This window comes from Homalodisca vitripennis, chromosome 4 (genome assembly GCF_021130785.1).
Source record: "Homalodisca vitripennis isolate AUS2020 chromosome 4, UT_GWSS_2.1, whole genome shotgun sequence".
Classification (NCBI taxonomy): Eukaryota; Metazoa; Arthropoda; class Insecta; order Hemiptera; family Cicadellidae; genus Homalodisca; species Homalodisca vitripennis.
The window spans coordinates 67228880-67350775 of NC_060210.1; the positions used below are offsets into that span (position 1 = coordinate 67228880).

Here is a 121896-nt window from a genome sequence, read left to right on the forward strand (position 1 = left end):
TGAACCTCTGCAAATCCCTTCAAGATTGGGAGGTATTATTGGTTTATCTTGTATATTATCGGACATTCTCCAAATATTTAAGAATGGTAGAAATTAGAATGGTGATTTAGTTTAAATCATTTTGAAGCTAAAAAAAATCTATTAGGAATCAATATTCAAGAATCAGGAATCAATTTTTTTTTTATTCAGATTCGAAATTTTAGTTTTTGATTAGCTTGTTACTATTTCCAAGTTTAATTAGTAAAATAGACCATACAATATTACTTTGTAAAGATGTTGGTTTTGTACATTACTTTTGTAATGGTTTTTTAAGGCTCCGTCAAAGGTCATAAACTGTTTGATTCAAATGCCACTGAAAGTCACTGATCTTCATTATACTTCAGCAGTAGACACCCTGTAACTTCATCAGTAAACAATGTATAAACTGATACAATGGTGTTAAAGCCAAATCAACTTTAAAACTGATCATTGTCTAGTTAACACAATTAATGAATTAATTAAACACATAACAGAAAATCATAACTCACCTACTTTACATAACTTAATGTAAAAGAACTTACAGCACTGGAGAAACGGGTTTCTACTATTCCTGGAGCTAGACAATTGACCCTGATGTTATCTCCTGCTAAGTCTGCAGCAGCAGCCTTTGTCAGACCCAGCAATGCTGTCTTGCTAACTGAGTAAGCTCCGAGCATCTGATGACAGCCAACAATAGATTGGTTTACTAAAAGTCACAGCAATTTAAAAATGGGTTTCTATTATTCCTGGAACCCGACAGTTAACCGTAATGTATTTCCAACCAAGTCAGTAACGGTAGTCCTCATCAGGCCCAGTAATGCTTTCTTGTTAACTGAGTAAGCTCCGAGCATCTAACTAGTTTATCATCAATTCATTATCATGATATGCAGTACTTATTGTTATCAATCTTATCTTTGGATTATAGGTTTACAACAGCTGATGTCAAATGTATTAAATTCAACCAAATTGTATTTATAGAAATATAACAATAGTGAATGCTCACTCGACTACAGACATTAATATAGTATCTATGGAACTTAATTCTGTAATTATATTCCAACTAAATATGTTCAGTTAGAATTAATTATTATTGATTTTATATTTGGGTTATAGGTTGTTATGTATTTGACATACATTAAATTTGTTTAATTCATATTGTGAGAATAAATAATTGATTGATTAAACCCTTTCCAATCCATTGGTTTATTTGTATTTTTTTGTTTTTATCTATGGGGTAGCATGCACCATTAGTGAAATTCACTGGTATGTAGGACTCGCACCCACCGGCCTAGGCATCACTCCCCTCGGGACTGCTTTCCACATTACTTCATGAGAGAGCCTACTTAAGCCAACAGACGGCTCCTACAGTATCAGACCATCAGTAGGCAGGTATTACCTGATTTCTCGGTTTTCAGCACCCTTTCTACATAAGCAAAGACACACTATTCCAAATCTACCTGTCAGAGACAATTTTCCAAACGATTGTATCCAATGAGAATTGGCCTATAGCAATCTCAAGTCTCCTTTCGTTTACAGTTTACAGAAGAACAACATATGGTTGGTGTCGTTCTGCTCCACATCTCCATAGTGACATTTCGAGCTTTCAAATTTACCCATCTTAAACAACAAGTACGCTTGAAATTTGCCATAACCGGTGAGGTAGAAATTTACCTCCCCATGTTCTTGCTTCACCCATTCTCTTAGGTCTTTAATCAAACTAGACGTCGAACATTCTCTGCTCTCTAGCAGCCATCGTTTCTGCCAGTCCCTCATCGTGCGTTTTCCAGCCTCAGTGCAAGTTACCACACTGTTCCCTTCATCTACCCGCTTCCTTTCGAAGTTGATTGAGATGGCTCCTGCCACCAAGGAAAGTTCGGTAAGCACTTGCAATCTGGAGTGCCCCTTTTCTCTGTACTGCCACCATCTTTTGCAAATAGATAAATTCAATTAACCACTCCGAATAAAATTAGCTAAGAAATAAGAGAAATAGATAAAATTACTTACATTTATATTTTGTAGTTCTGGTTGTTACAGTTTCAACTAGATATGATATTACAGTTGTATTTACATTACATACTATGTTTTAAGGATAACATACAGGAAAAATTATTTTTATTTTACCTTTTTAATACAAGTTGTAAATCCGTTTCTCATGTTGTTTTTCAAAAATAAGAGGTGACACCTTCCAACCTTGTACTGATGAATTACTATATAGAATAATATTTTGTTAATTTTTTCTATTTTGCATAATAAAGAGAGGTTTAGCTGCCCTATGTTTACAGGCATACACAAACATTGCAAACCAATAACATTATTTTAAATTACAAATCAAATGAAACTGCTGATATTATTAAATTCAACAAAATCGTATTTGTAGAAATACAAATCAAAGTAATGTCTACTTGTAAAAACAGATACTCTATTAATTCTATTCTATTCAGATAAAGAATGGAAGGGGATAAAGGTTTATTGTGATGTATTTACAAGAAATAAAACAAGATGCAAAGAACAGGTATTACTAGAAAACCACAGTGGTTTTTCAAACAATACTAGCAGGAACTTCATAATATCAATAGATCAAAAGACATACAAAGATTTGCAAATTTTACAAAAAGTTGGCCAATACACATATTTTAGATAAAGGTGTGTGATTTTTTTTGTTTATATGCTATTCTCCTTAAATTCTTAAAAAAATATGTATAATAGTAAGCCTCTACTTTTAAAAAATACATAGTATAGAAAAACAAACCTGCAAATATACACGAGGCAGTAAAAATGGTTCAGCGCTGGGAAAAATGCAATCAGCACTTGGAGGGTTAGGTAATACTCCGTAGGCCTACTTACATTTAATGGATGAAAGCCAGCAATGGAGGAAATATAAACAATTGAGCCTCCATTCCGCTTCTTCAAATAAGGTAACACTTCTTTTGACAACATAAACGCTGATTTTACATTAACTTCAAATATTTTGTCCCATGCTTCTTCAGCACACTAAAAAATAACAAACATGTTACTTTACATTTCTATCTAGCCTGAAAATTATTCTAAAATATTATATTTGACATGAACAAGACATCAAGACCAAATAATAATTATCATAAATAACTTTTGACACATTATTTACTTAAGATAGTACTGCAAATTTTAGATAGAGATAAAAATTAAATATAGGTAGATAATCATAGTACTTGCTTTAAAATTAGAGCATCCTGTGATCTAATTGGTAGTGTAAAAAAGTACTTGCATTTTGTAGGTGAATGGATGATTTTATTTTAAAATATCTAATGGGAGTGACATTGCAATTTATAATCATATAAATTAATTTACTATAACTACTACACTCCTATACATAAATGTGTCTTACATTTATATTAGATGGTAAAGTGTACTCTGATATAATTTACTCTTGTATTAATAGTAAAAATTTTATAACTTGAGAAAATTAGGCAGAGAACTTAAAAAATATCAGTAGTTTCTTTAATAACTTTTATATTACATTTTAAACATTTTTAAGTGTATCATTATGACTTAGTATTCATAATTAAATGCAAATGATCACTTTTTCTTAATCGTTCCCATTAAATGATGTTCTGAAGGTTCTCAAGAAAATTGATGAAAATAGTAAAGATCAAAATTACTTGTTTATTTTTAGCAAATATTTTATTCTTCAGCAAATAACTCTTAAATTTTCTTATATTTAAAAAATTCACCGGAATGATTTGCTTTTTATACAATTTTAGTTTAGAGACTCATATAATGCAATTTATTTAATGTCTAAATAGTATCCGCATAAAACTGACTTCACTTTACAGATATGTGGTTCCTTACTGCAACTTACATCTAAAACTGGTCCAACGGTGGGATTGACTGCTGCATTGGACACCAAGATATCAATGCCTCCATAGTGTTCAACAGCCTAAACAAATTAGTTTATTTAATATCACAGCACTTTGTCAACTGAGTTATAGACTTGAAATTTTGTAGGAAGCTTCATTTTTAAGGTATCATCATATTTGATGATGATGTACGTCACTCCGCGAGATTTGGCATTAGTCAACATTTTTACATTGGTCACATTTAAAACCATGATGGAAACGAGAAAACTAGAATAAATACATTTGTGAACAAACTTGAGTCCATTCACTTGACATTAACATGTGACATAGTAACAAATTTAATAAGCTTCATTTGTACACTTTGTTGGTAAGAGTTATTTATACAATCAGTAATTCAATAACTGTCAAAACGGTAAGCTAACGTTTTAAGTACTTACAATAGACCAAAAATGAACACTTACAGTATCAAGTAACCTCCTCCTGTCATCTGCCTTAGCAACATGGCACACCGTTCCAGCAACATTATAGCCTGCATCCTTCAGTTTCTTGACTGCTTCTGATACATTTTTCTCCTTTCGGCTACTGACAACCACATTAGCTCCTTCTGCACCAAGTCGCTTAGCGATCGCAAAACCTATTCTAAAAAGTATTCAGAATACAATATTACTTTGAGCATCTTAACTTTTTAGAAAAATACAACTTGCTTGGATAAATATAAAGATCAAATTGAAATTTAGACATCCCTTCCAGTTTAGTCACAAGAAAAGTAACTTAAGTTTTCACATGATACTGCCATCTCAAAATGTCAAACACGAGTTGCATTATATTAGTTTAAACAGTTAATTTGTGCAACACTAACTGAAAACACAAAACTCTGTGATTTATTTCTAGTGCCCATAGATAAACTCTATGACGCTACCCCTGGAAGATTAATTTAATGCCTACATGGGAAACAATAATGACATTTTGCTGTAACAAGACAGTAGGCTACTCTAGCAAAGAGTAACGATGTTAACATTTCTTTTTAGGCACTTTTCCATCAACTTAATTAGTGCTAGTATTCAGTTGAACTTAAGAATACTTTATCACAACTGTTGAATGCAAGTTTTGAATTATAGTTAATTGTTTGTTATCCAACATCCACCTTTTGAACAATTTGGGGGTAGGGTATGATAAGTGGACCCGGTTTGTTATATTGTTATTGGCAAACGATATTACTTAATTATAACTTTTGATACAACCAACTGATACTGATTTTTGAAAATTGACAATGAACAATTATACAATATATTTAAACTTGTATAAACTATAAACACTTTTTCATATAATAAATATATTCCTTTATAGGTAATAACAGACAGTCTTGTGGATGACCGTGAGACAAAGTTTAAAAAGTGGAATATCAGCCGACCTGCTTGCAGATCACCTCTGTGAGTATTTGCATAGAAGAGCAGTACGGTTTTCTAGAGAGGATGCTTCAACAACTTTTTGAAAGTGGTTAATCATTGTTACCCAGCAGAAAACATATAAATAATTACGCATATTTTGTACGTTTGTTATGTCGTTACAATTTCATTATTATTTATGAGTTATTTTTATTTCCAGCTCTAACCATTTGATGGTTAGAGTTCATTTATTATTTCTAGGATTGGGTAGGGTACGATAAGCGGACCCGGTTTTTTATATCGAAGAATGTAATCATCGATAGCTAATATTCGCATCTGAAATCCAAGACTATCAATCGATATAAAGTATCTATAGTTCTCAATAACAATCATGTTTTAAATTAAAATATGAATCTAATATTTACAGTGATCAAACAAATTATTATAACCAAAATTAGGAAAACTGAAGACGATCATATTTGCTCCTCTCACAGTTACAGTTTCTTTCCCACGAATTTCACATAATGGGTTTTTCCACACGAGTCATGTTGAAGTCATGAAAAACATGTCTTATCATCTTTCCAAACAATGTTGTGTAGTTTTCTAAAATTGACTGTCATTTTAAATAATCAAATGTTACTTATATAAAATTGAAATATTACATTACAAGTGTATTATTTTTAAGTGTTTACAGCTGTTGATATGGATTATTTCAGTTAATTGTACAAAATAATTAATCGGTATCGATTGATTATATCGATGGTTATGATTAAGTAATATCGTTTGCCAATTTCGATATAAAAAACCGGGTCCGCTTATCGTACCCTACCCCTAGGATTATCACTATGAGCATATTATTAATTAAAAATATTATTGTTATTATGACTATAGATATGTTGAAATGATCTATAAACGCGTATTCAATAAATTAATATTAAGTATCGATGATTATACTAATCGATATATAAAAAATTATTTCATTCCAATAGAAAAACCATAAAGTATACAAACAGTAAATTACAAACAATACACTAAATTAATGCACAACAATCAATACAGGCTGCGAGAACAATAACAACATTTTATTGAGTTTATTGTGGGAAAACTCTCTCTGGAACCCAATTGACTCTATTTTTAAAACTTAAAACTATGCATGAAATGAGATGTCTCATAAAATGAGGACAAACAAATCCAAAATAAGATAAAATTAAATTGTTATAAATATAGTTTAAAAGGAAGTGTAATATGAAAAATGTAATTCTGAAAACAAAGAACAAGAGCATTTTAATCAATGTATGTCTGTGCAAAGTACAAGAATGTTATGATGTGGACTCTGGACTTTTAATATGTCTTATATGTTAAGCTATCTGAGGTTAAAATAACGTGATTTAATGCTTTATCAAGTCAAAAACAACAACAATGTGAAAAATATAAATAAACTGGATATAAAAATTACATGGATAGACCCATGTAATTTTTAATATAATTTTAATGTTCTCACCCATCAGTTGATGCGGTAACAACAGCAACTTTCCCTTTTAATCTAGAAGAAATCGCGGAATTAGAAAGCAATCTCATACTTATTTTATTTGCTGTACTCGTTGTGCTGTAAAAATGTAACCTCTTGAGCAAAACACTCGCATTGACAACTAAATCTAACCCTAACCATGTCATGACTGTTATAACTTTCTGATCGATTGTCTTAGTCGAAGCAAGGCCTCTGTCGAGGTCGATTTCTTCCTCGAATCGTCTAACGAATGATCGTTTTGTTTATCAGTATAAGATTTTTTAGCATCGGCTTAGCTATTCTGGCTTCGAAGTACACTGTTTATTTCTGTCTATGCTTGATTGGCCTTCCCTGGGATTTGAACCTGTGATTTCTGTTAGGTTAGAGAGCCGGGACTTTATCCATTAGTCTAAGGAGGAGGGACCAGTACAAGTTATGCCTGTTTCAGTTGCCGCTTGTCATGATGGGTTAATTAACCAATAACGATATGCGAATCACTTCCAGTTATAAAGAAGCTACGTTTTTTTGGCAATCTATGATCCTAGGCTACAATTATACACTTGTAAATTGTACAATAGTTGTGGTACATTCTTTTTAAATAAATTTACTGCAGATTAGCTCGGCAAAAATATTTGGTACTGAATGACAACATAATTGTAAATAACATGATAATGAGTTCTATTTCAATGAAAACATTACAGTAAATTATTATTATGAGAAAACATAACAGTGATCTATATGTAACCACGTCATGAGCAATCACTGATTTCCTTACACAATATACTGATAAACTCGACTTAACAACTCTTATGGTAAGCTCAAGCATGGTCAGACTTTTACATGTGAAAGCATTAATTTACACTCTCGTTGATAATAGTTTTTTCTCATATCCATTGACTCAACTACTAGTTTACAGAAGTTGTATAGCTCCCGAGTAAGGGTAGAATTGTGTAAATCGTGTCTCAGCTTCAATGAAAGTGCACGTGCAGACGCTTTTTCGTGAATAAGTGCAGCTTGCATAACGCACGTTTTGCAAGGCTATATCCTACAACACATTTAAAATAACATTTCAACCAATCATGTACTGTCTCTAAGCTATTGCGCTTCTGAACATAGCTGCTAATTTTCTTTGAATTTTAAATGTATAACCCGTTTTGGTAGCTTTGCACTTGAAAACAACCTCTAACGATTTAATAAATTCTATTGCATTGATCAATTGTTATTAAATATCTAACTTCTAGTATCAGGCTATCTGATTCATTTTATTATAGTGAAGGAATTTTAAATCAGCAATTCTTTATATGAAACTATATTTTCTCTTTGAAGTTAACCCTTTGAACGCCGATATAAATTTAGTCATTTTTTAGATTACGCTCATTTAAGGTTAAAAAATAAAAATGAAAATTCCTTAAAGCTAATTTTTGTATTCCTTCCTAATGACTAATAGTCACACAAAGAAAATTTTACAATAATGTAATACTTGTATTAAAATAATCAAATTTTTTCATAATAATAGAATATTACAATCAAAATCAAATTTAGGTTACAGAGTAATCAAATGCATGTGATGAAAAATATGAAAACTCAAGGATAAGAAAACAAATAAAGTGTAATATGCTGGTCTTGATTAGTTTTATAAGTTCTGATAATATTTGATTTAGGCAGTTGTACGGTAAACTTCAAAACAAAAATCGGGATGAAGCCATGGGGTCTCAGGACATGACTTGCAGCCATAATTACTCAACAGAAAAGAAACAATAAAAACTTTATTATAACACCTAAAACATGGTAACAATAACTTTTTACAACTGTTTGTATAAGGAATGACAACGCAAGAACACTTCCCAAAGGCACAATTAGTGATGGGAGAATCGAATACAGAATCGAATAGTATTCGAATACAGCCAGAGTATTCACATATTCGAATACATCAAAATGGATTCGAATACTTTTGAAATGAATACAATTTCTCTGGATGAATTGAATTCAAACCTGGAGTATTCGTTTTATTCTGACAAATAGTATTCAAATAAAATATCCATCCAAATGGATTCGAATACTTTTGAAATGAATACAATTTCTCTGGATGAATTGAATTCAAACCTGGAGTATTCGTTTATTCTGACAAATAGTATTCAAATAAAATATCCAAGAGCTGTATTCGTATTCATATGAGGTTTTAAAATGAAAACATATATGGAGACTTTGAAATGAATAATTTAGGGGAGATTCATAATTTGAAAAAATAATTACAAATTTTAATACTTTAAAAAAAGTATAATTAATTGTATAATTATTAAATTTAAAAATACATATTATATTATAGGTATATCATATATATATTATATAAATAATATATATGATATATTATTGCAATGATATATTATAACTGAGTTACAATTCTAAGCTGTAAAAAACAAATATGAATATTTATTTTATATAGTTGTGTAAAAACAAAATATTATTGAGGTTTTCTGGCTTCAGTTTATTTCTACGGGAATTAGTGACAGGACCTGCTGTGGAAAAATAGCCTTTCAGACGGAACTGAAGTAGCAGGTAAACAAAGATATTTCTTCTGAAGTTCGTATATCATGGGTATGACTTGTTTATACGAGGGCACCAAAAGCCAAAGTATTCGAATACAGTGATGAATTCGTGACAAACAAGTAAGACAGGTCTAGACCTGTCTGTTAAAAACGCTCAGCTGAGCAAAAGTATTCGAATACAAGTATTCGAATACATATTCGAATACAGGGGTGAATTCGAATTCACTGTATTCGATTCTTTAAAGTATTCGATTCTCCCATCACTAGGCACAATGCGTGCTCCACTGACAGTCGGTAATGGCGGATAGTATCGTCATCGGCGTACGGACGGGAGTGGGAGAACAGCTGCCGGCAACAAAACAATTTACTGTTTACCTACTGCGGCCAGCTGACAGCTGCAACTGGATTATTTGGTCAAGCCAGTACATTACTTTGTATTGTGGCTTATGTATTGAACTTATAAACGTCAAAAATAGTAATAAAATATATTTTTATCGATCGGCGGATTATTTCGTATTTGGCGTTATAAGAACAAAACACATCGCGGATTATTCTGTCTACGGCGTGCTAAGGGTTAATATATATAAATAATTCTACACCGATTTACCTACATAAGATAATTTACCCGTCGTGAACATATGAACAGAAAAAAATCATAATTGGTATGAACATGGGCGGCATTAAGACTATGCAGCTGTCGCCAAGAATGTGGCGCCACGCTGTTTAAAAGTACTACTGTAAATTAAAAGGTAACTTATTAAAATTTATCTGATAAAAATTAGATTTCACTTCACAATTACATACAATTCAAAATAAAATATAAAGACAGTTCATACCGTTCCATATCAACACTAATATACAGTAATGGGTTCTGAAAAGCTCTTGAATTAGAAATATTTCTCTTGCCCATTGTTCTTTGAAAAATTGAAAAGTAACCACGACAGGTGATTTAGCTCGAGCCGCGATTTCGAAGTTGAGTGAATTAAAAATTCTACAAATCGGTGACGAGCGGTGAATTGAAGTATCTCAACCTGTGCTTTAGTAAATGAAACAAAGGAGGTCAGGTATTTGTGTGAATATAAGGCAGAATGCCAAATAATAAAATCTTTAGTCATTTATAAGGAATAATTGACCTACAAATCATACAACATTATGGTAAGAATGATACACTATTCTCTGTTCACTTCAAAAAGTCTCAATTGACATATAGTAAAACGATTAGATCACAGCGTGGACTAGATGACTTTGCATCCTCTGCTGTATGGAATGCACTCACTATCTGAAACCCACATTCCTTATTTACTTTTGATATATATATATATATATATATATATATATATATATATATATATATATATATATTGTATATATATATACGGTAAATTGTATAGATGGCAATAGCCTTATTTATTTTCAATAAACATTGAATCACGGAAAGTACTTGCTCCGCCGGGACAAATATATATATATATATATATATATATATAGTTTTGGAGTTTATTGGCAACATACATCGTGACTCAAGATTTTTATATATATAAGATATATATATATATATATATATATATATATATCTCTTTTCACAGTGTGTCCTCTCATACTTATTACTCATACAGATAGAGCACGGGATGAGAGACCAACAAGGAGAGCTGCAGTTTGTTTAGAATTTATCTAATCGAGGATGCTCTTAGTCTCCTCATTTGAAAGAGTCAGCTGTAGTGCTCGCCCATCTAGACCAAACAATACATCATAAGTAGGTCAGCCAACCACAGCCACTATCACAAAGAGTAATTGCAATGATCATAATGTTTATGTAGTCTATATATACAGTGTGAGTTAAAAGTATGATACACTCTGTTTAGTTTATGATGGATAAAGATCGAGGGATGAAACTCAGGGCACCTTTCTAGGAAATAGAAGTAAACTGTGTTTAGTCACCGTTACAACTTTGCCCGTTTCCCAAAAAAGGGGGCGGCTCAAAATGTTTAAATGTAAAGATGCATTAAATGACACCTCATGTGAAAGGTCTTAAGAAAGGTAAAAAAGAAGAACAGTGGAAACTAGAGCTTTCTATCTCAACCGAGTACAAAAAGGCAGCTCATTGAAATTAATTAAAAATTAATTGAGGCAGAACATGAACATCCACATTCAGAAGGTAAATTACTTCAATAGACAACCACTTCCTTACAAACCCAAACCTGTTTTACAGATATTAACTGCTGCAGGGCAGGTCTCCATTATCTTATCAGTTTTGAGGAAATTTAGTATCATGTTCAGTTTCTGGTTGGAAAACAAAGTTTGAACGTGTTTTTGTGATACTTTACGTAGAAATGAATATTGTGATCCTGACGATGTGAGGCTACGGAGATCGGGCGAGATCTTATGACGAAGTAAGGAATATTTTTAATGACACTTATTCCAATCGAAATCCTGTATCTAAATCAGGAGTTGAAAAAACAATCCAATGTTTCCAGGAAAGAGGCAACGTTAAAGACCGCCCCAAGCCTGGACAACCGAAATCGGCTACAAACAAAGCATTGTCACTTGACGTTTTACAGTCTATTGTAGAAGATTCTCATGCCTCAACAAAAATGTTTCTCAAACATTAGGTAGGTATATCTCAAACATCAATTTTCAAAGTTCTACAGGACAGTTTGTAGTTATAAAGCGTACAACATTCGTTTAGTTCATGAGCTAAGTGAGGACAATATTGATATTTGAGAGGAATTTCGTGAAATAATGATGCAGAATAATTAGATTAAACAACATTGCTTTCTCAGATGAAGCAACTTTGGAGTGCCGATGGCCGAGTGGTCTAAGACGTTGGACTTTAAGTCTGAGTTAGAGATAGCGCAGGTTCGAATCCTATCTGTGACCGTTGCACTTTTTATCAGTACCATCGACCTTGTACTGTATCGACTCTCCCCCTTATTCTGTTTGATAAGATCCTCGCACAGGCCAGTGGCCCATGAGGACGGACAGAATAAGGCATAAAAGGAGATCGGCTTCTCCTTTAAAAAACAAAAAACTTTCATGCTAAACGGTAACGTTAACAGGCACAATGTTCGTTACTGGACTGACGTTAACCCTCATTGGATGATAGAGCAACATACCCAGCACCCTGGAAAATTAAACGTTTGGCTTGGCATTGTAAGGTATCAGTTTGTTGGGCCCTTTCTTATATATGAAAACCTTAATGCCAAACCATGCTAGGAAATGTTACAAAATCAGGTTTATCCAGCTATCCAAGTAGCAACAAACAACTATAATGAAGTTTGGTTCTAGTAGGATGGAACACCTCCATATTATGGCCTGCAAGTTCTGAATCTTAAAACTTCCAGGGATTAAAGCTGGTGTTTTCACATGATTGAGGTTGGTGGTGCTATTTTGTAGCAACCTAGTAGACCTATTAGAATCACAATTTTAGCGGCTTATCATGGTGCTTGGCAAACTGGAGAATGTTTTCAACTTAACCATTGTGACGTGGTGAACATCTTATGGAGTAAATATCAAAATACCTGTACAACTCCTGAGAACGATTCACAAGTACTTTTGGATGACACAGTTGACATGTACAATAGCAGTTTGGCCAAAGTCCATTTTTTTCTTCCACGCACATATTCTTTTCATCTTGGACTTACTTGTATATGCCAGTGTACTTTTTTTTAGCTCTAATAGATAAATCTCATCCAGTTTTCTTCTTTTTCATACTTTCTGTAATCTAAAATATTTGTCCATTTCACACCCCATCAGAATATAATGGGCTGTCTGACTGTCTCCAATTATTCACTACAATGTACATATCCGTCATGGCCAAGTATTATTTTTGAACCAGCATTAAAGTTTCATTATTTACTTACTAACCTACAGTGTAGTGATTATCTGTCTCCCTACTCATTATCTTCTCACTGACACATATTGTGGAATGGATGTGTATGTCTGTTTCTTTCCCTTTGGGATATACCTAAATATAATTAAATCCCATCAGTAGTTACATACACATCAATGTACGTACGTAATATTATTCTGGAGAATTTTGAAAAATACCTAGCAGTACACTTAGAAAATAGGTTAATATGGACAGTGAACATGGAAATTGCATGTACCAGGGCCGTGCGCAGAATTTTATTTAGGGGGGGGGGGTTCTATACTTATTTTATGAAATAAAAAAGAAGAAACTTAAATAATTAATAGATTAAAAATTAATACACAAAATATTCACACCTATTCGTGGCTGCAGGAGGACTGAGCGCTGCACGCTCCGTCGCTCTGGTCCGCGCATGCGCGCTCCGTTTTTGGTCCCGCGCGACCAATTGTGTAGCGCGTCGGAGCTCCAATTTTTAAACAGTATATAACACAAATCAGGCGGAAAGCGCGCGCAATCAAACGATTGGAAATATTTGCGCGCGCATGCGCGTAAACTGACAACGCAATAGAGCACAATTAAACTGATATATGGAAACAATATGATATATCCCAATCTTCAAGGGGGGGTTTGAACCCCCAAACCCCCCCCCCATGCGCACGGGCCTGGCGTGTACAAAAAAGGCATCTGCAATAGCCTACAATTTGTCATTCTTTTTTCAAAGTACTGAACTGTTCTAATGATTGCATATTAAGGATATTTCCACACTACACTAAAAAGTTACACTGGACTATTGGGCGCTATATCCAAATTGGAAAAAATTTTCAAACTGCAGAAAAAACCATCAGCATTCCGTCTTCCCTTCTTAAGTTGGTATTAGCTTATAAAATAATCCATAAAACTTAAAAATCCAAAACATCTAAAAAGTTTAAAAGTTCCACTGAAAATTGATCTGGTGGCCTGTACTTTTTACTCCTTAACAAGTTCATGGAACAAACTTCTGGAGACTTATACTACAAATATATGATGTAAGAATAGATTGCATATTGTGTATTTAAACTATGAAAGGTGAAAACCTTTATCGACTGCTTGCTTCAGTGTAAGGCTAGCTGTTGGAAGGAAAGGATACTTAGATGTTAATGGCCCATTATATTCAGGCAGTGTCAAAGATCAAAGGGAATTGCAGCTTTTTCGTTACTTCATCAATGACATACACGACTCTGTGCATTAGTGCAAAAAATTATAAATTCTTCACAAAACTAGTATGTTTGTTTTAACGTAACATTGTGGATTTAAACAGTAAATATACATGACATTGTTGAACTCCTCGAGGTATCATAAAATAAAACTTCATCTTTATTTGTGTAATAACAGATATAATGTATTAATTTATCTTTTACACATACAAAAAATATTAAGTTTTTATTATTACTTTTACTGTTGTAAAGGAACTGTTCATAAATGAATTTTAAATACTACAAGTATCCACTTATATTTACAGAACAATGGCTATTGTAATGTCACTGTTGTTTCTTGGTATCTGACTTTCCAAAGAAATCCAGGTCTTCCATTCCCGGAGGCATGTAAGAAAGGTTGGAGGAGTGCCTGTCCCGCATATTATATCCAGCTCCATATCCTGAAAATTATAGAATAGGTAAATTTGTAATGGGAGGTATATTTTGAAGGTGAGGGTGATGAAAACAAGATAGGGAGAGGAAGGAAATGTTTCATTACGTAACCTTTAAGATAACTACAATGTCAAAACAATGTTGACAAATTAATTTTGAATTTAATTCAACTCACTGACATACTAATTTTTAATGGTATTTTAATATGTAGGAATTCATATTTTTATGTGGCTCGTTTGAATAAATATAAACATATTCACGACGTCAGCGTTTTTTCCGGACTTTTTTTGCTGTTGAATTTTTCAATAATAATGGCAAAAAATCGTAATTAGTTTTTTTTACTTAAGGGAATATGGCACTGAAAATGTAATTCATTTATTTTTAAAGATAGGCTTTCCAAACTATTTCATTTGTTTTATAAGTCTATTTAATGGTTAAGACCATAAAAAGAGATTTTTATTACCTTTATATATTCGGTCAGAATTTGTTTTATGAAAAATTTTTTCAATACATATAAATCGATATAACTCAAGTTTTAATAATTGGATTTTGATGAACAAAATGTCATTATATTGGTAAAAATGTCCTCTAAAAATTTAGGTTGAATGAAATCTCTACACAATTGTATAATTTTTTTTACAAGCATTTATATGTATTTTCTTATAATAAAATGTTTTATTATAAATACAAAAAAATATATATCAATTTGTATTTAACCTATGATTACAATTCTACCTAAATATTTACCTACTACTATTTAGAACACTTCGTAAAAATTTCAATCATATAGCTTTTATAGTTTTTTAGTAATATCAAATTATATGTGGAAATCATGAAAAAATTGATCTGCGGAAGACGGTCTTTGAAAGTTAGGCTACCACATAGCCTTGCACACAGCTACCAGTACTGTCATGAAAACGATCTGGTAGTGAACACAGGTAAAACCAAACAACTGGCTTTTGGAAGAAGAAAAGACAAAGTCCCAGCATTGCCAGATGTAAAAGTGGAAAGACACACCAAATTCCTTGGCATGACAATTGACAACAGCTTACAGTGGAATGACCATATCGAATCTCTCTCCAGTAAACTGAACTCTTGCATGTATGTCTTAAAAAGAATTACACAAATCAGTGATAAAGCCACAACAAAAATTGCCTACCATGCACTGTTTGAATCTTACATGAGATACGGCCTCATAGTTTGGGGAGGTACAACAAACCTCAACCGGATCCTGTTGCTTCAGAAAAGAGCTGTCAGGATAATCTCAGATCTTGGTCCCAGGGAAAGCTGCAGAGATTATTTTCGAAGCCAAAAAATCCTAACAGTAATCTGCTTATACATTAAAGAAATAATCATGCATGTTGACAAGGAACTTCTGCACCGAGGACAAGATATCCATCACTATAACACCCGTCACACATCAAACTTCCACCTGCCTCTACAACACACCACGCAATTTGAAAAGAAACCGTCTTACATAGGCAGAAAATTAATCAACCATCTACCAGAAGACATGAAGACAATTCAAGGAAAGAAGCTGAAGACATCCCTGACCATGTGGCTCATCGACAGACCATACTATTCCCTAGAAGAGTTCCTGAACTGGAGAAAAGAAGCCAACACAACTTGACTCACTAGACAATTTTTAATAAACCGAAACCTATATTTTATTGACGCAAGTACATTTCTCCATGAAATTGTAAATAAAGACTATTGACTATTGAAAAAGTCTATAGCACATGTCATTCTCGAGATGTTATGCAAGGAGAAAGATACACATACATCATACAGAAAAATGTTTACATCCCCCGGCAGACAAAAGCAAAAATGTTTCAACCTACTGACTGAAGGCTTTGATAACCCTCAGCCAAATTCCATGGTTGGACATGCACCATCAAAAAACTGATCTATGTAGAAATTAAGTTTAATGCAAAATTTAAAGTCTACAGATGATTATACTCGAAATATCTTGCTTATGATACATTAAAATTTTGTTACATTGGTTTAACAGCAGTGTTTTAATAGTAAAAAGGAGGGTACTACGACCCAACAGTGCGCTGAAATCAAATCTTATTACCAAATTTTTAAATTGACTTTTCAGTCTATTATTTTTCTTTTGACTTTATAAATAAGCTACATGTACATTCTAGAAGCTCTGTTCTTATTGGAATTAGTTATTAATTTAAAACAAACACTCCAATAATATACTATTTTATATTTCTGTGAGGCTTTTCGTATTCAATGAGCACATCATCAGACCCACATAACTGAATTCACATGGTTTATAAAAGGTTAACGAAAGGGCTTACAGAAATATAAAAATTATATTATTGGAGTGTGTGTTTTAAATTAATAAGCTACATGTGTTAAAAATCTCATTTGATTTTAGTCAGTTAGGATACAAATTTATTTATTCTCCAATTTATGTTCTTATAATACTTTTTGTTGTGTGTGTATGCATGAACTTAGGGACCTGTAAAGTCAGACTTGGTATTTAGTTTAATGTAAGTTGTTATAAGGTTTTTTTTACTAACTGATTTTTTAAAAGCGTTTATTTAAGGGTATATATTTATATAGTTTAGCAGACAATATCTAAATGCAAAGAGGGCTCTTTCCTTTTTGTTCTATCTGGAATTGTAATAGACCAAGCTCTAATGTAATTATTTTTTATCAAAACTTATTCTATTGTTAAAAATATTTTGAAAAAGTACAACACTCCTAATATAGGATGAGATATTAAATATACATTTAAAAATAAGAAATAATAAAACTAGTAAAATAATGTTGACTTATTTATATCTCGGAAATTACTGTCACATTGTTTGATGATAAAATAGGTGCTGAAGTATTGGTAAACATATTGGCAAGACAATTTCATATGCTATTGTCATATGCTTTCAATCCTTTCCTCAGTGAAGTAAGACAAAACACAAGAGCAGATATGTACATTTATTCTAATATATTAATGAAACTGATAAGAATATCAGGGCTATTTCCAGTTTCTGTGAGACATTTTCCACTAAGAGGAGTAATTGCTCGATACAGCCGATTACAGGTCATGTATTCTACATTCATCCTCATTTTTTACACCACAATCTCTGTTATGAGAATTTGGACAGTTCTTCGAAATATAAGAGCAGCTTCTTTCTTCTGGGCGAACCTACCTACAACAGTGTCTGTCATCACAGCTGTCGTCAGCCTCCTGTCAACGTCTCTATGCATCTTTGTCTGCTTGTGGCTTGCCATATTTAGGATAGAACAAAAAATTGCTATTCTTGAGAAACTGAGAGAGATAGATTTTGTACTGCACAAGGAAGGACCATACAAGACGAGGATCATCTCCTACCTGGTCATTATACACATTGTGATTTGCATTCTCTGCAGTCTCAAATTCTTCTACAACATTCTCAGTTATGACTCCATTGCTCAGCTGGGCAAAGTGATCATAACCTGCGCCCTATTGGAGTTCCTAGAGTTGACATTGAGTATCAGAGACAATTTCCAACTGGTCAACAAGAGGGTCCTGGAAGTAGTGAAACTTGACCAATACAAACGCTCCATATGGGACTCAACACTACCATGCATTGAAACGATAGCCGCACCTCGACAGCATACATTAAGCATTCCTCGCCTCAATGAAATCCACTGGAGCATTTGCAGTGTTGTCCATGATCTCAGTGACACATATGGCCCTTATCTCATCTCGATGGTTGTATTCCTCTTCACCCACCTCATCTTCAATCCTTACAATCTGTTTCTGCAGTACAACATGTCACACGTCTACTACACTCCCTCCATGGTGTTGACTGCTAGCTGGATAATATTGTACTGCTGCCAGCTCTACTTGCTGCTAACGCCCTGCTCCATGGCGGTGTCCGAAGCCCGACGTTCCACTACTGTTATCAGCCATCTCATGTCACACCAGATAGACAATCGGCTGTACCAGCAGCTGGACACATTTGCCCAGCAACTCTTGCACAGACAGGTGGAGTTCTCTGCCTCTGGCCTCTTCACTTTACAAACACCAGTTGTCATATCTGTTGCCAGTACTGTCACTACTTACTTAGCAATCATCATTCAGTTTCAGGGATTTCCTGTACAGGAAACTGGTGAGAATTTAAGTTCTAATTCACCTTAATACAATAGTATACCAGAACTCTTAGTCTTTAAGTAGGTAATTGTTCTAATTTCTCATTCAACGTAAATCATATGTTTATTTTTTTTATTTTAACCTAAACACATTTACATGTATATTTGTTGTAATTAGTGACACAAAACATTATATTGAGGTTCTCATGAGATCCACTGAAATAAATATAACATCAATATAATAGAATCAGCTGGCTTCTGTATCATTTGTATGCCTTGTGATTTAAAAATCAGAAAGTTTAGGAAATTAATTTACAACACGGAAGCTCAGGCCTACACCACACATTAAAAACCATTAAATGGATTTTACAATTTCTTCACTTGGATTATTCTCAACTTTCGGCTAGACAGAGCAAAATCTCAAATATATATAGAATAGTTGATTACACCTACTAAATTAGTAAAGAAAGAATGAACACCTAAATTAAGAATTCATATTGTGATAAAATCCAAATAACATTCATATTGCTAAAGTTAAAATTTGTGGGTAAATTCAATTACATAAAATTTTTGAAAATAAATATGGTTTAAAGGAGATAAGGAAAAGTTTGTTCAGTAACTACAATTATACTAATTGATAACCATTGAAATATCTTAGGATTTCAAGAGGTTCTTTCTAACTCATCTATGTCTCAGTTAGATAGAAGTATAAAAAATTCAAATTTTTAAGAAAAGCACACCGGCTGTAAAAGTAATACATCAAATCTCACCACACCCAAGTCTCCACTACAGCATTCTAAGCAAGGCCAGCAAAGTTACATTTATTTACTTTCCCGTTATAATAAAGTTATTAGAATTGTTTGGTTCTTCTCCAACCCAAATCACTTAGTTTAGAAGGAAATAAAAAAAACAATTTCAACCAATTTAATTCCAAAAGCTTAACACAAGTCTAACTTTCAAAACTTAAAAAATGAAATGTTATTACAAGTTAAAACGTGATTCTGACTTACAGAACATATTTTTGTATTTTTGGATTTACATAACTACCTTGTTTTATCTTATCATTCAAAACACTTGAAATTTACTACTACATGTGTATGACTAGTAAGCAATGATGGCAAAATATATTAGTTGAATACTTGTAAAAATATTCCTTTTTGGAAATCTGAGATTTATAAGAGCTCTGCAACATTGTTTTTGATTGAAATATGCATTAAATCTTTTGTTACAGGTCATTTTATCAATTCCTGTGTGAAAAATTCTGTGTCATTCTATAGCAAAATGTTGAGTTTTCAGTAACTTAAAAATTAAATGTTACCTTTTTTCAAAATTTCACCATTCCATAAGTAAAAAATAAACTTGGCTTTAAAAAATATAAACATGTAGTTTAAAAATATATTTTCTTATTTGAAGATTTTAATAAAATTAAAAAACTGCTTGTTATGACTTTAAACTAATGTAATGTACCTATAAATTTCTTATAATTTTTCCAGGACAACAATGACCACAAAAGTCTATACAAGTATCATGTTTTTTACTTTTTTGCCAACAAATGTCCATTATACAGGTGAAAACAAAAAAATCTTATGACTATTTACAAGTATGTTGCTTCAAAGTTATTAATGCTTAACTATTTCACTCTGAAACATAAAAAAGTGTGTATAAATAATTTAATACAATGTAATAGTAAACTCTGAAATGCCAGGCCTATTTTCAAGTAAAAAATAAAACTTGTCACTTGAATAAAAGTGCAACACATAAATGACCAATGCAAAACAAAAAAACGAATGATGTACATGACAGATGTTCTCACTCATTTTGTACATTATAATTGCAACATAATAACAAAATATATATCGCACAAGTCTCCAACTGATATAACAAAAACAATCTGCAGAATGCCGCGGCTTCAGGTCCAAACAAAACAAATGTCACTAAAAAGCAATTTTAGAAAAATTATGTTTTTTATTGCTGTACCAGCTAGAGGCTGGATAAAAATGAAAAACACTAGACTTAAACATTTAGATTCTAACAGTATTAGCCAGAATACTGAAAAATGAGAGAAAGAAATGTACTACAACAAATTCATAGTGCCGATGTTAACAACTCTGGCACTTTTTGTACTAAGGACCATTTCTTTCAGCGATCCTCAGCACTAAAAAGGTTACATAGTAAATGACGTTTATTACCCAGTAGGGATCACTTCTGGCTGGTTTATACCTACCAGTTGAACCCACCACTGGGCACAGCAAAAACCGAAGTGCCACTTCAATCTGGGCCACCTTATGGATGTCCAGTAGCGGCACATCACTAACCGCAAATGTTGAGATTCTAGGGTTCATGGGCAATTCGATAGGTCTAATCTACTGTGGAAGATGACTGTTGGAGTTGGTGGGGTTTGTTCCCTTACCTCAGAGATTCTTGTTAACCTCAACAAGGGTGTGCCACCCCCTGCCTACTTTGACTGTAGAGGCTTGTTCAGAGCTGGCCTCCCCTTCTTCCAGGATGACTTTGAGATGTAGTGCCCTAATTCTTCCTCATGGATCTCGATAGGAGGCGGCCCCTACTCCATAACCTTACCCATCCTGAATATCCTATCACTCCGGAAGCAGCGCAAAGGTTCTTACAGGACTAAGTGCAATTTATAAGCTTCTTGTCCTAAGTAAAAAAAAAACCTTACTTTTTAGAAGATAACTTTGATTCAAGCAGATTCTCAGTTGGGTTCTCTTTTTAACACAGTTTATTAAAAGAAATTACAAATTTTAGTGTTCTGTTTTGTAAATTGAGTTGTAACGTATTTTGATTTCAGTGTATGTCAAGGTCAGACAGAAGATATGTCAGAGGAGGGAGGAGTTCAAATCTCATTCTTACAAATATTCTCAGCGAGAGAAAAAACTTTTTTCTCTGAATAATTGCACATTTATTTTGAAAGTACATCAGTCCAAAGATGTGACTTCAAAACTTAGGCTTTTGTTATGTGCTGATTAAGCCATTAAGACTGTGCAAAGGTTGTCATGATTAACTATTCTATCAATCATAAGTATTCAAAGTGTCACACAGTTTTTCTTTGAGGTAAACCCAAACACTTACAATTTTGTTTGCTTTTTTTCTTCCCATTTGATTCATGGTTATGAATTTGCAGTAACATGCATTTAACAATTGAGATTTCTCAAAGAAGGTTCTTGGAATTATTATTGTATTCCATTATTTTATATCAAATAATAAAACATTTAAAGAGCAAAATATAATAACAACTAATTAATAATAAGTGTACTAAGGCAGTTTGCAGACTTAATTTCTACTGAAAACTAAATTATAAATTTACCCAGTTGTTTCATCAGCTTGGTGGGAGCATTACGAAGATGCAGGGGAACGGAGGGTAGAGCTCCCTTATGCTCTCTCACACACCGTTTGGCTTCTCCTAGGGCATTGTATACCTCTCTAGACTTGGGCGCCCTGTTCAAAACAAGGTCTTGCTAATCACACACAACATCAGAAACAAGGAAAATAAAGCAACTTAAGACTGATTATCTATAAAGTAATAAATATTGTGTATGAAGTTTAATAAAATAATTTAAAATATCAGAATTTTGGCATAATGTTAGATAAATGCCCAAAAACCCACAAAGATCCAGATAAAGTTCATCAAGATTATTAGTTTTTTTATTTTAAATTAATAGTGCAAAAGATTAAAGATCCAAAAGTCAAGCTTCCTAAAAATATTCACAGAATGATAAATCCTTTCGATGCCCCATGACCCTTAACTGTCAGCACCTGAGACACTGGTACTACCCAAAACCCGCAAGGCTTATTCGTACAGTTTTACAATGCTTTACGTTTCACTCTGTACTGCCCTTAGTTTTTATATAGATTGAATTTCTTTTTGATTTTGTAGCTTTTTAAATTAGAGTGTAAATTAAAAGTGCATTATTTATATAACTTGGTAGTTACTACAAAAAAAAATAGGTTTATATAAAATAATTGCGTTAGGCCGAAAAATCTGTAAAAAAAGTATTTTTATCCATGGGAAATAATTTGATTAATAAAGTGGTTATATCTTATATTCATCACGAAATTAAAGAACTTTGTTTTAATAGATTGAAAAATTCTTATAAACAGCTGATCAATAAGACATTTTGTGGTTGTAACCTGTCCTTAAACAATGAACAATGGTGTCCAAGGGTTACGATATGTAGTTTGTATGGTTAGAGAAATTTGCTGTAAATTATAAAATAACTGTTATCAAAATTTTTAATTTAAAAATACATCTTTTTACAAATAAAAAATAAAAATTCTAAATTAAGTTTCGTTTTAGTAAATTATTTTTAAATTTTAAATTGTATTATTTAAGGTTAAATTTTAAACAAAAATAATATTAAATACTTCTTTTAACTGCTTTGATTACTCACTAAACCCTTAAATGACAATGATATTGATTTCAAAACATATAAAAGTCACAATTTATAGTTTGTATCTTAACCCATTGAGATTTAAGCCTCTGCAGGCCTGGTGGCAGCAATTAATTTTGGTGTAAGTTTTGGTGTGTATACTGTTATAACCTTTTTGGACTACGGTAGAGCAATGAAATGTGTAACATTATTTAAAATAAATGTTCTTCTATATAAAGAATAAAGAATAAAGAATTTTATTTTCTTAAATTTCAACAGTTAACAAAATGTACACTTTTATCTCAATATTTAATAATTCTCTTGTCAGGCTGACCATTATTTTATTACTTAACTTAGTAGTTTTGCATTGAAAACAGCCTTAAAAACTATTACAATATACAGTATGTACATATTACAGTAGGTAAATATTGACACAAGAAGGAAATTTAAGAAAATCTAGGGCCTCTAAGGCAAGCCTGTTCAGAGGTTCCTTTACAGTACTTACAAAAAAACAATGTAGCACTCAGAAAAAATTATTTTTTAAGAAAATTGACAAAGATGGTCTCAAAAAAACAAACATGTTGTGCCTTAGCAAAAAATTTATCCACAGTTAACAAAATAAACAAATGCAACTTGCAACAAGAGAAAATAACAACACCTGACTTCCCGTACCACCATCCACAAGGAAGCAGAACATAGACTACAGATACATAATAAAAACAAAAATATTGACTTCACAACTGTATTAACAATAAATTAAATATTTACATACAAATATTAACCATACATTACTGATAAACACTGATCATCTGAATAAGTAAGCTATTGTATAATATTAAACAAAAACTCAATATCTTCCAAATGAAAGAGCCATGATTTAGTCCTATTCAAAAAAATATTTTTGTTGTATGAATATTTAATATAATCAGGTATTTGGTTAAAAATCTTTTAGTGCGATAAAATTATATGTTCTAGTGTAAAAAAGATATTGTTGGCTTAGGTATTGTAAATTTATTTGCATTTCTTAATCTCAATTTATAGGTATTTACATTGGCTGGAATATTTCCACTTCTACAGTAAAAAAGTTTTAATACTTTGAATACATATAAATATCTCAGAGGAAAAATTTTTAGGTCTAAGAACAATGGACGAGAAGGTTCATATTTAGTTTTATTCGAGATTATTCTTACCAAATGCTTCTGCCGTAGATATATTGAGTTCAAGTAAGAAATATATGTATTTGCCCCAAAATACTATTCCATACTCTATTCTGCTCTGCACCATTGATAAATAAACTGTACGCAAAAACTCTCTCACTACACATACTTTTTAAAAAATAGAAAAACCTTAGGATTTTACTATTTAATTTACTTATATGTATCTTCCAATTCATTTCACTATCAACATATACACCTAAATACTTTATTTCACTGGTTTTACCCAAAACAGAACATTTACTTTTTTTACAATGAATTTGTTGACTAATACAATCTGCACACCTATATAAAATCGGTACTGAAAAATTTACTTCTTTTTTTAAAGACAAATTTATGTATTTTGTTTTTTCAACGCTCAGTTTGCATATGATTCACAGTGAACCACCACTGTATCGCATCAAGGTCACGACTCATTGCTATTCGTTACTGAGTCCAAATCCTTGCTGGCATAGCACAAGGCAGTATCATCCGCAAAAGATGTTAAAGTACCATGAAAGCGAGCATTACAAAAATCATTTATATATATTATGAATAAAATAGCTCCAAGAACTGATCCTTGTGGTACACCATTTTTAATTACACCCATGTCACTACATACAGCATTAATTTTGACACATTGTTTTCTCTTCAGCAAGTAACTCTGAAACCAATCATATACAACTCCCCGAATGCCCACACTGATAAAGCTTTTCCAAAAGAATATTATGGTCAACTGTATCAAAGGCTTTTTTGATATCTAAAAAATAGGCCACTAACATTTTTTCCGTCATTAATTCCATCATAAACATTGGTCATAAAGTTTAATAAGGCATGTTCAGTGTTTAGTCCGGATCTAAATCCAAACTGTTTGGTACTAAAAAAAATTTGTTTTACTTAAGAACTTCATAAGCTTATGCTTCATTACCTTCTCAATAACCTTAGAGAAACAAGAAAGCAATGATATCGGACGATAAATTACTGCATAATAAACTGGAACCACTCTTAAAAATTGTATGACAAACAGCATTTTTTAATTTAGTTGGAAAAATGCCAGTTTGGAAGCTAAGATTAAATTATATACAGAAAAACATCTAAAATATTTTCAGAAACTTCCTTTAGTGTACAAGTGCTTATTCCATCAATAATATATTGCTATAGGCTATACAATTTTGTATCAACAAAATATTTTATGTACATAAAAAATAGCTTATACAAAATAAAAAAACAAAAACAAATTAAAATAATAAAATACACTCTTTTTAGCACAAAATTTTAAGTATGTATTTAGATATTTTTAATAGTCGGTGTATTTTTACAGAGGAAACAGTCCTAACTTTGAACAAAAATACTCTAATTCTATTTCACAATTTTGTGTGTGTGTGTGTGTGTGTTTTAATTATTCCATGGAAAAGTCAGTCACTATGTTTTTCCATGAGAAGATTATTTACAACACTGAATTTTAAAAAGTCATATAACTCTTTTCATAATACATACATAGCATTTACCTGGTTCATTGTCTTTTCTTTAGTAATTTACTAAAGAATAAAAAGGCTTGAAACAATTTTGCAAAATAATTGTTCTTAAATCCATCACTGTCACTTGAATTATATTTATAATTACTCAAAATAATATCTTATAAACTTCAGAATTCTGCAAATTTTTTTGATCATCATTATAAGTAAAATAAACAAACTGCGTATATCTGAGCTGCTAGTTGGTGACAAGCGAAAGAGACGATAAAAATCAACAAAAATCAGATTACTGCCCACACCCGACAAGGCGATCCTTGGGTTATGGCCTATTAAGGAGTTGCAGGTATTACTTCCTACATTAGACAACGCAGTGTGGAGCATACAAAACTATGTATATAGATACAAAAACGTACTCAGTCTGCTTCTTTCGCTGTAAATTTATAATCCAATTTAAATTCTGTATTCTAATATGTTTTTGGCAGTCAAATATTTAATAGTTGATACTGTAATTATACACTGACTTTATCCTTTGAGAAAGATGTATAATAAAATATTAAACTGTTAATCTTTACAACATATGAAAAATACAACTAATTTGGTTATTTATGGATTATAATCATGTCTCATTAAATTAAGGAAATCCTTAAACATTTAATATCAAAATATTATAAAATTATTGCTTTAACTGATAAAAATACTGTAATTAATATACTGCATCATAACATAATTTATATTTTGTAACACTTAAAGCTGCCCTAGGAAAACCCAGGTGTTATCCAGTTCATCTGCTACTGTTTAAATTTTTAAGAATCATGATATCATATTTGAACTCCCAACCATCAGTACGACACAAGAACTATTGGTATTTCAATAACTACTCCCAGATTAAATAAAACATTTTCAACTAACTTATTTTACTTTGTTCATATACTTTTTAGAAGCTTTCTAGCGTATTCACATCTAACATGCACCTTCCCCACTTTCAAAATTAAAATACAGATATGATTAAGGGATCTTAAAGACAAAATATTGAAAACATTAACACATAAAATTTAGTTGGGAAGGCCAGGGTTGAAATTTGGGTTGCGGGTGCGTGTGCATGTGTGTGTGCGTGCACCTGAGTGCATGGTATGTGAGATAGTAACCAAATGAGTGTTGTGAGCAGGACAACTGCAAATGATTCAAATTGTTATTAAGTTTTCCCATCACCTTAAACTTCAATAATTGTATCGACATGCTGTTTTTCTTCTATTTCATGGCCTTGTTATTTATTTTATTATTTTAAATTATATTTTTTCTATGTGTACTTTGTATTTACACCCATTAAAAACACTTTGAGATTAATATCATAAAAATAATATGACTGAATGTTAATAATTATTTTTATGGTTAGAACATTTTTTGTGTATAAAAGTACTGAGATTTTATTCTTTAAAGTCATTGTGTAATAGTGTTTATAATAATATAACATTGTTATACTCCCTATTTCAGAAGCCAATTTTTCTGGGACAGGTTTCTTTTCTGTTAATAATACAGTTTATGAGTTACCTGCATCCCCTGCATTCTTGTAATTTCTTTTCCACTGAGGAATTCTGGCATTTCTTTTTCCTATTTATCCAAGTCGTTTTCAGAATTGGATGACATTAACACATTCGAGTCTACGCTCGAGCCAGACTCGAGCGCCATTGTTTAAACCCCCGGCCGGCGCTCGAGCGTGACTCGAGCACAGCTTTGCCGATTGATATACGGAGTTGCTCGAGTGATATTCGAGTACCGTCTGCTGCATTAGAAAGCCAGCGTTAATGGTTAGTTCAGAACAATTCCGCTAGGCGCTACTACGTCATACCCGCTTGAGGCTTTTGTTTATCCACTGACGTGGCCTGGCGCGTCGTCAGTCTGTCTACGACAACAATAATTTTTTTTAGCATTTGAAATTTTTTTGGCAATTAAAATAATTATTTGTAAATATGTATATAGTAAATGTCTTTAAAAAAATTGAAATTACTTGTTTTATTTATTCAAAAGTTAGTTTTCAAGTAACACAAGACATGCGGGAGTTTTTATTTTTCTTCAAAAAATGTAAGTTTTGAATTTTTTTTTTAAAATTAATTACATTTTATAGGAATACAGTTTTACCTATCATTTTAAAGAGGAAAGATAGAACTTTCAAGAAAATATAATATCTTATACATAATATTTAACAGTTTTCTAAAAATAAAATGTGAAAACCAATTAATTTAGGCAGACCGGGTTATAAAAGCAGCAAATAGCGGGCCAGACTCCAATGTGTTAACACAAACAATAGACTGACTTCATGCTTGATACAATGTTGTTTAATGCCCTAAGGCCTGTTTTCCACTATTTCACACCGCTAATTAGGGTTGCCAACATGGGTTTTATCAAAAACAAAATATACGTTACAATGCAGAATGCTGCTTACAACATTGTTTTGTTAAAAACTCATTTTCAGAAAATTTGTTAGTTGATTTTATATAATAATTGAATATTAGTTAGTTGTTAAGATAAGTTTATCTTCTACTACATTATTAATATTCTTGTCATTGCAATTTTTTTAACTTAACAATATTGCAAAGTCTGAAATAAGAATAATTCTAGATAATTATAATGTACTAACCTGGACAAGTAAGTAGCAATGTGGGCAAGAAAGAGCCCACACTCAGGCATCCCTATGAGCTTACAGGCCTGCATGGCTGACATCGCGAGTGTCAAGGCATTGGGATCCTCCAAACCTATAAAGTCACTAAACTAAAATATTTAAAAATTATCGTTTTATAAAGAAATGAGAATAAACAGCGAAATTGTAAATTAAATAGATGATTAATTTTAAATATATCTTTTTATAATATAGATTGTTTGCTATAATTGTTACAGTATGTTTTATAACATTTTTTAATTTGCTAAGTCCAAAAATGTATCTTTACTACACTCATCATATGACTTGTATTTAATATTTTTAATCTAAGTTATTGATGAAAATTCAATGTTCAAACAATTTTTATTTTCTGCGCTTACAAATTGATATTTTTATTTTATAGCACTTGTCGTTATCTTCAACACGTAAATTTGAAACTTTACTACTCTCAGAAATATTTTGGAACAGACCCACATCCTCACTGGCGCATACTACGAGTCTCCGTGCAATGTACACCGGGTCCTCTCCACCCTCCAACATGCGAGCCAGCCAGTACAAGGCTGCATTATCATCTGATGCTCGAATAGATTTGTGCATAGCCGAGATGACATTGTAATGTTCCTCCCCCTTTCGGTCATACAGAAGGTGAGACCTCTGCAACATTAAATAACAAAAAATAAAATATTACGAGCTTCAAGTGTCATGATTTTATAGATTCTTCCTAAAACATAGTAAACACTGTAAATTAGTACACTGGCTTAAAAAAGTACAACTCAAGAGTTGAAAAAACAGGGTGGCCAACCAAAAACCTCTTTTCAAATTCCCGATTTTCCTGGTCGAAAATTTCCAATTCTTTAGTCTTTACACTGAGTGGAAAGGTGAAGGTTTATCGTCACCAACTGTATTTACAGGAAATTTCACAAAGCTGCAGTGGTCTAAAAAATTTCATCGCTAGGAATATGCAAAAAATTTGATTCCGATTCAGAGCTACCACCTATTTTAACCTCCTTAGTTTTTATCTCTTGTCTTTCAATGTTTCAATATAATATAATATGTTGTATACCTAACAACGGTCCTTTATGTGGTGTTTGGAAAAATAAAGAGTACAAACAATTTCCAACACAGCACTATATTTTAATGTTTGAGAAAACAGCAAGTCTAAGAATGCTACGCTGCTACTTCACAACAATTCGCAGAGATTTAGGGAAATGCATACATTTTTAAAACTATAAGTCATATCCTCTACCTTCTCCTTTTAAATATTAGAAATTACAGCTTCTAAGATAAGCTTCCAGAATATAATCCATTTTGGTAAAAAATATATATTTTTGAGAATTTATTTTGTACAACAACTGTACAAAGTATGACGTATAGATGAAATATAAATTAGTGACCGTCTGTCTACTATTGATCAGCTGATCCCTGTGCATCCAGCAGACTCTGGTGTTAACAAAATACAGACAAAAATACAACTTTAAATTAAAATATTATTTATAAATCACATTATTTTGTTGCTATATGTTTCTAAGTAGTTTTTATATAAAAGCAATTACAAAACACTTTTTAGCAATTGGTAATTTGCGTACTGCGGATCAGATGTTGTCCACGAATAGACGCAGCAGACTCGTGACAATGCGCCAAAATAAATACAAGAAACGCTTTTGTTCATGTGATGTGTTCATTAGATTATAGTCTGGAACTATGGAACAACATGATGTAAGGCTCCTCATATACGTTGGACTATTTGGTTTGAATAGTTCGAATACTGTCAAACCAGTAATTAGTTTGGAAAAATTTTAAAATATTTCATATATAATTTTGATTTTACTAAAAACACCTTTCAGGTATAAAACTATCAAAATATCCTTATATAGACTTTGCACCTTTATTCCTTCTTCAATATCTCCCAGTGTTATTCTGACAGGCTTTGACTGGCCTGAACATGTTTTCAAAGCCATATGAAGACTGTTCAGGGCTATCCGAGCATCTCCATCACACATATCTGCCAGCCAGTCTATGGACTCTTTATCTATACTTCTGTAAGCAAACATAGATAATTTGTTAATGCAGTTAAGGAAATTTCTGTTATTATAATATAATCTGATTTGTGTTCTGTCTTAGTTCTTAGGAGTAGCAGAAATGTTGTCCTTTATGTTTCTATTACATACTCAAAATATTTAGATGAACAAAGGATTCTCAGCTTCGAAATTAATTATGCTGAAATGTCCTTGTATTCTTTTTAAATCCTATATTGATACTCATGGATTCTCATTGTGATATTGTTGAGTAATATTTATCTCAATGAAGAACCATTTTATGGGTTCATTAACGGGCTATTTAAAAAAATCGTAGCACTGTCCAAGCAATGCTGAGGAAACCTGCATGTTGTTGTAGTATCAACAATTTTTAAAGCCCACTTGAGAAAAATAAGAGAAATTATACACACCCTCATTTTTTTGTAAATAACACTATTCACTTTGATCTCTGCCATTTCAGGTAATTGTAAATAGACATTTTTTAACATTCTTTATTTACACTTTCAATCTATAACTTACAATTTGAAACCTCTTATTGGCTGAACGTTATCAGCGCCTATCACTCGTGGAGCTTAAAAACCTTAATTTCCATCTGTCTGTCAAAAACCAACTGACCTATAGACTTAATATTGGGCATGAAGTTTAATTTCTATATGAGGAGTACTGAGCTTGAGCATGTCACTCCATGGGATTTGGCTGAATGTTAGTGAAAATGTTTACATTGGTCTTATGGGTAACCATGATGGCACGAGAAAATAGCAGGAAAAAATAAATTTGTTAACAAACTCAGTATATTCATAAAAGACTTAAACATGTGACCTATTAACACATGTAGCCTAACTATCCCAATACATCCAATACAACCTTATGGTGGCTTAAAACTCGTGACATGATTTGATTTCAGCACACTCTTGCGTTATTGTACCTTCCCTATCTCACCAGAACCTTTATTTAAACACTGATATGAAACCTAAAATAATGAATACAAATCTAAATATATAATGTGGAAACATATCTTGAGAAAGGTTTCCTCTGTACACTTGAAATTGTCTATGAAATTTCATCTCTTCATAGATAAGAATGAGTTCTATGTGCAGCATGTCCAACTAAGGAATTTGGCTGAACGTCGATGAAGCATATAACTCAGTAGGCTAAGATAATTTCTCTTTTTTTGCAAGTGGATGTAAAAATTTCTTTGCCATGTGATTGTCTGTTGTTTTATTCACCAACAATAAAAGGAGCTACAAACTTGACATTTTGATTTCAACATCAGTGAAGCCTGTTACGCAATATGCGTATGGAGTAGTACTACCTTGTAAATTTTAACTGATATTACTTGTAACAAAGTATTAAAAGCAATCAAGGCTTGATAAAATATATAAAAAATATTAATAACAAATGACAATTTTTAGAATTGTTTACTCTTACTGTATAGAACATACAAGAGACTTTGTGTAGGCTCACTGGCACCAACAACAGCCAGGTTGAGCCGCTCTGCTGCAGACATCAGAATTTGAATGATGTCAGGTGCCGCCAGTTTCTCCAACACAAACACTCTGCAGCGACTGAGCAGTGCAGAATTGAGGCTGAATGATGGATTCTCTGTGGTCGCACCAATCAACACTATACACCCACTCTCCACATGCGGCAGGAAAATATCCTAGAAAAAATTAGATTAATAGGAACTCACTTTTACTATCCGTACTAAAAATATGAAATACTGATTGCTTTGGTTTGACTCGTATATGGCCATTGCTCCAATCATAGAGCAACAATGGCCACAATAAGGTTCTGTAATTGTTGGGCTCTAGGAATCATACAGCTCTTTAGCACTGTCACTGATAAAGACCAATATTCCTGACCTTCAAAAACTGAGACTAAACAAAATTGAAACTTTTACCAACAAATGGTAGCATATTAAATAAGACAACAGCGACTCATCTGATATTTATGAAAGTACCTGAGGGATATAATTGTACTACAGTACACAATTATTTACAAATTCGGTTTCTGTGTATTAGGGTTGTTCTTGAAGCCACATCGCCAGTTTGTTCATGAAATGATGAGGTGTTTCATTTCCAAGAAACTCAGGCAGGTGGTTGAAGTACATAGCTCCTTTGTGCCAAGGCTTCTTCTAAAAAAGAGACAGGTGGTGGGGTGGAAGGACAAAGTTTGAAGCATATCTGGTGTTGTACAGATGTATATCCTGATATTTTAGCTGTTGTGTGGTTATGGCAGCAGGATAGTTTCACGGTTGTAGAGTGAGACTACTGTACTGTGTCATTACGATTTTGAGTGGCTTTAAAGGTTTTCTACAAGTCTCTCTGTGGTGTAGTCCTGCTAGGCATTTAATTGCTCTTTTTTTTGCCTGCTCTAGAAAAGTGCAAAATAAGTGACTCTGGCTATAATTAGACCACCTACCTGTAATGACTGCAAAAGCGTCACTGTTGATGAAACATGCATATGAATATGTTTGATAACTGCCACACAAGATAATCTTTGCTGAACAATTTTATATAACTGATTTTAATCAAAGAAACATTTTTTTTTTTTCAATTCATACACATTATAAGACACTTGATGTTTAGTTTATTAGATGCAGCCAAGCATCAATATCTTGCACCACACTCATAGACACACCTCACATACAACTTGAGATACTCTAAGAAACCTCAATTTTGAACAATTTCATGCTTTGTTTATTGATTTTTATTTTTTCTGTACTTAAAAGAAACAGATGCTAAGGTTCAGCTTACTTTCAAATCCAAGATTCAGAAAGCCCTTTATGTGTGTTGTACAAAAATGTATGCATTACTTTTCAGACTACTGTACTCTTGTAATTTACAGTTATTCGAATTACAGAAAATAGCTTGTAGAATTGCAATATACTGATCTAATTTAATAGGAAAGGCACAATATAAGCTATTCCATCTGAGAAATGTCATAAGATGTAGACATAATATACATACTACATATTACTGTACTCAAAAGTGAGCTTTTGTATCGGGTTAGCTGAGCAGAGTGACTATAATTTCAAAAGGAAACATCATCCTCTTTCTGAAATTAATTTTTTACACTAATTTAAATATATAAATACTAGCTGTTTCCTGTGTCTTCGCACACTTTTTGTTAGGGTTTGCCCATGTATGAATGAGCACTTCCAGTTCAATTGAATTATATTTCCAACGCCGATGTAGAGTTTGCCTTACATATTTTGCCTGATTATTCCATGAGAGTAGGTGCTCTGGTCTAAGCTCACATAATTTGTTGTACCATCATGTCACTCTGGTATCAGTTTGGTACATTCAAAGTAACATGACATATGGAAATGACTGAATGTATGGGGATCAAACAATAATCCACTGGTTGGACAAACCCGTGACTTACAGCTACAAACAAAACTATATAATACAAAAATGTACACGACACACACCTGCTGAAGTTTATTGAAACGGTGAATCTCATCCATAAACAGGATAGTCCGTCGTTTGAATGACGCCAGCTCATTCTTTGCAATCTTGACAGCTTCTTTGACATCATTGACACCCGCCATGGTGGCCGATAGTTTCACGAACCTGAATGACTGAGTGGACCTCGACTGACATTGCTTGCTGATGATATGGGCCAAGGAGGTCTGAACAACAATACACCTGCTACTTCACTATCACTATTTTAACAGTAATCATCACTTAAGGATATAAATATATATCACCCAAAATCAGTACAATACGGTACCAGTAAAATGATCCATTGAAATTAATACAATGCTTTTAAATCAATATTTGTGCAAGCGAATGCCATGTTCTCACTTGCAAGTCTATCCAAAATTACTGGTAACTATTCTGATAAAATTGGGATTTTAAAATGTATTTGTGACGTCTTTTTTTTATTTAACACTAATAATACGACATAAGATTTTTTCCTAAATAATCCTATTATTAGATGTGTAACAATTTCTACATGCTTTGTTTCACAGTATTTCTTAAACAAACAAACAAAAAACAAATAAAATTAAATGGTATGTAAGGATACAAAAATATTTTGGAAGAAAATGTTAGTTAATTTATTGAACAATGATCAATAGCATGACATAATAGCCATTCGTATTTAGTGAAGTATAACACCCTTTTATTTTAATTTGGATGAAATCAATGTTTATGGGTTATATTAATCTAAAACTCGTTAAATAACTGTCATTATCAGCTGTTGCCCAGGCTAAAAGACGCTGATTGAAAAGATATATAGTGTGTTGCACAAAGACTGCATTTGTCTTGTAAACAATGAAAATTACTTGCTGATTTACATTTTTTGTGCATTTTATTCACTGAGACCATATTTTGTACTAAAATCTGACAATTATTATTAGAAAATCGTAGGTATTGTGATGTGTTTTGTACATTATAGTACAATATCACTTTGAATTGCCCTTCATTCCAATAATAATAAACAGTTACAACATGCATTATATATCAACACAAAGCTTAAATTCTACGCTATTATAAAAAAATAATTGAAATTACAAAATATTTTTGCAAAAACATACCAATATAAATACAAAACTTTTTTTACTGATTTTTTTATATTTTCTAATTTAGATTTTTTTGTACTTCTTCCTTTTTAGTCAAGATTTATACATTTACATTTTCCACATAGAACATCTAGGATTACTAAGGTATAAGATTTGTTGGGTTTGTGTGCAAAGCAATATTTTATAAGGACATATAAAAAAAACATTTTTAGTCAATTAGCTAAGTTTTTGTATGCATTAGTATAAAATGTATGTACATGTTGTATATTTTTACAGTGTTTCTTATTTTCTTTTTGAATAATAAATTCTAGATATTTTTTTAACTTTTGTCAAATTCAAAGAATTACTCGTTTTTGCAAGTAAATTATTTTGTATGAGTTCTAATATTTTTTCCCATTTAATATTAAAATTCTACATATTTTGGCAAAAAAATGTATAATGTGTACATTTACATAAGGCATGTACATTTTATATTAGTTTTCCCAGATAACGTTCTCCAAGGATCTGTTGATAATCCTTAACATCTTAACCGCTATATGGTAAAGAGCGCAAATAAAGATAATCAGTAAGGTAGCTAGATGAGTTCACAGCAATCAACAAAATGGTAACAAGAAAGTTAAGGGTAGTAACACTGATTCTACACATTTGCTTTGAATTTGGAAATCTGTTAACTTAAACTTAAAATAACTATGTTTATTGTGATTAAAAATAATAAGTTTAGTTTAACATACAGGGATAGTTTTAAACTACTTAAAAAATGTAAAATAGTAATTTGTGACAATTTTGTTTAATGTCAAAATAAACAAAATGATTTATTGGAAGTAAGTTTGACAAAATTTAAATGTTAATCTATAATAATTAGTACCTTTCCGCAGCCTGGAGGGCCCCAAAGTATCATGCTGGGCACTTCGTTATTGTTAAGCAACGAACGAAGAATTGTGTTATGTCCCAACACATGAGCTTGTCCGATGTATTCTTGGAAAGATGAAGGACGCATTTGTTCGGCCAATGGGACAGATCCTTCCACTTGAGCCAACTTAGTAACAACCTGCAGCAACAAATTACCAACTGTAAAATATACTAATAGCTCTATAAATCTATCATAATCTATATCTTTATTAACAATGTCAATTATTACTCACCACTAGTAACAGTCGCATAACTAAGTGGGGGATAAGAAGGATAGAACCCCTCCCAGAAAAAATTATTAAAAATTACATATACAGCAATTAAACTTACAGTAATGAAATGTTTTACTTCCAAGTTAATTTAGATTTATTCAATACCCTTTCACACGGTGTAGTGTGGACCCCCATACTCACTATTTAATGGGAGATATTCCTTTATCTCTTAGCTCCAGACACCTTATCTTCCTTTCAATTTCGTTGATGACGGAGCAGAAAAATTTATTCATCAAGCAATATTGCTGCTTCACATAATATTTAAACACCTGCCACCACTAGAACAATCTCTATGTACAGCTCACTTGCATATAGATAACAACAGAAGCAATTATTAATTCTATATTTTGCACATTGAAAATATAAATAACTAAAGTTTACTAGGCTGTGTAAGATGCAATGTAAAGTCCTTTTTAATGGCCATGAATTCAACCAGTGTCTTCCAATGTTTCAGCTTTCAATATTGACTTAAGCTGTAACAGTACTTCTTCCAGGCCTAAAACAATAGTGGTGTTGGTTGATGTAACCAATTTATTCCAAAAGTTTCACAAGCTGTTCATAAATACATTCCCATACCTTGTCAGCATTGTCAGCGCTGACCTACAGCAATACAGCCAGCTGCTGTACTCATACTATTGACACGGCACTTGATTGCCATTTAATCAAGAGTTTTTAGGTCTATGTGTTTTTGACAAACTTCTCTTATTTTTTTCACTATCTGACAAAGCAGTTGATTAGCACATCTAAATCAAATAATATACAGTAATTCATTCATTTATACTCTGACAATTAAACCACAATTGGAAAGCCTATATTAAATTACACAATTTTTCATACTTTTCTGGGAAAATGCCTCCAAAATACCCGTGTGGCACCTGTGACATTGGTGTTAGGTTTTCAGGAATAAAATGCACTGGTCAATGTCAAAAATGGTATCATGCAGGATGTCAGAACATACTTGAGAAGAACTTGAAAAAATGGGGTGCTGACGAAATTGACTTATGGAAATGCACTCTGTGTAGAGGTAACCAACAACTGTGTCCTACAGTAGAAATTAATGACTCAACTTCATCAAATTGTGACATCCTTAGTAGTCCGATTCAAGGACTTGGAAGTAGTAATATTCAAAATAGCTCTCCAGATATCTTGAACTCCTCTCTTGTAGATTTTAAGTTAGAAAAAATGAAGACAAAACTGCAGGACCATGGAAAATTGGAAGAACAGGATTTAGAAACATCCCTGACACTAGCTGCCGAAGCCGGATCTTTTTTATTACAAGAAAATATTGATCTCAAGAGAAATAACAATAATTTGAATTGCCAAGTAACTGTACTCAAAACTAACTTACTCTGTATGGAAGCAAAAATTGAAGAACTCACTACAAGGGAGAATAAATATGAACAAAAAATTGAAACTCTACTAAGTCAAATGGAAGAATTGGAACAGCAACTTAGTAAGTCTAAACAAGATAAAATTGATGTCCAAACAATTTTTGAGGAACATGACATTAAACAATCTGAAATTCTCACTAACTACTCACTTAAAATCAATGAGCAAGAAAAATTAATTGCCAAACTTAAACATTCAGCAGAAAAAAGTCACACTAATGTTATAAAAACCTCTGTAGATGTTGGAACCCAAACTATTCATATAAACTCACCTCCAACAAATGTTACCCTCCTCCTAGATCTGGATCTCATTAAAGAGAAACAGGACCAGATGGTGCAATCCATTACAGAACTTAATAGAAATTTAAAAAACATAGCCATCACGATACCTCTAATGACAGAGGACCCAGGGTCCAAAACATCATTGACAGGAGACTCCAGCCTCTCGACAACTCCAAAGCCTACTGAATTAACTGGGGGAATCAGTCAAACCCCGACAAAAAAACTGTCTACAACAGCTCAGACTAGAATTTTCAACCTCTCGACAACTCCACAGGCAACAGAATCAACAGGGGGAATCAGCCAAACCCCAACAAAAAAACTGTCTATAACAGCTTTGACAAGGAGCTCTAGCCTCTTGACAACTCCACAGGCAACAGAATTGACTGGGGGAATCAGTCAAACCCCGACAAAAAAACTGTCTATAATAGCAAGTGATGATGAATTTGATAAACATGACACTGGGAGAGACAGACAAACTCCGACCAACAAACTGGATGAAGTTGAGACTGGGAAAGACAGACAATCTCTGAGTTTAAGTCTAAATCATCAACCTAAAAATCCTATTCCATCAGACAATAAGGCCTATAAAATCCCTGAAAGAGGCTCTGTGCTCAGCAAAACCCCACCAATGAATACTTTTAAAAGATTACAAAATGAAAGTCATGAGGAGTTTTTTATAAAGCACATAGACTTCTACAAGGACTTAATAACAAACTGGAGGGAATCCTGCACCACACTTAAGCCTACCTTACTGCAGGGCGATCTTGCCAATAGCTCTGAATTCAACGAAACAACCCCTTTAGTGGAAAAAAGTAGTTTTTTAGACAAAACTCACCCCATATTGAAACGATTCAAAACAAAATTTTACAAAAGAAAAACAATAGGCTTTCAAGTAGCAAAACTCTCACCGTGCTACATCAGAACGTAGATCGAATTTCTAACAAAATTGACAAGATGAATGCCCTTCTAGACACAACAAACCCTGACTTAGTCATCATAACAGAACATGGACTAAAAAGAGAGGTCCTGCTAAACACAAGACTGATAGGCTACAAATTAGTAGCAGAATTCAGCAGGACAACTTTCTTAAAAGGAGGTGTTGCCATCTATGCAAAAGAGTTGCTTCAGGAGAAAATTGAAGCAATAAATGTTCATGACCAGTGCATTGAGCTATTGTGTGAAGTGGCAGTCATTAAAATCAAAATAGGAAAAATTACCACCTTCATTATAGGTGTGTACAGAACAAACAGAAACTTGATTCAAGGCCTGGAAATCATAGCTCAGATCCTTCAAAAAATACAGTCCGAAAAGCATCGTGTCATCTTCATGGGCGACATTAACATAGATTCACTAGATAAAAAGCATGACTACATCCTAATGCAAGACATCCTAAAAAGCCATGATATGGAGAGACTCGATTTACCACCCACAAGGATTACACCAACTTCAAGAACCTCCATTGACTGTGTTTGCACAAACCTCCCACAAGAGGAGCTTGATGTTCATGTCATTAACACAGGAATTTCCGATCACACAGGCCAACTATGCACACTAAAGCTGAACAGCACAAAACTCCAGGCACCTTCTACCATGGAGCGTAGGCACATAAACAACAGAAATCTTTATAAGCTCAAAACATGTCTCGGCCAACAAGACTGGACAGAAGTCTACAGTTCTCTGGAGGTTAACGATGCCTACAACAGATTTCTTCAGATACTGACTGATGTAATGAACGAGGCTTGTCCGATGGTTAAATCAAGAACAATGCCAAAGCGAAGTAAATTAATGTTAAATGACCCTACAACAATTCACCTAAAAGGAATGCTGGTTAAGGCCCAAGACCAATACAATGCAACAGGTAGTGAAGAGCATAAGAGAAATGCATCAGCGATAAAAAAGGAATATGACTTGAGATTAAGACTACTTAGACAACAGGCCACAAAAAACGCTGTGGCCGAAGCTGATAATAAGACAAAAGCTTTATGGAGGGTAATCAACTCGGAAAGAAAACCTAAAGAAAAAATAAACCTCCCGACTGAACTTGACATACAAGGTACACTCTCATCTGACCCAATAAAGATGGCAGACTATATGAACAACTTTTTTGTCAACATAGCTGATGACACAATCCATAATAATGGACAAACTACTGGCCAAGCAATGTTACTACCAGTTGAAAATCCAGATATTCCTGTATTAGACCTCTACCAAACAACCAGACAGGAGGTGTCTCGAGTTATGGATAGTCTGAAACCAAAAACTTCATCAGGCTATGATGGAATCTCAGCAAAGCTTTTAAAAACTTGTAAAGAAGAGCTAATTGACCCCATAGTAGACATAGTAAACAAATCTTTTTTGTCTGGAAACTTCCCATCTGCTCTAAAAATGGCCAAAGTCTACCCATTGTTCAAACAGGGATCCCCAACCCAAGCCTCAAATTATCGACCGATTTCTCTAGTTCCAACATTCTCTAAAATAATTGAAAAACTGACACTAACCAGACTCATAGACCATGTAACGACAAATGAACTCCTTACAACCCAGCAACATGGATTTCTGAAAGGCAAGTCAACAACCACCGCCCTAATCTGTCTGGTAGAATTCCTTATTGATGAACTTGAAGATGGCAACACCACCACTGCTATTCTACTAGATTATAGCAAGGCTTTCGATTGCCTCAGCCACGAACACCTCATGGCTAAGCTTAGTGCGATAGGTGTAACAGGGACTGCCTATAACTGGTTTCACAGTTACCTGACAGGGCGGTGCCAAATGGTTGAACTTATGCATAATAGCAAGGGGATTATGCAACAAATCAAATCTGAACCAAAAAGCATCACACGGGGAGTTCCTCAAGGGTCTGTACTGGGTCCAGTACTTTTCATTTTATTTACCAATGACTTTCCAAGATATCTAAAAGACTATTGCAGATCACTAATGTATGCAGATGACACTGTATTGCTTTTGGGCAACAATAATCCAAAACATCTTGAAGTGACCTCTTATATTGCTCTTAACATGGCAATTCAGTATTGCCATAGGAACGACCTCGTTGTAAATGAGACAAAAACTAAGCAACTTATTTTAGGCAAGCACAGAGAGGCTGTAGGCAAGTTACCTGACCTTGAAGAAGTTACTGTTGCCAAATACTTGGGAGTAACAATTGATGAAAGCCTCTCCTGAACCCCCCACATCGATCTCCTGTGCAACAAGCTAAGTGTAAGCCTGTTTGTAATTCGCAGGATTAAGAACATCTGTGACGTGGATACAGCCAAGATCGCCTATTACAGCCTGTTCGAGACCCATTTACGCTATGGTATTGAAGTATGGGGAGCAACTACAAGGGGTAATCTAGAACGAGTGCTCTTGCTCCAAAAACGTGCTATAAGAATACTTGGAGATCTCCAGTCAAGAGAAACTTGCAGAAACAAATACAAAGACCTAAAAATCCTGACTGTAGTAAATCTGTATATCTTGGAAGTTGTAACATACTCACATCTAAAATCATTAAGCCCCATAAGAACCGCAGCTCAGATTCATGACTACAGCACAAGACAGTCAGCCAATTACAGCCTTCCTACACACCATCGCACAATGACTGAGAAGAAACCCAGCTATGCAGGTGCCAGAATGTGGAATGTCCTTCCTCCAGAGCTGAAGACTGCAAGCATTCAACAGTTTCGTCACTTGCTGAAGAACTGGCTTCTTGACCACCCATTTTACTCCATGACTGAGTTTTACGGATGGCGACAATCACAGGAATTTTGATCCTCTAGAAGAAACATTTTTCACCATTCTATTTACTATTGTTATTGATAGTATATGTTGTTTTTTATTAATTTATGACGCAAATTCTGTACTTAAAGTTCATGAATAAAGCATGCTGACTTCTGACTTCTGACATATTTTGCAATATTCCAATGGTATTTTGGTATTATCTGGATGCCTCTATTTTTAGAAAAGGTTTTATTACAGAAGATCATAAAAAAATCTACATTAATAGAAACAACAGACTTTATTTGACTTACTGTGAAAATTACATGTCATGACAATTGGAATGCCTTTACCATCAGCAGTGTTATATCAATAACCCACCTTGCTGGTGATGAACAAGAAACTATTATTATGTAACTAATCAGTTTGTTTTTCTGACACCCGTTTACAACTGATATGTAATAAAAACATTCACTTTGCAATATATTTCAATTGTAATGCAACTGAAGTTGTAGAGAATTACTGGAAATATTACTGTATAATGTGCCACGTTTTTTGTAATGATCAAAAACCACTTCTATAAATTTCTTAAAATAGTACATTTTCATTTTCAGAAAGAATTTTTAGGCGGGCATGATTCATATATTGCACAAAAATTGATATGTTTAAAATTTAATTTACATTTGAAATAATCCATTGACCAAAGGGACTGAGGGGAATCAGGGTTTCTAAGTGGAGAGGGGGGAATTATAACAAACAAGCTAAGGAAGAGTAGGTATTGGTGGAGGGGTCAATCGGGATACCAATATTCACACAATGAATTTTAGAGGTCAGAGTAGGGTTACCAATGGCGTAAGAGTTTTTCAGTACTTTTCCTCTTTTTCAACAATTTTGCAACAGTTTCGATCAAAATGGTGAAATTTGATTGTTAGTATATTCCTCAGTATTTTTCTCTGTGCTCATATATTTATTTACTAATACACATGATATTTGCACATCTTGTAATTAAATTGTTTTTTCCCGCTTTGTGATTGGTCACATTTTACTGCGCTGTACATTTCACAATAAAGATGTTTTGTCATTGCCATTAGCTATTGTGTATTAGAATTGTGTATCACCTAAGGACAACATGTGTAGTAGGTGATCAATCAAGTTTTTTTATTGTTAGAATGACATTATGATCTTGTCTCATTCTTAGTTCGACGTGGAATTTTACAATCCTTTTCTTTTGCATCAAATGTGGCTGCCATTGTCCTCAAAGTGAGGATACACTGTAATGTTCTTGTTTTACATGGGTTTAATATGGTTAAGTGAGTGTGTAATATTTAATGAACATTAGTGATTAGCCTTTTGGGTTAGTGTTGAAGCATTATAAAACGATTGTCAGAAAAATGTCATAAATTTCTCTCAAAATACTGCTGAAAAATGCCAATTTCAGCAATTTTATAACATTTTACTAAAATTTAATTTACAGATAAATTGTTTAGTTAAAAACACATGGATACTTTGGAATTATCTGGAGGCCACTATTATTGGAACTTTTTTTTACTGGAGACATAACAAATTTCAATTTTAGAAAGAACAGGCTTTAATTGACTGACTGTGAAAATTACATGTCATTACAACAGTCGGTTCTTATTTTCTGCCTCCGATAATGAAGCTATGTCGGCGACAGTAGGCCACTCTGTCGCTATCTACTTCTTTGTTATTACACGATATAAGCAGGTTAAGCACGATATATTAACATATTAGGTTATCATAAATAATTATGTTACTAGTAGTACCATATTTGAAGTAAAAGTTAAAGAACCTTTATCCAGGCTCACATGATCTGACAAAGTTGAAAAAGTTGGACATTCTGGGTCGTGGCTTCGATGGAGCCTTCCCCCACTTCTGGCAAAAAAATATCCCTCGAGATAGTACCTAAATTCAAGCTCAGATCACGTGAGCACTCATAAATGTCGACTTTAAACTTTTTATGTTTATAATTCATATTTATGTATAGCCTGTAACAAATAGTAGATAGGTAGACTAATATGGATAATAGATAGTAATACACAGAGTGGCCGCCTTCTCACCAACATCACTAACTTTCGGTAGACAGAAAACAAAACCTCTTCCTAATGACATGCAATTTTCACAGTTAGTCAAATAAAGTCTGTTCCTAATAATAATGCAGTTTTTTTAGATCTTCGGTTACAAAAACTGTTCCAAAAATAGTGGTCTCTAGATAATAACAAAGTACCAATACATAAAACATGTATATACTGCTAATTTATTACACGTAAAAAAACACAACAATGGTACCTACCAAAAGTATTTCGAAAATTTTTCCAGTTTCATATACAAAATAGCACTTGAAAAAAAAAAACATTTCCTCAAAACAACTGATACTACTATGCACAAAAACAAAACACAGTTTATAAAATACACAGACTATCACTGTGTTCTGAATAAGTGAGCACTTGAATTGAAAAATCTATTTACAAATAAAACTGAAAGTGCAATGGAAAATAATTAACAAATATTACCTTAAATGTAATTTAATTTAAAAAATATAAAATAATAAAAATACTTCCAGTGCATATTTTTTCGGTTTCAAATGAGAAATTAAAAAATTGTTCCACTATAAAAAATAATGCCAATTGAAAGAGAAAATTAAACTAAATACAAACATAAAAAGTTTAGATTAATATTTTAAAACCTGTAAAAGTTATGCTGGTTTTTAGAATGCTTGATTTTTACTTTTTTGTGTTTTACACTAAATTTTAAACTAAACAATTAATCTTACTTAAAATTTTTTCTTAAAATTTGTTTCATTCTAATATTGTTTATATACCAACGTATTATAAATGGATTAAAAAATTATCGCCATCGAATTTTTACAACAAACATTCATACATACACAGACATTGGCATTTAGCAGAAGTTTTTGAAACATCTGTAAGTATATATGAACGCTGGCATGTATTAAAATTAAAAAGGTTTAACATTTTACTGATTCGGTACTATCTCAAGGGATGATTTCGTTTCAATCCACCAGCGCAGGGCAGAACCGTAATGCCGCAGCCAGCTTTAATGATTGGAGGCATTACTATTAGTTTTTTTTTGTGAGTTAGTTTTTACATATAAAAATATAGCTTCATTATAATACAATTTTATTTCTTAAGGGAAAAGGACGGTTTGTCCCCACACTTAGTCTTAAAAGGACCTTTGCGCCTCCCTTACTTAATTTTGTGTCCTCAAAGTCCGAGGCTTTTACAGAAGCCTATCAGATTTGAGGGCTCCTGTTCTCTGATATCCTTGGGGCTGAGGAGATACGCTCCCAGGAATCTTTTCCGAATTTTTGAGATGGCAGGACAATCTAACCAAATATGCTCTGCTGATTCCTCCTCTTCTCCACAGAGTCTGCATTCATCAGTCTGGCTAAGGCCCACCTTCATAAGATGTTTCCTTAGGGGGCCATGTCCTGTCAACATCCCCCTAATTAGTCTAATATCCTCCTTACTCTGATCTAGGAGAGCTGCCCACCCTTTAGCGTCAGGAGAGACATTTTGGATAGTTTTAATCCTGAGGCTCTTCTACAATTAATGTTTCTTATCCTCTTTACCCAATCTTTTACGCTGTTGGAGAAAGCTATCCCGCAGTCTGGCTCAGGCCTCACCATTATAGACTCCGCTCCCTTTTTGGTAAGGATGTCTGCTTTTTAATTTCCATGAACACAACCGAGTGTTACTCTGTTATTCGTAGCCACCTCAGCTAGAGCATACTTACATTCCTAGACTGCTGTCAAGTCAAATGAACAGATATCAAGTGCCTTTTGCCTTTAGTGCAACCTGACTATCATATAGTATCAAGTATTTTACTCCTTTTGTCCTCATTTGTATGAGTCTTCTGGAGCATGAGTCTATTGCTATAACTTCCTCTTGGAAGACCGTGGCGTGTTTTCCCAGGGGCACTGCAATGTTAACTCCTGGTCAGTATATTCTGTATCCTGCCTTAGAGTCAAGGCATGAACCATTTGTGTAAAACTACAGGACTCCTTTTGTAGGGCAGACTTCCTTTTTAATCCATTTCTCCCTTCCATGGATAGAGACAGTATATGGTTTTTCAAAGGAGTATTGTTTGAAGTATTGCTTCTGACACATTGGTTAGCATTTCAGCCTCAGGAGATTCCTACATTATCTTCATGTGACCTCCTAAGGAAGTAGTATTAATACAGCCCCAGAGGAGTGTATCCCAGGACCGCTTCAATTGCTAGTGTTGGGCAGGAGCTCATCGCTCCTGTAATGCTTAAACAAGCTAGCCTTTGAACACTCTGTAGCCTCTTAGCAGCTGTTGTTTGTTCTACTTTCAGCCACCACACTAAAGCAGCATATGTGACCATCAGTTTTATTATAGTTTCATAAATCCAGTACATTATTTTGGGTTTCAATCCCCAAAGAGTCTCTTGCAGGCCCCAAGGGCCATCGCCGCTTTGGATATTATGTTCTCAATATTTGAGTTCCAAGTAAACCCCTCATCCAGGATTATACTCAGATATTTCACTTCCTTTGTTTTATTCTGATTCCTTCTAGGACAGGCTGTGTTAGCTGGAACTTTCTTTTCCTGGTAAAGGTTATCATATTTGTTTCAGATGGGATGATCCGTAGACCTTTCCCATGACACCAGTTGCTCATGAGACTTAATTCTTCTTGAATCAGACGTTCCAGCGTGCCTTTATTTTTTCATAATACAAAACTACAAAACATACGAGGGGTATTAGAAAAGTAAGGTTCCCTATGCCGCCGAGACAGAATGCGATATGTTGGGGAAAATCTGGCAACACTGTCTTACTCATCAGCTGTCCCTCTCTCTATCCATACCACTCGCGCCTCGCTACGTCCAACAGTGCTGGTCTAGCTGCCTTCGAAGATGGAGCTCCCTATCGTTGTTACCGCCAGATACAAAATTCGTGCTGTGATACGTTTTTTTAAATGCAAAACAGATTTCACCTATTGAAATTCATCGTTAGTTAATCAAAGTTTTTGGGGAAAAGTGCATATCTGTTCAACACGTTCGGAAATGATGTAGAGAATTTAGTGAAGGCCGCACGGAAATTCATGATGAAAACCGAAGTGGACGGCCTTCAGTTTCAGATGGAGTTGTTCAAAAAGTTGAGACAATATTGCTTGAAGATCAGAGAATCACCATTCACGAACTTGCTTTGCTTATTCCTGAGATTTCCAGTGCGATCCAGAACCGCCAGAGAGGAAGATTGTCCAGTGGTGTGAGGCTTCTCCATGACAATGCTCGACCTCATGTCTCACATCAAACTCAAGAACTGCTTACAAATTTTGGCTGGACTATTGTGCCCCATCCCCCCTACAGCCCAGACCTAGCCCCAAGTGATTATCACTTATTCCCAAAATTAAAGGAACACTTGGGTGGCAAACGCTTCAGTACCTATGATGAAGTCAAGGAAGAGGTTATTCGATTCCTCAAAGGATTGGTGGCAGAATCCTACAACATGGGGATAGAAAAGTTGGAGCATCGTCCACAAAATTGTTTGGACAGAAACTGTGATTATGTGGAAAAAAACTTAACTTTTAAGTTTTAAATTGATGTATAACACTAAGTAGAAATATAGAGCTGTATTTTTTAAAAAATCATGGGAACCTTATTTTTCAAATACTCCTCGTAATTCAGTTAGACATTATTTCCCAATTCATTCAAGCAGTTACGTCATGTGCATGGTATTTGAATAATGGCTGCTGGAGATAAAAAATACTGTTACTTATCAATAACCTATAACAAAATAAAGTGTTGAGATATTACGTTCATGTAATCTGTTACTATGTTAACATGATCCGAGCTTGAGTTTGGCCACTATCTCAAGCGATGTTTTACTTTATTTGACAGAAGTGCAGGGAGGTGCCACCGAAACCCACATTGATGGCAAGGGGGCATTTCCGATCAGTACTTTCCCGACCTTAGATCACATCCAACTTCTCCAAAGTCAGATAACGTTGTACAATCTGTCTTGTGATTTGACGTCGGGAAAGTACCGATCGGAAATGCGCCTGGTGACACCCCACACTTCTGGCAAATAAAGAAAAACATCCCTTGAGATAGTACCTAAATTCAAGCTCAGATCACTTGAGTGCTTGTAAAGGTTATCTTTAACTTTGGTACTACTGGTAACACACGATAACCTAATCTAAACCTACCTATGTTGCGTAATAACATAACATTCCACAATATAAAATTTCCACTACAAGCCTCATTGCTAGCACAAAATTACCTTAGCTGTTACTGGTAACCTTATACCAGAAAGTCAGTATGAAAACACCACATCATTCAACCCAACTGTTACTGAAATAACAGGATCCCGGTAATAGGTTACCACTGATTAGGTTACAGACACTAATACTGTCCATCTGTAATGGCCGCAAGTACAATGGCGATGTATATATTTTATTTCTCACAAACGTTTATTCCTCAAAATAATAAAAAGTAAATGTTACACTATATTGTTTCTTACATTTTATAAACATACATATAGCTTAGATAGCTATATTAAAAATACTACTTTTAAGATACAAAAAGGCCAAACTATACTGCTGTTTCAAATACCTATAATGTAATTTGGTTTAGTATAAGTAGTTATAGTGAGGATCCGTTACTCGTGAATGATTTGATAATCATGATTATGAATAATTTGAGTGTTGGATGCAGCGTTGGCATCATCTTGCACTACTGAAATGTAGGCCACTTAATTAATTCTACATTCTTATGGAACTACAGCCTACCTTTACAACAAACTAAGAATATAATTTCTGCAGTACAATAATCACCCAACACATATTAGATTACAATATGAGTACTAGATACTGCCATTTGTCTCAACCTATGAAACTATACTAGCTAGGCCTAGTCCAAAGCTCATGAGGGGTTAAATAGTGAATTTTTTATATCACAGGGGTAGTCATTAAAATCAATATAGGCCGCGTGAGCAATTTTCCTTCCTGCATCCTCTGTATCTACAAATGAAAACAATTAATTGCATGTTAATGATATTCTACCTCTATTCTAAAACTTACTTTAACATTTTGAGAACAAGAAGGATAAACTGATTCCACATTTTCCTCTTTCAATTTCTTTGGACTATATGTACACTCTGTTTCCTCGTGATGTCTTTTCTCTTGAAGGCTTATGCTACCAAATGCAATCTTCTTTTCATTACTTGTTGAACCAGATGATAGAAATAGACACCGATTTACATGTGCTTCAATTTGTGACACTGTAAAGTTTTTAAAACAAATAGGACATGAAGATTTCTCTTCAGTTGAATCACTACCATGATTTTTATTATCGGTATTTCTTCCTGGAGATTGCTTATTCATTTTAAAATAAAGAGAAGAGACTAAATAAGAAATAAATCAGTGATCCCCTTTTAGTGATTCAAAATTTGTTATCAGTTACTCAGTTATAAGAGTAAAGACTCAATCTTTGTTTGGTTTTGTATTAAATTCAAAATATTGGGGACTGATTAAATTTATTCATAACTAAGCCTGAGATGTAAACTTCTTTTCAAAAAATGTATGAATGGCACTGTTAATAAAATGCAAGATTAGAAATTGTTTATTGCTGATAAGTGGCTAAAACTGTTGATTTGATTAAGTCACCCATCATTAGGCCTAACCGACGAGCATAAAGCCACTTCACAATAATATTATAGTTATTGACGGTTTGACATTAAAGTTTATTGTTTGTTTGGGTTGTTTTGTTTTTATTTGCTATGTTGTTCCTTATTTTATTAAATCACATGGCACATTTGTAGATAAGCTGATAATACAACATGAACCCAAAGAGTAATGCAAATTTAATTAATATTGGTGTATGTAATATTATTATGACAAGTGATGATGAACTCTGTGTAATTAACCCGAAATAAAATTATAACTGAATAGAAGGAGATCTTAAATCGTTAAATAAAGAAAAAAAAACTATTTTCTTAAAGGGATTATTAAATAAACTTAGATAAATTTGTTAACATATATTAATTGATGAAACATTGCAATTATACCAAATCAGAAATTGGAACTAGATTATAGACTGTATTATGGATTTATAATCAAGGATTCTAGCTAGAACTCTAACAACCCCTTGATTAATGATTATTCATAATCAAGCTTCATACTCTAACAACCATTTAACAGAACTTTTCCACTCAAAGGCCTGTAAAATTACCAACTACAACCCTGATAAGTTGGAGTTTTTGCTTTCATTAAAAGGTTCTAACTATTGTTGTTAGCGAAATCTCAACTTTTTCATAAAGTAAGAATAAAAAACTTTAATAGCGAAATACGGTCAGTATTTTTAAAATGTATTTACTCTTTTTTGTCATCTTATAGTGTCCAATACAGGAAAAATAGTCTTCAAAATCAGGCTGAACATTTCCCTTTCAACGTCTTACAAATTTATAAAATTATTCAAAAATATAATATTCTCAAAGCCTAAAATATAATGTTTCTTTAACTATAGATATGGGCTATATAACAATATATACAAAATATCAACTCAATAAAATAAACCATTCTTAAATTTAAAAGCGTTTAAAAGTAATATAATGTCTGTTTGGGTGATTAATGAATGTGAGGACTTTAATGTGGAAGAGACCGATTAAAAATTATCTTTGGTCCGGGAAAAAATATTTGGAAAGGTTGACATAGAGTTCGGATGCGCCGTTTGTAATACTTGCCATGTTATATTATCTTGGAAATGAACATACTTGTGTATAATGACACAAATGTAGTTCTTAAAGGAATTTGTTAGTTTGATTATTCTAGTTTCTCTATTATCCTTACTTCCAACTTACATATTTCTAATGTGTACAGTATTGATATCTACCTCACAGCAATAAGCTTGTTAAATATTAACTATAAAATTCAACAGTGGTGGATAACAACAAAATACATAACTAAAATTTCTCAGTAAAAATATAGCTCACAGTGAAAAACCACATACCGCCCATAAAGTAAATAAATTTTAAAAAATCCAGGTGCCTTAAGATGCAATTGCCCAGCCGTAGTATATTGGACTCCAGAAAAGATGAATGGTGCCTTCTCTCAAACAGCTCCAAGGATCTTAAACGCCAATGACATCTAAAGTTCACACGTTCCAAAAGAAGTGAAGAAATTATCAAATTATCGACAAGCTTGTAAAATAACTATATATATATATATATATGCTATGTATATATATATATATATATATTATATATATATATATATATATATATATATATATGATCGTATATGATCTTGAGCGTACCTTCTGGCCTCCAGAGAGTTCAAATTTAGGTCTTTTTTCAAGTCTGTCTTGTATTTAATTATAGTTGTATCCCAACATAGACTTGTAGCCAACAATTCTACAAATTTGTCTGAACTCGCTGAAGTTCTTACCTATGGTAAATCTGATGAAGGGACCCTACGGTTGAAGAATATTACAAAATAGAGCGGATGTGTACACAATATATGGCTTTTAATGACGTTGGACCATTTACAAAGCGAGAGACCTGACAGTATTCCTATTATTCTCAAAGCAAGTGCACTACGCACACGCTCAACAGGAATTAAATCATGGCAAAGAAAACCTACCCTGTCTTATTCTAATGACTGCTGGTTCAGTAGGTATCTTGATATATAATAATCACATGTAACTGGAGGCTTTTCCCTGTGAAAGGACACAACAGAGCATTTTGTCAGATTTAAAGCCATACTGTTCTGCTTACACCAATGCAATGGAGAGGTCAGGGCCTTGATGCTGGGGGCTCAGGGGGTATAGCGGTTGGCGGCTTTGCAGTGCGGTACTTGCAATTGAATGCAAGTTGAATGAATGCGTGCAATAGTATTGTAAATTTGTATAAAGTGACATTAATTATTGATGCTTTTTTATTTTAAGATTCATTTAATGTGTAATGTAAATAAATAGAATTATTTTTAGTTATAAATGTATACATATATATGTTAGTTTTTATTTTTATGGGGTTAAGTGGTAGAGAGGACTTTATAGTCCTAACTTCGCCTCTAATAAAGACATTTTTCATTTCATTTCAACCTAATGTCTACCATCCTGTAATAAATAACAATCACTCATATCTCTAATCTTGTAAAAAAGCTTAATGGCATCAGCAAACAAAGGCAATGTACTTACAGCTTGACTGTGATGTAATTTATAAACAGATTGAACAACAAAAAGCTAAGGTGAGAACCCTGAGGGACCCCTGAACATGCTATGGAGTCAAACCATCAAAGTTCACTATAAGTTTTCTATAAGCCAGATAGCACCTCAGCCATAACAGTATTACCCAACAATACCATAGGCTTCAAGCTTAACATTTAGAGTCTAATGATCAACTTTGTCGAATGCTTTGCTAAAGTAGATTGCATTCAGTTGTCTTCTCCCCGAGAAAGCCTCCACTACACTAAATTGTTGGGTTACAAGGCTCGTTACAGTGGATCTCCTTGCACAGAAACATGCTGTTGAGTGGAAATCCAGTTGGTAAATACTGGATGAATTCCATTTAGTATTATTTTTTCAAATACTTTAGCAAGCGTAGATTTTATCACTGCAGGCCTGCAATTCATTGTATTCTCCATTGAGTTTAACTTGACTAGTTGTGTAACAAACTCAGTTTCAAGTAGGTACTTTCAGAAACACTCAAGACTCCAATGATGCATTAAACAAATCCGTAACCAAGACAGACAGCACAGAATTTAAAAACAGTCGGAGGAATACCATCTGGATCGCAACCTTTGGACTCGTCCAAGCTAGATGGGGCATCATAGACTACTTAACGAGTAATCTGCGACTTAGTAAATAAACAGTGTTTTGAATTGACAAGCATTACTGTTACTGCATAATGGTGTATAGACGTATGAAAATAATGCAGCGAAAAAGTCACAAAAATATGATGATCAGAGGTTTTGCAATCTCCTAAGATTAAACATGTGGGAGTAGTTATCTCTGCGGGCTCTTAAAAAAGCTCCATGACAATTTTTGTTTTGGGGAAGTGCATTATTTATGTGTCCAATGTACTGAGAGTAACAGATTCTTCTAAGTTCCTTGTATTGGCATCACAGCAAATTCTAAATAAGTTTTCCTATTAGGGGAATTTTTTTTAACCTTGATGAAGACACTTCTTACTTATCACCAGTGTTTTAACTCTGATGAGAACAACACAAGAAATTCATCATAAGCAACATGCTTCCTTGGCGTATGCTAAATATAGTCGATTTCAAATTCCCACAAAATTTTTCAAACATTGAACCAACATTATCATATGGATAGTATAGGCAGCCCGCTCTTACCACACCATCATAGATCTTGACTAGCTGACATCTCCTGTAGTTCGGAACCATAATGGTAGCAGAAGTTTTGGGACATAGTATGACGGAGGCATCTATGGACAAGGCAGGATGAAGGACGTCAATTACGAGTATTGCTTACAAATCCTCCTTAGCAAAATCACATTCAGTAGTTCATACTAGATCAAGGAGATTAAAAACACTGTTGTATTGGATTAGGTTAAGAACACAGTGCATGTTAAAACATTCCTTAAAGCCAGTGAAGTACATAACGGGGTTTCCAAGCACCAGTCCGCCTCAGGAAGGTAAAGTCCCCAAGAAGTTTCTGTGAGACATTGTTCTCCACTCCTATATAAAAATCTCAGTAGATATTATGAGAGCTACTAGGTGGTATACTCGTATAACCGCAACCCAACAAAAGTTTGGTATTATGAGAGATCCGTGGAGAAAAATAAACACTCACAAGGCAAAGGGTCATGAATAAAGTAGTATGAGTCAAGAAGTTCTTGTTTACCACCGCCAAAATGGCACCACCTCTCTTCTTCATGCTAATATCAGCTGTCCTGTCATCCTGTAGGCATTGTGGCCTAGAGAACTTAATTCACCATTAAAAACATCCTGAGAAAATTTAGTTTCCATAGTTTAAATAGACGCTTCACTTTATATTAACCTATATTAGTAGAACAGAATTTACTTTGGCGAAAACACAACTGTTAACTTATGTTACTCTTTACTGTATCTTTAACAAATCTTAAAGTCAAGGTGGGAAGAGCAAAAAACAAGCGTAAAAAATAATTTAAGGACAGCTAACAATTTCAATCCAATTGGTGGTCTGTGGCTGTTGGTGATACAGCAGACAACGCATCAGCTGAGCAAAAAGGTTTATGTTTGTACTCAAATTGTTTATTGAATGAGTTATGTATTTTGAGGTTATTTTATGTAATCAATTAAAGGTTGTTGCGAACAAAGACTTTGTTTTTACATTTGAAAAATAATAATCTTTAGAATGCAATTGGTTAACTTTCGCTGCGTTCTATACAAACTAGTTGCTCCAAGAACTGTGTTTAAAAATTGTAAAGACTGTCGTTTTTCTACAGCTTCTAAGTCAACAAATGAAGGTGAAAGTGAGAAAGAGACACATTTTGGCTTTCAAACTGTACGAGAAAGTGAAAAGGTTCAAAAAGTGTACGAGGTTTTTGAAAATGTTGCAAACAAATATGATGTAATGAATGATGCAATGAGTTTTTTTATCCACAGAATATGGAAAGATGTTTTTATTCAGAGATTAGCACCAACGCCAGGGACAAACTTGTTGGATGTTGCTGGTGGTACTGGTGATATTGCCTTTCGTTATCTTAAATATTTAAAAAATTTACCACCTTCAAGCGATTTAGTCTCTCCTCCAAGTTCTGTTACTGTATGTGATATCAATCGAGCAATGTTAAGTGTTGGCAAAGAGAGAGCAGAGAAACAAGGATATAGAGAACCAGAAATAAATTGGCTGGAAGGGGATGCTGAAAAACTTCCTGTAGAGAATAACACATTTACAGCATATACAATAGCATTTGGTATCCGTAATTGTACTCATGTGGACAAAGTTCTTGATGAAGCCTACAGAGTTCTTAAGCCAGGAGGACGGTTTATGTGTTTAGAATTTAGTCATGTAAACAATGAAGTCCTTCAATGGATTTACGATCAATATTCGTTTCAAATGATACCAGTTATGGGACAAGTTATTGCAGGGGATTGGAAATCTTATCAATATTTAGTTGAAAGCATAAGGAAATTTCCTAACCAAGAAGACTTTAAAGAAATGATTCAGTCCTCTGGATTTAGTTGTGTTTCTTATGAAAACTTAACATTTGGTGTTGTTTCCATCCACTCAGGTTTCAAACTTTAGAATATGATAGTTTTAGTTAATAATAAGTTGTTAATATTTATAGAATTATCAATAAATCATTAAAGTTTGTACAACTAGAAATTTACTTGATTAGCCTAAATCTTGAAAGTGCTACTTGAGTACAAATATTTTGCTATGTAGCAGTAACCTTGTTAATTTGACCACGTCGTGTCAGTAAATAGGCCAACTATTTTTATTGAATGTTATGTAATTAAATGTTAATATCTTACTTTATGTAATTAAATGCATGTTTCCATATTTTATGCAAGATTTGTAAAGTAATTGGAACTCAAATAATGGTAATTCTCAGCAATTAATGGGTCAACTTAAATTTCTTTTTTATTTTAGTAGGACAATCATGTAGTCTTTAAAAAGTGAGAAACGTGACAATTATTCTTTTATTCATATATAATAATGTATTGACTGTTTTCCATGTACCAGTGATAATCTGTAGACCTTCTTATTGCTTGGCAATGTTAACAATGCCTTTCCGACAATTTTCAGGTTTCTTGCTTTCCATTATTCTTTGTAAATAATTTACTAAAAATATGAAAGAAATTGAAGTTGACCCAGTAATTGCTAAAATTTACCCAAATATCGCTATTCCAACATAAATCCAAGACATGCAAATTAAATTTTGGTTGACAAATTTATTTTTCAAAAAAGCAATTAAATTCATAAGCTCATGTTTTACTTTTTTATCCCAGCTAAGAATGTTAAAGTTATCTATATCAATTTTGCAGTTATTTTTATCATAGTTTATTAAGTATTAAAGACACATTATTTAATAGTATATTATGTGTGTTCATTGGTATTAAATGTGTATATGTTTACAAAAATCTTTAAATTTTATAGCTAGAGATTTTAATTAAAACTTAAAACAGATAAATTAAAACCTGAACATGTTTGTGAGATTCACATAGTTAGTTTTTTTTAAATGATAAACTAAATTAAGCAAGCCAAATAAGGTCTTTTGTTGTGTTTAGATAAAGTTAGTGTATTATAAAGAAAACTTTACAGCAGAAAAGTCTTAATTGATCCACTTCTTCGATTTGACAAACTTATATACCCTAGATCCCTGTGAATTTCTTATAACATTCAACTTTAGAAAAGTATTGGAAATAGTTAAGTTTCTAAGTAAACTATCTATTCATCTTCTAGATCGTAACCACTGACTGGCCTTGGTAGACTACTATTCCTTTTTCATCACTCTCAGGTTATATTAATAATTTGGTTACCAAGCAGTACAATGCCTATTATTAGAAGTATCATCATAAATTTGACTACATCTTATGAAAGTGAACATGCAAAGTAATACTGATTTTATCGGCAACACTATTTTGTTAGACTCAGGATGACTGTGGAAAAAATTTAGCGTCACTGACAACCATTTCTCACAAGATAAGTTTTGGGATTTTGTAGTACACCAGCTTCACTGACAGCCTATTCCACCAGTCTCATGTCAGGGTTGACAATTACTACCTTCACAGGTAAGCCCATTTCATCAGCTTTTAGGCTTATTGGTATTAGAACTTTATGTGTCAGCAACCTATTTTGCAAGCTTCATATTGGACTTGGGAATGTAATAGCTTTGTGATTCTTTTTAACAAAGGAGAGGTCGATCCTCTTTTAAGGCGCCCATCCTTATGGGGACACTAATCTGTGCAAAGATCTTATCAAGCAGTAAGATTCAATAGTGCAAGGTTAATGGTACTGATAAAAAGTGCTCTGGTCACAAAAAGGATTTGAACCTGTTCTATCTCTAGCCGAACACGTTGTTCGGAATATAAGGACTTTAGCAGTCGTACCGTCTGGCTTTTGGTAGAGTTTAGTGCAGTCAGAGTTTAGTTGTGAATCAAAGGCAAAAACTCGTGACTGATGAAAAGTTGACTTTATGTTGTCTTTTCAAACATTTCTCATCTTCACTGGCAACTTACTTCACCAACTTCATGTTAGACTAGAATACAATGTCTTTGGCAGGAATCTTCTCATTCCCTAATGAGTATTAAAATACAAGGACTTTGGTGGTCATTACTTGTCAGCCTTTATGTCAAAATTTTGTATATACCAACTTTTCCGGAAACTTGCTACCACCAGCCTCATAACTGTACAGTAAATACACTGTCTTTGTTGGCAACCTATTTTGCTTGCTTCATGTTTAGATTGGAAATAATCATATCTCTGAACTTTTGATAGTATTAGGAATTTTTTGTGCACAGATGAACTTTTTCTGCAAAATGAATCAGCTAACAAAAGAAGTTTAAAAGTTAAAAATTTGTATATTACCTTTAACAACAAAATTCCCAAATAATACATTTATATTTAAATATAAAGGACTGTAAAAAAAAATAGAAATCTTAGACAGTTTTATCCATGATAGCAAACAAAATAATTATAAAATGTCAATTATTTGCTTATCTGAACATGGGCTTAATAATGGTATGTCTAATATGGCTTGCCCAAAGAATTTATATTGTGCAGCTTATTTGCAGAAAGGATAGTATTAGAGGTGGCACCTCTTTTCTCATTAACAAAATGCTTGGCTTAGAAAGGATTGATGTATCCAGATTCTGAACTAAACTTTGAAGCATCAACAGCTGTTATTGATGATCTTAAAGTTAAAGCAGTTTAAATATATCGTTCTCCATTGGGTGACCCAAGTATTTTCATGGAAACCCTAAAGGAATTCTTAACTTTTATTTCTAATTACCTTGGCTATTTAATATTAATATAAGTGACATGAATGCCAGTGTTGACATAACACTGCACAAAAATTAACAAGAGATTTTTTAAACTTATTAAGTTGTCTTAATAATATAACTTCTTTTGCATCAATAACAAACCAACCCGGAGAGCCCATTTTCTTGAAATTTTTTAAACTGCCCAGATCAGGTTATTTCATGTAACATCTTTGATTTTCCTTTCTCGGATCATAATGGGTGTATTTTAAATATTTAAAGCAATACTTTGTCTAAAACCTTGCTAAATTCAAAGGACAAATGACACCTTTTGTTATAATTTTTTCCAAAATCCTTGATTGATGATCTGACAATTTGTTGTCACATGATTGGAATACTTAATTTAAGTATTCTCTGCCCAAAAATTCTTTCAAGCATTTTTCTCCATTTTAGTTAATAAATTAGCATTTTTCTTCACAGTGAAAAAACAACGTTCCACAGTTAGAGGGATCAAAGGTTGAAATCGAAATGATTGGTATAGTGGGGAACTGGTCCAAATGAAAGAAAGGCTCTTGTTTTTGGACAAACTGACAAAGTATTCTACTTGTGACAGGCTTCGTGCTGACTATATGAATTTCAGGAAATGTTATAAAAAGTCTATAGAAGATGCAAAGCGAACTCATAAAGTGGCAAAAATAGAACATAGCAGTAACAAATATAAGGCCATCTGGGATTTTATCAAGGTAAATAAAAACAATTTATCATCTCAATCAAATATAAATATAGTGATATTTATAACTTTAACCAGATAACTTTAACAATTTGTTTATCAATTTGGTTAAGCAAATAAAGGATAATATCAAAAAGCCTCATGTTAATAGTATAAGCTTAATAAGAAATTACCGTATTGAAAGGAAAGCATTTGTTTGTAGATGTCTCAACTGATGGATTATTAAAGCTGTCAAAAGATTTAAAAACTCAAAAAGCAAAGACATTTTTAACTTATCTAACAATATATTTAAACGCATATACCATATTTTTTGAATCCATTAACTGTGTGTATTAATAAACATATGAGAGAAAGTATTTTTAAGAAAGGGTCTAGAAATCTTCCTGAGCTATCACTCGGTATCAATTATACATGACCTATCTAAAATAATAGAAGTTGTAGTACATGATCAACTTGTTGGGTATCTAGAAAATAAAAACTATCTAAATTTATCACAATTTGGTTTTAGAAGAGGTATATACACCACTGATGCAGTTGATTCACAATTAAGGAGGTACCCTTTTGAGAGTACACATTTTTTTGACCTTCGACTGTGTTGACCATGATGAACTGATCTTAAAACTGAACTATTATGGTATTACTGAGAGTTCAGCTAAGTTCTTTAAAGACTATTTAGTTGGACTATCTAATCGCAGGCAAAAAGTTTGTGTTAATGAAAACTTGTCCAACGAAATGATGATCAGGAATGGTGTACCTCAAGGGTCTGTCCTGGGCCATATTCTATTTTTATTACATATAAATGATTTTCCTAGTGCTGTTAAGGCCAAATCTCTTTTATATACTGACGACGCACTCTTTTACATATCCATATAGACTTTGACAAACTACAAGTTCTTGTCAATGAAACAGTTGAAGAAGCCACAGTGTTGATTTTTATAAAATCAAATGGATTTTTACTAAATCAAATGGATTTTTAGTAAATCAAATGGATTTTTACTAAATGAAGTCAAAACTCAGTTTACCTTACGACAAACCTCTTCCGTTAACGCATCAAATAATTTCTTTTCTTGTGCTAAATTTCTAAGAATATTTATTGACAATAATTTAACATGGAATTCTCATATTAAATATATTTAAAAAATATTGTCTATAGTATTTTTTTACTTAGATGTATTATAAATTGTGTAACTGAAAACTATGTAAAATATTTTTCAATTTTCAATCAATAATCAAATATGGCCTAGTATTATGGGGTAATAGTGCTACAATTAATGACATCCTTGTCTTGCAAAAGAAAGCTATCAGAGTAATAACAAAATCACAAACACTAGAACACTGTAAACCATTTTTTATTAAGCTTGAGTACTTGCAAACTGTTATTAATTTATATATTTTTGACCAGTATTATATATTTAAAAAAACATAACATCATTCATTTTGACTAGCAACTTGCATAATTATAATACCAGAAATAAAAATAATATTGTTATTGAGCATTGTAGATTAGGCAAAAACAACATAGTCATGTTATAATTACTCAACATAATCACAAAAAATTACAATGTCTGGTTAATAATGATCCAACAAAACCATACTGTACAACTGGCTTCTCAAATACCCATTTTATGATTTGTCAGAGTTTTTCAGTATGAAAGACATTAACTTTGAGATAGTTTAGTTTTATAAAGTATAACTATTTACTATTTTTCTGCATTATGATATTAATATAAAACATATATGTAAAAAAGTCTATTATAATAATACTTACTGTTTTGACTATGTCTCTTAGATGTATAATAAGACTTTGTAAATGCTTTCTGTAGAATGACAAAAAATTGTATTTATTTATTTAATATCGCTCAACTTACAACCTACCTAAGGGGGCATTGGGATTAAGGACTGTGTTGGTTACACTTGTTAAAATAACGAGTATTGCAATACAATTTTTTGTTTGTATCACAATTCCATTGATACATTAAAATAACTAGACTGTCCAGAGAAAAATACCAAACTAAAAACATAAAATAAATAAAAACTTATCTTTGTTTGTTTCTTACATAGTTAAGAGAATCAGTCATGTTTCTTAGCTAGATATCCAGAACGAGTATTATTCAGTTGTTTGCAGGATATCACAAAAATTAGTATAGCAGTTGATTTCTTCGAAGAATGAAGAAAAACGTGAGTATTGTCTGAAGATCTTCATGTCGAAAGACTGCTTTTGTCAAGGTTTTGTTCAAGGAGTTTTAGATCCATAATGGATTTTAGTTGAATCGACGAGTCAAGAATTCGCCATAAAGAGATTTATTTACAGTTCCATCTATAAACAAGGAACAGAGAATTAGAAGTACTATAAGCAATATTTGGGTCAAATTTTAGTGATATCTGTTTGCTTGAGGATGGAATAGAGAATGTTTTGACTTCAAATTTTAGGATTATTTAGCTGAAGCTGTTAAATGTTTATGAGCAATCATCGAATCGTTATTTTGATGGCACTGGAACAGTTCTTTATATTTAGCATGGATATCAGGAGGAAGGTATGGTTAATACATTTCAAGGGTTCTATTTACATTTTGTGAAGTACATGAGGAATTGTCAAACTCACAAAGCTACAAGTTTAAGATTGGGAGAGAATTTATATAACAGATAGCTCCATTGACCTGATCATTGAAAGTATTCAGCCGATTGAATAATGTTTACTCCAAAAATTACAAGTGGACAAGCTCTTAATGAAAATAAAGCCATTTAATGATGGTAAAACAAAGGAGGTTACGGTAAGAAACGGTAAAACTTCTACATTGGTAGAGGTCTGCACTTTGCTGTACGGTGTTCACATAAATATGATAAGGTTAAAAGAGAAAAGTTACAGTTAAAACAATATGGTAAATCAAATGTTTTGTTTGTGTGTTATGTTGCGGATGGACAGAGAGAGTATAAGTTTCTAGTTGAGTCTGGTGCTTGGCATCACATGACATCTCAGCCATATTTGTAAAAATTCAACAACACTAAAAAATACATTAGCTATTATTCTAAAAATATATATTTTTTTTTAATACAGTTTATTTTTTTTAAGTTTAATTGGTGTCTTAACTTTACAAATGACAGATCTTTTATAAAGCATTTGTTACTTTATGTACTTTTTATTGAATTTATATTGTTACCTTTTAACACAAATCATACGCAATCAGATTACTATTACACCTATTGTTACTACAAAAGCAGCAAGTACTCTCTACTCTCATATCTTTGTTGCTATTTTTCAGTAATAAAACTGAAGCTTTTGATAAAATATATTTATTTTAAATAAAAACCATCTATAATAACCCATTAACTAATTAGTTTCTAGTTTAATCTCTCTGGTATTTTGCTATTTGGAAGTGAAGTACACTGTAATTAATGTTTACAACCCTTATACAAATATTTCAGAATATTAAAACAATAGAAAGGTTTTTCCAACTACTTTTCTTTTTGATTAATAAAATGACCATAAAAAGATTTTAAGAACCAAGAAAGACAATAGCAGCATTTAAATTGTACCTGTAAGTACCCAAAAATATCCAGATGTATGTTTTACTTTTTTTTAGTTTTAAAGGATAATTACTATTTAAGTTGCTCATTTCAATTTAAGGCACCAAATGGTTATTTCAATCCTTGTTTGCTCAACACTTCTTCAAAATATCAAAAAGTGTTGAATACTAAACTCAAAAACTACCCTCATTTAAGTATTTAAATTAACATTGGGTGAATTCCCATTTTAAATATTTACCTTCCCAATTATCCTGTCCACATCACTAGGCACCGTGGTTCAATACCAAAACATATCTTAGAGCACTTACATAAAGAGCAGTTTGAGTGAAATAGTAACTGTAGGATGTGAAAAACATCCAATCATACAGGATGGGAAAACATGGTTCTTCTAAACATAAAAATAAAAACTGGACTTTCATTACAATGGTTTATTTGTCTACTTGCCTGCAATGAACTTAATAGAAAAAGTACTGTAATAAAAAATATCTCTAAAATAAAAAAAATGCATTCAAACCCCTATTTTCAGGACCCAATTCAACTTTAACAGGAAAGTCTTATAGATAAGTGAATATAATGCCATTTAAAAAATTGTTAAATTATAGAAAGAAAAGCTTTCTTTTTGCCAAATCAAAAAATGCATTCAGAACTCTATTTTCTACAAACTTTAACAGGAAGGTCTTGTAGATAAGTGAATATAATGCCATTAAAAATTGTTAAACTAGAGAAAGAATAGCTTTTCGAAATAATATAATTTTATGTAAAACCTTTAAAAAATACCTAGACTCATTAGAAACAAAATTAAAATGTTATTAGAAAGTGGTACAAATATTTTAACATTGCTTCAACATCATTACAGTTTTCAAAATGTTGGCTCTATGTGTGACTTATTGAATATGAACTTTTTAAAATTATTTATCTGTTACTCTATGTATAAATAAGCAAGCTGTTGAGATGTAGCACATTTCTAAATTAAAAAATTAAATTATTTCAACTGTTAGGGTTAGTAATGGCCTTGGTGATGGAAGCATACCTGACATAGTCTCCATTGGATGAACAATCAATTGGTCATGGACCAATCACCGAGCGGAAGGAGTATCAGTAAAGGATTATAAAATATAATTTTATATAGTCTCATTTTTGGATGTTTTGATTGTAAGTATTGATCTAGACAAAAGGTGCATAGTTAATTTTTTATATTTATTACGGTATTAAAATTGTTCTAAAACTAATTAGTTGTCATTAATTAAAAAAAAAAAATGTAATGATGAGATTTTATTTTTAATGGACCAATGTTGTGTATAATTGATAACATTTAGTATGTATTCTGTGTTAAAAAGTGTTTACACACTTAATGGCAAGGCCATAGACAGCAGGAGGGATTTGGGGTTAAATCCCCCCCCCTCTGAAATGCAGGGGGTGTACATGATAGATACTCAATTGTAACAGTGTTTAATTAAGTGCTTAAATTAACTGTGGTCCTTCAACAGTTTTATGAAATTAACAGTGATAAATTTTATTGTACGTATATGATAAGTGAAACATATTTTACCCTGGAATGCAGATGAGTGTATCATAATTTCTATAGATAATATAATAATTTTAAATTTAATACAATCACTTATTACCATAAAAAAGCACATGTTTTAAGCATTCTCTTTTTTAGTCTGAATTCATATATATGCCATATAAAAACTAATTTATTTTTGAAAAGTTGCTTTTTATTTGTGTAACTATAAACTCTACATTAATAATTTATAATAAGAGACAAAGATAAACTCTGGAAATTATCAATATTTGAACCACTCACTTGAGTGGTGCAGCTATTTCCTGATGAGTATATTGTGACCCCCTACCACTCATCACCCACTCAGTTACTGCACCTGTATAGTTAACTGTTTGATATCAGCTGATTGTTTACTTTTTCAGCTGTCAAGTTAACCCATTAGTGCCCAGTGCCCACTTTTGTGGGCGCTGCATTTTAAAATACGTCACAATACACTAAAAATTTATCGAGGGAAATTTGGTGCTGGAATATGTCTGGTTGGCCACTCTGCACTCACTAAAGCACCTGGTGTACTGTAGTTGGCAGTTGTTTACAAATGACAGCTCTGTTTTGTTGTGTATTCTAACCTCAATGGATCAAAACAACTGGTAAGTAATACTATAATATTTCAAATACAATCTTATAAAATCATAATGTTATGTTTGCTTTTACATAGACTTAAACTAATATGTTTTTATAGTTTAGCCCTTAAATTCAAATAATTGTAAGAATAATTTGTAGTTAAAGTGAACTGCCCACTTTTGTTGGCAGTGGGCACAAGAGAGTTAGGGGTATTTTTTTCATCAATCTGCCAACATATGTTGGCACTGGGCATATATGCTGGTGGTGTTTTATTATTATTTAATGGTATATAACATGAATCAAACTGGTAAAATTATGATTCACTGGGTAGTAAAAATAGAGGCCTATGTAACTGTAAAAATGTGATTCATTTATTTTTTTTAATACGTAAAACTAAGATTGATCAGTGGGTTTTGAGTTCTTTGAATTCAAGACTATTGTTTTGCATGATATAAATTTATGGTTGATATGTAATATTTTTGCTCCTTTACAGGTTAAACGTTGAAGAAGTCACTGCCTTATTCGATGAAGTCGACTTTCTGGAGGCTGATGTTTTTATTCAACCGCCTGAAAACCCTCTATTGAGTGATGAGGATAGCGGTGACGATGGCGACACCGACTTCACTCACTTCACAGGAAATCAACTGCGTGGAGCCGCAGAGTTAAAGGCAAAACAGTTCACAAAATGATGGTATTGTACAAGTATATGTATGTACAGAACAAGACATAGTTTGATAACAATCTAAGCGGCGAGTCTTCATTACCTATAACTGTAATTCCGAAAGCAACTGTGTCTACATTTAAATCGGTACAATCAGACTCTTTACAAAGACAATACATACCTACAGAACCAAGCACTTCTCAATCTTTACAAGTGAACAATATAAATCAATCACAATACCTTCCATCTCAGTCGCTCCCAAGTTTGAAAAGAAAAATTAAAACAAAACCGAGTTCCCACAAGTCAAATGCAAGAAAAAAGACAAAAAAACAGATAAACAAAGAACATGGAATAATGTTGACATTCCTAATAAGCCTGAGAGGGAATTTGAAAGGCCTTCGTGGCTCGAAAAAGATTTCACTCCAACAGAAATGTTTTGAAAAACTTTTAACTAATGAGATTATCGAACATGTGTGTTGAGAGTACTAATATTTATGCCTTGCAAAGTGGTAATGAATCTTTTAATGTTTCAATAGAAGAAATGCGCATATTCATGGCAATATTGTTTCTGAGTGGATATTGTATTGTACCACGGAAGAGGATGTACTGGGAATTATCTCCGGACACTCATCATGACACTGTGTCAAAAGCTATGAGCAGAGAAACAAGTTTGAAGAGATTCTTCGATATTTTCAATGTCTGTGATAATGCAAATTTAGATGTCTCAGATAAATTTGCCAAAATACGTCCTTTGTGGAATATGTTGAATGAACGATGGCTTCAAGCTTACCCTGGCGATGCAAATATAAGCATCGACGAATCAATGGTTCCATACTTTGGACGACATGGTGCTAAACAGCATATACACGGGAAACCTATACGGTTTGGGGTACAAAGTTTGGTGTGTATGTACCCGCCTGGGGTATTTGATTCAGGCTGAACCATACCAAGGTAAGAAAACAGGTAACACCATCCCTGAAATTGGAGTGGGTGGTTCAGTTGTAATAGAATATCCTTAGTGAGCTGCCTCAAAACAAGACATACAGTATTTATATGGATAACTTTTTTACCTCTTTAAAACTACTAGATTATTTGTCAGAAAAGGGGCACGATGCTACAGGGCACAATAAAGGCTAACCGAGTTGAAAATGCCCCCCACTCAAGGAAGCAACTGTTTTGAAAAAGGAATCACGAGGTTCATACGATCAAACTTTACTGAACAAAAAACAAGGTATCACCTTGTAAGGTATAATGACAACAATGTTGTAACTGTTGCTTCAACAAGATGTGGCGTACAGCCCATGGGTAAGGCCAAGAGGATGGTGTCGTGTGGCAAAGCGTCAAGTTGATGTTCAACAGCCTGCCTGTATCATAAATTACAACACTTACATGGATGGGGTTGATCAACTTTGACCAGAATATATCAACCTATAGAATTGGCATTAGAAATCGGAAATGGTATTGGGCACTTCTAGCGTACCTTTTAAATGCTACAATGAATAATGCTTGGCAATTATACAGGCTCACCCCAAAAGGAAGAGAAGATCCCAAAGACCTACTGTCCTTTATAAGACATATTGTGCAGACATACTTCCAGAAATATACCCCACAACGTCAGAGAGCTTCCCGTGTGTCTGTCACTGGAAAAGAACGGGTTGAAGAAAGTGTGCGGCTTTCCAACAGTCTTCATGTCCTGGAAACTAACCCGACACAAATACGATGTGGCCTCTGTAGAAAGAACACATGAAAAAAAGTGTAAACAGTGTCTTGTTGGATGTCATATAAAATGCTTTGAAAACTTTCACTCCTGAACTTGACAACATGTATGTAAATAGTCCTACCATTTGTAACATTTTTTTAATTTTTCTTAATCCTTAATGGTTTTTATATATTTTGTAATAAAATAACAGAATATATGATACAATTGTAGTGGTTATTTACCTAACCTAAACCACTAACTCTGTTTTTTTTAACAATTGCTTAATAACTTTGACCCTACCCATGTATGCCCAGTGCCCACATTTGTTTGGCACCTCATAATATAGCATTTAAGTATATACTGAGCCTAATACACATATATTTGGTGTTTATAGGACTAATTTGTTACAATATTAAAGAAAAATCTAAATCTGAGAAAAAAAAGTTCCTGGGCACTAATGGGTTAAACTGCTGTAATCCCTATATTACTGTAGCTTACAATGCTTAACTGATAGAGGAGTAGCTTGTCTGTCTGAATTATTGTGTCCATTTTCACTCTAAGTATTTGACATTGATAGAATTGTTGTTTTCATTGATCTGATAATTTAATGGTTATTATAAAATAATTTTACTGAAACGTTCATGACATTAGTAGAAAACTCGAAGTTATCTATAACTGATGACAAAGATTTAAAAAATAATGACAGGGTGTTTGTTAAAGTAAAAGGGTTTCCTTTTTGACCTGCAAAAATAACTCGTATTACTCATATTGATATTGATAAATTTAGTAATGAAAAAAGTATATAGGCCCTAGTGGTATTTTTTTCAACACATGAAACTGCAAAAAAAGAACTGATATGTGTCCTTATAATGAGTTTAACAAAAACAAGTAAAAAAACTGGAGTCGAGTCAATAGCAAAGAGAAACAGAACAGTTACAAAATAGCTCTAAATTAAATAGAAAATGTGCATAGAAAACCTCGTACTAAATTTAATAAAAAAGATTTTAATAATTAAACAAAATATTACTGATATGCAAAAAGGGTCTCCTTTACTCCAAGGTTTACCAAAACTGCCTAGAATAATCTTATGTTCCTCAAATTCTACATCTACTCAAACAGAGGAGACTGCTTTTAAAAATACCTACTTGTAACGAGTAATATAATACTGATGATACGTTCTCAATTGCTCTATCAGTATTAGAAAATAAGTGGGTGACAGACGACTCAATTCAGTTGTATTATGAGACATTAAGTTTTACTGTTTTGAGGCTTGACAATAACGTTATGTTGATGAACACCATTATAACACCTGCCATTAAATGCCTTGAAGGTACATATCACCTTTTAGAACCTTTAATATTATAGATAGATAATTTATTAATTTGACTGTTAGACTATTTCTTCTAACCTTACCAATTCCAATTAGGGTTGTGTATTTTTTTCTTTTTCTCAGAGAAAAAGACAATTTTCATTATTCTTTCACGTTATCGAAAAAAGAATGTAACATTTTAAATCATGTAGCCCAAGTCGCGTAAAACGTCCTTGTTGTCAAGTGTTAAAGTTCAATCAATCTATTGTAATTTTCACATCTAACGATATCTTGAATGGTTTAGTTATTTGAAACTTATTACCGTAGTGTAACATTATATACATATATCTCCATTCAGAATGTAATGAAATAAGTTAAATTCAGCTTAACACAAGCAAGACTCAGTGAGATTACAGCCGAGAAAGGAGACATCAGATTGAAGAGCGAAGGAAGAGATGAACTAATTGAGGGGCTGGAGGGGTAAGGCCAGGTAAGGAGACTGCCGTTGGTGGGGGAAGGGCGAGTGCGCTTCTTCTCGTGCACATACAAGCAGCGCAGTAGGAAGCAGACTGAAAATCCGAAGGCGCGCGGTGTCTTTTAAGAATCAACACAGATTCCATATGAATGCGTATTTTACAATTTAAAAACTCCAAATTTTAGATATCATTCTCCTACAGGGAGTAACATAATTTTAATTCCAATGTACCTATACAAAAGTTTTCCGAAACATTTTAAACTTAATGGAAAAAACAACTCATATTTTTCAAAGTAAAAAATATGTCGATCTCTCCGATCATATTTAATAAACTTAAAATTTTGAAATCCTTATCATCAGACGTTTCCATTAGGCCTGATTATATAGAGATCCAAAATGACTACATACTTCAAATTTCTACAATTTCTCGAGAGGTGACCCAAAATTATTTTGTTCTTTTTCTCTCTTCAGGAAGGGTATGTGACTATTATATTCCTAAATTTTACTCAACCCAAAATCGATTGCACCACCTTAAGTGCGGGCGACTTCGAACGACAGATTGTTATTACGTCTCAACATAAACATACGCAAAATTTCTTGTACATTTATCTCACATTATACTTCTCTATTATTTAATAGTGTTTTTGACTGTCCGGTAGAATTCGGCCTCTGTGGGCACCAAAATAAACGACACACACACACACACACACACACACATATCTTATATATATATATAAAAATCTTGAGTCACGATGTATGTTGCCAATAAACTCCAAAACGACTGAACCAATTTCAATCAAATTTCACATGTATCCGTAATTTAGTCTAACTTAGAAGATAGGATAGTTATTATCTGAATTATTCGCTTATGTCGTGAATATAAACGAATAAAATGAAGAAAAGTTTTCAAAGCGCCTGCACATTATAACCTGCAATTACGAGATAGATACGTATATTAAACAGTGAAACACTATTTGAAGGCGCTAAGTTATGATGTATAATTGTCTAAACTAAATTTTTGGTTGAACTTAAAGGTTGAGTGGTAGACCACTTTGTAATAAAATACATTATGCATGTACAATACATTATTTTTGACATATTTTCTTGATCGTGACATCAAGGTAAAATCTACATCGGGGTTGGAAATATAATTTACTTCAACCAGAAATGCTCATACGCGGGCAAAACTTACGAAAAGCGTGCGAAGCCGCGGGAAACATGGAAGGTAAATGAAGAGTCGAAAGAAGACACTTTATGATCGAAATTGGGTTTCTTTGATACATTTTCTTGAAGGCACACTCCTAAATAATACTGGAAATATCTTAGACAGAAAATTAATTTTAACAGACCGAATTTGATTCTTTATAACCTAATTAGTTTACCGAGATTCATCCATATACATTAATTGTTCTGAATAACTTATCAACACCTAGCAAAAACCACGAAAGATAGAGGCAGGAATATGGTACATATCTTCATAATGCGTCCAAGAGGCTCACGATGGAACGACTATCAATTATCTCATCAATGTTTAGAATGTGATAGAAAAAGAATAAGTGAATATAGTGTACTGTTTTCAACGGGAAATTGCGTGCGAAGCCGCGGGCAACTGCTAGTATATATATAATATAATTGTTATATATAATTATATATATATATATATATATATATATATATATATATATATATATATATATATATATATATATATATAATAATAAAATATTGGTTAGTTGGAAAGAACAATGTTTCCGTTTGAGCCTATTTTTTAATATTTATAGACATTTAACACGTTGTAATGCTATTTAATTAGACAAGCATAGTTCTTTGCTGCGTTATTCCATAAATGCAGGAAGAATAAGCAATGTGAGGGTTTTATGTGTTGTACTAGAATAATTATATCGTCAATACTATTATTATATACAAACAAAAAACTGAAATTCACTTTTATTGATGCTTATTTTGACTAAGAAAAGCTTAGTTCTTATATGACAGTATATACATTTAGATTTTCCTGGCCTCATTTCAAAATCGAAACCAAAAGCTAAAATAAAGAATGAAAACACCCAGCACCCAGTATTAAAATCAATAACCATTTAGCTTCTGCTAGATTCTTGTAAATAATAAAGCTGTCATTCTTATGTTCAGAACAAGATTATGTGTAATTGTTAGTACTTAAAAAAAAAAAACAGTGTTTTATTTTTATCTGGCTGTGTTTTTTAAAGTTATTACTATTATTTAGATAAATAGATTTAGAACTAAAATATAATAGCCTAGTTAATAATAACTGGGGCAGTGCAATGCAGTCCCAGTGTATCACATAACATTTTAAAAACAAGTTAGTTTACTATGTCAACTGTAAATCACATTTATAGTCGGTGGTGTTAGTTTTACCCATCATAGTTGAAACCCCTTGCAAAATAAAACTTCAGGGATATGCACTTGCATTTTGAAAAGAATACTAATACAAAATGTGATTGTACAATCCTTTCCCTGTCATGGATGGGGAAAGTTCCTGATGAACTTCCTGAGGTAAGGTTGACTATATTTAATTCTGATTGATACTTTTTCATTTAATATGCTCATGTCTGTAAATAATAAGTAGCCTAGTGCATGTTCTAAATTTCACTTTTTAGCAATGTCACTGTATGTATTATTAAACAAAACAATAATTGTGTTTTAAAGTAGTATTACTTATCATATTGTTTTAAATTGTATGAGATATGTTAATATTTTACATTATTGTCATATGTTAATTATAGTGTTTATTACCTCATTAGTGTGTAATAGGATCATATTCTATTATTTTATTAAAAGTTTAATAGGCTGAATTAAAGACATAACTAAACTACTATTTCGTTAATTTTACTATAAAATTATTGAATGACATGCTATTAACTTCTTTACTCATGTTTCTTCCTATACAATTGTAAATTCATCTCCTGTATAAAAAAATACTAGGTTGTTCTACACATCTTTCAATGACTAGTTATTTATGTGGGTAATTAAACCAAACCAGAATAAAAGTGAGAGTTATTACTGTATAGTATAAGATGGACAGTAAACATACCATTAAAAAGAAGGTTCATATCCTCCTCCTGCCCCCAAAGTTTTTATTATTCCTAGCCATTATAACCCTCTAATAATTTATTGTTATGCCTTTTTAGTCAGTTAGAACAATAAAAAACGTTTTCCATATAAGATGTTTATTTTTTTAACTCTTTACTTTTCCTTTGATTTATTTTTGTTAATTATTATAGACCACTTTTATGCTCTCACTCAGCTTTCCAAAGAGTTGTGGCTCTGTTTATGTTAATTTATATATATATATATTAATATATATATACATACAATGATACAATGAGAAGACTTTAATAAGCTGCCTACACTCGTTATTGAGTTGTTTTTTTGAATAATTCGGTATATTATCCAACTTCAATATGTAAAAATCGTACACAATAAAGAGTTATAATAAATTACTGTAGCAAGAAGAATCTTGTACATTACAATTTTTTAAAAACAAATTTAACACTAACATAATAAAACCAACTATGGCCTAGACTTAGATACCATCAAAGGAACTTTACAATATTTATAACTTGCCCAGCTTGATATCAATGAGTAACCGCTTTAGTGAAATGAAGGAAAGAATTCTCTCCATGGGTTACCAGGAGCCAAACCTAAATGTTGAAGCAACTTAAACAAATCTTGAGTCACTTGTGAGAAATATCTCACATATTTTTCTCATATTCGTCGCCATTTTCAAAGTCTCAAAATATTAGTTACTTCTTGCTGTTTATTGTTTACAAAGTTTTAATCATGCGCTAAGTTAAATAAATTGTAGTAGCGAATTATTCCTTTGGATAAAAACATCGACCATTTGATAAAAACAACTGAATAACGAGTGTAGACGCTTATTAAAGTCTACCATACAAGTTATGTAGAAGAAAGAATTACAAGTTTCAAAGAAAAACCCAACATTATGAAGATTTGGGTACAACATATTAAGTGTATTCAAGGTGTAAGATTTAACACTGTATATCCCCCTTCATATTTCAGAATATTTCAAATAAAAACAATAAAGAGGTCCTACTTACAAACACGGAATATTATAAAACCATTTAGATATGGAATGTTGCATGGTGGTACACTGTAACCACATGTATGTTATCTATATTTATATCAACCTAATTTTGGTAAATATGTTTCCTAATCTATAAAAGATTCATCTTTTATAGATTAGAATAGCAGATGAACGGTCTCAGACATTAAGATATTTCATATAGTCCTTTCGGCCCCTTTGGCTTAAGTAGGTTGATTTTGCGACAGAACAGAAATAAAAACATTAGTTGTCAGGTCATTATCAATTGGCCATGTCAAATCAATAGTCATTTTACCTTACCATCTCAGATTTAAATGAAATTGGACATACTAGAACACCCAAGTTAGACTAAGAAAAATACCACAATTTTAAACTTGATATCTTTTCTTGTTTCAAAATTACGCATCATTAATGTTTGTAAAAAACTCAAAATCAACCCGTTTATGAATCTTTAAACTGCTCTAGCATCTCTCAGAAACAAGATAGAAAGATGGAAGAGGTGTCATTCTGCAGCATTTTTCAAGGTCTTTACAAAAAAGTACTACAGATGTCTTGATAACATTATTTTTACCAATTTAAAAATAAAAATTAAATTTTGAATTCATATTGTTTTATTGAAAAGAAATTGCTTGTCCATATTTAATAAACTAAGTGATTAAATGTATCAGCAAAACACATTAGCTCTGGTGCTCTGGTAGTAGCAAGCCTGTCTCAACCTGAAGCCTACTACAGCTAGCCTGTGCTGTTTAGTCTCTTCGGAGAGAGTTTGGTGGTGTTACAAGTGTCATATAAGTATGTTTGATGAGTGAGTAGTGATAAAGTAGTGTCTAGCTCAATTTCATTATTTTTAGTGTATAGTTCAGTTTTATAAATAAGTCAAACAATAATGTTCTACAACAGCTATAAAAACGTTTTGGATCAATAATTAGGAGTAGTAAGTTAATTCGTCAGCTACAACTTGTGCAGATCTGTTGGTAAGTATATAATATTTTATATTATTAAATTTCAACCAAAAATTAAACATTTTTAGACCTAAGTGTTCAAAGCATATTTAACAAGTTAAAGATTTTTGTCAATTGAATTTAATAACAACTAGTTGAAAATTGAAATGGAAAACATAACATATATAACATTGCAATGTTTCAATCCTTTTTCAAAAAAGATCATAGAAAAACACTAAGAATAGTGTCCAATGCTAAACAAAGCCTTGAGCTTCTAATAATAACCCTGATTTCCACTCTAAGTTAGAGGTTTGTGAGACACTTAATGCTTCTCATCATGCAATAAGTAAATCAAGCCACTATGTGTGACTTGAGCAGGGCTTTTGATTGTGTAAACCATAATGATCTTATAAGGAAGTTGGCATATTACGGTTTTGGTCAAATGCCGATTTTATTTTTTGAGTCTTACCTTAATAACAGAAAACAAAAAGTTTGCATTGAGGAAAGCTGGTCTCATGAAGTAATCGTGAAGTACGGAGTCCCGCAAGGATCCATACTTGGACCTTTGCTGTTTTTAATTTGTATAAATGATCTGCCTACTTCAATTACAGCTTCAACCATCCTTTATGCAGACGACACTACATTTTTAAATATTAGCAAAGATTTAAGTGAACTTAGTTTAATTTCAAAAAATTCTATTTCAGATGCTTCAAATTGGTTCACAAGCAATGGTTTCTTATTGAATGAATCAAAAACGCACAATATTATTTTCAGTACGAGGACAGTTGACAGTCGTAACTTAAACATTAGTCTCTCAGACAATGTAAAATTCCTAGGAGTATACATTGATAGAAACATGAACTGGGACTCTCATATTACATATATTTCTTCTAAATTGTCAAGAGTAGTTTACCTCCTTAGGCGACTAACCTTTTCTGTTAGCACCGACTATGTCAAAACCGCCTACTTTGCATTTTTTCAATCAATACTTAGATATGGGCTGGTTGCATGGGGCAATGGTAGTAAGATCAATGACATACTGATCCTCCACAAAAAGGCCATAAGAATTATATCCAAATCATCTAGCTTAGAACACTGTAAACCGCTATTTAGATTACTAAACATTCAAACTGTCATAAACCTGTATCTATTTGATTTAATTCAATATATTTTCCAAAATCCAAATTTAATAAAGCCCATTGGTGATACCCATTCGCACAATACAAGATGCAAAAATTTATCAAAAATAAAATTCAATAGATTAAGTAAAACTTTAAAGAGTCATCAGGTACTTTCCCTGAAGGTATATAACCATCTGTCACATTTAATCCCAAAGTTTGATAAAACACTTTTCTTAAAGAAATATTATTTATGGCTTTTGGAGAACCCATTCTACTCTGTAGAGGAATTTTTCTCCAATAAGTCTGTTTTGTTTTAATAAGATTATGCTATGGAAACAGAAACAGAAACAGAAATCTTTATTTGCTATCATCAAGATAGAAACAGGCGTCATGTAGGCTACATTATATATAGAAAAGAGTCTATTTGCTTGCCAATTGCCATGGTCACTCTCTCCAGGTTAAAAATTCATTGACACTGTAGAAGGGTCTATCTGCCAGCCAAGATTTTAAATTTCCTCCTAAAAACTTTCAGCTCCAAGAACTTCAGGATGGCGGGTAAGGCATTTGTAGAATTTTTGCACCTGCGTAAGGTTTTGATTCAAAGAGCTTCAAGCGATGGGACCGGCAGGTTGAAGTCAGTTCCATGTCTGGTGCAGTGTGTGTGAACATCCTGATGTCGCTTATTTATTCCCAGGAGACAAGCTAGTGTTGTAGACCTGGAAGATATATATATTTACAACGGTTAATAAACTTCAGATGTTTAAAGACTGGCCGGCAACTATCTTGTATTTTTCATTCCTTTTATGGTTCGGATGGCTCTCTTCTGTAAAATTAGAACTCGTTGTAAGTTATGTGCAGAGGTTCCACCCCATACCGAAACTCCATAGTATATGAGGCTCTCAAAAAGGGCATGGTAGGCTGTTAAAGCTGCCTCCTCTGTGCTGACAGATAATGTTCTTTTAATGGCGAAGACAGCTGTGGACAGCCTTTGACAGAGAACATCTATGTGCTCATTCCACTTAAGATCTCACATCCAAGTGTAATCCAAGATGTTTAATTGAAGTGACAGCATCGATGTCAGGAAGGTTTGAGACTTCATCCCTCTTGGTGCCAAAGGTAACCTGCTTGGTCTTGGAAGCATTGAACACAAGATCATGCCTTGCACAGTAGTCCATCGCCAAATTCAGGCCAATGTACGCGTTTATTTCGAGCTTTCAACAGACTTCTGAGAAGTGAGTAGGGCGGTGTTTCGTCCGCGTACATGATGGCCCTACAATAAGGCTCCGTCACTGCAGGCAGGTCATTGGTGGACAGCACAAACAAGAGTGGGCCCAAGACCGAGCCCTGAGGAACCCCCCTCACCATGGGCCGAGAGTCTGATCTGGATGTGGATCTGATGCCTTTTGATGGATTGAGCTATTTCAACCACTTGGTTTCTGTTAGAAAGATAAGATCGAAACCAACACACAGTGCCGTATCTCGGATACCAAGATGGTGTAATTTTGTCACAATCATGTCATGGCTTAAACAATCAAAGGCCTTGCTCATGTCAACAAAAATGCCCACAACACTATCTCCATTTTCTATGCCATCCACAATAAATTCAAACAAATCCACCAAGGCTGTGAGAGTGGACCTACCCTTTACAAAACCATGTTGTCTATCAGTGAGAAGATTGTTGATATTTAGGTGTTCAAGGATTCTAGATAGAGAACAATCCTCTCGAGGATCTTAGAGATAGTGGGGATTAATGAGATGGGCCTGTAATTCCCTATTTCATGTTTACTGCCTTTTTTGAGAAGAGGAAAAACTTTGGCGGTTTTTAGTTTTTGTGGAAACACACACCCTGGGCCAACGACAGCTGGATGACATGAAGCAAGGGTGGTAGAAGTTCATGTTTGGCTGCTTTCAGTATTTTAGCTGAGATTCCATCCACTCCCGTTGAAGATTTAGGCTTCAATGAATCTATTGTAATTGCAAGCTCTTCAATTGATACGGGTTTTCAGGATATGTATAGTTTGTTCCACAGGATTGCATGAGTAGTTTCAGCTTGGTTATAAGAAGGGCTGCTATTATTTACCTCTAATTGTTTCATCTGCTGTTGTTGTAAAGTATCTGTTGAAGTGATTAGCTACGTCTGTAGCATTATCTACCACTCTTCCATTTACTTCAAGGTTTATGGCATTTACAGAAGACTCTTTGGACGATTTCCTCTCACCATTGATTATTTGCCAAACAGCTTTGCTTTTATTTCATAGATCGGCTAATGACAGATGCGCTATTTTCTTTTCTTTTCTAAGTTTTTAAGTCGTAGGCTTTTTTTAGTCGAACAGCAGTCTGTTTATCATTGTCTGAGTTATTCAGGATGTACTTCCTTTGAGCCTCCAAAAATTCCTCTTTCAATAGCTTTGCTTCTTCGTCGTAGCATGCAGATATTTTGTAGTTGCGGTTTTGTCTAGACTTCTTCAGGGGGCAGTATATATCTAGATTAAAAGTTAGAGTGTGAATCAGAGACTCATATGCGCCATCTACATTGGTCTGAACCAAAAACTCCAATCCAGTTCTCAGCTGCAAGATTTTGTTTTAGGTTGTGCAAATTTTGTGCATTGACGGTGACGACGAAGAGAAGATTCTGTTATTCGTTGTCTTGCTGGGAAAGTGAGGTGACAAAGCTGACACGTGTGGTCTGAGATCGCCGTATGCATTATATCAACCTTAATAAGATTTGTACTGACGTTTGTACATACGGCATCAATAGATGTTTGTGAAGATGCAGTAAATCCTAGTTGCTGGGAGTTGAAGCCTCGTCAGGCTGTGTGAGGCCATAAGGTCGTTGAAAAGGGTTCTTTCAGGCAATGGCTGCAAGTTGTCGATATTGATGTCACCTATTAGAAGTACCTTGCCCTTGTCTGAAGATGGAAAAATGAGCCCAGTATAATCTGACAGAGCTCAAGTGCTCGAACGATAGTTTCTTGGCGTTTTATAGGAGGGCGATATACTCCTAGAATGTATAGAATGTATTATTTCAAATGTATTATTAGAATGTATGTTTTCAATACAGATCCATCGATGTAACTACAGTGGTACCATTGTTATTTACTGTATAGTTCTTTGCATTGCCAAATAATGTAAATTATTATTAAATTACATTAAGTGCATTAATGCTGATATTGTTGATGTAACTGTGTTGAAACTTTTAACTTTTAACTATCTATGTTGGACTTGGCTACCAGAATGTGCTGTATTTATAACTTTGTCAATGATCATGAGATTTATACGACAATAAAGTGATTTTGATTTGATTTGACTCCTTGATTTGAGAAAAGTAAAATTTAAAAGCTACGCATTAAACAAAATTGCTAAAATTATATCAGCCATGAAGCGTAAACCTTTTACTTCTATTGAAGATTTAGCCCCTGATGAAGATCGTGGAACCTTTGACAATTCAATTTTGAAAATTCTACGAGACCACTTCTCAAAATGCAACTCTAGGGAAAAAAGGTAATTATGTTAACATGTTTGTCTAACTCTTGGAGTGTAAGAAAAATAATACAAGAGTTCAATGTTCCAAGTTGTACGGTGAGACAGTCAAAGAAAAATGGTACAGCAGTGTGGATGTTCTATGAGAGTAATTAAATCAGCAGAGTTTTACCACGTATGAAGGATTGTGTCCTCGTTTAAAACCAGACTGGAGATACATCAAACTGCTTAAGGGACTAGTTTTATGCAATTTAATGGAGGCCTTTCGACCTTTTAAAGAAAAAATATCCTACATTAAAAATCGGATTTTCAAAGTTTTCAAAACTACGACCAAAAACCTGTGTGCTGGCAGATTCTAGCAGTACACATTCGGTATGTGTATGCACAACCCATACAAATCTTAAACCTATGATAGAAAATGCAAAAATTAGCACAATTTCAAGTGGCTAATTGTATACTTATAAACATGGTATTGCTAAAGCACTGTGCAACCCTGCCTCTACAAAGTGTCGAAAAATTTGAAGAAAAAGGCATTGAAAAAGTAGCTTTTAGACTATGGATTATAGTTGATAGATGTAATCTGGAGTATGTAACCTTGATAGCTCTTAGTACCTTGTCATGTGCGACTTGTCTTGAGAACTAAAGTTTTGTGCTTCAAGATGAAGCACAAAACATACCATTCTTTGACTTTGAATTGTAGGTCAGCAGAAGGATCTTATTCTAAAATGTAAGGACTTAAAACTAAGTTCAATTTTCCATCCACTTTGTCAGACTCTAGCAGAATAAACTTTTATGAACAGGTGAACACTCGCTGAGCATGCTGGGATGTCTCATGATTGAACTGAGCACTCTAATTGGCTGTGATGGATGTGGCGGAGTTTGAGACTAAGCCACATTTTCAACATTGTTTTACAGTGAGATGTAGTGGGTTTAGTTACAAAATAACGGTTTTATTTGAATTCAGCGTGTTTGAAACTATGGAATAGGATGTATAACTCAATTTAGACAAGAAGTGGTTGTGGGGGAGTTTAATTCAAGGCCCGTCATATATTTAAAAATGTTTTCTCTAAAGGCAATGTTTATTTTACAATGTCCATTTTAAAAAGGAATACAAAGTATTTGATTATTATAAAATTAATTATGACATAAATATACCTACACACAAATGTAGATCCAAGAATCAGACTTTTTTTGCAGTATAATATTCAGACAAACAAAAATCTAAAACAGGTTAAATAACTTCTTCAAAGATGCCTACTACAAGATAGAGAAGCCGTAAAGATTGAACAATCATGCCACAGTAGTGTCAGAGATGTCAGTATTTTTTCCCTAAACTCCTCTTAGGACTCACTGAAGAACTCCCACCTCATGAGCAACTACAATTCCCAGTTGTTGAATGCTGAGCATCAAGCTGTTATATTGGTAGTTGCTTAATGCATTGTCAGTAGAAATCTACTAGCATTAAGTCAAGTAATACTTCCCACCATATTCAGCAATATCTAACACAACTTTATGAAATGGTATGTCGTGTGGAAGTAATTCCTTAATTTTCTATGTTTGGAATTTGGCACATCTGACAAGAAGCAACTATATTCCTAGTATCCGATATCATCCCCGGCTAATAAAAATACATTACAGCTAGTTTCTTGGTTTTTTAATCCGTAAATGTGCCTCATGCAACAAACCAATTATAAATGATGTCAAGTTCTATGGTATTACAAGTTTGTTTTTTATTTAAATAAATGAGTCCATATGTCAATTTAAAATAATAAGTGGGCTCAAATTCGTTGGTCCAATCATTGTTGGGCTATCCTTTATTCCAGTACCTCATGACTTTAGATAAAACTCCATCACTTTTTGTTTCAAGCTTAAACCGTACATACTGGTGTGTAAAAAAAGTCAGTTCTGCACCAACATTTCTACAAGTCAGTTCTGTGCGTACATCTTGCATTGTAATGTTATCTTCGACATCTTCATACACAAAATTCTGTGAAAGTAGGTATGCCACAATCATGTCTTTACCACACAGGTTCAGTTCTAATTTATAAGGTAGTAATTTTATTCTTAACCTTCTGTACATTATTTTTAATTTGGAATATCTCTTTTTTAATGATAGCTGCCAGAGGTGAGTGATTTGAATACACTTTCACTTGAGAATGCCCATACAAATAATTGTTAAACTTCTCAAATGTAAACAAGATTGCCAATAGCTCCTTTTAAATTTGAGCGTAATTAGTTTTGTATTGGGTTAGGGATCAGCTGGCATACATTATTGGTTTTCCATTTTGAATCTTGAAGGACAACCAAGAGCATTTTGGCTTGTATCTGCGTGAATTATAACCGGTTCAGTAGGATTAAAGGTCGCCAATACTAATACATTAGTGTTTTTAATTTTTTAAAAAGATCCTTATGTAAATGTTCTCAAAATCTTCAACATTCTTCTTTAGAAACATCCTAAATGGGGAAACTAGTTGTCAAAGATAGGGCAAAACATTCTCAAAAAGTTTACCATGCTCAAAATCTACTAGTCATTTTTATTCTTGGGCGATTTTAGGTTCTGAATTGGCTACTTTTTTCAGGATCAGGTATGTAGCCTAATTTATTAAATATGAAACCAAGGAACTTAACATTGCCCCCACAATACCGCAACTTTATTAGAGTTAAATTTTATATTTTTCTCCCTTGCTACTGAAAGAACCTCTCCAATAATAGCATTTAATTCTTTTTCTGTGTCTCCAGCACAAAGAATGTCATCAAAGTATACAACTCCTTTTATATTTCCACAGTATTTACTTGCTAGTTTCTGAAAATATTCAGGTAATATTGATAAGCCAAAAGGGGTGCGTGTATATCTGAATATTCCAAAAAGTGTACTAAAGCTGCAAAGCTTACTACGTTCTTCATCCAAAAGTATTTCACGCAATCCACTTTGTAAATCAAATAGATAAAAATACTTTTTGTTAGAAAGTTTAATAGCAAGATCTTGAAACTTAGGTGTTTCCTAATCCCTTAACAAGAATCTCTTTAATTTCTGGAGATCGTTGCAAAGTCTAAGTGAAGAGTCTGGTTTTTCAACAATTACCAATTTATTTATCCACTGGCAAGGTTTATGAACAGGAACAATAACACCTGTTTTCACTAAGGTTTCTTTTAGTTTATCTTTAATTTTTAGTGGAACCCGCCTTGCTGGAGAAGCTTTATGAATAGCATTTTCCTTAAGTTTCAAGTGACCCTATTCAGGAAAACACCCTAAACCAATGAAAATATCTACATTATTCTTTAAAAATAGTTTATTTCGGGGATCCAACAGCACTATTTGTAACAGGATGTATCCTTTTTATCTAATCTAAATCTACACATGTTTGTAGCCCTAATATTGGATAGCATAAAATTTGTTTTACTACAACTTTAGAAAAAAATTATTAAATTTTTTTTCAGCTCTAGTTGAACTGTTAGCAAAGGTTTAATTTAAAAAAAACCTCATAAGCTTGAAGTTTAATACTAGTTTTACTTAGTTTATACATATTTTTTCAACACACCATTGTGGATAATATTTACTTTGGCCCCACTATTCAATTTAAAATCAACAAATTTACCCAAACTCTTTTTCACCACTGCTTTTTAGAGTCCATAAGTGATGATTTTACTTAATTTATTTTAAAATTTCTAGTGGCTGACAAATTTTGTAAGATTCGGACTTGTACTACTACTTGTACATTTGAAGACTCATAATTTCCATCAACTTGAAATGACCTTTTAATCTTCATTTCACACATATTTGAAAAATGATTGAAAGGTTTACTTTGAAATATTGTTTTCCATAAGCTGGCAACTTTATAAACTATGTTTTAACCTGCATTTACCGCATACTTTATTAACATAATAATTACGGGTCTGTTATTTTCTTGCTTGGACCTAAGCTATTGATTGCTTTCATGAACCTTTGATACTCCATTTAAGGCTTGATGGGTGAAACTTCAGAGGCAAAACTATTTAATATAGATAAATTCTTCTCCACCATTTCTACAATATTAAAGACATTTACTATCTTATCTAAACTGAGATCTTCTTTAAGAAATTTTATTTGAGTATCTGTAAAATATTCCAAGAATTATTTGTGCTTTCAGAGTTCGATCTTCTTGTTTATCAAACTCATATCATTTAATCTATCCTTTCAGATCTGAATAAAAATGGTCAAAACTTTTACCCATATGTTGTTATTAATAAATTTTAATAATAATGTTTTGTTTTGTAAACAATATTTTTTCACGTATTAAAAAAAATTGCGAAATGATTTATTTTTTCAGTAACATCCTGCAATTTAATAGATTCATATAATATAAGAACATCAACTCCAAATAACATTATTTAAGAACGCTACCGGTAATTAATTTGATTTTTTTTTTAAATTTCAGTAGCAATGAAATAGATTTGAATGTCTTGTTTGATGAAAAAACTAAAATTTACATCCAAACTTTCATCTCAAACACTCAAAACATTAGGTCTTCTAAACTCCATAATTCTTAGCTTACCTTTATTTTTATCAGAATGACTGACATTATTATCAATATTCAATTCAGTAAGCATTAATATTTTATAAACATGTGCAAGATAAATTGACCTTAAAATATTCAATTTGTATTTCAAATTATTATAAACTTAACTAAAAGATCATTCCCTTCAGTACATTTCCTAAGCTTTTTCTTAACAGCTTTTAATTATTTGTAATATTGAGCAATTCTGTAAAATGTAGTATACATGTACCACTTAAAATGGCATCAGTGTCACTCGGCTAAAATAATTTAAACATTTTTTGTAACTAACATCTGAGGCTGAATGTATTAACCAATACTTAGTGGGCTCATAAAAATTTTCATATTAATGTCTGTGCAATGTTTTAAGGTATTAGGTTCAGTAGTTTCGAGACTCCATGGTCAGTTAGTTAGTTGTTCTCTTAAATATAAACTACTAATACAAGTTTATTGGTTTATATTCTCTGGAAATTACTTTCATGTTGTGAACATGAACAAACAAAAAACTATTAATTTTGAAGAAGTACAATGAAACTTGTTTCTGTCTGAAACTACAACTTTCACTGAAAACAATCATCTATGGGTGAGTTACAAAAAGCCCCTGATTTGTCACTTGAAAAGGGCACTTAAAAAGGAATCTAAAAGGAAGAAGATCTATATTATGTCAGACTTCAATATTGACACTTTGGAGTCCTGTAGAAATTACAATATAAGAAATAGGTTTATTAATTTATTGTCTGCATATGGTTTTGTAAATAATTTTAAAATGCCAACCAGAGTGACGAAAGAATCTAGATCTTGTATAGATAACATTACCACTAATAAGAGAGTTAATGAAAGTAAGTTGTTAAATATTGAACTAGGATTGTCTGATCATAGGGCTTTGTTGATGTCTATTGAATACAGAAATGACTTGTCAGCACAACACTTTTCGACAAGAAAAAGAATTTTTTCAACTCAGAATATGGCTTGTATGGTAGGCTCTGTTAGTAAGAGTTCATGGAAATTTTGTGAGTTTAGCACAGCACAAGAGAATTTTAATAGGTTTCTAGATAGTTTTAAAACATGTTTTGAAGTTTCTTTTCCTTATACATCTGTCAAATTTAAATGTGGTTCCCAAAGTGCATTTAAAAATAAGAAATGGGTTACGAATGGGATAATTGTGTCAAGTAAGAAAAAAAGGGCTCTTCACAAAATGGCAAAATATAGCAATGATGTAAATTTTAAGAAATATGTAAAAGATTATAAACATATTTTTAAAAAAAGTTTGTGCTGCTGCTAAAAGAATGTATAATTGTAAATATATCAAAGATTCTGAAAATAAAAGCAAAGCTGTGTGGAATGTGATAAAAACTGAATTAGGTATGAATACAATTAAAAAATCTGACTGCATGAATCTCAAGGTACAAGATGAAATGTATACAGATGCTAAGCATATTGCACATTATTTCAATACAATGTTTGTAAATATAACTAAGAATATTGGTGCCAAACCACAGATCAATTCAGCTGTTCAGCTACTAAGTAACGTTTCTTGTAATAAACAAGCCTCATTTGTATTTAAGTGTGTTTGTACTCAAGAGGTTTATAGTGTCATAATGAGTCTGAGAGACACGAAGTCTGTAGCATGGGATGAGATCCCAGTGGGAGTGCTCAAAGCTACTGCAATGTACATCTCACATCCTCTGGCTTTGATTATTAACCAATCATTCATGTCTGGTGAATTTCCCATCCAACTGAAATATGCAGATGTAAAACCAGTTTTTAAAAAAAGGTGAAAAACAGGATCCAAACAATTACAGACCAGTCTCCATCCTATCCAGTATCTCCAAAGTCTTTGAAAAAATAGCACACAAACAGTTATGTAACTACCTAGAGAGTAATAGTTTTCTGTGTAAAAGTCAGTATGGTTTTCGCTCTGGCCATAGTACAGTTGAGGCTGCCTCTAATATGGTTGAGCAGATCCTGGGGGCTTTGGATGGGTCACAGAGTACTGCTGGTGTATTCTGTGACCTCTCCAAGGCCTTTGACTGTGTAAATCATTCCTTACTTGTTAGTAAACTAAAATTTTATGGGATTTTGGGCAACTCTTTAGCATGGTTTCAATCTTTTCTTCATGGTAGAAAGCAAAGAACGCTAATCAACAATAATGGCATAAAAAATATATCATCATGGGTGAATATATGTGCTGGTGTACCACAGGGGTCCATTCTGGGCCCTTTGTTGTTCATTATCTTTATAAATGACATGCCACATAATATTAGAAATGACCTGATTTTGTATGCTGATGACACAACATCTCTGGTAAAATGTAACAGGGAGCAAGATTTAAAATTAGAAATAATTAATTCCCTAATAGACTTAGAAAAATGGTTTACTTGTAATGGGCTCGCATTAAACAGTGATAAGACACAAATTGTAAAATTTCAGACTGTACAAAATAAGGCTATGTCCAATTTTAATATAGATATAGATTGTTACAGTAAATACCACTAAGTTTTTGGGGCTAGTTATTGATAAGAATCTTTCTTGGAGACCACACATAGAACTGCTAAATAAAAAACTGAGCTCAGCTTGCTACCAAATGTACACATTGAGAGAGCTGGTTGATATTAAGACTAGGCTCATAGTTTATTATGCTTGCTTTTGTTCATTGGCACAATATGGGATCCAAGTGTGGGGATGTAGTTCAGGTATTTTCTCTGTTTTTAAAGCTCAAAAGAGATATATTAGAACCATGCTATTTTTGAATCAGAGAGATTCATGTAAAGATATTTTTAGAGATATGAAAATATTGACCATTCCATCATTGTATTTAATATATATATATATATATATATATATATATATATATATATATGTATAATATATATAAATATTATCATAGCTGTTTAATATTTATTCATAATCGCCTAAATTCAGAAACTATAATTCATCATGAACATCAGTATGGCACCCGTTTTAAAGACAATCTGCAATTTCCTCTTCACAAATTAACATTATTTGAAAGCTCTCCAAATTATATGGGAATTAAATTTTACAACAAATTACCTCTACATGTAAAGCAGCTAACACTGTTCAGTTTTAAAAAATCAGTGAAAAGCTTACTAATTAATAAGGCCTATTATAATATTTCTGAATTCTTGCAGGACAATCTGCAGCTTGTGTAGTTTTAGTGAATTTGACAAAAACATTGTTAATGTATGAAATGTTGTACAAACTGTTTTTTACCATATAGTATGTATTATTGAGAAGCAACCTGTTCACACAACATGTATAGTTGTATAACTGTGGATGTTATGTTGCAATAAATTTCTTGATTCTTGATTCTTGTCCTTCCAGCAAATTAGTGCCAACTGGCTTCTCTTCTATACACAAGTATATTGTCTAATTGCGACTATAGACTAAAATGTTTCAGATCTTAATTGTAAATCCAGGCTTCTTATAATGATTCTTATTTGAATTTTGATTAAAACCATATGATTTCTTTTTTAGAAAATGTGACATGGCCAACATGAGTCCAGTATTTCTTTTTTTATACTAAGTTAAAAGAATGCCAGCATTAGTTGTAAACTAAGTGCTGATGCAATGCATAATAAGCTCTGCAACATCTCTTGCTATATAATTAAAATAAATAGAAAACTTAATTACACAGCATTGCACAAAATGCCATAATAACACATCTTCATATAATGGTAAAACAAAGAAAATAATCCACAAGTAAATACTACACTAATAATATTGCAATATGGAATGGAGAAAAAGAGATAAAAAATGAAAAAAGCTTTACCAGCCTACAACATTATAGGGACTAAATTAATACTGTATTTAAAAAATTAACTTCGTTATTTTCAAGAAGCCAAGAATGTAATTTAGAGGAGATAGTGTTAATATTATTACTGTGTTTTATATGATGGGGTAACTGATTAAAATATTTAGGACCACTGTAACAATAAGCTTGCCTAAAAGTAACATTACTAACTTTAAGAATTTTAAACATATTTTTTGTGAGTTTCTAGTTTTGTAAAAGAGATCGTTGGTACATTGATTACCACTTCTGATATAAAAAACTTCAATAATTTAAACATATATAGATCTTGGACCGGTAATATTTTCAATTCTGTGAAAAGCTGAAAAGAACTATCCTATTTCTGTTTTGTCATAATGATTCATAGATAGTGATTTTGTGTGACTCTTAGTTTCTCTATTAGGTATTTAAATGCTTTCCCCCAACAAATTATTCCATATTAAAGCCAAAAATGAATTAAGGCAAAAGTAAAGTGTACTTAATTAAATAATTTAATTTTCTTATATTTAGAGAAGGTCACAGTCTGCTTTCCTCACAAAGGATTTTCCATCCTGGCACCATTCGTATTTGTGCTGTGGATGTTGCTTAGCTGATGCTGCTGGCTGCAGTTGCGGGATTTCTGCATTCGTTGTATATCCACTCCTTACTTGACTGTATTTCATAATTGATATGAACATTTTAGTTAAATGTTAAATTATTTCGTATTAACTAAGTATTTATTTACCTGATTAATTAGCTATCGATTTTCATATTTTTTCATGCATTGAAGTATATGAAATAGCCATTTGTTTGAACAAGTTAAATAATTTATGCATACTACCTAAGTGAGGGCCTGCAAAATTTAAATATACTGCATTATGTGCCTGGCCAGAGGTCCTTTCTAGATTTCTATTACACCAAAAGTTTTCTTTCACCAACAGAACCAGCTGCAATGTGTTTTAGTTTGTTTTTTGTTGTTGTTGTTTCCCAGTTACCTGTAAGGGTGACTGAGTACATTTTATTTTTTTGATTGTCGTGCTTCTAATAATGGTATAATGTGTTGTCTTTTGTAAAAGGTGGAAATAAATGTTTTCTGGGGATGTTTTGGATGTTTAGTATAGAGTCACAATGCACATTTCTAATAATTATAAATAATGGCCACTGTATTCACTATAGTTCACAATGTTTTCTACTGGCACCAAATATGACACCAAGCTTTACCAGTAGGTAAAGCTGTTTTATCATTGTATAAAGAATTGGTGGAGAAGTTTGGGATTAAAGAAAAGAAGGATAAATGTGTAGTTTTTTATAAGTTCAGTTATTAATTTGTCCTCTATAATTTTCAGTCAATATTAATTTCATTTTAAAATGCCTACAGTTTTGAAGTGATTAATAATAACTGTTCAAACATTTCCTTGATTTAATCTGTGACCAGATAATATTTAAAAGTTATTCGACAATAATTGTTGTGTAACTCATCCTTGCGTCACAATGGAAATTTATAATCGGTGGTCATCAGTGGGTCACTCTGTCCCCAAAACTAGGGCTTTCTCTCCAACATATCCATCTTTCAGTTCACTATGATAAAATATTGAAATATAAAAATTACTCTCAAGCTATAAAATAGAAAGGATTGTGACTCACCGTTTTTGCGATAGGAAACTTTGACACTGTCATATTTGGATTCCCAATTTTGGAAATGTTAGTTATTTCTCTGCAAAGTATGTATTGAGAACCACATGCATATACAATTTATGTAGTTCTACTAGTTCTGTCAGTTTTTATAACTATGTGAACATCCTGTAATGTTTATTGGTGGAAAAGGAACTTTTACGGACTGTGATAAAATTGTAATATTAATAAAAAATGCTTTAACCCTCTTATTTACACTGAGCAGATATACATATTTTCTCTTATTGTCTGATGAGCAAAATAGATCTTTGGATATAATCAGAATTTGCCTTAAACTCGATGAAGAATATGAAATTGTATATTCTAAAACACAGTCTCTATGCTTTGTAACAATGAAATATCTATAAGATTTATGACCAAATTTTATTAAAACCTGTGTTATTTCATAATCTAGTACATTATACTTTTATAGGAATATCTTTATTAAGACCATGTGGTACAATTCAAGATATAAGATTAATGAAAAAAAATTGAAATCACCTAAAAAATCCATTTCTGAAGTGTTCAATAAATATTATCAATATCTAAATAATTTACAAATTACAAAAAGTTTATCTTGAGAATTTTAATTACAATGTTAGTACAAAAATCAATTATTGGAATATTAATATATTGATTGGATGTTTGTTTGGTAATATGATGGTTTGAGGTATCTTCTAAAAGTTTTAACATCAACATGAATAGATATCTTTTATAAGAGAGTCACTGTGAAAGAGATGGAGGTCATTAGATTATTTCTAAAATTATCACTGGTGATGAGACATGCATACTATTCTGAGTTTCCAACTCAAGGAAAGAGTTGTGTATGTGTGTTTGAAGATGAGTCATTCCTCCACAATGGTCAAGAAACAACAATCGGAGAAGAAAGTAATGTACGCTGGAGGGACAAATAACTATCACAGGAAGTTGGCACACTGAACAATGCTTGTCAGAAGTATTTCAAGACTTAAACATTAATGGTTTAATTTTGCACCATGACAATGCTCACACTGCTAAAAGAACTTTAAAGTTTTTGGCTGAAAATAGCATCAAAATGATAGGAGTACTCTTCTTATGTACCTGATCTCGGTATGTGCAACTTCTGGTTCTTCTGCAGTCTGAAAAAACATTTGCACGGTCATTCCTTTTCATCAGAATCCTAAAATTGATAATGAGAAATGTTAATATTTTCACTTTATTCTAAAAATTGAGTAGCTGGGTGTTGTCAATTTTGCTCTTTTAACAAGTGAAAAATCGAACTTCAAAAGTACTATTCCAAAGTACAATTTATAATAAAAATATATTATTCTTGATATGATATTATCAGTTTTACAAGTAAAATGTTAGCATAAGGAGTTGAAACAATAGTTTCACTATAATAATTCATGCTCAAAGATATAAAAAGTTTCTCATCTTGAAAAACTGAGACCAGACTATGGAGTGTCGGACAGAGTTGTGAGCGCTTTGTTTACCCTCTAGCTACAAACTCATTACTATATCAAACTATAGAAATGTTTAATTTATGGTAAGTGTATAAAGTGTGTTATACTTATTATCTAAAGAGTTTTTAAAGTTCTACAAAATAAAAAAATACATTTTAAAAACACATGAAAAAAAGGAACTTGAAAATGCAAAACATATTTTTTAAATTACAAAATTTATCAAAATAGGTAGTATGACATTATTTGAGGAAAATTAAGGAGAAAATAAAATAAAAAGGTCATGCTTCTACATATTTACAAAAATATGGGTTGTAAATAACAAAAAAAAAACACAACCATTCTTGGTAAGTAGAAGGGCGAGCAAGACAGGTAGGAGCTTTGGACCAGACACTAGTCTGTAAAGTAGTAGTTGATGGGATAAAAATTATCTGTACAATAAGTTTTCCCCTATTTACGATTTTTGGAATACATTGACTGAACTATTACAAGGAGTCACTGGTTATATAATCTAAGGTGTCATACTGTTTTGTCTTTTTTAGAGATAAACCAATTTTAAAATTTCTAAGTTTCAAGTTGTTTTTGGGCTCTTTTTATCAGTACTATGTACCTTGTACTGTACTGACTTATACTGAACTAAATCTGTAAAATTAGATCCTCACGCAGACTTTGGATCCATTTGGATGGTTAGAAAATGGCTAAAAATCAAACAAATTTATTAGTGTAGGGGGTAAGGGGAGCCTTTCCGACCAAGAGACAAAACACAGTTTTAGTTAAATTGAGAAAGCAAGTCATGCACTAATTATTTTTTCTCTCCTCCCCCAATCCAGAGCCATCAGAAGATTAATTTTTGGTACAGAATACAAAAGGAAGGTTCCCAGACAGTCAAAAGTAACAACTATCTATTTGAATGTTGAATTTAGCTCAAGTTCACCTTCCCTTTGTTGTAGCGTCTGGTATGTCATGCTGTCTCAGACTTAACTCCTGGAATCTGGAGTCATGTTCGTTTGAAGAGATCCAAAGAATGTCGGTGACAAAGAAGCTCAAAAACGAACCTTTACGTTTCGACATCAGAGACGCTTTTAAATAGATTAAGGGGGAGACTTATTGCCTCATCAGGTGCACAATTGAGTGATCTGACATGATCTCTAAGCATGGTGTAACAACTGAGCTAAATTCAACATTGAAATTGAATAAACTCTTCCTACCATAGCTATGTTATGTGTAAAAAACGATCTATTGTATGAACAAATGGTAAATCATATTTCTGCACAATTATTTATGTTTAGTTTTATGAACACACTAATATGGTCGAAACAGAGCTATATTAGAAATATTAAAATGTTAATCTTTGTAATAAAGTTGTTGATGACTCATTTTAAAACCACCCAGGAGCTGGCTGCTGAGAGGGCCAACTTCCTCTAACTCAACACTGGTTTTCAAAATTGTATATATACTGGTACGGGGATAATTTTCAGTACGCAACCCACTAGAATTTCAGCATTGACAAGTTTGTGGAACAGGATTATTGCACGAGTTGCTGGTACTATGGAAGGCCAGATGCTTTTGCCCTCGCCTAATGGATGTGGACAGTTCTGCATCTGCAATATATTTGAGTTGGATAAATTTAAAGAGGTCATACAATATTGGCTTTATTTTATTTTGTGCTTTTCTTCCATTTTCCATGTCTGATATATTTCTATTTGTATTTAGGATTTTCTAAAATATACATAATTCTGTAGGACGAGGGATGGAAGTTGAACCGTACCAACTACTACCAGGAGGGATGGCTAGCAACTGGCAATGTGCGGGGGATTGTGGGAGTTACATTCACCACCTCCCACTGTAACAAGGCACTGGAGACTCCCCCTCGTACCAACTACAATCTGCGTGGCCATCGCTCCGAGGTTGGCAGCCTGTTCATACTAATATCATTGACATATGTGGTGCTCTGAAGTAATGAGCACTTGTGTTATAGCCTATATTTTTCAACAACAAATCTTACTTTTATAATTTAACTGTAAATGTATTAGAATTATTTATTTTCAAAAATATTTATAGATATTAAAGTAAGTGTTTCAAATTATGTTTATATAACCGTTTACATTGAAATTAGTTTATATTTTATGATTACAACTCATCTTAGTGTTACACATAATCTTTGCATTTTCTTTTGTAAAAAAGAAAAGTTTATGTTTACTTTTTACATTGAAGCAGTCTAACTGGGGTATTTTAGAAGAAAATATAATGTATTGACGGGTAAATAACAATACTAACTACATACACAACAAAACAGGGATGCCAACAATGTTTGGGAGTTTTTTATGCAGATGAATTTTCATTCTTTGCTTGTTCAGAATAAACATAATACGAGGGGTATTAGAAAAATAAGGTTCCCTATGCCGCCGAGACAGAACGCGATATGTTGGGAAAAATCTGGCAACACTGTCTTACTCATCAGCTGTCCCTCTCTCTATCCATACCACTCGCGCCTCGCTACGTCCAACAGTGCCGGCCTAGCTGCCTTCGAAGATGGAGCTCCCTATCGTTGTTACCGCCAGATGCAAAATTCATGCTGCGATACGTTTTTTAAATGCAAAACAGATTTCACCTATTGAAATTCATCGTCAGTTAATCAAAGTTTATGGAGAAAACTGCATATCTGTTCAACACGTTCAGAAATGGTATAGAGAATTCAGTGAAGGCCGCATGGAAATTCACGATAAAAACCGAAGTGGACAGCCTTCAGTTTCAGATGGAGTTGTTGAAAACGTTGAGACAATATTGCTTGAAGATCGGAGAATCACCATTCACGAACTTGCTTTGCTTATTCCTGAGATATTTAGCACGATCCAGAACCTCCCGAGAAGAAGATTGTCCAGTGGTGTGAGGCTTCTCCATAACAATGCTCGACCTCATGTCTCACGTCAAACTCAAGAACTGCTGAAAAATTTTGGCTGGTCTATTGTGCCCCATCCCCCTTACAGCCCAGACCTAGCCCCAAGTGATTATCACTTATTCCCAAAATTAAAGGAACACTTGGGTGACCAACGCTTCAGTACCGATGATGAAGTCAAGGAAGAGGTTACTCGATTCCTCAAAGGATTAGCGGCAGAATTCTACAACATGGGGATATAAAAGTTGGAGCATTGTCTACAAAAGTGTTTGGATAGAAATGGTGATTATGTGGAAAAATAGCTTAACTTTTAAGTTTTAAATTGATGTATAACACTAAGTAGAAATATAGAGCTGTCTATTTTATAAAATTATGGGAACCTTATTTTTCTAATACCCCTCGTATAAACAAAATTGCAAACATTCATCTGTTTCTGGCAAAATATTTCCTAATTAACAGTATTTGTTTTTTTACTTCTAAAACTTACAGTAATATTTCTCTAAGTATGTAATTTTCTTGTAGGTGATCTTGGTGAAGTGGAATGAGCCATACCAGAAACTGGCGTCATGTGATAGTTCTGGGGTGATCTTCGTGTGGATCAAATATGAGGGCCGATGGAGTATAGAGCTGATCAACGACCGCAACACTCGTGTCACTCACTTCAGCTGGTCACATGATGGCAGAATGGCCCTCATATGTTACCAGGTACTTCAGTTCACTTCAGACTAACTTTATTCTTAGTATTCAGTCCTGCTTTCAAATTAACTCAATATAAAGTAAGTAATTAAGTCTTCAGCTGTCCAACCTCAAATCATCTCGATCACTGACTGTTTGAATCACTTAGAAGTGAAAAACCACCATTTCAGGTTTTTATAATGTTCATAATTCTGCAAAAATAAATATTTGGCTGTCATATGTATTCTTTTTACTGTAAAAATGGATAAAATTTATTAAAATATTTGTTATAATCAGTTGAAAAATATATATACAGTGAAGAATCCCTACAAAGACTACATGATCTATGAATGGGGCAAGTACCTTTATCAGTCCGTTGGTATCTTAATTATCCATGAATAACTGTAAAGCACCATTACACAAATAATAAACTTAAATCTATTGTAATTTTATTTGCCTATTAGATAATAGTAGTCGATGTGGATGGACTAATAAACTTTCTAATAATTTACAGTGGTCTGCTATTTTATAAATGTTATATTTATGGCTAATTCAATCCATAGTAATTAAATCAATTTATAAACTAACTATAATTAACAATAATTTTTTAATCCGAATTTAATAATAATTATTTATACTAATCAATTAATGGTTCTTTTATGTTTCTTATTTATAATTTGAGAGTCTCAAACTTGTGAAGAATGTAAGTGTTTGTGGAAGCATTAATGTTTAATAAGACAGAATTACAGAAATAAACAAACTTTTCATTCAGAAAATTTATAATTTTTATAATCTATTTAATCTTCATCATTATGTCACATGTTGATGTGACAGATCATGGTACCATAACCATTGACACACAAGTGTCGGTGCGATAGATCTAGGGTTAATTTTTTCTCTTGTGTTATAGGATGGATTTGTGCTGGTGGGTTCTGTGGCAGGACAGCGCTATTGGTCCTCCATGCTGAACCTTGAGTGTACAATCACCTGTGGCATCTGGACACCTGATGACCAACAGGTCTGTTTCAGTGTTATTTGGTATTAGTCCTAGTATGGGGCATGTTCTTTTGTATAAGTACTGTTATGAAATAATTCTGCTGCTGCGCAGGAGTTGGTGTCCTGAACTGGTGCACTGTCTTATTCTGCTATCCATATAATAAGATCTTATTAATATCTTTTAATGCATATTTCCGTCAATTGAGAATCTCGCCGAGTGTGAAGTGCATGGTATTTTTTTAGTGCTAAAGGTGTGAAACTAGTTAAAATTCACCATCAAAACTGTGAAGTGTATAGACAAAACATTATAAATAATGAAATGGCATTCAAATGGGTAAGATCTTTAAAAGATGGGCGAAATAATGTTCATGATCAGAAACGGAGTAGGCGATTCTCAATGATCACCAACAATTTGGTGCAGGAATTGAATGATAAAGTGAAAATGAACTGACATTTCACATAGGTAATTTCACAATAAATAAATTAATTAATCACAATTAATTTCACAATTTCTTTATTACCAGAGAAATTTCAAGAAGTGTTCTCTATGACATGACATTTTAATTTGAATGTTAAAGCTATCTATTTTATCATGAAACACGTTTTGCTGTATGACAATGTTCATCCACATGCAGCAAAATGATCTCAAGATCTCATCTCAGTATTTTACTAGGAACAATTTGATAATCCCCCAAACAGCCCCAATTTACTGGCCCTTTGGTTTTTTTCACTAGAAGAAGCATCTTGAAGGTTAGCGCTGCAACGGTGACCAATAACGTTAATATACGATCATGTTGCAGTTACTGTGACTGTTTTGTTTAAATATGATGAATGCCTTAATACTAATAGCAATTATGTAGACAAGTTGATAAAAGTTATGGCTTTCATATAATACTAAATTCTCACAAAGAGTTTAATTGATATTTTTATATACAAAAACAGTACTTACTTAAAAAGCATGCTTTATATTTTTGTTTGAATACAAGTAAAAACCATCAAACCAAGTAGATTTTTTAATCATACAGTTTTACTATATTAAACTTTACTCTCAACATTATTAAACAAAATCCAGTAAGTCAGGAATCACAAACACCATGTTGTGTGTCAACTTCACTAACCCTAAAACATGCACTTTATGAAAACTAAACACAATACTAATTATTAAAACAGAACTACAGATACAGGTCAGAAGAGGTCTGCATCAACCGACCAACCACCTATGAATTCCTCTTCTTCTAATAAACAGGCTAGTCTTACCACTGTTATCTAAAATTGTAAAATTTCCGTATACTAATAAATATATTGAATTCATTTTCCTTTGACAAAATTCAGCTATTTGAATCTCTGGATGCATTCACTCTTCCTAACAAGAGTATTACAACTGGTTTTTGGACTTGTCTTCTTTACTCATCAAAGAATATGATTTGAGTAATCGCCTTTTTTGTTTAACTCCTCTATAACTCAGGTTTATGTCACAACAGATTTAAAGATTACTAAAGCTATTCCAATTCTAAAATCATAGAAATTTTAATCCTAATAACTTCAGACTAATATCGATGATCTTAATATTTGAGAAAATTGTACATGCCTGCATAATGTACAATCTAATGTGCATTATTGTATTACAGAACACTAATTTAGTTAATTACTGTAACATAATTCTTTCTTGAAACCAATAATATAATGTGTTCATCTCATTAAAGGTTTTATCATAATCCCTTCACAATTACCACTGTATCTTAATTTGTTCATAAAGCTATAGCTTCCATTAAGCCAACATGAGCTTAATTTGACTCCCTTTTTTACCTAAACAAGGCTCTTGACGTTATTTACCTAGGATTGTCAAGGTTTCTTAAGAATATGCATTTGAGTTAAAGATGAACTATGGTATAGTTTTCTTTTGATTTTTTTTCCAGAATTGCAATAGAATTTTTGTTGTGTTTTTTTCCGGATAGTCAGGGGTCTCAGACCACAAGAGAGTTGTAGAGGATAGTTTTCGGCCACATAGTGTCTTATCACTCCCCTCTTTGTTAATTTATGAATGTATCAATGGAAACTAAAATTTAAACATTCATACAAATTCAATTCTCTATCTTAATCATACATAATTTAACTCTGTGTCTTGAAATAAAAGGGAAAGAGACAGTTGTCTCCACACGTAGTCCTAAGAGGACCTTTCCACTTCCCTTACTTATGTTTGTTCCCTCAAAATCTGAGATTTTTACAGAAGTCAATACAATTTGAGGGATCCTGTTCTCTGATGTTCTTAGGGCTGAGAAGATATCCACCTAGGAATTTTTTTTCCTATTTTTAGATATGGCAGGACAGTTTAGCCATATGTGTTCCGCTAATTCTTCTGCTTCTTCGTAGAGTGTGTGTTCATCAGTTTCACTAAGACCCACTTTCATAAGATGATTTCTAAGAGGGCCATGTCTTGTTAGCATCCCTACTATCAATCTAAAATCTTCCTTATTTTGTTCTAGGAGAGATGCCCACCCTTTAGCATAAGAAGAGATAAACATGTTTGATTGTCTTAATCCTGAGGCTCCAGTTAAAGGATCTAATCCTCTGGCTGGTACAAAAAATCATGTTTTTATGTCATTAGAAACAAACAGATCAACAGGAAGATCTAACAATACAACTAAATGTTGTATCCAAAATGTTGAAGATCTGTCCTCATAGAATCAAAGAAGTTAGTGTTCCAACTTTATACACATTTTCCCAATACTATAGATTAATTTTTCCCCTCAGATTACCAAAAAATAATTGACCAGAATAAAGTGCATAAATGTCTATTTTCTACATATATTTATTTTATCCATACGGTTTGGAGTAGATAAAATAACTAATGCTACATTCTGAAGTGTACAATTCAGAAATTAGACAACATACAAAAGGTTTATTCCAACCACTTAAGTACTTTTTATTTTTCCACTGAATTTAAAGCCATTCTGGTACTTCATGAATAAATAGGATATATTTTGTTGGTGTTTTTACTTTAAAACTGATAAATTTATTCTACTGTTGAGGCTAAAAGTAAAACTGTTACAAAAAATATTTTTTACAATATGGGATGTCTACAAATAGGTCTACTTCGGCACTTCAACGGGACAGCTGGTGGTGATGGATGTTCACGGGGCTATGGTGGCTCAGGTAGATTTAGCGAGTCCTTTGGCCATCACCAACATGGCGTGGTCCTGTGAAAAGTTCAAGATGGAAGAGGGTGATGACAACATCGGTGAGTTGTCACATCATATTCTTGTAGCATCTTCTTTTAACATATACAAAAGGTATTGATTTATGAAATATTTACTCGTTTCAATACTCCTCAATACATTGTTTGAAGTTTATTATTAATGGTGTATGAATTTGAAGGAGAAGAGGCTTTCGAATGTTTGCCATTTTTAAACCTTACAAAAGTAAAAAACTAAGTTTCCAGGATTGGAATCTATATCCTCTTCTTCAGACGTCACAAAACCTTAAGACAAGGTTTAGGAAACGTCAAAAATTAAAAACTAATCATTAAATAGTGATGACCTCACCAAAGTCAAAACTGATAACAGGGCTAGTTGAGCATAAAAAATTTCAAGCACATGCCTGAGAGCCCAATGTGGTTATAATAAGCTCAAAACAGATGCACTGAACCATAGTCTAATAATAGTCTTAATAATAAATAACAAGCTGCACATTTATATACAATGAATTTCTCTAAAGTACAGTAAGAGTTTCCACCAGTATAACTCATGATTGTTATTGAAAGATATTCTCATCTCTCTAAATCTGTGATTGTCAGTATGAATTTTGAAGTTGGGAGTGAAAACAAGATGGAAAGAAGCTTAATAAAAACGTACACTATATGTCTACAGTCATTGTGAAAAGTCTTTGTATATTACTGGTATCACTGTACCTGACTGGTGAACATGTAGGCTGGATTCCAGTATATATGCTATCAGCCATGCATACATTGATGGCAAAATAACCCTAAGTATCCATGAGTAATGATTGTCATTGTGAGGTGTTGTACCTTACATGGCTCACTGTACCGAACTTGAAAATTTTTAAAGTTTCTTATTATTCTTGCTAAGAAGTAAATAATTTGATTTGGATATTTTTGGGTAATCTATTTTCATTTCTTTGGTTGAAAAGTGATGTCTATTGATCATTGACAAGAATTTTATAAAATAGCTAAAAATTCCTTAATACTCTAGAAATAAATAGCCCTGCCTTCAACATTCTCTGATAAATTTGGCTGAGCAACATTACATTTACTATTTTTAGAAGTTCCTTGGATGGGACCTGTACAGAATCAAGAATCAAGAAAATCAAGAAATCTTTATTGTCTTTAAGCACTTGACAATGCAATGGACAACGTCACTTTTTATTATGTGAAGATATAGGTGATTATTGAAAGTTTCAAATTGACATTTTGCTTTGAAATGCTTATTTTATAGTATTATAATGGATTTTGTCATTATAAGCAGTAAACAATAAGTTTGACCGGCAGACACGAGTCGTTATGTACTGGCAGTCAGCATTGAGAACGGTTGTATTCTGCTGCTGAAACATCATGACGATGTGAGCCCGGTGAGAATCAGCACGGGGCTGTGTCCCCTTCACCTGGAGTGGAGCAACTGTCGCCAACTGTTGAGTGTGGCTGGCTCCAGGCCTGCCAACTCAACAGGGCAGGAGTTCACAAACGTGGTGCGAGTCTACACGGACTCAGGCTTGCTGCTATACTCCGCCATCATACCCTACACTCAGGTACCAATTTTTGAGAAATTATCAAAAATTAAATATAACTTTTATTATATAATCTCTCCAGTGCCTTTCTTAAAAAGTAATCAAAATCTACTTATGTATCTGATTGTTGCAAAAATTCATACCAATGTGAGTTATCAAAATCTACTCATATATCTGATCGGTCAAAATACTTTGGATAATCAAATCAATTTGGATTTGTGATGGGAATAATTCCAATCATTCAACCTACTTTGTGTTACTAAAATAAAATAATATTAAGTCAAATTACTCAACAAATTTTGGCAACAATTAATTTGAGTAAGTTTAGGTATCTAATCTGTCAAAGCACTAAGCCACTTTTGTATTCAGAATTAACTGGTGATAAATTAGCTGCTGATTTTAATTACCTTACTTTTGAAAACTCAATGCAAGTATCGAGATGGGGTAAAGTGTTTTTTTTTTATTGGTAAGTATAATTTATCGTGGAAGATAATTGTTGGAGTGAATGGTGGATTTAGTAGTACTATTAGCCGTGTACCACCAGTGTGACAACTAGTTGGCTCATAAACTTTAGTCCAGCCAACCAGTTGTACAACAGCATAGTTTGAACAAGAACAGCTGATTGAGCTGAAAATTGTTTTCTTTGAGTGCTCTAGTCTACTGCGCATGCGCTCACTGACATAGTTGTACAACAGTGCCACCACTTGTGTGTGGCTAATAGGCTGCATATACAGCAATATCCCTGACCCAGCTAAGACACAAAAAGATGACGGAGCTGTTGCAGGGTCAACTAGTTGTACGACTATTTTTAGTTGAGCAGCCAATCTTGGATGACTAACAGCCGCAATTTGAGTCAACCGGTGATACAACGGATTGTACCACTAGTTGTCCACGGTTAATAGTGGCCTAATACTTCTCTTCCAATATTGTTTTTGACAGATGTAGTAGGAAAAATATTGTAAAAAAATCACTTAGTTATATATTTTATCAGCAAAAAATTCAAAGTACATTGCATAATACAAATAGTAGACTAACACAGATAGTAAAAAGATTACATTATTTGCTTTATTTGATATTTTTGAATTACTATTAGGTTATTACATCTTTCTGATCTGTTTTCATCTCAAATGTAATTAAAACCGGTCATTTTGTAATATATTTAAATAGTTTGAATTGAAGTTGATACAGTACGGTAATTGTAGAGAATTATTAAGATTTCTAAGGTTACTTTGATTGCAGTTGCCGGTAACTGCGCTGACGTGGGGACACAATGATAAGCGGCTATTTGTGGCCACAGGATGTACAGTACATATGGCCTGGGTGTCTATGAGGGTAGCATCACTGCAGTTGCTGTGTAGTCTACAGGTGTACAACCGGCTGTCCGGGAGTTTGCGACAGTTGGCTACTCTGCCCCTGCCCCAGCGCATACAGCAACTTGTCTCCAAACTCTTTACCCACACCATACGGGTCAGTTGTACTTGCAGTTTATTATTTACTTTAATAATAACCTAAAGATTCATTATTAAAATATTTTGTGATTCACAAACAGAAGTAAGTGTATATATATATATATATATATATATATATATATATATATATATACATATGTAAGATGTATTCTAACAGTATAGACAAGTTAAAACTTATGATATTCATCTCAATTTGTAATTAATGCAATTCTAGTAGGTTATTCAATATAAATATTAAAATTTTATCTAACGGTAAAGTCTTTAACATGTTGACTGCAATTAGAACAATACATAAGCATATCTTCTTATTTTAACAAAATATAAATTGAAATTACCCTTTTTTGTTTGATGCAAGCTAGTAATATTATTGTTTCTGCAAATTTAAAATGTAATATCAATTATTAATTATCTTTAATATTATGCTATTGAATGTCAACATTTACAGTTTTTATTTCACCAAAACAAACATGCCAACTTCTCTCCAAGATTTGTGTATAGTTTTATTTCTTCTAGTGAAGATTTGAACAAAAGTAACTGAGTGTTGTTGTGCAGTGCTGTGTTCCGGAGGGTTCAGGTTTGAGAGATTTTGTTAGTCGAGCACCCAAGGTTCGACTGCACTGTACGATGTTGCGTCACGAGGACGACATTGCTGCCAACTGTTACACGCTTTATCTCGAGTACCTGGGGGGGTTGGTTCCACTGCTCAAGGGCAAGCGAACCAGCAAGCTCAAGCCTGAGTTTGTAATATTTGACCCCCAAGTCAGTGGTGAGTCACACGAATATGTCATTATTTTATAACATATTTTATACATGTATATATTGTTCATTCCATTATTTAAGAAACAACTTAATTAGGTGTAAATAGCAATATTCAATGCTTCTTGGTAGATATCTTGGGCTTGCTTCAGCTGTATCAAGTAGTAACTTCAGTTTGAAGCACTTCTGTTAGGCCATTTCGATCATTATTTACACAACAAATCAGATACAAAGATCATGTCGGTAGATTTTGTTACACAAAATGCATTTATGTGCGTTTATTACAGTAATGATATTAAAATTTGTATGAACATTTTTCAAAAATACGAATATTAACTACAACATTATTAGTGCTAATGATATCAATCTTCCTGAGATATGGATAACTGGTATATAATGAATTTTATTATTTTATATTATCTGTTCCAACATTAGTAAATTTAATAATTTTTTAAACTTTAAATGTGCCATAATATTGGATTTTTTAAAATTTTGTAACACCATTTTTTTGTATATTTTGTACATCAAATAAGTAAAAACTAATTTCTGTGAATTTGTAGATGCGAGTTGCTTGTCAGCCCGTATCCTGGTAAATGCGGGAGGAGGGGGAGGGAGTGAGAGAGAGGACAGTGAGACAGAAGATAACTGTGGTAGTCCCCGCTTGCCCCGCCGTACCCGCCACAGACCCCACCCCCACCACCTCTATGCCGATACACTGCCAGAGGTAACAGTGATAACAAAAATGATTAAAAAAAGTTTCTTGTGCTGTTATTCTAATCACAACATAGTAGTGATGAATAATGTACACTTTGAAATTAACTGAAATCCAAGTACTAGGTATAACAAGAACTGAAATTTATATTATGCACTATAAGTATATAAATTAAGAATTAATTTTGTTTAGCTCATACAAACAACTTGTGTGTATAAAAAGTAAAATCTTTACGTAAAAACAAATTAAAATTACATCAATAAAAATCTTATTTTTCAGCTATTCCACAAACATTGAAAGAAAGGTCTGGGTGAGGAGAGCTAAACAAATAAATATGCAGCTGGGAAGGCTTGCTTGGTTTTTTTAAAGTATTCTAAGTAATGAGGGCGCTCTGAGGAAGTTATTATTAGTTGTAAAATATCAGTGATATAATTTATAACTTAACTGTCACTCTCCATATTGCTCTATTTAGATGATTATTGCATGCTTTATAAGCTACTTTAAAACTGTTGACTGTGAGTCTAACTCATTTCAAAGTGCCAAATGAAGGCTTTCTATGAATCCTATTTTTAAATTGTTGGTTTAAAGAAATGGAAGTTGAAAAGCCACTTATCAGATTACAAACATGTAGATTTAAGTGGTGGGTGAATTTTATGCAGACTATTGTAAGATTTTTTTTAATGCCAGGACTCAAGGCTAGCTGAGGTGACATCAAACATCTGGGGGACAAAGTTCCGGATACACGGAGTGTCCCAGGGGCTGGCGACCAACCTGGGGCAGGTGACGTACAAGACATCCCTGCTGCACCTGCAACCCCGCCAAATGACATTACAGATGGCAGGGGAAGGCCCACCGGACCCCACACCTCCACAGACGCAGGGTTGCCTCTCGGAGGACGAAGAGGAGGGAACTGATGCACCTGGAGCTCCAGTTGCCCCCCTTGCAAGGGCTCGTTGTCACCGCTACAAGCATCCGCGAAGTGCTGAGTGCTTCATGACCAGGAGTTCGTTCCGGGAGTGTGAGTGTGGGGAGGGAGATGAGGGTGGGGCAGTGGTGGGGGACAAGTCGCGCCGTGGTGTAGTGCGCAGTTGTAGTGTCGGCTACTTGGACCTCGTCGAATCAGGGACCAGCAATAATAGGTATGTCATCTGTTTACCATTCATAGCAAGATAACTTTATTTTACTTTCTGCTAATAATTTATCACTTTTTTATAGGCTAAGAAATCTATTGATCTGTCTTTTTGTGAACTCTTTATTTGGTGAATAATTATGTCTTTGTGTATATGCACCATTATATAATGACTAATGATCTTAGGCCTTTACAGTCAACTTCTTATGGAAAAATACAATCCAATATTTGTATTGTTCTTGGTGAGGTCACATCATTATTAACCTATGAGTGTCACGGGCATTTTTCCAAGTCATATACATAAAGTGCCGGGTGTCTTTTGCATATTTGTAAGCTTTTGGGAAAATAGCTGTTGTAAAATAACCATACAACACATTTTCATCATTTTGTTGCTGTTTTTTTTCTAATGCAATGGAGAATATGAAACATATAGTTACAAACAAAATTTGCTTTACAAAAATATAAAAATTTTAGTTTTTACAAAATTTTTTTATCTTTTTATAAAATATTAAGTTTGAACCCTAATTTGAGTGTATACGGTATTTTTTAAGATTTTTCCTCCATACCATGATACAGGCCATAAAATTCTAAATAAAACCCATGTATAATATGTGATCCTACAATAAAAATAAACATGTCCATTATACGTATAAACAAAATGCTGCTCGTTACGGACATTTTGTAAATTGTACTTCATTTGTCAGAGTTTAGAAATTACATAGTAATAGTGAAGTTTTCTCAATACATCAAATAAAACATCAAGATAACACAAATAAATATGATTAGTAAATTTGGAGACAAATATTTGCTTACATTTCTTTTGTATGTGTCAGCAACTTTGTAAAAACCAAAATAACCCTATTATATTTGCACTGAATACTCACATTTTCCGCTTGGATACAACTCAAATCACTTCATTACTTTTATAATGAAATACGGTACAACACTGTATAAGTTACTATTTTAGTTTGTATTTACTCAAATTTTTTGTTATCGGCACGTAAACAAGAATGATCATTACGCAACACGGTACGTTGTGACTAGTAGCCAAAATCATCACATAGGTACTTTGATATTATCACAGCCTACTATTTTTGGATGAATTTTCCTTATCGGGGACCAAATTAGGTCAAAATTAGTCACGCTGCAGCACTCAAGGGGTTAATTCTGGAATTTTAGCCAGTGATCAGTAGATTAAAAACCAAAATCTTAGATTCTGGTTTATAGAAAATGTAGGTTCAAATGGTAACACACTGTGTCCAATATTATTCTGTCTACATAAATCTTCAAATTAATCTATATTAAAACTTTTTAAATTGGATTAAAGAATTATTTAAGCCATAAGTTGCAATCACACATCCTTATTTTCCATAGTATTAAAACACTTGCACACTTATTAACCTTGTGTTTTTAAAGGTTTCAGAAAAATATTGTTTTATTATTCTTAGTACATATTTTGTTAAACTCTTTCATTGTAATAGTGCCCTAAAATTTAGTTTTTCTTGTTATTTAATGTACTAGTATTGTGTTTGTTAAAACAGAACTAAGATTGAAAGAAAAAAACATGTAATCTATAACAATTCAAAGAGCAGTCATGTGGTTACGACAGTATGTAGCCTACAGTATCTACATTGAGTGCACATTAACATTCTCACTTTATAATGTTGACTAAAGTGGGTTAAATTGACATTTTTCAAGTTTATGCAACAATTTAGGAATTTTTATACTAGTAAAATTTTTATTTAATATTAATTAAAATAAATGTTTAACTTTTTCATTACTGAGATAACATACAAAATAATCATCTTATTATTATTGGAAGTGTACAAAGGTCCTTGTAGTGACCCAGAGCACATCATCACAGTTGGATTTCAGCCTGAAAAGAAACTGATAAAAAACAAACGTGTTTCTAAATATCTCCACAAGACTAAAATTCATGAAATTGTCTATACAAGGAACCACCAGAGAGTGCAGTTGGGGGCGACCAATAGAGTGGACTGGCCTGCGCGACGTTGCCACACAACTACCGCTGCCGCCCGGCACGGCTGGCGCATTGTGGCTGATAAACCGCTGCGCTGTCACAACTAACACTGATACTGAACATTTAAAACTTATCAGTATAATTGAAAAACAATATTTAAAATGCGTTGACACTTTGCTATATTATATTTAAATTACTTGTATAGTTTATTAATGTTATTACAAACTAACTATCGATTAAAACAAACAAATCGTCCCGTCAGTTAGTCAGAGTAAAGTACTTGCTTATTTCCATACGATACAACAATCTTTTCAGTGATTTTAGACGATTACTAAACACACACAAAATTAATATACATGTTGCTTATATTGGACACTGCATGACGTGTTGCTTGATTAAAAATAATTAAAAAAATATAACAATATAATCAATTTTAAAATTATCGAACAATTATATTTTTAAACTATGAAATAATCAAATTTTCCACTAAATAACTTTTAGGGCCTACTATTTAAAAATGAAATACGTTAAAAAGCATGATTGACTTAATAATATTCTTACCTTTGCACTTGTATATTATGTATTCGCTCTCAGGCGGCAATATCGTAGCCAAAACCTCGGAGTCTTCTTCATGTTTACTTTCTGCCTCACTGCTACTCGTGTCAGAATTGTCTGCTAAGTTTATAATTATTTGCTCTACAACACTTGTGCGGATACATTCCTTTTCAAAATCAGCTTGCTGCAAGGCTTCTACATGCTGAACTCTTGATTGCCAGTCTTCTTTAGTCACTTTGCCCAGACCATCATGAACAAGTTTCTCAACGTCGGTTATTTTAAATGTCTTATTATTACGTGCTACCTCTCCCTTCACTTGAGCCCATATTATTTCAATGTACCTTGTACAGTGATAAGGAGGGAGCCTGACAACTGTATGTCCCATTTCATTGGCTAATACGTCGAGTTTATAAGTTTTTTGTTGGGTTTTATATAGGAGAACCCTCATTATAAGTTCTGGTTTAGTTTCTTTCATACAGTATTGTATGTTTTTTCGAGACAGCCAATTTTGAATCTCTTCCTTTCTCCACGATGGATTTGGAATTTTCTCAGCGAGTCCTGAGTGGTATGGAGCATTGTCCATAACGATGATCGAGCCTTCTTCCAAAATGCATAGTAATTTTTTAAACCATTTTCTAAACGATTCAGCGTTCATTTCATCGTGATAGTCCGAACTGGATGATGTCTTAGACCGAAAAACCCACTTACATTCTTGCTACAAACCCATCTTTTGCCGAACCGACATGACAAATTATTAATCTTCTACCTTTGCCGAGAGGAACCTTTAGTCAACCAGACTCAGTTGTATCCTGCCATATGTATTTTCGAGTATGGTTTTCATTAACCCATGTTTCATCGAGGTAATATATGGGCCTACAATCACCAGATTCTCTAAGCTCTTGCATATTTCTCAAAAATTTTAAACGAGCCGCTACAATATCATTTCGTTCCAATAAAAACTTTCTACCATCATTGGTTTTCTTATACCTGAAACCAACATGCCTTAATAATCTATTTGTTGAAGTTACCGATCCGTTGTAATCAAGTTTTTGTTTGAGATCCTGCATGATTCTTTTTGATGTGGGAAATTCCCCTCTGTCGTAGTACGAAAGGACAGTTCGTATCAAAACATCTTTTTCAAAGTCATCAAAGCCTGTTATTTTTGATTTTCGACTTCTTTGTTTTCTGGCGTTGAAAACTTAATTTCTGATGATGAAGGTCCATCTTCTTCGGACAGCTTAGCTTCTTTACTTATTTTGTTAACGATTCTTTCACTTACACCGCAGGCCTCAGCACACAGTTTACCACTTTGCTTAAAGTTTAGAGTTTCTTGGAAATTTATCAACGACAGTTTTTTGAAAAAGTTGTAAACGTTGTAAATAATACGTCGTTCTCCACTACGTAGGGGTTTTCCACTACCGCTCTTACTTCCGGATGGCTGTGCACTTGAACAAACATCATCACACTCCATTTTGTCCAAATAAGGAATCACAATAACAAGTATATTACAATTTAATGACACTACACAGAAAATAATCGGTACACTTATAATAGCTACCAATAAACAACACTTAAAAACACGAAAACGTTCATCAACAGTAAAATTCAGCACAAAATAATACTTGTGCTGTATGATTTTTCAACTATGGCCAGTTTAAATATTTAAATCACCCACGTGTGAAAACAATTTTACATAACACAGATTCAAGACTATTAATAGCCAGGTAGGAAAAATGCTTTCAAATGGTTATAAATTTATGAGAACCGAAGTGCGTAACAAAACCGTTGCGGCAACAATTCCCACCGTTATGTTCTGAATAAGTATATTTATGGAAAAGAACATATATTTCAGATGTATTTGATAACTTTCTTACCAAGTTGAAAATCCATTTAACATAACATGATTATACTATGCAAACATGTAATGCCTTATTATATATCAGTGATAATGGCATTATCTAACTGTTAAATACGGGAAATTAACGTTTTTGCGGTATTTTTATGTTTTCTTTTTAATTTATATTTCGGCTAAAGATTTTAATCCTACGATCTTCGTATATGAGTAATATAATACAATAATTTATTTCAATCTATTTAACTCAACATGGAAATAAGCTACAGAGATGTACTTTTTTTTAATGACCGTAAAATTACATTTTGTAATACGTAGTTAATTAATTCAAGACAGCTCTAACATTTCTTTCGAGCGTAACAGTTAAGTATTTTAAGAACGCTGGACTCGCGCGGCTTGTGGTTACAGCGGGGAACAAGTTTGGCAACGTCGCTCAGTTCTCGTTGGCCGCTCCAAGGTCACGGGCAAAATAGGCTCCTCCCTCAACTGCACTCTCTTGTGGTCTTTTGTATAGAGAATACTGTTTGTGTTGTAACAATACCATACAGGTAGTAGCATGCAGAGCCCTTCCGCATAACTCTCTTAGGGAGTAATACTCATAAGTAATGAATGGTACGAAACTTTCACAGGTGTATTCTTCACAAAGCATAAATTTTCAAATAGAAGAAAAATAATTTTTAAAGACTAGAGCAATAAATAATTATATTTAAAGTACTCCCAAGTTATGAAGTATTAGTCTCATAGTGTAACAAGAGTTTATTTGCAATACCTTATCTAAATAACAAAACCTTTTTACTACAAAAATATCCATAGCTGTACTTAACCATTTATGGACTACAATGTTTAAAACTTATTTCGTCAGATCAGATTAAATTGTTGTTATAGTGGTTTTAACGCTTTTTGGACCAACTAATGATATATTAGTAGATTGGTTTTTCGGGTCAGATTCCGTTATATGCCCCAACGCTTAAACTTTTTTCAATGAACTTAGAACGTTATAAAAGATGTAGTTGAGTAACAGAACTAACATTATGACCCCAACGCTAATTTTTCACTTACAATTATAATGAATTACAATTGGTTACTAGCTAAGAAAAAAGGGTACTTACGTATTATATTAACCGCACCCCTACATTTCTCCAAACACAAAAATTCAACAAAAACAAACATTACCAAACAAAAAAACTAAACAACTAAACTCTGTATTGAAAAAAACACACAAAACTTGTCTTTATTCTTGATCACACTCCACCACCCAAAATGCGAGTGCTTCCGGCCATCAGCACGGGATTCGGCAGCACCTCCGGTGCTGCCCGCGCTGATGTCAATGAAAGAAAAACATCCCTCGAGATAGTACCTATCAGTAAAATATCAAATTCTAGAGGGGCTGATCAGAAATATAAATTGAATTGTAATGGAAAAGCAATTATCTACCGTGCCAAAACTTAAATAATCATGTGATGCCGCGCGGCCTGCCGTAATCGGGATTCTCAAGAAAGATAAGATAACAGCGACAACAATACCGATCGAAATACTTGGAAATGCTTGTTGATTGATGGAATGTTAGTTCTGTTACTCAACTACATCGTTTTATAACGTTTATTGAAAAAAGTTTAAGCGTTGGGAGCATATAACGGAATCTGACCATTTTTCAGTTTAATATTAAAAATATAATAAAGTAAAACCTGTTATCTGGTATAATGGCAAATGATAAAGCATTTTGTAACTGTGAGCTTTACGAGCAAGAATGCCACAATGGCAAGACGTTTTCCCATTTATCAGCCGATGGGGTGGCGGTTGGAGAGGGATGAAGGCTTTGTTTCCCCTTAAGGAGACCTTGCCAACCCTATTTTTAGAAGCAATGACCTTGGCGAACTGTGATATCAGTGGTGTTTTGTCAGCTTTTGATTTTGTCAGTGCACTGGAACGCATTGTAGTGGTGAAATAGTTACTTTTTCAGTAAGTTACGATGTAAATTTCAAATATTGTACACTTTATTGAATGTTTAATTTTTTCTAAATTTAAGTAGGAGTAAGCCACACCATGTGTTGAATACTAGTCTTAGCTGAGGAAGTCTGTAGCTCACTTTCACAACATGGTAATGCTCATTTCCATGTATGATGTATATCATATACCCAGCTGACTCTATTTTACATTCTAGTTTAATATCTTTGCTGTGAATTATTCTGTAATGATCAAGATTGACAATGTGAGGAAAAAGAAATTAAAATCTATTGTATATAAATTGATCATATAGATTGCACTCTCTTAACAACTAACCCGTAAATATATGCAATCTGATTTCAACAGTATCTTTATGTTGTCAACATTTTTGTAATAATACATTTTGAAACAAAAATTATTCTTTGTGGGTCAGTAAAAAATATTTTTCTTACACAAATCACAGTATTCATGTTTTAATGGTTTCCTGATTTATGGAAATTAGAATATTTGAAAAATCAGTGGAACACGTGGATCGCTATTAATTAATGTTGAAGATAAATTATAATTTTTGTTATAAACCATTGAAATATTGGTAAAAACTGGCCGTTCTTTTTGGTATGAAAAATCTGAAAACCTGTGGTCTTAAAAGGGTTAAAATAGGAGAATTCTTGTCAAACTTTTAATTTCCTCAGTCAGAAGAAGTTGGTAGATTTTATGACAAATGAAATATTATATGGTTTATTTTATTATTACAGGATTTAAGTTACATTTGTACGAAAACAATTTTTCTGTAAACACAATATTAAAATGAAATGGCTAACAAGTTGGCCAATAACCATGGACAATATATAATACCAATTCCTATACCAATTATGAACTGGCATTTTTTTTACATGCTATTGGCGATTGAAAAATTTTTATGGGATACATACGCAATCGATATCTTAAAATCCGTTTGAGATACAACAAATGGTTTATAACCAAAAGCTTATAAAATTTATATTATATGTATTCCAAAACGTATTATACTTTTCTACGTGATCTATAAAAACAAAGTTTGTAAATTTAAAAAGATTTCAACAGCTGTCATATTGGAATAAAGTGGCGTGTACACAAAACTGGCCAGTGAACATGTATGAGCATATATATAAAATCAAGTTTTGTGTGAAGATTTGACTTGTTTGGGCTTTTGTTGGGCTGATAGTTTCCACAAACTGATTTATATGATTGTCATGTTCTGTAAATGCTACCATGGTAACAGTATGTATTTATAAACCTTGCAGTGCATGTTGTTTGAACATTTGGTAGAAATTAATATATTTTGTAACATAAGGAATATTTAAAAAAAAGAATATCTATATTGTTATTTTTAACCTTTTTAGTGCTGTACCATTTTTTCAGATTACTGCCAGAAGTGCTAGTATCCTTGGGAGCATTTTGTGTTGTCTCTAAACTATTTTTTGCCTCCATATTTTTATGTTTTGCAACAATTTATTAATTTTGGTTTTGTTTTTAACTAACTATATTCACTACATGAATAAAACATGAGCAGATTAGTTTTAACATACAAAAATTGTGTAGGTCTGACTGTATATGTAAAATGTTATGAATTTTAAATCTCAAAACAGGAAAAATAGAAAGTGATATACTTGGGGACACTTTTTATGTGGTACAGTAGTATGCATAATTTATGAGTAAACTAATCTTTTTATTTCATTTTGATAACAAATAAATGTAGGCCTCTATGTAAAATATTTAATTAATTTTTACAATAATTTCCTCAACACACAAAAATTGTTCTCATCTTCAGAAATAACAAGGGGGGGGTTAGTTTTTAGCAGGATTGGAATAGTTATTTATGAAAACCCATTATCTTAAGAAAAATGTTTCCATATTTAAGCTTTATTCAAATATATTTTGTGGTGTTATATGCTTTTGTTGATATATTGTTAAATGCCTTGTGTGTCCATTAATATATTTTAATATAACTCTGTCATCAATAAGTTGAGTATTTGAAAAATTACCTTACAAATGTTAAACTTTTATTAATTCTCTGGGTATGTTACCAAGGAAGGAATTAGAATTCCAAGATTCTTAAGACTTCTCTGTAGTTGTCTTAAGATTGGAAGTCAACTTTGATTCTCACATTTACTTTAGTGTGACAAGGATTCTTTTGATATATTAAAAGTTACCAGGTAATTTTTAGTGTCACCCATGAGTTAACACCTAACAAATAAAAGATGTGATAAGGGTGATGTGGTGTTGGTCTAATTTTAACCTTGGGCTTCCTCAATGCAAAGACGAGATTGTTGTTGATGATCAGTTTAGAACACAACACACCAATGTCAAATTCACAGGAAAAACATTCACTTAGTCCCAAATGCTCGGTCGGTTTGCCCTTTGTAAATCAGGAAGCTCAGTAAATTTATATTTCAGCACGTCCCTTTGCCAGGAGTTTTGTCTTGGAGGATTTAAAAAGAACAGTATTTTTTGCTCACACGTTAGCTGCCTCTATGGATAACTTCATTCATGCTTAGTAAATACTACAGTAACAGTAGTGATTGAGAACAAGTCACGGTGAGTGTTGCAGGCTAGTGTTGGTGCGACAGTCGAGGCCACCTCGGCTGAGTCACTGCGGCAAGAGTCGCAGCCTGGACTCGTCGGATATGCGGCTGGGACTGGCAGAGATGACGAGACCCCCAGTGATCGCTCAGCCTCATAGCCAGCCAGCTAGCCCTGCCCTTAGCAAGAAGAAGACCAATCTCACCTCCTCTCCTATCAGGTGTGTCATCAGTTGGATTTTACTGCACACTTTTGTTTCTGTAATATGAGTGCAGTTAGAATTGTTAAGTACAATGATTTTTCTGTTTTAATTATCTGGCCTAAAGGTTTGCAGTCACCAATCAAAATATTTATATCATAACATCAATGGTTTTGAACTGTCTTCAAGATTCAAGATTATATATATATATATATATATATTTATGCAATAAGATATATGGCTAAATATGTGACCATAGTATACAGTGATAAAGGCATTTTGAGATATACACATGCTAAGTACTCTTAACATGAAGATCCCTTTTGACACACTCCTCACAACAGACTCAATGTGACTTCCCCAGCCCAAGTGAGGTTCATGTGTAATACCTAAGAATTTGACTGGTTCATAATTTACATATTTTCTTGTGTTTGTAATTAAACATGATTTCAGTGGTTTTCTTATCATTCAGACTAAGCCTATTAGCATTACACCAATTCTGTATAGAATTAGAACAGTTGTCAAGTTTCAGTTCCAAGATATGATCACTTTTACCAGTGGCAGATAGGGCCATGTCATCAGCAAATAGGTATGGATGACTCACTCCATCCATCACTACAGTGGGGAGATCATTTGTACAAATGTTGAAAAAAATTGGTCCCAGTGCAGAATTTTATTATTGTACATAAATGTTGAAGACAGTGGATTCAATTTTGTTATTAATGTATGTAATAATTTTGATTGACTTTGACATCGAACTTGACAACCACTTGATATGTACTCCTACTGTTAATGCTCTATGTATTGAATTACCTTCATCGAATGGAGTTGTTAACTCTACACAGTAGTGACACTGTTACAGGAAGCGATTGCTCAACTCTCCCCTCCTCAGCAGACGACTGCGACGGCGGCCTGACGCTGACTACCAGGACTTGGAGAGTTTTCAGAAAGCTCAATTAAGAAATAAAGTGAGTGCTACAATCAATTCACAACTTGCACTTACATTAGTAGTGAATTATAGCTATTTAATGATTTAATACAATGGCCAGTTTCAACATTTTGAAAAACAATAATTTGAACAGTAATCTTAAAACAGGGTTTCATCTTTTTATTTATAAGAACAAGTTCTATTTATTAAGCCATTTAATAACTTAGAACAAATATTGAATTCCAGAATTATTATTTATTAGTTGATTTCACCATATCCTGTGTTTTCAGATTGAAATCACGTCCAAGCGAAGAGAGTTTGTGATGCATAACAAGGCTCCAATGTGGAATGAGAATAGTCAAGTCTACCAGCTGGACTTCGGAGGTAGAGTAACCCAGGAGTCTGCCAAGAACTTTCAGGTGGAGTTCCGGGGGAAACAGGTAAATATTTTTGTGGATTTAGGTAGTAGAATTTAGTGAACTTTCTTCAAATTTTAGCATTGACTAATTTCAGCCAGGAGGAGATAAAATGGCAGTACAATTTCAGTTATTGTTTGTCAGTAATTTTCACAGGTATTTCAAAGTACAAAGTGATGATATTTCTTGTCACTATTTCAAAGTACAGTGTAATGATATTTATTGTCACTAATCTTTTTGTGATCTCAAGGGATTTGAACGCAAGGCCTCTTATACTACAATTTTAAATAATGTTAACAAGAGCTCCATCAGGTTAATAGGACTTATACTAGATGAATATAAGAGGCATTAAATAAATAGAAAAGCAATAATTCACATTATTTGTAGGTAAGCACATAGCTGTGAGCCTATTTTGACCACAAGTACAGTTATATCCATGGTGAAGGTAGCTTTGTGAGTGCAACAGTTATTGATTGAGTTATTGAAGATATATTTTATATTTAGGGGAATTAGCTCCCAATATATGATGTATAGTATTGTCTAAGTGCATACAATTTCTTATCCCAGTTCATAAAAATAACTTTATTATTTCAAAAGCTTACCCTCCAAAACTTAGTTTTCAAAATCTTCAAATTGCATTCATAATACCAATAGCAAAACAACTTTTATCTGTTGTCTATAAGGTATCTATGACTCTTCTTCCCTAGTTCCATAGTTGATGTTTTTGGTGGTGCCTGAACTAAAACTAGCAATTAAATTTGTTGCAAATGTAAAGCTTTCCTATAATCGTTATAACATTTATATAAACATAAACAATTTAATTTTCAATTATAAATTATATACAACATTTAAGATCAACTCAAACGTTTTTGCTCTCGTTTACTGTAGCTCTCACAAATATTACACAACAACTTAAGTATACTAATCTTATATCCCTTCCTAACAGGTGATGCAGTTTGGTAGAATAGACGGCAATGCATACACACTGGACTTCCAATATCCGTTCTCGGCTGTCCAAGCGTTTGCTGTCGCTCTCGCAAACGTCACGCAACGACTCAAGTAGACTAATCTCGTTCTTGTATCATTCGCTCATTCGTTTGATAAATTTATAGGGTTAGCTCAGATTAGTGGAATTTAAAACTCTAAGGACAAAACTTTTTTTATAATTATTTAAGCTTGGATTTGTGTGTAATATATTTTATTAAGTAATAAGTGCTTTTGGATATTTTTCAGACATTTATGTGGTAGTTTGTGATTTACTGAGTGTGCAAGGCTGTTCTGTTGGTTTGGCAGTAAGCACTGCTATTTTTAAGATATTAGTTACAAGTAGAGGTTTTTAACTGTGCAATGAAATCTAGTCAAATGTGACACATATCCATCCAACTGTAGCCAGTCATACAGTTCAACAGATTCTTATCCATAGTAATAAATTTTAATTAAAATATTCATTTATACAAAGTGATTTTGAATGAACATAAACCTTTTTAGTTCTGTATTCTAGGAATCGCAATAAGTCTAATTTTTTATGAATTTGAGGAAAAAATTATGATTATTTTATAAATGAGAATTTTACTGCAAAATTTGACCTGTCTAAAAGACTACAAAATTTTAATTTTCTCACATTATATTTTATGTTGTTATAAAATTTATGTTTAAAGCCCGTTGAATTTAAGTAATTGAGCAGGTGGTGAGGGACTCTGTAACATTTGGACAGTCCAACCAAGGCTAGACTATAATATAGCCAGAGTCCTGATACGTGACGTCACAAGACCTGTCCGACCACTCCGCTCTATTTAATGGGAATAAGCGCGCACTCGGCCTCATAATTGTTAATTTTTTACAGTTATTCTTTTGCAATTGAAGATAATTAAATGCCATACTTGTTAGAGAACATTTTGCCTTATAGCAAAAATTTGCCAAGTTTTGTTTTAAACACATTACAATGTAAACTTTTTGTAATCCTCTATTTTGTTAACGCTTTGGTTGCTGTTTATTCAGTAAGTAATCATAGAATGACTATAGATCCTATCTCTCTTTTTTCATAAATCCTCTGAAAGTAAATGAAATTTATTGAATTCCTGAAAGTCGTAATTGGTAAAACTTTATGAATCATTAAATAATAGTTAAAACATGTAACTCTGTTGAACTGTTTGACTCGTGCCATATTGATCTCAACGAATCCATCTCGGCCATACGTCCAGATCTACTCTAAGAGTTTGGTTCTCAAATGTCCGACTGTAGTTCCTATCATGTTATGTTACCTGTCACATGTGTTATCGGTATTGTTACAATTTGATTGTTCAGTGTATGAACTGACTGCTGACTTCTTTGGTACGTTGAACTTTATGTTGTAGTTTCAGCAATAGAATTTCAGGTTAACTTGTGTCATTCCATTTTCACACAAGTATTACCTGTTATAATTAACAAAACTACAGAAAATACTTTTAAATTCACAAAAAAATCATATTATCGATAGAAAGGCAAAAATTAAGTCTTGGAAGGTTACGCAGACTCACATTTTGAAGTATAAACTGTAACAGTTAAATTTCATTATCTGTCCCGAAACTTACATTTTTTATGTGTGTTGTATTTTATATATATATAATACCAGAATAACATAGTTGGTCTTATATTTAATATTTTCAGACTTGCTGAGAACAGTTTATGTTGAGCTGACAATAACGCCAAATCTTCTACTTTTCTGGCTGTTAATCTGGACTGCTGCAGCACCTGTCCGGCGACAATGATAATGAAAATAACCTTAAAAATGATATCTATTGAGTTACAGATCAAAATTCTGATGGGACTGATTATGAATAATAAACTCCTGAACCTGACTATACAATGTAATAAACATACTAGAACATATTTGTTTGGAGGACAGATAATGGAATCTAACCTACATAAAACTGTAAACTAATTTCATAAATACATTAACATTGAAATATTGTTATATTGACAGTTACTGGCTAAAGAATCGTTTCACTTTTAACATCTGATATTCATTATTTTACAGCCACGTAATCATAACCCACGAAATAAAACCTAATGTATCAATGGAATCAGGAGGTTTTAACGAGTAAATCATAATGGTTTTAATAGTTTGTGTGGTATAACAAATCTCAAAGTACACATTATGTTGACTGAAAATTAGTAGTAGCCACTTAGAAAAATGTCATCTAAAAGTTTGGTGATTGTTTTTTGTAGCCTTAAATTGAAATTTGGTACTACTTTTTAGTGTGTAGATAATATCAGCAAACATTTTTTTTATCATACTGCATTTTGGCACTATTACAGTTAAAAAGTGGATATTTGGTGGTTGCAAGAATTATGTAGATAAAGCAGGTGTTTGCTAAAGTAACCAGTAGATATAATGAAGTACTCAAACTATACACTTCAACTTTGTAAGTTCACACATCACTGTTTATTTGAAATGTGTAACAAGTCATGGAAGTCACCAGTTAGTCAAATGTGAGCAGATTCAGATTGCATGTTTCATAATGACACAGGGGAACAAAGGAGATCAGTGTTATATGTATTGTTGCTTTTGGTCATTATAAAGCTCACAATCTAATTTTTGAATACATATCAGGTCTTGAGGTCCTTATTGGGGCCATTAGCAATATTGATCATTACCAGGTTCTGTTTTAGTTGTTTTCATTTCCTGTTGAAAAGTTAATAATGTTTGTTGGGCAGAAAACAACCCCCCACTTCCTCGCAAAAAAGGAAAATCATGTTTCCCTTTTCTTTATCGGGTGGGTTTAGTCCGTTTTTAAAAACTTAACTTTATGAACTGCCCAAGGACTTTTTTTTATCTCTGATTATTACTTTGATATTAACATTATCAGGTTTTAGTGTGTTCAATATAATTATAGTTACGATAAGTTAGTTTAAGTTTTGCAATTTAATTACGGATTTTTGCAAGTAGGTGATTTGTGTGTTGTAGGATAAACTTTTGTAGTATTCTTCATGAAATTGGTATCTAAAATTTTTATTTAAAGATTTGTAGCAATAATTATGAAAAACAACATGTATTATATTAAAAAGTTGTGTGATGTTTAATAACACTTGATATTGTGACATAAGTTATATTTTTCCCATTGGTATCTGATGAATCTATCAAATGGTAAGATGTTATTCTTCGAGCAGTAATTGGAATTGCACTTTAATTTACTTACTTTATTTATCATCCCTGATAAACTCATGTAAGTTTTCACTGTCTTATTTTTTTTTATTTTATAGAGTACTCTATCATTTTAAAAGTCAAAATTCTCTTATCATTAATGGTGCAATGTAAGTTTGAATAGTGTATGGTCAAATAAAATATACGATTCTTCTTAATCTACTTTATATTATTTATTCTATTGTATTATATTGTTGTATTTATTATGAATTTTACTATATTTTATTTATTATGTTTTATCATATATTACGAGGGGTATTAGAAAAATAAGGTTCCCATGATTTTGTAAAATAGACAGCTCTATATTTCTATTTAATGTTATACATTAATTTAAAACTTAAAAGTTAAGCTATTTTTCCAGCCAAAATTTGTCAGCACTTCTTGAGTTTGACGTGAGACATGAGATCGAGCGTTGTCATGGAGAAGCCTCACACCACTGGACAATCTACCTCTCCGGCGGTACTGGATCGCGCGTCTCAGTTTTTTTAATGTCTCGCAATATCTGTCAGAGTTTACTGTTGTTCCATGAGGCAAAAATTCGATCAAAAGCAGGACCTTCCTATCCCAAAAGACAAAACTGAAGGCCGTCCACTTCGGTTTTCATTGTGAATTTCCATGCGGCCTTCACTGAATTCTCTACACCATTTCCGAACTTGTTGAACAGATATGCAATTTTCCCCTTAAACTTCGATTAACTGACGATGAATTTCAATAGGTGAAATCTGTTTTGCATTTAAAAAACGTATCACAGCATGAATTTCGCATCTGGGGGTAACAACGATAGGGAGCTCCATCTTCGAAGGCAGCTAGGCCAGCACTGTTGGACGTAGCGAGGCACGAGTGGTATGGATAGAGAGAGGGACAGCTGATGAGTAAGAGAGTGTTGCCAAATTTCTCCCAACATACCGCATTCTGTCTCAGCGGCATAGGGAACCTTATTTTTCTAATACCCCTCGTATTAGAATATATTGTACTATGTACTTTATCTATGCAATCATTTCAAATCAAAATATTCATCCATTGTGGTAAAAAAATATAAACTAATTCAAATCTGCATTCAAATATAGTAATTCTTTACATATATTAAATATTTACAGTAAAAGTGTTCATTCAAATTTTCTTTGGCAGAAAAGGTCATAAAAATATACGTTTAATGAAAATTAAGAATTGTATTGTTTTACTCGATCAAAATTCAAGAAGATTACTGACATAAGTTTCCTTCTGACAACCTAGACACGGTTATTTATTTGTAGACAAAGATCGTTAGTTGGTCTGCAATAGTTTATAGATATTGGTTATGATGATTTACAATGTGAATATTACTGGTGGTAAGTTGCAATATGTTCCTAGCTTTATTTGAGAAAGCACTGTTTTATTACTCACTTTATCTCTCTGTTTTCATGTTTTGAGTTACAAACGATCAAAACAATTTTTAGAGAGTGTGATTTTAGCTTGTGATTTCTAACCCAAAACAGAACTCTACACTACAGTTGAGCATAGTGACTCAGTGGAATTGGTTTCGTAACTGATTGTGGTGAAATCTGGGCAGTGTTTAGAGTCCAGAACAAGTGGAATACGGTATTGCGTACAGACTGTTGTAAATTAATATTTAGCACTTTTTCTCATTTTTATTGTATTTATTCCTTTTGTGTAATGTAACCAGTAACATTATGTAATGCAAAATAATTTGTAATAATATGAAGTTATTTAACATCACCTTTGTTATGGTGTGGTCAGATAGCACACATAGTTAAGGCTCCCAAGATTAATTTTGGCCGGTTGGTGACATAGTCCACTGTACCTACAAAACAAAATAATTGCAACTTTGAGATTAAATGAAATGTTCCTTTATTTTGAGATCTCCATTTTTTTGAGAGATCCATTTTATAAATTGTACTATTCAACATGATTGTTTTATGTAATAAATAGATATAATTGTAATCCCAGCATTATTTCTTTCTACATAGGATTTGTTTTATTTAAATGGTTGGACACATTTTTATTAAAGCAACTTGTAAAGTACCTAATAAAGTCATGAAATTGGGTTCAATAATTTTAAGAATAAATCCTAATGAAAGTTAAAATATAAAATTATTACATTCATTGTTTTAGACAACATCCAAAAAGGTAGTGGTTGTTAACAGATTTAAAGGTATTTTTAGTGGTCCTACTTATCTACTAAACTTTACTTTTACTCATTAACTAATTCACCAGTCCAGTAGAAATCTCAAAGAATTGAGTATAAGGCTCAAGGAGGAAAACTTTAAAAATTAAGTTCTTACTTTAACCCTTTGAGTGCCAAGAGTTGATGAGATCGACCCGCGGGTATTTCCGAGATGTGCCAAGGGCTGATGAGTTTGGCTTTTTCAATATTTATTATTCTGTCACTAAATTTTGACATAATATGCCATATTATGGCATTGTACTTAGTCTCATTTTATGCATAATAAATCAAATAAACTTAGATTACATATCTTGATTTGATTTGTTACAGCTAATAAAATCTATTTGCCAAATATGAGAGACAGCTTTTATTCAAGCGCAGATTTTCAATATTTGGCACTGATATAGAAGAAAAGTCATACTCAGTATTATAGATACTTACTTTTTTAATCTTGGCAAGTTATACTTGTTCCTACTTACTTAGGGAACAATAATAAAATTGCATACAAATGTATCAATAATTATTTTTTAGAACACTATACAAATGCCAAATATATAAAATTCAAAACTCAGTTATACACATACTTACTTTATTGAAATTTGGTACAAAAGGAACAATAAAAAAAGATGCATAGAAATAAATTAAGATCATACAATTACAAATTTTGTATTCCAAAGTTAAAAAAAATTAAAACCTTAATACAAACAAAAATTAAGTTTTATCATTCAGAAATATTACAAGTTATCTCCCCCCCATACAATAAAAGAAAAATCATCTCATTGTGTTTATTTTTTATAAAGTTATACATTATTTAGCTAAACAGTACACAAACACCAAACGAGTGCTTGACACTGAGAGAGGTGACCTGTCATAAATGCTTGGCACTGACAACGCCACCACCTCAAAAGTGCTTGGAACTCAAAGGGTTAAACAAGCTACGTGTGAGAATCAATCACAGTCATGGTTCACAACCTTCATGTCTTATAAACACGTACCAGTTTCAATTATAAAAATCCAAATTGTTTTGCAAAGTCAGTACATGTAATTATTAACAATTTCTCAAATAAAAGTATACACCAAAACTTTTAAACTATATTTTCTAATGCTGAATTGTTACTTAACACAACCCTATAAAAACAAGTCTGCCACAGTACAAAGCTCAAAGAATAAGAAGACAAAACTTCTTTCGCTCATTTGCTTCAACTAGTAACGGAAACATCCAGAACTTACACAAAGGGATTTACTCTACAGAGCCTTAATTTCTACATCTTTAGTATGTACAACCCTAGTCTCTATTTGAGGCAACAGTGTGTACTCATTGGATCAAGGATCTGTAAAATATCGTACAAAAATTATATAATTCACATAACATGGCTAAAGTTCCTTGTAGCTTTCAAAGTAGTGCTTACAGATATGTTCAGAGAAGATAAAACTGAAATCTATAACAACATTAAGACTTTTCATGATAAACTCCCTCATTTTAATGCTCCCAATCTTATAAAAAAGAACAAAGGATTAGTGTTGTTACTCAAAGAAACTATCACCGTTTTGCTTCAGCATAGATATGTGATTGATTTCAGTGTACCTTAATGCAGAATCAATCGCTGATTGCAGAACTAAAGTAATTTGCAACTCAGTAGAGATCAGATCAGTGGTAGTGAGATCTTATTACCATAAGCTAGAAGCTAGACATTACATTCTAGAATAGATAATATAAGTGTCATTGATAAATAATATCATAATTAGAAGATAAATTAAAATATGAAGTTTTATTGTTTTTAATTAGCATAAAAATTCTTAGTATATTTCACAATCTCTAAATTTTCTCCTTGAAAGTAGGGTTTGATCCAGTGAGTAAAGCCAAGAGAAAATCCAAAAACAAGAAGCTTCCTTGAACAAATTGTAGTAATGTTACTACATATATAAGTGATAGTAATTTAATATTACACAATTTTTTCACTTTGACAGTAGGACACAAACGTAGTAAAATAAAAGGGAAAGAAGTTGAATGGGGATTTGGCGTAATGTTAGATGGAAAGAACGTGGGCAACCACAGTAATGACTGATTTTCACATGCTGCATTGGTGGATAAACTCTTATCAGCCTCCTCTGGTTCATATGGTTGAACAGAAAACTCTAACAGTGGTTCCTCTAAGTATCTGAGCGAAGATGCTCAAACTCTGTGCTGCGATACAACCAGATTCCTTGTGACGTGATTGTGTAAGATTATGGTACTATACAATGGTGGATGATAGAAAATCAAAGGGAAAGCTAATTTTAGTTAAAGAGAAGAGTCCGAATATCCTTCAGTGTGATAAAAGTTATGAAATTTATATGCCTAATTTGCTATATCAGACCCTTTGAGTGCTCCTTAGAATTACTTTCTTGCCCTTTTGTCATAAACAAATTTTCTGCCATACATCTTTTATTATTCGCTTTCATGCTCCAAAATTTTTCCAAGCAGAGTAATTTAATTGTCTACATTTTAAGTGACTATAAGT

The 121896-nt window shown here is 32.8% G+C and overlaps 4 protein-coding genes and 2 long non-coding RNA genes across 6 annotated transcripts in view; 2 read left to right on the forward strand and 4 right to left on the reverse strand.

Annotated features, from left to right (window-relative positions):
• Window positions 1-7937, reverse strand: part of LOC124359442 (dehydrogenase/reductase SDR family member 4) — a 17711-nt gene extending 9774 nt beyond the window's left edge. The window contains exons 1-5 of the mRNA XM_046812186.1: window positions 6741-7937; window positions 4316-4493; window positions 3857-3934; window positions 2863-3009; window positions 561-695 (exon numbers count right to left, since the gene is read on the reverse strand). Coding sequence (XP_046668142.1) covers window positions 561-695; window positions 2863-3009; window positions 3857-3934; window positions 4316-4493; window positions 6741-6913 — 711 coding nt within the window. The 5' untranslated portion in view covers window positions 6914-7937. The remainder of the gene's footprint in view (window positions 1-560; window positions 696-2862; window positions 3010-3856; window positions 3935-4315; window positions 4494-6740) is intronic.
• A 6581-nt stretch (window positions 7938-14518) lies between these two features.
• Window positions 14519-49504, reverse strand: LOC124359443 (ATPase WRNIP1-like). Its single transcript, XM_046812187.1, has 9 exons — window positions 48795-49504; window positions 36013-36195; window positions 34053-34253; window positions 32062-32279; window positions 30467-30620; window positions 29054-29237; window positions 28566-28680; window positions 22200-22330; window positions 14519-14793 (listed from the first exon to the last, which is right to left on the reverse strand). Exons 1-9 carry the CDS (start codon window positions 49095-49097, stop codon window positions 14678-14680), a joined length of 1605 nt encoding a protein of 534 aa, XP_046668143.1. The 5' UTR covers window positions 49098-49504; the 3' UTR covers window positions 14519-14677.
• A 4422-nt stretch (window positions 49505-53926) lies between these two features.
• Window positions 53927-55649, forward strand: LOC124359445 (2-methoxy-6-polyprenyl-1,4-benzoquinol methylase, mitochondrial). Its single transcript, XM_046812188.1, has one exon. The coding sequence runs from the start codon at window positions 54070-54072 to the stop codon at window positions 54961-54963; it is 894 nt and encodes a 297-aa protein (XP_046668144.1). The 5' UTR covers window positions 53927-54069; the 3' UTR covers window positions 54964-55649.
• A 269-nt stretch (window positions 55650-55918) lies between these two features.
• Window positions 55919-68133, reverse strand: LOC124359446. The gene is made up of 3 exons (XR_006922149.1): window positions 67527-68133; window positions 62927-63060; window positions 55919-60688 (listed from the first exon to the last, which is right to left on the reverse strand). It is a non-coding gene; the product is annotated as an uncharacterized LOC124359446 (long non-coding RNA).
• A 1854-nt stretch (window positions 68134-69987) lies between these two features.
• Window positions 69988-117511, forward strand: LOC124359447 (tubby-related protein 4). The gene is made up of 14 exons (XM_046812189.1): window positions 69988-70697; window positions 90981-91145; window positions 92657-92839; window positions 93720-93827; window positions 96893-97043; window positions 98310-98566; window positions 99785-100012; window positions 100567-100780; window positions 101331-101494; window positions 102170-102621; window positions 111534-111725; window positions 112567-112672; window positions 112923-113072; window positions 113995-117511. Exons 1-14 carry the CDS (start codon window positions 70602-70604, stop codon window positions 114109-114111), a joined length of 2583 nt encoding a protein of 860 aa, XP_046668145.1. The 5' UTR covers window positions 69988-70601; the 3' UTR covers window positions 114112-117511.
• LOC124359448 lies at window positions 88726-92761 on the reverse strand. Its single transcript, XR_006922150.1, has 2 exons — window positions 92622-92761; window positions 88726-88917 (listed from the first exon to the last, which is right to left on the reverse strand). It is a non-coding gene; the product is annotated as an uncharacterized LOC124359448 (long non-coding RNA).
• Window positions 117512-121896: the final 4385 nt, after the last annotated feature.

Coding starts and splice junctions, on each gene's coding strand:
- LOC124359445 (XM_046812188.1), top strand. CDS start 54,070: ATGCAATTGGTTAACTTTCGCTGCGTTCTATACAAACTAGTTGCTCCA.
- LOC124359443 (XM_046812187.1), bottom strand. CDS start 49,097: ATGAATAAGCAATCTCCAGGAAGAAATACCGATAATAAAAATCATGGT. Junction 30,621..32,061: donor GAGCCTACACAAAGTCTCTT/GTATGTTCTATA, acceptor GTTTGCTTACAG/AAGTATAGATAAAGAGTCCA. Junction 28,681..29,053: donor ATGCGCCAGTGAGGATGTGG/GTCTGTTCCAAA, acceptor GTGACTTTATAG/GTTTGGAGGATCCCAATGCC.
- LOC124359447 (XM_046812189.1), top strand. CDS start 70,602: ATGCACTTGCATTTTGAAAAGAATACTAATACAAAATGTGATTGTACA. Junction 100,013..100,566: donor TCTTTACCCACACCATACGG/GTCAGTTGTACT, acceptor GTTGTTGTGCAG/TGCTGTGTTCCGGAGGGTTC. Junction 101,495..102,169: donor ATGCCGATACACTGCCAGAG/GTAACAGTGATA, acceptor TTTTAATGCCAG/GACTCAAGGCTAGCTGAGGT.